Source organism: Sitophilus oryzae, unplaced genomic scaffold, assembly GCF_002938485.1.
Source record: "Sitophilus oryzae breed Bouriz unplaced genomic scaffold, Soryzae_2.0 scaffold_1440_pilon_pilon, whole genome shotgun sequence".
Taxonomy (NCBI): domain Eukaryota; kingdom Metazoa; phylum Arthropoda; class Insecta; order Coleoptera; family Curculionidae; genus Sitophilus; species Sitophilus oryzae.
Window position 1 is genome coordinate 3,328,366 of NW_022146105.1, and position 125,420 is coordinate 3,453,785.

The window sequence follows — 125,420 nt, forward strand, 5'->3', positions numbered from 1 at the left end:
AAATATCGATTCGAGCCTTTAGAAGATCTTCTCTGGCTTTTTATAGTAATGCTGTTTATTGTGGTGCGGCATTATAGAAAAGAGACATCAAAAGATCAATTTGCTTTATTCAGAACGTTATATTAAAATGTTATATTATTATACAAAAAAAGCGCAACAAATTTAAAGTATTATATTTTTTTTATTTTTAACCTTATTTTTATGATTTTTTTATCAAACTGTATACTAGTAGGTATATCTACTTTAACTGGAAAAATCAATTTTTTTAAACTTTAGTATTGGACTTATCTTATTATACAGGGTGGTCCGAACTGTAATCCGGAAACTTCGGCAACATATTCTGCAGATAATAAGTAAAAAAGTTATTTTAAATGTATGTTCTAAAATGCTTAGTTTCGGAGATACAGGGTGTAGAAGTTTCATTTTTATTTCGATTTTTTCCAAATAATTTCTGAAGTAACGTCAATATTTGGATGAAAATTGGTGTCTGGGAGTTTTTTGACATAAGACATTTGATTTCGATGTCAATATGGCCCTTACTTCTAGAGGGAGCCACCTACGTATTTTTAACTGGTTTGAAGAGTAATAACTTTTCGTCCGTACCTGTATGAAACTAGCTAGTTAAAAATATACATTTACGATATTTTTTACGTAAAAAAGATCCCTTGGTAAAAATTGCTACGAGTAATGGTTCTCGAGATATTTGGAATCGAAATGAGCAATACCTGTCATCATTGGCATAAATCAAACATATTGTTGACGAAATAGTTATTAAACTAAAATCATAAATTTGAAATATTTTTGTGCCAAAAGTTCAACAGAAACTGTTTTATCATAATTTTTTCCAAGAAAAATTTATGATTGGTTTAGAAAAAAAAGTTCCCAAATTTCTCATTTCAGTATGCTGAGTGGATTTATTTTTAGTCAATAATTCAATAATGACATGTATTGTAAATATCTTGAGAACGGTTGCTCATAGCGATTTTTACCAAGAGACATTTTTTACATAGAAAATCACGTATATGTATATTTTTTCACTCAGTAGTTTTATACAGGTACGAACAAAAAGTTATTACTCGTCAAAACAGTTAAAACACATGTAGGTGGCGCCCCCTACAAATTGGAGTCATATTGACATCAAAATTAAATTTCTCATGTCAAAACACTCCCAGACACTAATTTTCTTCCAAATATTGACGTTACTTCAGAAATTATTTGGAAAAAATCGAAATAAAAATGAAATTTCTACACCCTGTATCTCCGAAACTAAGCATTTTTGGACATACATTTATATGAACTTTTTTAATTATTTTTATCAGTAAAATTTGCTGCCGAAGTTTCCAGAATACAGTTCGGACCACCCTGTATACAGGCTTAATCGAAGAGTTCTTTTTTACCTTAAATTTAAAACACGCTGTGCAATAATTTAGTGAGCAAATTTTCCTAAAGCATTTTTTTTTCGGCCAGAGCTATGTTTCCTGACCATTCTATTTTTTGGCATACCTTGGTTCATTTTTAAGAGCGAAATGAATTTCTCACCAACAGTTTGTAATTTTTTTAATTATCATTACTTTTTGATGTTATTTTTTAATATGACGAGATGGATATGTTAACTATTGTCGTAATGTCATATTGACAGTTACATTTTGTATACCTACAAAATAGGACTAAAAATTAAAAAAAAATAACATTTTAAATTTGACGAAAATTTTTTCCGGTGCGTTTTTTTTGAGAGTGTATTTTACTATACTAGTATTTTTCTGGGATCTGTGAAAATATTTTTCTATAGATATAGATAGTAAAAAATTAATTTTTGGGATAAAAATAGAGGTTACTTTTTTATTAGAAAAAAATATATTTATTTATTAATTTTTTACACCAATGTATTAATAATTAATATTTATTGTAAAATATATGGGGAGATTGAAACTGAAAACGAATCGATAGCGATTTTCCGCCATTGGTTGCAAATAAACGCTTTGCCAAATAAAAACAATGCCGGTCCGAAAACAAAACAGTTAGAACAAAAAGAGGCCAACTGACTGCATAATGGCAAATAATGCAAATTTAAAAGCAGAAAATAGGCGTCCGCTTGTGCGGTTTTTCAGTTGATTCGACGTACCATCGATCTGTGGACCGCTCGGGCAGAAACCACGATTCAAAATGCCCTAATTCGACCAAATTATCTGGAGTGCTCGGCGCTTTTTCGCTAAAAACCTGGCTAATTCCTTTTTTACTACCCCGGTCTGTTTCTACACGGTGCTATTAGCTTTTTTTCCTACCCTTTTATTCTTTTTACCACCCATTTCGATTCCAATCTTTTTTTTTTTTTAGTTTACACATAGAAAAATACGAAAGCGTATAGCTGCCATCGCAATATTGAAAACTATTTTTAGCAAAATTTACACTTTTTCTGTAAATTTACAGATTTTCTGTAAATCTACACTTTTTAGAGCTGCCTTCGCAATATTGAACACTATTTTTAGCATAATTTACACTTTTTCTGTAAATTTACACTTTTTCTGTAAATTTACAGGTTTTCTGTAAATTTACACTTCTGCAAATTTACACTTTTTCTGTAAATTTACAGATTTTCTGTAAATTTACAGATTAAATTTTCTGTAAATTTACAGTTAATCTACAGTTTTTCTGTCAATTTCTTTGAATGCACTTAAGGTGCATTCAGCTGCAGCCGTGTAGCTAACAGTATGTTGAAATTGCTTCCAAAAATCGTACCAGAATATCGATCATGTCCATGTAAATTTTTCTTTGAAATAAAATAAGTCATCCTAAATATCTTCGCAAATGACGTAAACTTAGGACATAACCGTCTTCGACCTGTCAAAATTTCTTTGTAACTTAATCCAATTTAAAAGTAGGTTTTAATGTATTCGTGTATAATATCTGATGAATATCTGTACCTACTTCGATGGCACAATGTAACTACTGAGTAACAAACAGTTTGATGCCGAGACGTCGTCTTGCTGGGTAATATATTTCACGTGCAATTTAAAGAAAAATTGTAAATTTACAGAAAAATGTAAACTTACAGAAAAAGTGTAAATTTACAGAAAAACTGCAAATTTTCAGCCTCTACGCTTTCGGCGACAACCATAATGACAATAAAAAGCCAGTATCTACCTATAAGTGGATAAGACAAGTTTTGCTGCAGTAACGTAATTAAAAAAAAACGTAAAATATATGATTCTGCTTAATTTTCTTACTCTAGAGCCCACTGTTATTAAAATACATGAAATGAAATACTAACATATTTTTTATAAGACTTTTCGTTTTTTTTTGCTTGTCTGCGCATTCACATCCCTAAAGAACGATGAATCACATACTGTGATATTATGAGAAAAAAAATGTTGACTTTATTAAATATTCTTTTTTAGCTCTGGGTGGTAAAATAAAAATGAATCCATTTCTATAACAACAAATAAAGCGTTCTAGATAGGCGTTGGGTTGCTTTGTAAATCTACCCCCTTTCCGTGTTGCACGTCATTATTATAAATATTATAGGGTTAGGCAGTTGGAGAAAAACTTTCTGTCGACCATTAAAGTGTATATAGGCGTGGACAAAAGAACAAATAAAGCTTTTTAACCCCCTCCCCATCTATCTGCATTTATTTGTGTACCGTTTTTATACAGTATATATTTAGAAGCGTCCGGATTGGTATGTTGCGTGCTTTTGTTACCATTATACCACTTACGGAATAAAGAAATAATATTTTATGAAGTTTAGCACCCCTTAGGGTCATATGAGTGCATAAATTCTTTTTTAATGGAGCTGAAACATAAGAAATACAAATATTTTTTTTTAATTTTTTTTAGTTTTTATCACGATAAAATCTTATTTTTTTAAATTACAATGGTCTTAAATGGCCTTATTTTTACTTACATTACTGTCTACTAAGCTCTTACTGTCTTACTTCAGATCTAACTAACAGATCTATATATTATAGTGTATGTACATATACTACCTACTAACAGATCTTATATTATAGTGTATGTACATATATACAGGGTGAATCTTAAATAAGTTCAAATATTGTCAGGGCTGATAGATCTCGACAAAAGAAACATATTTGAAATTATGTTTTTTAACTAAAAAAAATCCATATCTTCATTTTTTTTCGGGAAAAAACGTCATGATCTTCTTGTTTCTAAGGTCGAAATATACTACCACCAAAAATAAGTGCAAATATTTTCAGTGTTGGTAGATCTCAATAAAAGAAACATATTTTCTCTTTACCGTTTCTCAAATAAAGCCTAAATAACCAAGTTATTTTACTTAAGAAAATTAAAAGAAAATGATTTTTTGCTAACATTTTGAGAACCACTGGATCTTTTCTGAATTTTGTTTCTTGAAAATTTAATCTACTACCCATGTTGCCATATTGTCAAGAAATGATGTTTTTTGACTAAAAACTAAAAAAAAAATCAAATTTTTTATAAAAAAAGTCTTTGCCCGAAAAAAAACTTATAATCGTGTTTCTGGGGTAATATACTACCCTTAAAAATATTTGCACTTGTTTAAGACTCACCCTGTATATATATAATGTCACCATATTATATATAGGTACCATGTGAGTCCATAAATGAAACCAAACCACTCTATTTGGCTTTAAGTATCATAAGTATATACAGTTTAGCAAATTATTTTGTAGTTTTAGCGTTAAACAAATAACAAATAAATGTAAAATTTCCGAAGAATATGTCAAAAATAGTACAGAAAGAAATTTGATTTAGAATAATATTTGAATATATTTTTATATTCTCCTGGAGCGAATGGAAGTAAAATAAGTTATTTTATGTATTCTTTACGCCTTTCACACATTGATTCTGCAAAGTAATGCAAAAAGTCAAGAGAGAAAGAGACAGTGTATGTATTATTTCCTAAATATATGTATAAACGAAATGTAAAATGTAAATTCCGAGGATTTAGGGAATCGCACACACAAATAGTAAAGATTTTACGGGAGCAGTTATCCTTCCTTTTTTAAGGACTAAAGCCAGGCAGTCGGAAGGTCGACATGATGGCTGGGAGGAGCCAAGCCCTAAGAGAAGGGGACCAGGAAACCCGATTGGCGCGCAGCTTTCCCGCCCATCAACTGTTGTCAAATATTGGTGGACAAATAGTTAGTGTTTGTTATATGTTTAGATACCCAGATGGGTCCTTAGTAGAGCAGTAACAGTATAGTTTACCTTCTCAGAGAGACGCTTTTAATAATGTTGCACAAACAAACTGATATTTGAATAGATTTGCCAGTTTGTACGCGACAAGTTTTTGATTCGATCGTTCGAAGTGTTGAGTGAATTTTTTTGTGATTTTAAATTTTCGGAAAAATGTGCAGTAACGAGAGCCCAGCAAACGCGTCCCCAAGATTACCGATGCCTTTTCCGTTAGAACCCAACGGACCCAGAGCTCTCCTTCCCATAGATCAGTACAGATTGCAGCTGTATCAATATGCCGTCGCTGAGCGTCTCAGGTACCCGTTACTAAATCCATTCCCGTCGCCTTTGACTTGCTACCCATTATTTCCGCGAGCTCTACAACCTGAAGAACCCAAACCGTCGCACAGCTACATCGGGCTCATTGCTATGGCCATTCTAAGCTCTCCAGAAGGAAAACTGGTGCTCTCCGACATCTATCAGCATATTCTGGACAACTATCCTTATTTCCGAACACGGGGACCTGGCTGGAGAAACTCTATACGCCATAATTTATCTCTGAACGATTGTTTTATCAAAGCTGGAAGGAGCGCGAATGGTAAAGGACATTACTGGGCCATACATCCAGCGAACGTGGAAGATTTTCGCAAAGGGGACTTCAGGCGTCGCAAAGCTCAAAGAAAAGTCCGCAAACACATGGGTTTGGCTGTGGATGAAGACGGAGCGGACTCACCGAGTCCTCCACCGCTCTCAGTGAGTCCGCCAGCACTTCCTGGGCCTTCAACGTCCGTTTATCCCACTTCTACCAGTACAAGAAGCACCAGGAAGCGGCAGTTTGACGTGGCTTCGCTCCTGGCTCCTGATTCAGGCGATGATACGGCCGAAGAAGACATAGATGTAGTGTCCAGTGATCAACAAGAGGCTGGTGAAACGAAATCGTGGCAAATGTTTCCAATAGTAAATTATTACCAGGCCTTACTCCAGGCGAGGCCCCCAACACCTACACATCCAGTGAGTCCAGACTCTTAAGGACATTTTTAATTAATTTAAAGTAATTTAACAGCATTTTTATGTACATTCTCCAAGTCGTAGTGAAATACCAACTGTTTTCCATTCAGCTACTTATAGTTTTGTTCCAGAACAACAGGCAATAACTTTTTTTTATTTAGAATGGTTTATACAAGAAAATTTAGTTCAACATCAATATTTCTTGCATTAAAATAAAAGTACTAAGTTGAGTAAAAAGGATTTTTGAGGGATCAAACAAATCATACAAAGATTTATATAGTCTGAATGGAAAACTGATATGAAATTTTTATCTGTCTTATTAAACACACTTACCTACATTATTTAAGAGAAATATATAAAAACATTACAAGCAACTATTTATTTATAATGGCAGTTGCTTAAATTGAATGTATAATGTATCTATATTTTTTCGTTTGATTTTTCTGTGGCTGTATATATATTAAAATATATAAATCCGCTGTAATTTGTTTTGAAGTTATATTCTTGAAGGCACACACAACACAACTTTATGAAAAGTCGAGATCTAGAGACTTTTATAAATATTTATAATAATCTTAAATGTGTATAATATAAAATCCGTATATACCTGTAAATATATTGTAAAGAAATAAATGAAATAAATTATTTCAAGTATCGATATTCAGATTTTTTTTGATTCTCCAAATCTCAAAGAGATCTAGATTTTTCTTACAACCTATCATCAGTAATTTTCGATGGATCATAGGTTTCTGTAAATACTTTTATGGTGAAAATAAGTTAGTTAAGTTAACTTATTTTCTATTTTTACTGTTTTCAGTAATATTTCCTTATTTACATATAATTTGAGTACTGAATTATGATTATTTAATTATATTTGGAAATATAGGTAATGAAATTTCCTCCTTTTGTTGTCAATGAATCACAAACTTAAAAAAAAATATATGTTTTATTTTTCTAAAGAATATATTAAAAGTTGTTATGTGAATGTACTCGTATAACATGCATCTTGAATACCAAAAGGCAACGGGCTGAAAAAAACCTCTTCAATGGATGGTTTTTATTTTGTTTGGCACTATTGTTGGCCAGACACGAGCTGTCAATGAGGCTGTTATTCTTAATTAAACCATGTTTATTTTTCTTCAATGCATCTTACATTTATCGGCTTTCAAAACATAACAGATTTTTATACGAACGGTTTTATATAAAGATGGCTTGTGTAATCAATGAAGAAATACCTACAAGATCGAATCTGATTAACGGAATTAGACTTGAAAGTGGCTCCTTTGTTATATGCTAGTTATACCGTATCTAACTATTATATTTTTTGATCTTTTTTAATGAGTAACAATAAAAAAATACATTATATTTGGCGCATAAAACTATCAATAAACCACTGTTTTTTCCAATCAACTTTTTTGTTTTGCCTCAAAATCAATCCCATGATGCGCCATGCACGGCCAAAATTGCTCGTATCTCTATCAAAAAACCAAACACGAACTTGATACGATGGAACGAAATCAAATATTATTGAATAATGCCTGTCAATTAACCTGTCATATTGCATTATGCCATTTAAATGGACCACGTGCGTGAGGCGCATCACAAAATGCAATTGCAATTCCTGAATATCGAGAAAATATAACTGCATTAACAATGGCCAATTAAAGGATTGAAAGCTTTTCAAAAAGCTTTACATAATTATAATTAGTATGCACCAAAAATATTTTTTTTTGGCAAATAATTTATGAGGAACAAAAATATTTTTTGTATTATACATTCATATTTTTCTAATGTGTTAAAACCGGAGAATGTTAAACAAACAGAGAAAAAATAACAAAAATTTAAACTTTAAAGTGTGTAGAGGTGCAAGATAAACAAAATAAAGAAATGATCAGGCGTGTGTAGTATTAAGAAAGAAAGAAAAAAAAAAGTTGCAAGTCACCTTTAGTCTCACTCTTAGTATTTCTGACATGAGTAGGTCCTTGTGATGAAGAGCGTTTGCCGACAAAAGGATTTTTGGGAAAAAATAAAAGCCAGTTAAGTTTTTCAAAATGAAACACTCAATACCAGGCGATTTTGACGTAGATGTGTTGTTTTTTCGACAGCCAATTGAAATCGCAAAAGTGGTAAAGTTTTGAAAGACATCATACGGCATCAAAGAAAAGAAATAGTTGTAATATTTTCAGGACTAAATACCACCTTAGTTATGTTGATCTAAACCTTTTAATTAGTTAGGAACCAAATGATCAAATGGCCAAAATCGGTGACCAAAATGCATGAGAAGGTCGAAAAATTGCTCAAGACTCTTAGAAAAATAGTACCAAGGTAAATCTGGACTCAAAATTTTAGAAATTTCTGTATTTATAAGGAGTTTTATGTAGTGGCTTACAACGGCCGTATTTTTGGATTCTAAGCTTTTTAATTAGTAAATAACCGTAGTTTTACTGTAACCGGTAAATAATTGCCAATTTTTGACTGAAGAAAGTCGATAATTTCGTCTTTTTTTTGGGGGGCATTTTTTACACTATTTTAAGGCTCATAAAAAACAATAAACCTGATCATAAAATTTTGAAATTTTTACTATTTATAGGAAATATTATGTAGATTTAAATATGTAAATATTAATATCTTGGTTGTCTGAGAAAATTCATTTTTGTTCACTTGTTATTCACATATTTTTGATTAAGGTTACAACGTCCCTTATATCTATTTCCGTTCTCGTAGAACTAGAGTGGCCTATATTTTCTTATTAGATTTATATACCTTGGTATTGTGAGAAAATTAATTTTTTCGACCCTTGTTTTTGAGCTATTTTTGATGATGGTTAAAACTTCACTTATGTACAACAACTAATATCTATTGTATTCATATGACCACAATGGACCTCTATTTTCTTATTGTACATCTTTTAATTATTAAACAATAGAAGTTTTAACAAAATCGGTATGTAAGAATATCGAAAAAATTGTAATTTTTATCTATTTTTTAGAGATAAAAAATAACATAAACATAATCATAAAACTATGAAACTGTCAGAATTTGTAGGAAACTTTATGTAGACTCAGAACATATGCATCTTTAAAGGTTTCCGTATTTTGGTATTGTGGAAAAATAGTTTTTTTGAAGCTTTGTTTTCTACCTATTTCCGCTTATGGTTAATATTTATCGTACATCCAGTATAATATTTGTCAGGCCAACAAAGTTTATATTTTCATGATCTACATCTTTAGTTAGTTAATAAGCATAAAATCATCAAATTATGTGATTTGAAGGTTTTATGACTATATATTATTAGAATGTAGTAGATACAAATAAAAATATTTTAGTTACCGTGAAAATATCTTTCACGATGATGAAAAAAAAATTCTGGTAAAGTTTGAGCTCTTAATATTAATATTAAGAGGTTTCTCATCATGATTTTCTATTTTCTATTTAAATAAGACGGGAAAAATGTGTCTTTGAATTTAATTGCTGTCTAACAAAATTGACGAAAGCTATGAGAGGTGTAACAGTCCAAAAAAAAATTTCCCAGTGTTATTTAAATGAAAAATAGAAAAAAAATCACCTCATAATTAAGATCTCAAACTTTACCAGAATTTTGGTATCACCAATTTTGGTTTACCATTTTTTGTTGCACCCTACTGTATAAGTTTACTAATTATTATACCTATTTCAAGACAAGTTTAAATTAATCTTGAGTCTTAATAGCTATAGAATCTGTGAGGTATAAACGTGTTTATTATATTTCATGGTAGATATTAACGAGTTAAAAATCTAAAAGGTATCAGCTACAATAGCAAATAACCCTTTAAAAAATGGGGTCCGAAGTGGAAGGTAAGTGAAGAACTCTCTGCGGAATGTTTATAGAAACATCTTGTGCGTTCACATTAGTCGTGAAGTAGTTTCTTGTGAAGAAAGGCGACCGCTGAGTGAAAGGGCGATCATTAAAACAAGGCCCGAAGATATAAAATAAAATCTTGGCCCGGCTGAATAATCCATTGTGATCGTAACGTGATGTTTTCCAGTTGGCCGGCCGGCAATGGCGTTTGTAATTGTATTTAGTGAACTGTACGGAAATTGTAAATAATTGTAGTCCTAAATACAGGCTTCGGCAACGCCACAATGCCAAGTCGGATGATCTGGAGTGGTCCCGCTGCGACTTACTCACACTTTGGTGGCCGATTTCGAATTTATTCACTATATTTGGCCCCCCGGTTACGAGATTCGTTCAAATCAACACCTATGGCCCTTTGTTACAGTCTCTATATCGCGTTTTTTTTCAGTCTATTTTGAATAATTGTGCGGCGCGTACAATGCCGTCGATTATTCAATGAAATCACGAAGCTAGAATAATTACTAGACATTTTTATTCTCTTTTATTTATGTTTTTTACTTTGTATAAATCTAACTCAGGTGTGATAAACGTGGAAAAATAATTAATTTTTACTATCACAAATTTAACTGAATTATTTGCTATTACTAATACTGTTTTCCCAAGACTACAAGAGCCTATAAAAATTTGAGCGTTCGTAGGAAATTTTATGTAGATTTAGAAAATATACACCTTTGAAAGCTTAGTTATCTCGGTTTGGTGAAAAAAATAAATTAATTGAACCCATGTTTTCAGCCATATTTGATGAACGTTCCCCACATCTATTACTTTTCTCGTAAGAATACAATGGCCTATTTTTTATTCTACGCCTTTTAATTAGTAAATAATAGTTTTTTAGCAAAATCGGTGGCATGACAAAAGTCGTTAATTGTCAAAAAATGTCCAAGCATTTTTTGGCTCTTTTACTCATATTCAAAAGTCTTAGAAAGATAGAAAACATAGTCCTAAAATTATGAAAATTTCAGTATTTGTAGGAATTTTTATGTAGATTTAGAAAATATATAACTTTAATAGCTTGGGTTCCTTGATTTGGTGAGAAAATAGATTATTTGGACCCATGTTATAAGCTATATTTGATGATGGTTAAAACGTCCGCTACATCTATTACTGTTCTTATAAGACTAAAATGGCCTATATTTTTTTATTCATAACAGCATTTTTAGCAAAATCGGTGGCATGGCGAAAATCGCCTATTTTCATGGCTATAACATAGAAAAATAGGCAAAAACAATTTTTTCGAAAAAAATATTTTCTCACAAAGCTAAGATACCTAAACCTTCAAAAGTGTATGTATTATGGATCTACATAAAATTTCCTACAAATGCTGACATTTTCATTATTTTATGACTATGATTACTATTTTTCTAAGGCCTCTAAAAATGTGTAAAAAATAGCCAAAACTTGGTTGAAGTAATGAAAATTGGCGATTTTCGTCATGTCACCGATTTTGTTAAAACTGCTGTTATTTACTAATTAAGAGGTGTAGAATAAGAAAATATAGGCTATTGTACGATAATTAGATATATTATGTGATGTTTTAACCTTCATCAGAAATAGGTGAAAAACAAGGGTCGAAAAAATTGATTTTCTCAAAAAGGCAAGATACCTCTTCATATATTATGAATCTACATAAAATTTCATACAAATGTGAAATTTTCATAATTTTATGGATATGATTACTATTTTTCTAAGGCCTCTGAAAACGATAACTTTTTACGATATACAATAATTGAATTTTCCAACCCTTGACTAAACTTTTACCTACGACAACTCATAAATCTTATAATGTACTAGCACAGATTAGGTATCCTATAAGTATACAGATAAAAATCTTGTCCCTAATTCGTGGTACGAAAATTGTTTTTTATGACGATGTGCAAACGAGTCAAATTTTCTGTGCGCAAAAATAAACTCGCGTAAAATAACAATAAACAGCCTAATAGAGAGATATCGCTAAACCGAATAGCGTGCATGGACGTTAATAAGGCCAGGTGTTATTTCCTTTACGTGAGGTGGTATTAACTCTCTTCATTTAAGCTACACGCACACTGGTGCGATCACGGCCGCGATCACGATCACGATCAGGGCAGCAATAAAGTGTTTGTACACTTAAATACCTGATGGTGATCGTGACCGCAGCGGTGATCGCGCCAGTGTGCGTACAGCTTTATAGTTATCGGATCGGAAAGAATTATGATCGCGTCGCGTCCGCTATTTAAACTTAACCTAACTTTGAATTTAAAACTTTGAAATTGTTTTGTTTACTAGGTATTTTAAAACTAAAGGGCTAAAGTGCTTATTTCCAGTGCTTTATTGTTCAATGTCTGCCAGTGGGTTTAGGGCAACAAGCAACAAATTCTCTTAAAAGGGCTCAGTCGTCATCTGCTGTAAACCTAAGACTCTTTATAGGTTCTTCAGTATTGGAAGAGGTGGAATCCATATTTTGGGCCATATTTATTTAATTAAAACTAATCCCAGCTACTTAAATATCAAATTACCTAATAAAACTAAAGCAATAATTCAAAACAATTCAAACATAACCTAAAATAAAAGATCTCGCCGGCCGGCTCCGGTTGTCAAATACCCGCACATGCCCATTTAAGCAATTTTTAAACGTTATCAGAGGTTATTTAGAAAGAGCGCTTGGTGTAATTGATCCGCAAATTACGTCAGGCGGTAACGTTATTAGCGGGTGTTGCGTTAAAAATTGACTCGCGCATATCGTAACCATGATAAGGTACGCGTAAATACTGGATGACGCTATTCGGTTTTCCGATATCTCTCTAATAACTGTGCCGGTCAGGCGCTGTACACAATTTTAGAGGCCATAAGTGGGCGTGCTATGTGCGCAAACTAGTAACCTAACTAACTAGTGCGCGACTCCGAAAATTGGAACCACGAAAAACAATAAAGAAAAAACAAAGATTATAATCTGTATAATCTGTGGTACTAGTAAGGCCACAATAACTTATATTTTTTGTGTAACATCATTTTGTCACAATAATTGAATAAAACACAAAATTAGTTGAAAAATAGTTTATTTTATAAAAGAGCAAATGTAGCAAAAATTTTTTTTATCAGTATATAAGAAACCAAGAAAGAGAGTAGTTGTGTGTGTTGGGCATCCTCTACATTAAAATAAACTATTATTCCTTGAAATTGTGTTTTCCACTATATTTTTCTATTCTTTGCTAAAACGTAAATAATATTTTTGTTTGGCTTAATTCGAAGAAGACAGGAACAAGCTGCAGACTCGTACTTTCCAGGGGGTTTGCAATAAAACAAAATCAAAAGAAAAATTGTTTCAGGCAGTCAGCAACCGTGCGAATTGTCTTTTCTTTGTCATGGCGACGAAATGCGACAAGGAAAAGGGAAATAAAATAACCATTTACTTGGTATTCGCCTCTGGGACAGGCCAAACAGCATGAGTATTCTTTTTAATAAAAAAAAAACATTTTTTTTGAAAATCGTTTTGATTATTAAGCATTTAAGAGTCTATTACGCTGTACTGTCCGGGTCGCTCTCAGGGGTCGGGTAAAGCGGGTGTGTGGCCGAAGGAAATATATATATATATATATATATATATATATATATATATATATATATATATATATATATATATATATATATATATATATATATATATATATCATATTTCAGAAATCTGCCTAAAGCTTAGCCCGACCCTGTCGTGTAAAGCCACAGCCAAAATTCTAAACACACGTGCTTTGATTAAGGTTTGCAGAGCTTCAGCCTTTGCCATAAAATAGCCAGCAATTTGTTACAAAACCATATAAATTATATATCATTGTAATCACAAAACTTCAATCTATTTCCGTATTGTAACGGAATTTTAAATTATGTCTTTCTTTTCGAGAAAATTTAGTCCAAACATAAGGAATATTTTGTTGATGTTTGACCATCAAAATCTTAAAAATAAAGAAGTTGTCTAAAAATGTGAGACAATACATATATAGTATAATCCTTTATCTTTAATTTCCTTCTTCATTTGTGTAAAAATACCTAGCCAGTTTTACATAAAACGTTAAACGCCAAACGCTTATTTTGCTACTTTTTCTGACTAGTGAAATGAACTCAGACATTTTTACATAATAAATATGTATGTTACACCTTCTTATTAATTAATAAGATTATACAGGGTGTTTCAAAAAACATGTGTTATCTCTCGTGGGGAGGCTCCTCACGTAAATATAAGATTTATTTTTTATATCAACATAGGCCCGATTCTGCTTTATTTCGTAACTACAGGGAGTTAATTTTTTTTTTTTTTCGATTTATTATAATTTTCTTCCAAGTTCCTTTAGAAATAATGAAATTTTGAAGGTAAAAGTTACTATAGTGCGACATATTTTAATGCTAAAAAAATGTCGACAGATTCACCAGAGACGTGCGTATCGGTTATCACTGGAATATTTAAAAAAAAAATGTGCGCCACTGACTTTTTCTCTTATTAGAAAAATTATGTAGGCAGTTTAATGCCGACCCATATAACACAACACAATCCTATAGATATCTTGAGGATATCCACCAAGGATATAGTAAATATCTTAGGGATATCTAAAAACTAGAGGAGGATTTTTATGGGATATCCAGATGGGACAAAAAAAGTAATCTTCAAGACATCCCAAGGCAAGCCTTTTACGATTATTTGGGATATTTATAGGATAATACAAGGATGATGTTGGGAGCATTATAGAATATTTTTAGGACATTATATGAGGACTCTAATTTGACAATGCTTTCTTCATCTTTAGTTTATAGTAAAAACGTTCCCGATTTAGTTTTATTTAGCCACATTTTGACGTTATTCATTGGATATTTTTATTAACAGCTCTAAAATATACCTACATGTTATGTCAGTGAATTTTGCGTCAAAATTTAGAAGTTTATTTGTATGAGTTAAGACATGGTTAAGACCTATGAGTTAAGACCTTTCAATTTATACTGTAACATCGAAAAAAAAACGGCGTTTAATTGGCTTGAAAATTACGATCGATGACATTCCCCATATAATTTTACATACAAAATAACAGCAATCTTCATTTCCAAGCCACCTCTGACGCCGTTTTTTTCGATCGTTTGGTATTATACCAGATTATACTACCCTTTATGGAGTCTAGCAGTTTATGTCTAGCAGCAACAGTTTACATCAAAGCTAGCACACAGTGGCACACAGGATACAGGTATAATTTCTAACAACACACATTCCAGAAACTCACAATTTAAACACAAAAATAAGATTTCTGTTCGAATAGATCAAACACGAAAATGGGTTTAGGGATAAAGAACAAGGGCTTTTCATTATTTTATGAAGCGCAGTACATTTATTTTATTTCGTATATTTTTCATTTCATTGATTTTATGGAAAGCACTGTTCATTAAAATGTTGTATCCTATGTTACAGGGCTTGTTTCTCTCTACAATTTCCTGTCTCACAATGTACCGTTTGTGACCAGGAAGGGTTCATAGTTTCATAGATGTCGATTTTCGAAAGAAATCAGAACATGTATATTATTTCGTATATTCTTCATTTTATTGATTTTATTGATTTTATTGAAAGCACTGTTCATTAAAATGTTGTATCCTATGTTATAGGGCTTGTTTCCCTCTACAATTTCCTGCGTCACAATGTACCGTTTGTGTCCGGGAAGAGTTCATAGCTTCATAGTTGTCGATTTTCGAAAGAAATCAGTACATTTATTTTATTTCGTATATTTTTCATTTTATTGATTTTGTGGAAAGCACTGTTCATTAAAACGTTGTATCCTATGTTATAGGGCTTGTTTCTCTCTACAATTTCCTGCGTCACATTGTACCGTTTGTGTCCGGGAAGAGTTCATAGCTTCATAGTTGTCGATTTTCGAAAGAAATCAGTACATTGATATGTATGATTGAAAAACGTATTGTAACAAGGAAATATTTTCAAATTTTCATATAATGGCCGTTTTTCTATAGAATTTTATGTAAAATTTATGTTAAAGATACGGTAACGATTTGGTTTTGTTCGTGCAGTTTGTCTCTTCCCTTCCGAGTTTCAGGGGTGAGGTTTAAATTATTAAACGTTTATTCGCTGTTTCACACCACCGTACAGATCTGAATAATTCAATAACATCCTAAATAGGCAGCACTAACATCAAAAAGACGCGTTTCGCTGAATTTAAATTTTTTGATATACAGACTTTTTAAAAAGTCTTTCCCAGTGCAGCATACATTTATTTTATACCATTGGATCAATAAAGAAAAAGAAACATCATTTAAACATGCTATTTTTCTTCTTCATCATCATTTTCATACTCTCTTTGTAGTTGGGCCCATTGTTGACTACTATTGTTGACTATGCAGGCGTAAGTTATCTCTGCTAATTTCTTAATATCATGGTCTCGTCTCAGGTTTGGTCTTCTTCTAGGTCTCTTAATTTCTCCTGGGTACCATGCTGAGGGATTCGATTCTGTGGATGACATCTATTGATCTATTATCTAGATCTCTTGTCGGATCCACTCTATTCTTTTACGGTCTTTTTTGGTTATTCCCAGTATATTTCGTTCCATTGAGCGTTGTGCGACCTGCAGTTTCCTTATAATGTCCGTTTTAAGTGTCCAGGTTTCGCAATGCATAAGTCATGACTGGTAGTACAGATTGGTCGAATGTTTTCTTCTTTATACAGGGTGCTACAAATTCGAGGTACGAGCGTTGGTATCTCGGAAACCATAATAGATAGGAAGATGGTTAAATTGGGGCTTGTGCTGTTCAAAAAAGTATTAAAATTTCAAGGATTGCTGAGTTTTTTAGAAAAAACGGATTTTTTTGAAAACTAATTTTATTTTTTCCTGTCGTTACTTTTTAGAAAATCAAAAAACTAATTGCACATTCTCATAGCCACTTGATTAGGGCTATCTGAGAGTATTTTTAGATTTTGAAATTAGCTGATAATTTGTGAGATACAGAGACCAAGTTAATTTTTTTAAATACGGACCTGCATTTTTCATTTCAGATTTTGAAGAACTCAGTCTCCTGAGTACAATGATGTGCCACACTTGATACTTTTTTTTTGTTTTGGGTACCTTAACAGCAACAAAACTATTTAATTATAATTAAAAAAAAAATCAAGTCCGGCTCTGCTTTTTAAATTATTTAATCTGATTATATTCATCGCAACAATATTGATCAGTGCTAATTAACATTGAATAAGGAAAATTGAGCCAATTGAAAGATTCAAATAAATAATATCCAGATCAGCAATTTAAAGATATTATTTTTAACTTTTCTTATTGTGAATTTGAAATTCTCAGTGTACGATCTAATAATTTGCATAATATTAATTGTAGTTATTATGAATAAATTAACTTCTACAAACTAGTTTCTAATGCTTTACATAGTCTACATGTTCGAAAGGGTTACCAGCCTCCCTATTGCACAAATTTATTTTTCGTTCAATTTTATTTATAGCTTTTGAATAGATCTTCTTATACTTTCGAATGCATTTTGTACCCTTTTACTGCCGAGATGTGTTGATTTTACTTTTTTGTTAAAATTTGGACCTGTCGAATTACTTGACGTCATCAGACGGTCCAGGTACCTTGCTGACCATTATAACTGCTCTACCATTTCAAATCCATCTTCCGGGGAAATGAGTTGATTGTTTATATTACATTTTATTTATATTATGTTTATATTACATTTTATTTATATTATGTTTATATTACATTTTATTTATTATTTTGTTGCATTTGATTTTCCGTATCCAACCTACGTCACTGTTAAGTTTGAAAGCTTATCAATATTGTAACGATGAATATATTAAATATTAAAAAAAATCCGAGCCGGACTTGAAATTAGTTTAAATAAATTGTGTCCTAACTTCCAAAATAAAAAAATAAAAGTGTGGCATATCATTGTACTCGGGAGAGCGAGTTCTTTGAAAATCTGAAATAAAAAATGCAGGCCCGCATTTAAAAAAATTAAGTTGGCCTCTGTATCTCACAAATTATCAGCTGATTTGAAAATCTAAAAACACTATCAGATAGCCCTAATAAAGTGGCTATGAGAATGTGCAATTAGTTTTTTGATTTTCTAAAAAGTATCGACAGGAAAAAATAAAATTGATTTCAAAAATATCCGTTTTTTCCAAAAAACTTAGCAATCCTTGAAATTTTTAAAACTTTTTTAATGGCATCTTGGTGAACATCCCAAAGCGCAACTTTGCTCCAATTTAACCATGTTCGTATCTATTACGGTTACCGAGTTATCAATGCTCGTACCTCGAATTTGTAGCACCCTGTATAGAGTACCATTCTATATTTCAAATTTGAATATGGTTCATTCATTCTAAACATTCTATTTTTATATGCTCATATTTATTTGATAACAATTTTGCAAAACATTAAGCAAAAATAAATCAAAAAAATAAAATAAAATGTTTGTTAAAGCCGTTAACTCCGTAATTTTTATATTTTACTATATTTTTTTAATGTGAAACAGAATTGGAACTGTAAATTTGCGTCAAAAAGTCGAAATAATATTTTTGTAAATTATTATTCATGCAATTCTTGTTTCGCGAATAATTTCGTTTGTTCAGTTGTTTTACTTTCATGAAACATTTTGTTCGGGCATAATGAAAATGGAAATCTAATTAACAATCAACTTTTTATACTTTCTAATTAATTTAGGTCGCTTCAAATTGGCAAATTGTCGTAAATAATCAGCAGCAATGTGTAAATCATATTTATTAGAGACAATTACTGGGACTATTTTCATTAAAATCTAGTCTAGTAACGAGATTTTCCAAAACATCGTTTATGTATTTTATAGTAAATAACACAAGAGTATGACTGGTATTCGATTTTTTAACAAATGATATTTTTTATTCATGACAAAGAAATTAAAAATGCTACGAAATAAAAATCACCTAGATATAAATCTTACTGGGTGATTTTTATTTCGAAAAATGTTCAACTTTTAGTAAAGCATCCCTTACACGTACTAAATAAATTCAACTAGATTGTGAAGAATTAATACATACTTGTATATAGTATAATAACTATCAAACAATAAGTCTTCGATCTCGTATGATATTTTTCTGAGCGTCACCGCAAGAATATTGAAGTTTCCCAGAATTGCGGTGAGTTTGAATAAATTTTGCACAGGCTCTGTATATAAGTATAGTTCGAAGTATATTTTGAAGACGTGTTATGTAATCAGCTAGCATCTAAGAGACAAAAATTGTTTTTGATCTTATTTTCCTATACGGGCGAAAATTCCGAACACATGTTACATACGCATTTCGTGATATGAATGGCAAATAACCACATCAGCTCCCGTCAGGAAGCAGTTCTGAAAGAAAATCGTTTTTTTCTATTTTCTTTTGTATAAATAGAGAGTCAAAATACCACAATATTTCTTTTAATATAACTATTCAAAATTCACTATTTTTAGACAGATTTTGGCAAATTTATTCAAGGCAAATTATTTCTTGAGCCCCCTCACCCTTATTTTTTAGTCACCCTTAAAATTTATAAAACAGCATTTTTTCAAACAACGATTAGATTCTCGAGAAAGATGATATATAAGAAGAACCTAGTTCTGCACTAGAGTTTGGGAATGAAATGTATTCGAACAGCGGATTTTTGTCACTTGTAAGTACAGGGTGAGTCAACAATAGAGTTATCCATTCCATTATCCATTATCTCATTGTCCCATTTGTTTCGAGGTTTACAAAAAAATGTTAAATATAAAAGTTATAGGGAAGGTTAGGATACACATTTTAAAATTATTATAGAGTATACAGAGTACTTCAAAAAAGTGTGGCGGATATAACATGTTTTTTTTAAATGCAACACCCTATTTTTTATTTATATATAATGTTATATACCTAAAATTAATAGTTTTTGTAATATTTAAATTTGTTTAAACAAATGTCAAATTGCAGTGTGATAAAAAATTGTCAGTGGTACCATTGTTTCTGAAGTTGGTATACCAAAATTTGGTATGAGAGTTTTATAAAATGAAAAAAAAAAAAAGTTATATGTAAAGATATATTAGTTAAATGCTACAGGGTGTTCAAAATATACTTATGAATTCCAACTACTTAAAATAAAAAAAATCTCAGATTTTTTAAATGGTACACCCTATATATTTTAATTTTTTCTGATAGATTTTGCAAAGCTCTTCAACTTTTATTAAATATGGCATATACCTATTTTAAATAGTTTGCGATTTATTCCAATTTTTTCTATTTTTACCATATCTTTAATGCAATTAGGTACGCTATAACATCATCGTTGCCATGACAAAAAAAATAATGATCAAAATTTCATATGTCTGTTAAGCAAGTTAAGGACAAAACGTAAATTTTAGTTTGATTTGTTGTAATAAGTATAAATGTTAGAGGTAGAGATAATAGATTTCGAGATTTTCCTGAAAATGAATTAGTCAATGTGACTGATATACACGAACCAGCCAAGATACACATATTTTTTGGGCTCAGTACTATATATATTATATAGTACTTTGCTAAGTACTATAAGAATCTACTTTGCTAAGTACTATAAGTAGATTATCTAGAAAACATTTTCATATTATATTATATTGTTTTCAGTGTGTTATGGGACGGTTTCGGGGCTGTAGTAATATTGGCTTTATGAAATGAATTATAAACCAGAATTACTACGAGAAAAATACTTTACTGTGTGTCGAAAAAAAATCCTATATCGGTAGGCGTCAACAATTAGATAATCTAGTTAGTATTACCCTAATCTGTGGCTATTAGCCCCGACGGAAAATCCAAGTGTTATCTTTAATAATACCAAGAAATTCACGACTACGATTTTAATTGATTTGAGTAAATTTAATTAATTTTAACTAATAATAACAATTATTGCAATTAATTATTAAACTACTTGTTAAAGATAAGTAATAAATACTTTCGTTTTGTCACGGTAACTATGATGTTATAGCGTAATTGTATTAAAAATTAGTGTAAAAATAGAAAAAATTGGAATAAATCGCAAACTATTAAAAATAGGTATATGACATACTTAATAAAAATTGAAGAGCTTTGCAAAATCTATCAGAAAAAATGAAAATATATAGGGTGTACCATTTAAAAAATCTGAGATTTTTTAATTTTAAATAGTTGAAATTCATAAGTATATTTTTAACACCCTGTAGCATTTAACTAAAATATCTTTACATATATCTTTTTTTTTCATCTTTATAAAACTCTCATACCAAATTTTGGTATTGCAACTTCAGAAACAATGGTACCACTGACGATTTTTTATCACACTGCAATTTATCATTTGTTTAAACAAATTTAAATATTACAAAAACTATTAATTTTAGGTATATAACATTATATATAAAAAAGTTATGGAATTTTACGCAGAATTTAAAAATAAAATAAAAAATAGGGTGTTGCATTTAAAAAAACATGTTATGTCCGCCACACTTTTTTGAAGCACCCTGTATACTCTACAATAATTTTAAAATGTGTATCTTAACCTTCTCTATAACTCTTATATTTAACATTTTTTTTGTAAACCTCGAAACAAATGAGATAATGGACTTTACTCTATCGTTGACTCACCCTGTACATAAATTTGAAAATAAATCCCTGCCGTTTAGAGGCCTAATGGATTCACACGAAATTACTTAAAAAATTGGTCCAACATTTTAATTGATGAATAGATATGAAGTAGGTATATTGTGTTATACAAATCATTTTTTATGTAGTTTTATAACATTTACAATTATTTTTCGATTTATTAAAAGTGTTTAAACGTTACAACAGCAAGTGTAGCATTTTATTTGATGAATTAATATTTTTTATAGTTTGCTAGGACACATCTTTATAACTTTTACTGTTATTTTTCGATATATTATAAAGTTTTAAAAAGTTGATTTTTTTTATTTAAATCAAATGATTAAAATAAAAAATCACTTGATTTAAATCATGATTTGAATAATTTTATTTAAATTATGCCAACCCTGGTTACAAGTATTGTAAGTGAATGACTTGAAATACACAGTCTATATTTTATATATAAAATAAAATATATTTACGTGTGAAAAATATTCTAGTATAAAATTAAAAAGAGACTGAGGCACAATAGAAAAATTCGATCCTTTTTCGTTCCGTATATGATACAAAACAAACAAGATGGCCGAGTAGGTATCGTTTTGTTAGGCAATAGCTAGTAGCATTGCTTTTTGAGTGTTTGCCGTAAGTGACCTCCCAGCTAGGAACCTCTTTAGGCGATATGAATTGACACTCCCTGAGCTGAGATGTTTCGGCCAATATTGACTTTGGATCGGTTGATGTTGTTTTTGAACACCTCAGGTGTTGTGTCCGTGTATATGCAAATAACTATCCTCCTTTTGTTAACAGAAGTCCGTTTCTTACGTGACAAATATATTTATTTTTCAAACGGTCCACAGATCTTTTGTGTTTGTCTTCGCCACATTGTCTTGCCCATGCAGCTTGTCTTTTCTTCTAAGTATGTTCATTCGAATAATCATTTCCGTCTCAGCACATTCTACACTGAAATAAATAAGTATGTATATAAACCATGCAATTAAAAAGAATTAGGGATCACCTATATGTGCATATCTGTATTTACTATATGTTTATAAACCGATCTCCGTATATTTATAGCAGCATATATTCAGAACAATTTTTTTTTCATGCATAAATTGATACAAAAACGAAATTGTTTCCCGTCATAGAAAAAAACAGTAAAAGCTTTGTTCGGGTTCTTGTTATTACCGATTCTGAACCGTCCTAGAACTCTGCAGCGCATGCGCAAATAAAATAATGTCTTCATATTTCCTTCTGCGCATACGCATCACAGTTCTAGGACGGTTCAGAATCGGTAAGAGAAACCCGAAGTAAGCTAAAGATGCACTCGAATACGTATAAATTCCATAAAATCAATTTGTTATTTAGTATGATTTTGCCTTCTTGATCGTCAAAATTGGTGTTAAATATGACAAATTTTGATGTTTTGGGAACACTAAACGGTGCTAGAAGGCGTTTAAATATTGAAAAAGCCATCAGAGTCACAATTTTATTGCAGGAGGGTCGGTCGCAACGATATGTGTCGCAGCTTTATCATGTTACACAATCGGTCATTTCCAGACTATGGAATCGACACAGAGAATATGGTTTTGTTGTCCGCAGACCATATCCTCAATGAGTAAGGTGAACAGCGAGGCGGGAAGATCGGTATCTTGTTAAAGCTGCTCTTCATGAAAGAACACTTACCGCAAAAACCTACAAAATCTTCCTACGATTGCCACAGGAACACAAATTTTAACTCAAACTGTAAGAAATAGGCTGCATGAAGTTAACATTCGATCAAGACGAGCAGCTGTTGTGCCGCATTTAACTGCTAATCATCGTAGGGCACGATGGATATTTGCTCAAGAACATCTTCAATGGGGCATGGATCAGTGGAGGTACGTTCTTTTTACGCACGAACAATTTTTTTTTCATGCATAAATTGATACAAAAACGAAATTGTTTCCCGTCATAGAAAAAAACAGTAAAAGCTTTGTTCGGGTTCTTGTTATTACCGATTCTGAACCGTCCTAGAACTCTGCAGCGCATGCGCAAATAAAATAATGTCTTCATATTTCCTTCTGCGCATACGCATCACAGTTCTAGGACGGTTCAGAATCGGTAAGAGAAACCCGAAGTAAGCTAAAGATGCACTCGAATACGTATAAATTCCATAAAATCAATTTGTTATTTAGTATGATTTTGCCTTCTTGATCGTCAAAATTGGTGTTAAATATGACAAATTTTGATGTTTTGGGAACACTAAACGGTGCTAGAAGGCGTTTAAATATTGAAAAAGCCATCAGAGTCACAATTTTATTGCAGGAGGGTCGGTCGCAACGATATGTGTCGCAGCTTTATCATGTTACACAATCGGTCATTTCCAGACTATGGAATCGACACAGAGAATATGGTTTTGTTGTCCGCAGACCATATCCTCAATGAGTAAGGTGAACAGCGAGGCGGGAAGATCGGTATCTTGTTAAAGCTGCTCTTCATGAAAGAACACTTACCGCAAAAAACCTACAAAATCTTCCTACGATTGCCACAGGAACACAAATTTTAACTCAAACTGTAAGAAATAGGCTGCATGAAGTTAACATTCGATCAAGACGAGCAGCTGTTGTGCCGCATTTAACTGCTAATCATCGTAGGGCACGATGGATATTTGCTCAAGAACATCTTCAATGGGGCATGGATCAGTGGAGGTACGTCCTTTTTACGCACGAGTTCCGTTTTCGACTAAGTCATAATGATTCTGGGCGGAGAGTATACAGAAGACCGAATCAACGGTATCTGGACACAGCAGTCAGAGAAGTGATTCATTTTGGAAACGATTCATGAGCACAATTAATGCTGAACAGAGATGAAATTCTTAAACCATATGTTATTCCATTTGCTGCTCAGCGTGGTCTAGAATTCATCTAACAACAGGATAATGGCAGGCCTCATACTGCAAGAGTAGTTACTCAATACCTTGAAGAGTCCAATATCACAATTATGAATTGGCCTGCTAATAGCCCTGATCTTAATTCTATTGAGCACCTTTGGGACCTACTAAAGAGAAGACTACAAAGTTGTCCACAAGCACTAGATCTCCAAACTTTGGGAGAAAATCTTCGGGAGGAGTGGAACGCCTTTCCTCAAGAGATTATTTGGAGCCTCATTCAGTCTATTGCAAATCCTAGTGCAGAAGTGCGTAGAAGCCGCAGAGGACACACACATTATTAGGAAAAAAATATTTCTGTTGACAATTAAGATAAAAATTGTTTAGCAAGGTTTTTCATACATATTGTAGTCATTCATAACGTAATAAAAATACATTTTCAGCATTTTGACAACTTTTTTCGTCATGAACACCAAGATGCATACACTACACTAAAACTTAATTCCTAAGAAACATATTGCTACGTTTATATGTTCAAATAAATATATTTTCTTTGTTTAAACGAAATTTATCAAAGTGATCCCTGATTCAAGTCAAGTAGAAATAAAAAGAAAAAACAAAAATAACAATAAAAGGAACACTCGGTGGGCTTTTAACAGCTTTCTTTTCGGAATAAGTGGTAGCTATCTTCGATCAAAGCATCTGTGGCGGTACGAATTGATCTGAGTACCGCCATAAAAAGTAGCGGCAGTTCAAATTACAACCTACGCGGCAAAACCACTCAGCGGGATGATCTGTTAGTTTAAAATAAAAGCACAGGTTCCATAAAAACAACGTGAGACAATCAATTAAGATGGCCCACAAATTATACAGGGACCGCCAAAATGGATGGACGACTTCTTACACCCCGGCACAACGGGGCGTGTAGCATCCCTGCTAAGTGCTAAATATACCTGGAAGTTTTTTGTCTTTTTTACTCCGATACCTTACTTTGTTTTCCTCCATTTAAAAAAAAATATCTTTCTCAGTGCTTAGAATAAGGCTTAGGAGATTATTACTTATTTTTATATTTTTATTTTGAAAAGGCTGGATATATTACAGATGAATTTGAATGGTATTTAAGTCAAACAAAATTACCGTTAAGGTGAATTAATCAGTTGTCTCACAGTGTAAATTTACACATATAATAAAAGATCCTCTATATAGTTAAATCAAAATGACCCAATTATATCAATTTGTCTAAAGGTCGTATTCATTTATTTGGCTATATGGCGTTGTGTGAATACGCTCGATATGGAGCCAAAAACCAGAAAAAAATTCGTTTCTTGTAGATTAACCCCTTCACAAGACAGTGGCAGGATTCGGTATGTACGAAATTCTTAATAATTTTTTTTTCGTTTGCCAATCTTGCTTGGATAGAACACTCTGTATATTATGCAGTTGCAAAAGCACTGATAAGAGGGGATAACCAACATTTACAGCCCTGAACTTGTAAAATTATATAATAATATGCAGTGCAATTGTTACATTAATGTCTTGTCTATAAACAACGTTGTAATTTTGTTCTTTTTAGGTGGTGTGTTGGACATGAAAAAAAATGGCAAACTTGTTTGAAAAAATTGGCGTTTCTTCCTATCATACTATTACCTATTGTAATGATAATTATTTTTGTAACTAGATACAACATAATGTACAATGAAGGTAAGTAAATTAAGAACATAAAAACACTTTTGTTGTAGATATTAAAATTTCATAAGTATTTTTGTTGTAGATTCTGCTGTAAAGTTTGAAAAACAACTGCCTGAAAATAATACTTCCCTTTCGTTTGACTCAAGAGCGAGACAAAAACGAGGGATATCAGAGAATGAAAGATTTCCCTACCTTTTTAAACGTTGTTACAAACTTTACTTAAAACTTCATTTCGAAAAGGAATCCTTTTTCGATACTGCGAACAACAGAGAAACAAAAAGTGATTACATTGACGAGTATCCAGGATACTTTGCCCGAAACTGGCAAACTTTTCCCTTGAAATATCGAGGAAAACATCGGCTGCTGAGAAAATGCTCGGCAAAGTTTCGGTCAAGAGGGAAAAACGTTGATATTTTCCGAGAAAAAAATTACAGGAAAAGATATAAAAGGAACAGCGCTAAGAACGCCAAAACAATTCAGAGTAATCATCGATTTACCGAACTGGATAAAGATGTACGGAATTTCTGGATTACGAAAAACTCTCCAGACGATATCAAATTGGAACAAAGCAAGTAGAGAACCAGCAGTAACTATTTAAATGAAACTGAAACATTAAAAAGACTCACCACTATTTTATAGGCAGGATTATGAGGAAATACATGAACACAGACGTGAATCCTTGCGAGAATTTCTACGAGTATGCTTGTGGAAACTGGAAAAATTATTACGACGTTCCCCCAGACAAAGCAGTATATGACACCTTTGAAATGGTGAGGGAAAACCTTTATATAGTGTTAAAAGAACTCCTTGAAAGTGATTACAGTGAAAAGGTAACTTTAAACTAAATTTTACAACACAAAATAATCCTTCTTGCTTCATGCAGCCCCAGGACGATGATATTTCTGATTACCATGACTTGAAAGACTTTTTGAATGAAAACTATGAGGTGTATGATCCCAGCGATGCCACTGACAAAGCCAAAAAGTTCTACAGATCGTGTATGAAAGAAGGTATTTCGTTCTTTCAGCTCAGGGGGGTGACCAGATAAAATTGTATTTCTTTAGGAACAATTAACAAACGAGGAGAGAAACCTTTAGGAAAGCTACTAGAAGATTTAGGAGGCTGGCCATTGATCACATCAAGCTGGAAAAAGTCGGATTTTGATTTCATGTGGCTGTTATCCAGGTTAAGGCTGCTAAACAACGACATTTTGATATCCCAGTGGATAGGGCCAGATATAAAGAATTCAAACAAATACATCATTCACGTAAGACATCTTGACATAGTTTATTTTATCGTAATAAAAAACCTAATGTTTTCAGATCGATCAAACTACGTTGGGATTGCCAAACAGGGACTATTTTTTAGATTCACGCAATGTGAAGTTTATTAAAGCTTACAAATCTTTTATTTTATCGATTGCAAATTTGTTGGGCTCTCAAACCAGCACAACTCTGGAGGACATTGAGGATTTGGTTCAATTTGAGACAAGATTAGCTTCTGTAAGGATTTGTTTGCCTAATTTGCATTTTTTCATGAATTATATATTTCTTAGATTACATATTCGGCTGAAGAAAGAGGAAATATAACGGAGGTTTATTTAAGAACTACAGTAGAGACTCTAGCAAATCATTTTCCGAATTTTGCTTGGGAAAGCTATTTTACCGCTGTATTAGGTAAAGAAATCGATTTGACTTATCCAGTTGCATGTTATTGTGCGCGATATTTACACCAACTTCTAAATCTTTTAAATAAAACCAATCCCAGGTAAGTTAAAAACAGTATCACACGTTTTATTAATAAATTGGCACTATTAATTAATATATAAACTTATAAACTGATCCATTAATGTTTTTAACTTCCAACTTGGCCATCAAATTTTCAAAAATAAAATGTTATAAACTTATCATAGGCAACTCAACATACACGAGATATCCTTGAGCGCGCCACGCAACTTAACTACGAATTTTTGCCCTTGTTTTATATATTTTTTTTAAATAAAACACTCTGTTTAGTAAAAATTAATTTATGAAAACAATTATAACTCAAATCTTTCTTAAAGTATGTCTAAAAAATAACACTTTTAGGGTAATACAAAATTATTTATTATGGCGCTTTGTGAGACATAGAACGCAGAATTTGGATTACCGATTTATGGAAAGCGTACAGAAGTATTATTTTATTATTTCACATTACATATATTCATAAAAATTAAACTGAAAGTTTGTAGATTTTACCATGCATTATTTGGAAGAGAAAAACAACCTCCAAGATGGCAATTTTGCGTATTGCAAACTAACACAAACATGGGAATGGCACTGGGATCATTATTTATCAGACATTACTTCGATAAAAACAGTAAATCTGATGTAGATATAATTTTTTTAATAAGTAGTAAGAGAATGTATTAAATTTCCTACACTTTCAGACCACAAAGATCACTGAAAACCTTATTCAGGCGTTCCTGGATATGTTACAGGAGAAAGAATGGTTGGATCGCCAGACAAAAGATTTTGCACAAATAAAAATAAATAACATGGACTTAAAGATTGGCTTTCCCAATTTTTTGTTGAATGCAACAGAACTTAATTTAAAATATAGGGATGTGAAGATAGAGGAGAATTTCTTTTTTGAAAATGTTCTTAGCATATTGCGACATTCCAGTCTGGATGAACAGAAGAAAATTGGTCTGTATGTTAATAAATCAATGTGGAACACACCACCAGCAGTAGTAAACGCATATTATAGCAGAAACAAAAATCAAATATGTAAGTTTGATATTGATTTAAATTTATTTTCAAGTATTAAATATCTTTTCTAGTGTTTCCTGCTGGAATTCTTCAGCCACCATTTTATCACAAGCACTTTCCTAAAGCCCTCAATTATGGTGGCATTGGGGTGGTTATAGGTCACGAAATTACCCATGGATTTGATGATAAAGGGCGACTATTTGACCATAAAGGAAACTTGCAGTTATGGTGGAAAAATTCTGCCATAGAAAAATTTTATGAAAAATCAAAATGCATGATAGGTACTCCTAAAATAATGTTACAATTAGTATTAACAGTGGTTCTCCTAGATCAGTATGGAAAATATGTACTACCTGGATTAAAAATACCCGTGGATGGATTCATAACCCAAGGAGAAAATATTGCTGATAATGGAGGTTTGAAACAAGCTTATAAAGTAATTATTATAGAATCCTAATAAGCGTAATTAATAATTAAGAATGTTCTTTAGGCTTATGAAAAATGGTTGGGCGATAATCCTAACGCTGACGAGTCTTTGCCAGGTTTAAATATGACAGGACCACAGTTATTCTTTTTAAATTTTGCCCAGGTATTCACAGATTAGCGCCAAAAATACAGAATTATTATTATTTTAAAAAATTTCAGGTATGGTGTGGTAAACAGAGGACTGAAATTACACAAAGTCGTTTAAAAACATCTGTTCACTCACCAGGCATGTTCAGGTATTCTACATCACTATAAAATTAAAATATCTGCGTTAAAAATTATTCTTTTTAGAGTGATTGGAGCCCTGAGTAACTCAGAAGATTTTTCTAGTATTTTTAGCTGTCCTCTTAACAGTCCAATGAACCCTCAACACAAATGTGTCTTATGGTGAAGTAAATATCCTTTTTTTAATAAAAGAAACATTTATTTGTAAAATATATTTTATTTTCCTATACAAAAATCTCTGAATATAACATTGAGTATATCTTCTGACGTTACAGTTCCAATGAGCTGTCCCAGGTGTCTTAGTGATCTTCTCAAGTATTCAGCTAATATAACTAAATCAGAAGATTCACCTTTCAGTGCTTCCTTTAAAAACAGATCTAAGTGAAATTGGCAACTGCTTAACTGTTCTTTGTGTCTCATTTGGTTCATGCTAGGGTGTTCTTCACAAGGGTTTCCACATCTGAAATGGATTGAAAAATTAATAAAAAAATTATTGTTTAAAATAAAAATAGCTTACAATATCTCCATTTGTTTAGATAAGACATCAACTAAGTCAGAGATCCCATTCTCATTTTTACATGACAACTTAACAATGTCAGCCTGTATACTTTTGCATAGATTTTCATTATCTAAGTCAGTTTTATTCAAAACGACAATACAATTTTTATTAAACGTTGATCTAACTGATTGATTATTACATTTCTCTTGCATTAAATCAGTTATGCCCAATGAATTCACATAATGGCTTATATATTCTGCAAAATTACTACTCCTAGTTTTATTTATGTATGATAAATACTTCTCTAAATCAGTGACTAAAATAATCAGATCTGCATTCTTATACATTTCAAGAGCTCTGGCCATTCCTTCAATTTCTATGATGTCTTGAGAATTATTTCTTAGTCCAGCTGTGTCTAACAGTACCAAAGGATATCCATTAATATTTAAAGTTACTTCTATAACATCCCTGGTTGTTCCTGAGACAGGTGTTACTATTGAGACAGGTCTCTGACAAAGTAAATTTAATAAACTGCTTTTGCCAACATTTGGCTGGCCCAAAATAACAGTTTTTACTCCTCTTCTCAACAATTCTCCTTTACAACCATTCTCCAAGTGTGATTTTAGCTCCTTAGTAATATGTTTAACATCTTCAACGACACTCTCAATCAGCCCATGATCAAGAGTCTCTGTTTCGTCAAAGTCTATATAAGCTTCAACATGAGCTACCGAGTGAAGTAACACTTTCTTCCATTTTAGGTAAAGCTTACTCAGGGATCCATTTGATTGTAAGAATGCCTTTAAATGGACCAATAAAATAAATTACTTAAAATAATGTCTTGCAAATCTATAAATTAAAATCACTGTACTAAGTGAAACACATAAACATCTAGTTTGACTTGCCTGTTTTCTTTGTTGTTCAGTTTCAGCTTGTAATAAGTCTGCCAATCCCTCAACTTCAGTTAAATCAAGTTTTCCATTCATAAAAGCTCGTTTTGTGAATTCCCCTGGCTGAGCTAATTTAAAATTAGCTAAGCTTCCCAAGGCATCTAAAACTCCAGTAACTACTGCTATACCTCCATGAACATGAAATTCGCAACTATCCTCACCAGTAAAACTATTTGGTCCTAGAAATTGTACGAATATTGGCATTCAAAAGTTAAAATCAACAAAAGTCCTTACCTGGAAACCATAATATAAGACCTCTATCTAGTACTTCTTTTGAAATTGGATGCCGGATACTACGCAGAAGTGCATTGCGAGGTATAGGAGGATTGTTTAAATTGGTCATTTTCTTTAACGCATCTCCGGCATTTGATCCCGATATTCTTATTACAGCAACACCACATTTTCCTTGTCCTGCAAGTATCTATCTAACTATTTAATTCGCTATTGATTTTTGTTATTAAATACAAGATTACCTGAAGACAGAGCGTATATAGTAGATGACGAAGCTTTCTGTATATTTATTAAGGGATTAATTTTGCATATGGATTTAGAGAAAAACAGCCAAAACATTTTATTATAATTTAAATAAATAAAAACTTATAAACATAAATACACAAAATTAGGTTAGATTCTGAATAGAAAAATCAAAATAAAGTATATACAGTTGCCTAATGTTTTTTGTTGAAATGGAACTTATTTAAAAGTTACATTTTTAATTATTAATATAAAGAACTTTAAATTTGAGTAAATTACGTGATGATTTTAAATAACGTATATAATTCACTAACAAAAAATTACTTGAATTTTAATCAATTATATTAATTTATCCCTGATTTATCCTAATTAGTAATTAAAAAAAAATCTAAGACAAAAAGAGTTTTCCTCACAATGACGTTAGTGGGCGCACTTTTCGCCTAGTTTTTTGAAAACGGCCGTTTTAAATTTTGTTCTGTTTTTTAATCCTTGAAATAGTGTTTTTACTGAGTTTTATTATTGCAATTGTCGATTTTCCTTAAATTTATAAGTTTTACTTATAAGTTTTCTAGTTAGAAATCGGTTCATATAAACAAATCGCGCTCATTGCAGATTTGCAAGTTTTTTCATGTGAATTGAATAAGGGTGCCATTTTGAAAACAATTTCTGCACATTTCTGGGTGATAAAAATAAGTTGTCCAGGTGAGTTTATACTAAATTCTTTTTTGTTTAAAAAGTTTTAACATGTACTAAGTTGATTGAGTGAGTATATATATTTTTTTATCAAATCTTCTCATTAAGCTGGTTGATAACATAACGAGTTTCTTTAGTAATTTTATTAACTGAAATAGGTGATTGAATTTAGGATCCAGAGTTTATATTCTTGATTTTTTAATAATAGACAAAGTTTATACTTTACCATATACCTACCTATCTCCGTTAGTATGTTTATTGTCATTAAGTAATTTAATAGTTTAGCATTGGATTATTTTGAAATATCACATCAAGGGCAAGGTTTTTGATTAACTTGTGGTACGAACAGTGAAACTCATTGTCGATTTGCAACCATATATTTTAACACGCAGGACCTTCAAACACAATTATGAAGCTTCTACTATACAACAAATAGAACAAATAAAATGCTTTTTTTTGCTTTTGTGTAATATTCTAGAGATATTTTGATTCTTAACACTCATGTGGTTAAGTATAACATTTTATTTGTTTTACTGATTTAAAAACTAAGTAACAGTTATTATCTAAATATAATAAAATACTAAACTTAATATTATAATATGGCATTTTCAATGAATACTTTCATTTATATATAAAAAGAAGTCATATACGTTACGTATATGCATAATAAATCATCAGTTTAACTACCTTTATCTGAGAATTAAAATTAAATATATACTGTCATGATAACTAGCAATATGTAATTATTTCTTAAGAAGCATATCTTGATGGTAACTAAAGATACTTAATAGTTGAATGGAATGAGAGAGATATGATATTTGGATAAAAATGTTTATGTTGATGTCACACCTTTTCGTGCCACTAATAAACTTAGTGTTGGACTTTTCTTGATATAGCTAACAGCTTTTTTATGTGTTACCATTGTAAAATCAATACCGTTGCACTGTAGTATTTTATCGTGGACCCTTAAACCAGCCCTTGATGCTGGACTTGATTCATGAACTTCGGTGACATAAATACCCTATAAATTTTTGATTCAGTTTGTATGTTTGTGAGGTAAAAAATCTTTGTAATGTTAACTTACATTGTCAGTGTATCCCTGCGGACTTTTATGATAATCTTGATCGATCCCTCCACCAATTTTGAAGCCACAACGCATTTGGTCCCCACATACTTCTTTATGCAATGTAATTGGTATCTAAAAGCAGTAATTATCACATAAATATAAAAATGACTCACTTGTTACACCCAAAACAGGGAGAACTTACACTCAAACACTCCATAGCTGTGCCAGCTTGGTGCTGAAATGCCATTTTTGCACACATTTTGGTAGTTTATTTAATTAATTTTACTTAGCGACACAAGAAAATTATCAAATAAACCTTTTTGGTTTGGATGTTTTGTTTAAATATATCGAACACCTTGAAGGCCTTGAATCACTGTAAAACAGCTGGTTGTCAAATAATTACAGGGTGTTCAGAATTTCAGAAAAAGTTTTCTCGAGAATTTTAGTTAAATTCTCATAGATGTCACTGTAATATATTAGTCCAGGAGGCAGTGAAGATTTTCGGTGCTTATTTTCCTAGTCAGATAGAATTATTCGATGTTATTCTAAACAAATTTCATGGGGGTTTACCGATGGGTTGAGACGAAAAATGCGTTAGAAAGTACAAATATACTGCACTTTTTATTCCAGCGATTAAAATATGTAGTTCTATTGGTGAGAGATGGTGTAAGAAAAAAAAAAGGGTAATACGTCTGGCAGGTGGAAAATTGGATAAGAATTATCGAAACCATTGCACTTATTTTTGCAGTTCTCAAATGTGTTGGGTTCCGGCAAAATAAGAGCAAAAATTTTGTAATTTTTGCAATTTTCAAGACTCATTTGCCAATCTCGTAAATCATCCAGACTTGCTTTTGATTATAGTTTATGATAGTATCAAATGATACGTTAAATTTCAAGCGTGGGAAAATAAGGGTTACGGATTTCAAAAATCTGTCAAATTTTTGATTCATAAATGTTCAGCCACACTGACTTTCCTCCCACTTGGGATGTGCCAGCCGGTTATTCCCATTAATAAAATGATTCATTTTAATAAATGTTAATTATGTCTGGGAAAATAAATGGACTTGTCTTTTTTTTATGGAGTGAATCCATCCGAAAATTTTAGCCAGACTCACAAATTGTGTACTCCTATATACGACTATATTAGATGACCTAAAATGAAAATGACATTATGCAAATGGTTGTCTTGGAAATTACAGTTTTCTGTTTCTTTTTTCAAAATAGAAACCTATAGAAATAATGCTTTTAAATTTGTTTAAGAAAGTTTATGTATGATCATAAAGGAATATATTATTTTTAAATAGTTTATAAGTTTTAAATTTGTTTCTTTATATATTTTTAGTGACATTGGGGAAAGTAAGAAATTAAAACATTGTTAATTTACTATTATAAGTTTTATTTCTTTAGTTTTTATCCAATGAACACATTGTTAATAATAATAATAGTAATAATAATGTATATAGGTAATAGGAATAAAGAACAAATTTGCCATTTTAAACTAAAAAATGGACGTCAATTAAAACTCTATAAATGTATCTACTTTAAAAATTAACAAAACTAATGTATTAGGACCAAGGACAGTTGTATATAACTATAAATATTATGTATATAACTAGAGTATGGCACCACAACCAAGTATTTGTTTAATTCTCTAACACATCATCTAATCATAGAATCGTTACGATCCCGAGGACATGTCATTTGACATGACTTGTCCAAGGTCCTATTTTTGAGAGCAATAATTCGTAAACATCGCTTTTTTTCGCTACCACAACGCCACCATTTAAAGTTAGAGGCACCAACAGTCATAATTGGTTGATGTAACAATGGTGTAATCCCAAACTATCTAGCAACTTTATATTTGTTTCACCAAAACCGATTTCAAAATATTTTACTCGTCAATTTTGAGAAAATGTCGCGACCGAACCACGTATATCTCGATTTTGGTGGCGAATATAAAGTCGGTACATCAATTTTATTACAAATTAATCAAATTTACCACTAATTTTAGATCACTATGACAGTGCACTAGTTTACATGCTATGTAAGATAGTTTACATCGGTTTGCCTTCAAGTCACTTTGCAATATTCTCGTCCAAATCTTTTTGTATATCTTACATATATAGTTCAGTTTTACTTAAGAATATTAGGACATTTAAAATAAAATTTTATATAAACAGGATAGTTTCTAAATACTCTGATAAACTTTTTTAATTCACAACGTAACAGTACTTAAGCTCTTTTATTTTAATTAAATAAAACTAGTCTTTTTTCGATAATAAAATACAAAAAAATATAGTGATTGTCCAAAATGTTTTATTAACAACAGGTGTTTAAGAGGACTATATACATTTTGAATGTTGGGGATTTTTTTTGATGTTTTTTTAACGTTTGTTTTCGTTCCACAGCCAATAATTATATTTGGCGAAAATTTATTGGAAACGGACTTGAAGCAGGGATGCAAACCCCTATTATACTCTCTTATCTTTATAGGGGCGTGTCCTCAGGTTCATATTTGGCGAATACAGGGTGTTCCAAGATAAAATCAATTTAAATACATATATCATAACACTAATATATCTATGTTAAAATGTTTAACAGGAATAAAAACATTTTGTCGGAATAGCTCTTAATTTAGAGTTTATACTCCTCCGAAGGAGTGAAGTATATTTTAAATAACATATAATAAATATATTTCTTTAATATGAAAATTATTTAATTTTAAATAAGTATATTCTTATAATAAACTATTAAAAATTTACATAACAACTATAAGTTTAAGTAACTTTGCTATAAAAATATAGAGGGAACCAGCTTTTCTTTGATTTATTAAATACAAAAAAAAACGCCGTCATTGTGGCCACTGAAACGACGATCGATGATAACTTCAAAGGTCACCGTGACGCCGTTTTTTTTTTCGATTATACGGTATTTTAAACCTTCAATAAAGTTTTTAAAAAATTCTGGTTCTTTAAATAGTGGTGGAATGACAAGTGGTTTTTGAAACACCCTGCGTAATAATTTGTTTCATTCATTATTTAGCCCAAGTAAATATATAAGTTAGGTTTCCTAATTAAATATATTACGGAAGAAAATGTAGTCGCACTATAAGATTGTACGTTTTTCAGTATGTTTTTTTAAGATAACTATCACTCTTAATTTGACAAGTAGATATACAACAGTTTTAATATTATAAAGTTAATATTGCTCAAATTTTCTTACTTATGTTTGGTTTATATTTATATTTAAGTACGCGAAAAATACGTGTGTTTTATACCTTATCTTACACAATTACTTTAATGTTTCTACACTTTTAAGCATGCATTTACTTTAAAAATTATTATTTAATGAAAATCAAGCCTTCGAAAAGTTATTTTACAAGTGAATTATAAAGGACAAATTGTGAGTTCTTGCTTTTAAAAGTCAAGTAAGTATATACAGGGTGAGTCTTAAATAAATGCAAATATTTTTAGGGGTAGTATATTTCGACACCAGAAACACCATTATGAGTTTTTTTTCATGAAAAAAAAATTGAAAATTCGGATTTTTTTTGGAAATTTTTTTAGTTAAAAAACATAATTTCTTGATAATATGGCAACATAGGTAATAGATTAAATTTACAAGAAAGAAAGTCCAGAAAAGATCCAGTGGTTCTCAAAATTTAAGCAACAAATCATTTTTTTTTGGAAATTTTCAAAGTAAAATAACTCGGTTATATTGGGTTTATTTGTACAGAGAAAATATGTTTCTTTTATCCAGATCTGCCAGCCCTGAAAATATTTGCAGTTACTGAAGACTGTATACCCTGTATAGATGAATATTATTAAGAAATGAAATAAGGAATGTTCAAGTACATTTAATTTCATAATTTTAGGTCAACTAACTAAATTGTGGTTTAGGAAATTGATTTTTAATACTCAACAAACAATTTTCTCTATTATGTAGTTCAATTCAGATAACAGTGATACATATTAACTAACATAAACTAAGAAATAAGGAGGTTTATTCTAATTCAAACAGATTTTTATCAAATGTAAATGCACCTTGACTTAGATGGATTGAGAAATGCACTTTTTTTCGACTAGATTCTAACAGTCTAAGATAGTATATATAACCTGTAAAATGAGTCCCATTATTATTTATTAAAATAAATCAATCAAAATATTCTCAACTAACTCCCGACACTTTACTATTCTGAAAACGACTGCAATATTAATTTAAAACTGACTGTAAAAGGCGTTACAATTGTCGGTCATGTATCATATTAGGTAAATAGAGATAGCTTGAGAAAGTTTATATAAACATTCGTATTTACCTAGTTCTTTCCTAGCGTGTAAACAAAAAATTGCAAAAGTTGGGATAAAATAAGGCCAACAATATCTTTTTAAATATTCCCACAAAAGCAACGATCCTTTGGAATGAAAAGGGAAATCTTTTTAAGTTGATGGTAAAGTGTCAGTTTTAGTTTTAGTTATCGTGATAACTCGTAATAAAACTCTTTGCAAATCACGCCGTATTGATTACATCGCTATTATTCTCCTTGCGCCTCGCTATTAGTTAATATTATTATTTTCTTTTATTTATTTTTATTAAAAAAGACGCCAATCACATTAAATTACTTTGAAGCATCGATTTTTTCAGTTTATTCAGGGAAAATTCGTTCGAATCACTAAAATCGGCCGGTATAGTTTTTTTTTGTAGAAAAATGAGCACTTCATGGAACAATCATTTTGATTTAAAACAGCTATGAGGATAAAGAATCACGATGAAGACGATGAAGTTCCTTATTTAAACGGAAACTCTATTAGTCTTCGGAATAATACATTTTCTAACATTAGAAAGAATAAATAATTTTTTTCTTTGGTTATAATCACTATTCCTTTTTATTTTAACTTCCTAGTATATGTATATATATTTATTTATTTATTTATTTTTTGAAATACTGTAAACATCTTATCTAAAACTTTGTTTTACTTTTTATAGATACTCTCCCCGTTGTCGCTTTTGGTTTTTCTTTTGTATTTTAGCCCGCTAGGCTAATGGTTAATCCCACATTTTCACAGTATTACATGCAGGATTATGAGTATATTGTGATTACTTCTTGACCACCACCTCTCACCATAAGGACTTTTTCCATACCTTCCGATAATACTTCCAGGAAATCCAAATCTATTAAATGAACACAAAATAGCTATTTATGTAACTAGTACCTAAAATGATGTTTTTTAGGACGAATCATTACTGTTTGCGGACGAGGCGTTAGCCGAGTCCGAAATAGTAGATGAGTCCTAAAAAACATAATTTAGGTACGTGTTACATACACTATTTTTTGTCATACGCTTTTTACAGTTTTTTAGAACGCATATTTGCAAATTTTCCATATTTGAAATTATAATGTTTGAAAAAGTTGGCTTATAAATTCATATCTTAGTAACGAGTTTGTTTATTTCATCGCATTTTGACATGTCATTCGAAATTTGTCACAAAATCACACAAATTCATCAACAATTTTAAAATGTTCCAAAATCCCGAACATATTGCTAATAAGGCCAAAGAAATCGTGTTGGATTTACTTCCTGTGAAGTCTCGTGCCATTTACCAGAAAGAATATGATGTTTTTAATGAATGGAAAGACAAAAAATGGCGTATTCGTTGTAAATGAAGATGTATTGCTAAATTATTTCCACGAAAAAGTAAGTACCTAGGTACCTATTTAAAAAGAGGCTTTTAAATTAAAATATTCTTAAATTACAGTCACAAACATTCAAACCATCGTCAATTTGGTCGAAATATTCCATGCTGAGAGCAGTGTTAAGTGTTAAAGAAGATATTTATATTGACAAATTTCCAAAACTTATTGCTTTTTTTGAAGAGGAATTCGGTTGGTTACGAGCCTAAAAAGTCTAAGGTTTTGTCCATAAAAGAGATCGGTGATTTTTTGGCCACGGCTAGTGATGAAACTTATTTACTTACTAAGGTAAGTTTGCGATAATGATTTTTAAAATATATAGATGGTTTCTTATTCCATTGTATTTGATTTTAGGTAGCTCTTGTCATTGGCCTTTGTGGAGCATGTAGAAGAGAAGAATTGTACTCTCACGAGTGCAAGACATCATAGAAAAAGACAACAGCTGCCTTTTAGTTACCCTTGCGGATACAAAAACTAATATCAAAAGAGTGTTTCCGGTGGTGAACGAAGGGAACGTTGTCAATCCAGTTGAGTTGTATAGAAAATATGCTTGTCTTAGGCCAAAAAATGTACCACATGATTATGTCTTCATCTCTTATCGTAAAGGAAAATGCACCGTGCAACGAGTCGGCATTCATTCATTTGGGAAGATGCCATCGATTGTAGCAGCATTTTTAAAGTTGTCGAACCCAAACGAATATACAGGTCATTGTTTCCGACGTAGTTCTGCTACTCTTGCTGCAGATGCAGATGTGGATTTTACATCGCTGAAACGCCTAGGAGGTTGGAGGTAAAAATTTTAATATTTTCCGATCTTGTTCTAAACAACAATAATTATTTAGGTCGTCCACAGTGGCCGAAGGTTACATAGAAGAATCTATTGAGAAAAAGAAGAAAGTTTGCAAACTGCTAATGGGGGAAAAGAAAATCGCGACCACTTCCACGGATGTATTACCAAGTACATCATCGTTCGCATTTACTCCACCTCATCAGAAAGTAAATTTACCTGCCAATGGAGGAGTCGTTTCGATTGCAGATGCAAGTTTTCAAAATGCACAAAATTGTTCATTTCATTTTTATTTTTCCAAATAACTTAGCTTTTGATATTGTTAGTATTTAATAATTTAAAAATCAAATACAATGGAATAAGAAACCATCTATATATTTTAAAAATCATTATCGCAAACTTACCTTAGTAAGTAAATAAGTTTCATCACTAGCCGTGGCCAAAAATCACCGATCTCTTTTATGGACAAAACTTAGACTTTTTTAGGCTCGTAACCAACCGAATTCCTCTTCAAAAAGCAATAAGTTTTGGAAATTTGTCAATATAAATATCTTCTTTAACACTTAACACTGCTCTCAGCATGGAATATTTCGACCAAATTGACGATGGTTTGAATGTTTGTGACTGTAATTTAAGAATATTTTAATTTAAAAGCCTCTTTTAAATAGGTACCTAGGTACTTACTTTAAACAAATAACTTAGCTTTTGATATTGTTAGTATTTAATAATTTAATTATAAATATATGTATAATTTTATGTGATTTTGTGACAAATTTCGAATGACAAAATAAAACAACCAAATAACGAATTTAGACATTTTAGTCCATAAAGGTTGCCATGACGACCTTTACGGCCTAGGCCGAAAAAGAAACATTTTACGGACTGAAATGAGTCCGTAAAATAGCTGTTTTTGGGAGCGTATGACAAAAACACTTTTAAAACAAACCCTATATATATTGTTCCATATAATAAGTTCCACTATAGAGATCTCTTAAATCAGAAGATATACAAAGATTTAAATCAGATTGTAAATCAAATAAAAATGTTAGAAATAAGACGTTTATGAGACCTTTGTAGTGTGCATTCATATGGAACACCCTGTATACCGTTATGTAAACAAAAATATTTTTGTTGTTTTTAGAAGATGATGATACTTACAATAAGTTTGTTTTCCTGGCTTAGGACTCTTTGGTGGACTTGGCAAATTCAAAATCACAAGTTGTGAGTCTTTTGACATAGATCTAATGGTTTCATTGAGCCTCATTGCAGTGTGGACCCTTCTCAAAGTGTCCGCTTCCCTGTAATTTCCGAAAAAATACAGAAAAATTCAGTTTAATACTGAAAAAACAACCCTCATGTAACGTTTACTTACAGTGACACGCTCTCGTCTTCTTTAGAATTGATACTGTCACTGTTATTATGGGCTTTCAGGCTTTCTTTTTCCGATGCACCGTCTTCTTTTTCCGTTGTGTTATTTTCGCAATCTTCCTTAGGCTACGAAAAAAATTGTACTTGCATAATTTACTATCTCAATTTTATGTCGCTTCTTTTATTTACCTCGTTTGTAGGTTCAACGCTGGGTTCGGTAGAATTTTCGTTTTTGTTATTCGGGTTCGGTTCTTCGAATCGTACCTTCGATGGAGTTTTTTCAATCGTGTGATGTTGATCTACTACCGACTGCACCTATAAGAATATTTATCATGGCATTATTAAGATTCAACCGATCTCAAATTAACATCACAGTTATATCACAGTGTGTAGACATCTAGACGATACAAGATGAATTGATGAGGCAACAGAAAGTGTGATAGAACAAAAATAAATTATATACAAAAAAATACAACGAGATGCGTGATGGTGCGTAAATTTACCAGTAGAGTTTCTTCTAGTCCGTTAGTAAGCGTCTTACAAAAATCTCCAATTAAAAAACTAAACTTTTTCAATTTATGTTAAAGCAAAAATAATTTTCACACGAAAAATTGGAAAAGTTCAAACAACATAGAAAAATAAGTATCTTGAATAAATAGAAATATCTTAATAATATTTCCATTTATTGAAGAAATATCCTTTACTTTACAGTATATGATATTCCATAGAAGAAGACCTTTCTAATGTTTTCGCGTGTTTAGTACAAATATTCATTGCTAAAAAAATATAACTTACCACTCCTAAACTTTCCTTCTTGTTCAACTGCAGTTCCCTGAGCATCTGAGTACGTTGCTCCATGACTAATGTTCTTTCGTAAGCATACGCTGATATGTCTTTGTCCGACTATATTCAAAAGAAGAATTATATAATTTGAAACAAAACAGATATGATAACGAACCATTTCAACAACTTCGACGTCTGCTTCAATCCTGAGATGATACAAGAACTGCTTCAAATCCTTTTTCATTTGTATAGAGTTGTCGTTGAATTGAGCCACGGTGAATATACGTAATTTGCAGTTTTTCCATGTGCGATGCTGCTTCAATAAGAACGGAATCAGCATCAGCAAGCCTCCGTCATGTACTATCCACCAAATATCGATATTGCCATTGATTTTCTGCGTATTGTCTGGATAAAAGTCAATTCCTCTGGGGATGAGGAGTGCCATTTTGGCGGCCGTTAATGTTCTTACTGTTTGTTCGAAGCATTGCTCTTCGTCTGCGTCTTCCCTCCAACCATATGGCCAGCTCAGGATGACCGTGTTAGGTTTTAGACCGCCCAATCCAACCGTTTGTATCCTAAAATCGTTTCAAGATGAGATTTGAGCTAATTTTTCCGCAAAATAATGCCTACAAGTTACACAATCCTTCGGAAACCTGTTTAGCCATCAGAATTTCCGCAAAACCTTTCACTCGTTCTTCCTGCATCACAGTTTGAAGGGTTTGTTTGGCTTCGGCAGCTTCAGCAGCCGATTCTGTATAATCCCCTCCAACGACAGATGCGCAAATCGTCAAGCCCTTGCCCGCTTTCAGTTGGGAAACGAAGGAAACGTATTTTCGATGCTCGATTTGCAGTTCCGGAGTCATTTTGATGAGCAGAAGGATTTGAGGACGCCAATTCTTCGTGTGAGGAGGTCCTTCTTCCAATCGAAGCAAAGAAAATCTCGCTGCAGACAGGGCCAGTCCTCGTATACCATCGCCCCATTCCTTCTCTGCTCTACAAGTATATTCAACATTAATAATGCTTCGTATTAAGATACGAAACACATATTCCTTACCCTCTGTACTCGATGTATTTGTATATGACTCCAGCCATTCCTAAGGCCAGCAGAGCCAAGTACCAAGACGACATGAACATGACTGCGATGCAGAGAGACAATCCAAGAAACGAAAGGAACCAATGGTAATACTTAAATCGCGGTCTCCAGTTTGGAGTCTTAAGTAACGTTTGCAAGGCACAAGCTAGGTTGACGAACCCATAACACATCAAAAAGAACATGGACAGTAGCGGAGCAAGGACGTCCACGTTGCCCAGAAGAATTCCGCACTCGCAGATTATCAAAGTGATAATTAGGGCTCTGGTAGGTTCGCCTCGTGAAGATGATACGGAGAAGGGTGCCAGGAACGGTATGATCTCGTCTTTGGCGATGGCCTGGAGCAAGCGAGGAGCCCCGGTCAAAGACTGAAGACCAGCACCCAAGGTCGAGAGAAACGAACCAATCAGAATGACCCATTGGTTGGGCCACGCGATGTTAGCTACCACCAGTCGTCCTCCTATAGAGCTACCAAACCTACAAAGACATTTAAATTAAATCTCATAAGGATATAAACTAAAAAAACTCTTACTTGTCTCTTAAAAGTAAATTGTCTACGGTACCGGCGAATAATACCACCGACGATAGATAAACGGTAGAAGTAGTCAATATGGCACATATAGTACCGATAGGTATTGATTTTTGTGCGTCTTTTAGATCACCAGAACGGTTTGACCCTGCCATAATGCCCGTCACAGAAGGGAAGAATATTCCTATAAGGATAGTGAAGCTAGTAGTGATGTCGACCATCACCTGCGAATAGTTATTATCTTCTAAGTTATCTACGTCTTGAGGCTGGTTTCCTTTGGCGATGAACTGCCCTTGCTCGAGGAAACTGTGGAAAATGTTTTCTAAAAAAATGAGGTCATAGGTTAAACACAGGCAGGGAAGTCTCTTATGGTGGTTTTTTACCGAAAAATACTCCAGAAGCTAATCCTTTTATGCCCTTTTCCACGGTGAGATTGTGCGTTAGCCAGTATGAATCGCATACGTTATTAGGACAAAAGGTTTTGTATAAAGGCCCAGTCGTATTTCTGTGACATTCGCTTAGATCGTCTAGTTTGAGTAAACGGTTTCCTAATACACACATGCTAAAAAAATATTTTTTATAACTTATGTTTTTTATTTGGTAAATAATACTAACTAAAGTTTATCGCTGCCGTTGAAATTGTAGAAAACTCCGACATAGACAGCAATAATAGAGAATATTACGCAGGCCAAGGCAACAGTGGCAAATTTGTTGACAAACTTAACGCCAACAAAAACTATCAAACCCATAACAACCAATAAAGCGCTACCATAAACACGAAAATTGTTAAATTTCACTGTATCGTCTGATATTTCACCAAAAAGCGTTAGACTTGGTGCCATATACACCTAAAATCAGTTAATGTCAACATTGAATCCTAACATCATAATATGAATAAGTTGACCTTGTCCAGGTGGCAAACTTTATTTGCTATTGAAATTAAGATGTTTTTAATTAAAATACTTACCAAGACAATTTCGACTGCTCCAACAATGTACATGGCACCAGCCAGGGTAGTGCCTGTATAGAACAACATACCTACGGCTCCACCAAACTCGGGCCCTATGGATCTGGATATCATGAAGTAACTTCCTCCGCCCGGCACCACGCCGTTGGTAGCTATCGCTGACATGGATATAGCAGTTAACATAGTAACACAACAACAAGTAAAAACAATCATCCAGCCACAGATAACACCTGCTGTACCAACAACCTGCAATATAGTCATAAATGGTGACATGGTATGATTGCAAACTAAATTTTGTGGTACTAACCCAAGTCAAACGAATAAACAATATAACACCGAAAATGTTTTGGATGCAGGGTAGGTAGACACCGACTAGGGTGCCCATCTGAGCACCCTTTTTTGGTTGAGCTGGTGCGTCCGGATCGTTGGATGGAGGAGGAATGGTATTTGAGTAGTTGGCCAAAGATTGAACAAAAGTGCTAATTCTAGGACGTTCTTGTTCATCTTCGGTGTCATAGTAAAGATCGTACGGCTCGTCATGACCTGAAATACGATAAAAGCTTTGATAAGATTCGATATTTGTTATTTTTGGGGACCGGGAACGTTTAGGATCGAATGTCAATTAAAAGGTGGAAGTATTTTATCGAATTTGCTACAGGAAAGGGAGGAGAAACTTGAAGGGCTTTAATTAAAAGAATTGGACGTCGCGCTGGTATTATTTCCAATTTTCTGCCAAATTGTTTCCCTTCGATCTTGCTATTGACAATAAAGTTCCATTAGAGTTACTAAGGATACTTTCTAACAATCTTCGTTAAAGGGCATATTTTTTCTCGGCTTGTAACAGTCCAAGAATCTCTTCTTGTTGCCGATAAAATTTTATCAAAAATGTCATAACTTTTAACAGAATTTTCAGCAGAAAATCAATCCTTTGTCTGGATTTTTGGTTTATTTATAATGTTGGTCTTGTGAAGTGCTTCTTTTAAACTGTATCCGAAATAACTTTTTAAGAATATTTTATAAATTATTAGTCACTTAAAACCAAAAAATTATTGTAATTTTTTAGTGTTCTTTTACTTTATTTTCCATATATATGAAAATTGTCGTCGTTTGATCATGTCATGGATTGTGATAAAACTATACTTAATAACTAATTAATTGGTGGCATAGAAGAACAAAATATACTTCATTTACTATTCTTCTGAGAGCAATGAAAAAGTATAAAGAATTTTCGATTTTTTGAAGCATATACTCATGATTTTTCATTTTATAGAATTTTAAAAAGCTTAATTGATAGAAGCCCATATTGACTTTACGAAACTGAAGTTACTGCATAATTGAATCATACTAAAGTTATTCGAAGTTAAAAACAAACGGTTTTGTTTACTTTTCAAAATTAAACATTCCAAACTAGCTGCTTGCAAAGGGCATGTAATGTAAAATCCTGAATTTTAATTATCAGTATTAAATTAGTGTAAGTGAGGATCGGAAAATTCGATTCAGTTTTAATTAGTTCATTCTGTCGGAGTTTTTTTGTTTCACAAAAACAAAACGAAAAAATAGAGATGTTTTCAGGTCATGCAACTGTTAAGTATCCGAGTGCATTGACATTTGAAGTACAGTCAAGTATTTTTCTCTCATTGCAGGTTTTATTATTTGCTCACGTTATTTTGCTCTTCCCTGCTATATTCCATCGAAATAAAAATGTAACTTTTAAGGGTTGTATACAAAGAACTGAGCTTTAATAAAATAAATGTGTGCTCTAAAGAGCTACAATTTTTATGATTTTATGTTTTGAAAAGCGGAGGAATTAGTTTGTTCTGTTGAATCGATAAAAAATCTATTGGTACAATAGCACATGGTTTTTAAATGCAACTATTCAGATGGTCAATCGTGTGTCGTATACGAACATTTTTTGGGATACAATCATAAAAAAAATCTTTTATTTCGAAAAAAATTGGGTTTGGTGATAAAATGCACCAAACCAAAGTGTCTTTGAATGTTTATACAGGATGTCCCAGAAATAAGTGCAAGTATTTTAACTGGTAGTAATAGTACGACCCCAAAAACACTTATATTACTCAAATAGAAATATCAGTTATTTTGGTGTTTATTCACAAAGACAGGAGTGTGAGATTGAAAAACAGAGGAGTTTAAATTCTCAAAAAATAATCCTAAATAATTCAGATGGCATATGAATGTTTTTTGTGCCAAATACACGTGTAAGTATAGTGCTGTCAAAAATCGCATTGAAATGAAGTGTTTTTAAGTGTAGGTAAAGTGATAAAACGATGCTCTAACCTAATTACATCGATCTGCTATCTATCGGAGTCCCGTTTTCTAATGTTAGGTAAGTTTTTACTTTTAATTTGAAATTTCCAAGTCGTTTTTAAATCTTAATAGTCGTTGTGTCAACACTGGGCGTCGAACAAGCTGAGATTCTGGTAATTGCTTGGTATTTGCGGCTGAATATCGATTGCTACCGGCGGCTCTGAAAATCTTGCCATTATTTTTTTTAGTTTTCAAAATTAAATAACTCGGTAAATATTAATTTATTTTAAATATGGTAAAGAGAGAATATGCTTCTTTTGGCCAGATCTACCACCCTTTAAAATACTTGCACTTATTTCTGGGACACTCGGTATATTCTGGGATAGAGTTTGTTCTTAAAAAACTAATTTTAAGAAGACGAACACTGTAATCTATTAATTATTCATGACAGTAAATTTGAATTTTCTTTGGAAGTTCTAAACTTCAATACATAAAGACGTACAATAAAAAAAGCTCTGTCGCATTTTCTTTATAAAACTTAACCGATTGAGGGAAAGAAAATCTTCTCGGAATTAAGCTGCTTGCTTGGAAAAGCGAATACAACGGCTGCGGCTTGACATTAGATAGAAAATTTCTCTTTTCCTTTTTATGTTTCTCCTGGATTACTCCAGATTCGGCCGATTCGACACTGCCAGGCTGAGATCATCCGACTTACCCGAGCTAATATGGTAATGTGTCAGTGACGGAGGTACCCACACCATCTTGGAGGGGGTTAAAATAAAATTATCAAAACGCTTTCTAAAAGTTACCATGAAACGTAGAGAGGGTTCAGTAATTTTCATACCTTAATTAGAGAGTTTGTTAATTAAAAGTTGTGTGGAAGGGGTTTTAACCGGATGTAGCCAAACATCCAGATGCAAATTAAGAACCGGTGTCGTAACCGTGGGCCGGACTGACAATTCCGAGCCCTAATTTGCAAAATAAATCGAGTGTACCTTGTCAAGTTAGATAGAAGCACTTGGGGGAAGTTTCCAACAATATTCTCCAGCGGTTTGACATTTAAACGATACATTTGCGAACTTTTTAATTATATCTCTGCCCTGTTTGATAAATTCAAACTCTGAACATTTTCTCCGGAATATTACAAATATCTTTAACAAGTAATTTGGTTTTAAAATACGTATATCTATTATTCTGTTATCGTTTTTGTGAAATAGGCGATTGATAAAACCCTTCCTAAAAGCATTAGAATTCTTTTTAAAGCCGGAAGCATTGAGTATGCTTCGTGCTTGCAGACCGTCCGTTGTTAAACAGAAACACATTATACTAAAACGTTTTCAATATAATCTCGGAGTTTTTATAGACATACTCAATTTGATTGGATACCTTCGATTAATATACAGGGTGTTTCAAAAAACACGTGCCATCTCTCGTGGGGAGATTCCTCACGTAAAAATAAGATTTATTTTTCGTATCAACATAGGTCCGATTCTGCTTTGTTTTGTAGTTACGGGGTGTTAATGTCTTAATATTTTTTTCGATTTATTATAATTTTCTTCTACTTTTAGCGTTTCGAATGAAATTTTGAGGGTAAAAATAACTGTAAATACGACATATTTTAAAGCTAAAAATGTGTCGACATATTCACCAGTGACGTGCATATGGGATATCACTGGAATATTTTTCTAAAAAAAGCATGTACGCCACTGACGTTTTTACTCTTGTTAGCGTAATAGTGTAAGCGGTTTAATTCCGATTAAAAGTTGTCTCTTGATATTTAGTTGATTTCGGCCTCCTTGATGAGATAAACGCAATTTTATTCATTTGCCTTGATCCAAGTCTAATAGCAACCTTTAAAAAAATGTAATATCATTCTTGATTATGGATATTATATAAACAAGGATATTATATAGTATAGACATAGATATCATTAACTTGCGAAAGTTTTAAATAAGTACTCATTGATTCCTCATCAAAAAATATGAAAAAAAGTTCCTATAAACTTAGGTATGGAAATGCATAGTTTTACAGGATGTTAAACCTTTTTAAAATTAGTTTTTTTGTAATTATATTAAATACTGAATAATATATATTATTCATGCTTTACATCACATAAGTCTATTTCTTAAAACTAAATTTTAAGTTCAAGAAAATAACTTAAACTAACTATGTATTGTAATGTTGTGTTCTTAGTGCCTAATCGGTATTCGTATAATAACAAAGGAAAATTTAATACAGAAACCGATGGGAAAGCCCTTAATCCCGGTTAAAATGAACGCGTTATTGTCCTGAATTATAATAGGGCCAAAATGGTTCGTGCTGACAACTAGTGTACAGCGTTATTATTTTGATATCAATTTAAGCTAGACGGTTTTAGGAGCGATTTTGGCCCAATCACCGATTCTGATAGAACTACCGTTATTAACTAAACACAAAATCTATAACAATAGAATATGATAAAGATTTTTTAGAAAAAAGGGTTCGAAAAATTGATTTCGAGAAATTTCAAAATTTTCGGACTCTGTTTACTATTTTTCTAATTTTTCTGAGAGCGTTGAAAATTTATACACCCTTCACACTATACGGACAATAGTTCGAAGCAGGTCAATGTCATGTTTCCTCGCCTAACTTTGTCTCGTCTCGGCTTATCTCCGGTTGCCTCGGCTTATCTCCGTTTGTCTTGATCTACCCTTATTTCTTAAAAACACCTCGAAACTACTCGTGAAATTGCGGAAAAGGGCATGGGGGATTTTATTGTGACTTTCGGTTGTTGTCTCGTTCAATTTCTTTTTGTCTCGAGCTATTTCCACGACGTGTCTATAAGGATAAGGATAAGGACTCGTTTCACGAAATATTTCGAGCAGAGTGCGGAGGGTGTTTTACAAAAAAATTGCCAAAAATATTACGGCTCATCATATTATTTTTAGTTAAAATATCTCGGTAAGGAATTTAGGAAGGCCAAATAAGATTTTTTTTTTAAATATCTGAGAGGATTATGTAACAAAAAGTGCTTGGTCTTTTATACAGGGTGTTTAAAAACAAATGCGAAAAACTTCAGGGGGTGATTCCTTGTTCAAAATAAAGGGTAGTTTGCTTCATATACGTTGGGTCAAAAGTCAACCATTAGGGAGATATCGCGGTACCAAGATGGCGGAAAAATAATGTTTTAATTTTTTATCTTGAAAACGAAAAGAGATAGACCAATGAAATTTTATGGAAGCATTACTGTTATGAAAACACACTTTCTGGTAATTTTCTCTCTTTTTTAAAATGAGTGGAAGGGGTTGAAATAAACTACCCCTATTATACTTGTTAACGAAATTTAAAGAAAAATCTTATCAAACACATGCAAAAAAATTAATTTGGATAGCTTAGTTTGTTTAGAAACTTTTTTATCTCTTGTGTTTTTTTGATAAAACTCACCGATTTGAAATTAAAAAATAAAATGTAAAGCATTACCCCATGTCAGGACAAAAAACATTTTTATTTTTTAATATGTACTTTTTTTATTATTTTGTACTTTCATGAATTAAAAAACAGAATTAAAAATTGTTTGGTAAATAATTTTTAAGATGTTATCGTTTAGAAGAAAATGTAACGATATTATTACGAAATAAAACTGTTTGACAGCAGCCTACTAGATTCTTTATCCAAAAATGTTTTTTGTCATGACATGATTGTAATGCTTTATATTTTATTTTTTAATTTCAAATCGGTGAGTTTTACCAAAAAACACAAGAGATAAAAAAGTGTCTAAACAAACTAAACTATCCAATTTTTTTTTTGCATGTATTTGATGAGATTTTTCCACTTATTTTAAAAAAGTGAAAAAATTACCAGAAAGTGTGTTTTCATAACAGTAATGCTTCCAAAAAATTTCATTAGTCTATCTCTTTTCGTTTTCAAGAAAAAAAATAAAAACATTATTTTTCCGCCATCTTTGTACCGGGATATCTCCCTAATGGTTGACTTTTGACCCAACGTTTATGAAGCAAACTACCCTTTATTTTGAACAAGGAATCAGTCCCTGAAGTTTTTCGCATTTGTTTTGAAACACCCTGTATATCAAGAGATATTGTCTGACATTTCACTAACGATGCGGATAAATATGTATGAACGTTTAAAAACTTTAACTGATTTCGAAAAACAAAAATAAACCAAATATATACAAGGGCGAAAAGGTCAAAGCAATAGACACGGGTACACTCAACGGAAGAAGTAGTTCATTAGCAAAAATATTCATAAGCTGCAAAAGCACACTAGCCCCCGGGCTGCGAATTTTTGCCCTTTTTTCCTAACTGTAAATACGCCGTACAGAGTTAGCAATTAAATAAAAATGGCCAATTGCTTTAAAACTATTCAGTTCCTGTACGCAGCACAAACAAATTGGGTTTTGCGAAAAATATTTGCAAATAGTTAATTGACCATTAAGAGAAATCGATACACTTTGTACATTGCCGCCCCAAAAAATCGATCTTTTTTATTTTTGTCTGCACAATCTGAATTATTTACGTAATTGTATTATTGAGATAATGAAGATATCAGAGAATTAGCTAAAAATAAACTGAAATGTATAATAAACCCCGACCTTTTCCACATTAAATCGTCTATCATTTGCTCACCAGGGAGGATGAGACTGAAATAATATTTCTCAGATTCATTTTGTGTGGGTAGTATCCATTATAAACCTTGTTATTCGATGACTTGTTCTGATTATGGTCATCGCCTCAAGATTACTATCTGGATTATTAATTATTATTATAAAATATATTTAAAACAATTTACATAAAGCTTAAGACTATTGCCTGCAAGATAAATTCGAACACAGAAAATTGTATATTCGTTTTTGTTTTAATTACTTAATTAGTAAAAATTATTGCAAGGATGTAAAAAAATAGTTTTTAGAGACATTGTTATGTAGCTGTTACAAATCCACGGGTTTAAATAGCGAGTATACGAAAAATTTATTATATTAAGTGCTAGGAAGTATAATTTGTGAAAATTCTAAAAATAAACATAAGAAAGTAAATATTTTGATATCTTCAGAAGGTCTAACTTGTATTAAAACCTATTAGTCCAGCTAAAAAACTTTTTAGATGAGTTCAACTATACGGTAGCGAGCATAGTTTTAATCACCGGTTTTGCTAGGGGTATCATAATTGAGGCTATTTCGGCTGCAACGAAATTTTTACAAGGTACATAATTATAATTTTTGAAGATCCTCATAAAACATTTAAGCACTAGATGATTAAAAAAAGTATATCATTAATATTGCAAATTATATTTTACCTCCTCATAGATGCCTATTTAATGTTTTGATTATGTAATGAGCACTTTGTTTACTCACTTGTTCGTCGAACTGCTTGAATACATTTTTGCTTTTGATCAAATCGGTTTAAGAAACTGTAAGCTATAAAATGTTGTTTCGGGAGAGTTGAATATCCGAGAAAGTTGTGTTATTGAATGTTATTGCACCCAACAACGCCCTAATTACGTCCTCGTTTACGCGGTAACATTTTTTCGGTAATTTTATTAAGATTTGAAATTGTCACAACACTTATTTCACTTATTTTTTACTACTCGAAACAGCGTTACATCACACAAACCTCGCACCTGAGTGTTTTATAGTTTCAATAACAGCACTAGTTAAAAATTAAATACTTAAATATTGTGACAAAGAAATGCACCAAGCCTATAGCGTTCAGTCTAAGCAATTTTTTTCTTTTCCTTTTCAGAATAAGATTTTGATGATATATTATTATCATCGATCTCTGATATGATGAAAAACTTGCCGTTTTAATAGTACTGAATGTATTTTTCTTGACGATTGACGAGAAGAATTTTTTTCTCTAATAGGGAATGCCGTAAGACCCTACTGGCATCAAAAAAGAAGATGATGGATATCGATACAGTCTATCTATGATGTAATTGTTTTATTAGAAGAAAATGGAATTAACGAAACGATAGGGGTACCTAGAAAAGGACAGAAGAACAGAGACTACTGCAGAAACTTTATGTAAATATAAACAAGAGGTAAACAAGTGTACTTCTTTTTTTTATTTAACGATTTTTAATATTCTTTTTTATTTTTTTTAGTGTAAACCCACCATTCTCTGTATCGAGTCGCGAGTGATGGTAAATTCGTTAAACTCATGGACAGAAACATATGGATGAGAAGTAATTTCAATCCATCAAGATTGAGGCCTAGAACGAGATTGAACCAGGTGTGGTGTACGATTATATCATTTTTTATTTAAAATTAACCGTTTTTCTCTATTTTTTTTATTAAATCAGGATTGTTCAGAAGAGAAGAAAAAAATGTGAACTTAGTTTATGGAAGAACTGCTAGCAGTTGCCATTCATTGTTATCCTAAGTGTATTTATTTATTGTAAGGTGAGTTTTGACTCTTTCTTATTATATATAATATTACTTTAGTAGATATGGATATAAATTTGTCATTAATTAGTCAAAGTAATTTGAAATTTTCTTTCTTAACAGTTGTTCTTACACAAGGCCCTGAAAATGAGAGAGGTGAATATGAAACATCACAAATACAAAAAGAAGTAAGTTTTTTATGAATACTAGATAACTAAAATTTGATAATAACATTTTATTATTATAATTAATTAATACATTATTTTTGACATACAAAATATATATAGACCGCTGTTGAAATGTGCAACAAAGTCAAAAGATTGAATCTATCCACAAATAATTTAAGTTTATTGGATAAATATTAAAAAAGCGATGCCTGTGTGTTTTATATTTAGAATTCCTAAAATCATCAAAGCTTTCGAAAAGTTATTAATGCTTTCATACATTTCACGTTTGGGAAATTTATCATTTAATGTTCAAGTGTTCGGTTATATCCTCACTTTCTATATATATTTGTGCAAGTGTAAAAATAAAATAAATCTTATATACCAAAATAGAATGAATATCCGATACGTATTGCCACGCAAGTAGCAATCCAATTTTCCATGATATAAAATCAGATTTTCCTTTACGCCATTCATAGCGTTATAAAACCTTTCGTAACCCTAAAGTAATCTCGTAATTTCTTAATTTCCTGCTTTTTGATAGCTGAAATCTCCATTTTCAGGAATTTAGTAAGATTATTATTGACGTTCTATTTATATCCCCGCAAAAATAAATTTCTAATTAATTCGTTTTAATAAGTCTATTTTAGTAAAGAAGCAATGAGTAAAACTCCGAAATTTTGGAATATAAAATAATTTTCATTTACTTTTTATCGCTTTGTCTTTTGCATAAATTCTAACTCGTTTAAGGAACAGCCAAGCCTAATTTAATATTCAGTCCACGCGAACTTTTAAATTTTTATGTAATGTTAGTTTAAGAAAAATGAATTTACACCAATTTATTTTTTCTAGTCCTGAAAAAGGGCTTTTTTATTTGGATCATGTTTTTTAATTCGTTCGTGTCTAGTAATTCTAATGGTTTGGGAGAATTTTCTTTAATTTTTATTTTTGGATGATTTTTAATGAAATTATAGCTCTCTCCCTCTTAATTTTTTTTGTGTTAATATTATTTTATTTTGTTTTATATTTTTTTCTCTTGTTTTTTGAGTAAATAAATTCGACAATTTTCATGAGCATATGGAAGGGAAAAAAGCGAAGAATTGCAATTTTTTGCACATTTTTTTTGCTCATTTTCAAGGCGCTCAGAAAAATAGTAATCATAGAGATAAAATTATGAAAATTTCAGGATTTGTAGGAAATTTTATGCACTTTTAGGAAATATAGGCCTTCAATGGCTTAAATTCTTTAGATATATTAGGAAGTCAATTTTCTGAAGCCTTGTTTTTAAGCCATTTTTTATGATGGTTAAAAATTCCCCTACATCTAATACTGTGCTCCCAGCCCACAATGGTCTATGTTTTTTTATTCTATGCCTTTTAATTAGTAAATAACAGCAATTTTACCAAAACGGCGACATAACGAAAATCGCCAATTTTAATGACTCTGTGTATGCAAAAACTTCAAAAAATGAAAGCATCCTTTTAAATGTGTATATGCTAAAAGTACATAAAAATTCTACGCGTTAAAAATTTCACAATCCTCTGTTTACTATTTTTCTGAGAGCCTTGAGAACGTGCATTTTTTATTATTTTTAATTTTAATGGTTTTAGGAATTATAATTATAAAACGCACTCTTCTCGGATGAATTTTTTATAGAAAATGTAGCTTTTTAAATTATATTTTGTCCTTTTTTTCTTTCATTTCGTTTTTATATTTTTGAATCTTCTTTGTTTTATATACGAAGATGATCCTTTTGTTTTTCGTTTCTAATATTTAACGATTCGGGTTGCTTTTGTACGAAAACAACATGGAAGTAGGATGTGTAATACGAAAAAAGACATAAATTTCTAAAAGTCCTGGCGTGGGCTTTGCCGGAATAAAAGTATCAGTTGCACACTTAAAATTTATGAAAACCTACTACAAAAGGTTTCAAACAAACATGTTCCACCAAAAAAGACGTTTTAATCAGTCTCAAGTTAATATATAGCCTTATTTATTCACTCAAAGAGATTTTATTTTCATTATTAAGTATAACAGAGTTGTATGTCGTTAACAAGAGATTTTCAAATTTCAAAGGCACAATAGGTATGTTTATGTGGTTCAGGTAAATCAAAACCTTTGAAACCCTCAAGCAAAAAACATATTCTCTGTTATTTGTCTTTTGTTTGTCTTCTCCTGAATTCGTTTAATTAAAACACTATATCCTCTTTACACAAAAACATGTTTTTCTGTCGTTTGAACAAGATATTTAGCTTCAAAAATATAGTATTACATTTCTGTATAGATTTATATGTATTCCCACTTGTATTACTTTATAAAAATCAAACAATATCATCTTCTAATTCTAATAATAAAGTTTTAATAATTAATGCTTCAAAATATGAAAAGATTTATTCAGTAAAGGTAATTAACTCTAATGTTATTGGAATAATGGAGCAGATAGGAGAACTTAGATTAAGTTATATTTAAATGAGTTACAGATTTAATTTCAAAAATACGAACAGGCCTTTTAAAACTTGATTCATTTAAATTTTATATAATATAAAATTAATTTCTATTCAATTTTTGTACCAATATACGAGTTGTTATTTTTGAAAGTCAAATTTTTAAAAAAATGAGTTAATGGTAATTTCAGTAAGATATAGACAAATTCTTTCCATATTTTTAAAAGGAATGAACTTCAATTTTTTTTATAAAATTAGTATCGTATAAAATGCCCTATTTAAAACTTTTTTTTTGTTTCGAAAAAAAGGAAGACCAAAAAACCTCAGCAAAATTAATATGTTACCACTTTATAAAACTTCAGGGAGCATAACAAGAGAGAAATATAACGATATGATAAGTTTATTACCTTATATACCACCTATTCATCCGAAATTCCGAAATACAATATGATCAACAAAAAAAAAGTGTCAAAATGGCTATGAAATGAAGATCACTGTCATTTTGCCGACTATGAAATGAAGATCACTGTCAAGCCAACTGGACGCCGTTTTTTTTTCTATCATACGGTAACTCAATATGCTAACTGTGAAAGAAAAATTAATTAAAAAAATATATTTTTTTATTTAAAGATGTTAACGAAGTAATTTTCATTTTTATACTTTTTTTAATATAACTGAAATTAATTTTAATAAAACTTGGGTATTCGTACTACGTATTCGTATTTAATTGTCTTCATTTTAATTTTTAATTATTACTTTTTACATAAAAAATCCATTTCAGTAAAGCTAATGTCTATAAAAATATGGACTTAAATTTACTCTTGCTTTTATTTCTTGTAATATGTTATTTTTGAAAGTGGTATAAGTCCATTTGGAGTAAAAAAAGTCGTTCATTTTTTGTAAGAAGTTATTCATAATAAAATGTAAAGGTGCGTATTCATTATCCGCACGAACGAACGAACGAACGAACGAATGTTCGCTAGTGGTATGGACGGGGACCGCACGAGAAGACCGGAGGCATTTGTTGGCGAACGCCTTTGATGTACCGACTCGAAACGGATGGTCGAGCGAACGAACGCACGAACGGCCGCATGCGTTCGGTCCCCGTCTAAATATACCGCACTTTCATTCGTTCGTTCGTTCGGATAATGAATACGCACCTTAAAAGGTGTGTAGTGTTAATAACATCACTCGAATAAGATTATGAACATTTTTAAATTATTTCAAATGCAACATTTTTAAATTATTTCAATGAACATTTTTAAATTATTTCAAATGCAAAACCTTAAATATCTCGATAGGTACATGAAAAAATGGATTTATACAACAGCTCATATATTAATATTTACGTAAAAAGGCATCAAATATTTTTCCTACATTTAATAACGAAAAGAAAATCCATCGATCTATTTTTTTATTATATTCCACTTGAAGAAAACAAACAAAATGTCAGTTTTTCAAGACGTACAAAATTTTTCGGAGAACTAGAGACACATGTTTGTCGACATCGATCTAATTCAAACAGAGAAATATTGAACCTTTCAGTATATCAGGCTCTTTTTTCTCGAATAACAACAGGTAAAAAAATTCTGGAAACTTCTTTTTTTACCCAACATACACCACATCATGTTTTTTTCTAATGACATACATCAGAAATCCACTCGCAAATATTAAACGGAGAGAAAATTTCTGAAATTGAGATATCACATTTAATGGAAACTCAAGTGAAATGAAGTGTGTTGTTGTCAGTTATGTTTTTACAGTTTATTTCTTCCGATATAGTCGTTATTCCTGCTTTTTTTGTATTATTCCTTCCTACATATTTCTGCTCTGTCCAATCAATTAAATTCTGGACGGAACAAGATGTTTATTTCTCCTTTTTTTTATTTTCTAGCTCGGCGAAGAATTACTGATAAATCTGTATTTATTTCCAAATAAAATTTTTTTTTTTTCCCGACAAAAGCTTTTTTGGACATTTAATGTTCCAAACGTTTTGCTTTTTGACATTTTCATTTTAACTCAGAATTGGTAGTAATATATATTTTTCTAATTATTCAACCGAAAATAATATATTTCTTTAAAAATTAATGACTGGGGATAAGATTCTAACACTAAATTGCATTTTTCTTGGCTCCAATTAAAATGGACAAAGCTGGTTTTTCCCGAGTAGTCTTCATATGTATTTGGAATAACTCTTGTACAAGATGTATGGGGACATTATATACTTAAGTACATGTAACATGTATAAAAATATGTATGTATGAACATAGATGTATGATGCCAGTGCCACAAAGACCTCTTATTTAGTTCTGAAACTTCTTTATCCAATTTTCAATGATCTTCTGAAGAATTTTTATTGTTAACTCATGTGATGCCACTAAATCTTCATTTCTTGAGTTCAACACTATGTAATTCAAGCAGGTCATTTATATCTTCCTAATGCAACAATCAATCTCCAAGCAATGATGAAAGCAAAATGACTTTCCTAAATCAGCAACTTCTTTAATTTGATCTCTCATACCAACACCTGTACTTGAGACATTTTCTGGCCATATGTGGCCACAATCTATATTGCCGGTTCCTATCTAATATGGAGTTAATAAAACCGGGTATATAAGAACAAGTCTACTGGTGTTAAAATATCAAACCCGCGTAAAAGAGTCACTCCTGTATTTGTTATTTTGATTATTAATAATAATTCCAAATATAGATTTGAATATATTTGCAAAAAATATTCTAACGCGATAAGATTTCTTGATGGAAAATTATTTGAAATCGATGATGTATGAATTTCCTTGTAACGACAGACAAAATTGACGTGGCTGGTTTTCAGTGGCTGTAACTTTGATTTATACGTTTTTAAAGGTTCACCACGAGAAAAATATTAAGGAAAATCTATATCTCGCTCCTCTGGCGTTGGCATTCGAATAATCGTTTATACTTAAGTTGGATACAATTTTCAGAAATGTTTCTTCCAATTTTTTAATATTTTCTCGCAAGCTTTCATAAATATATCAAAATGCAGACCCGTTACATACTAAACTTCTAAAATATATCCTAATACGTTCTAGAGCCTTCAAAACTTCGAAAAACTTTGTACTTATCTATATTTTAGAAGGATTTAAAATAAACTTTCCGCGATATATTATAGGATTTAGTAATCAATCTTTTTCCGTACTCTTATCACATTAAGAACTTTCTATAAAATACTAAAAAGAGTTTTTTTCAGGGAGATTTATACATTTACTCTATTAATTTTTCGTCGAAACCAAGATAAATCTTGGGTTATTTATAAGTTCGAAACGGATCTAAATCATGGTTTAACTTCTATTGTCTTAAGTGCTGGGGGCTTCATAGGTAGCAAAAAGTGATGACTAAATTTAGTTCTGAACGTAGAACGTGTCTCTGTCTAATCGATATGGCTGAGAAAATAAATTAATATTTGAAATTAACCCTAAACCGCAAATAGCTGCTATACTGGGGTTCGGTTTATGGACTTTAATTATTATTTTATTAGCTTAAACACAGATAATTTTCTAATTATCTTGCTTTTAACGAAAATTAATATTTTGGCTGTTACGACTTGCCCTAAGAGAGTTTACATTACATTAGAACTTTGTGGATCCGTTTTGTTTGCTGTAATATTTGGATATTAAATAATAATATAATTAATTTTCTATAATTAAGCAGTTTTCTTTTTTTCGTCAAAATAATTTTCTTTAAAAACTACGAACTGCGAATTTCTAACAAAGGGTATTTTAACGTTGCTTTAAATGTGGAGACAATATTGAATCTAAAAAAATTTCGGACTTCCATCGGACGTCATTATTTATTTTACTTATACAGTTACGGTCAGAAATGTTGTTCTTTTGTTCTTTTAATCATGAAAAAATATGAAACAACTTTAGGAGAATTCAGAATTATCATGAAAAATGAAGATTTTTTTGTGGCCTCTTTCAAACCTTACTACTAGTTATAAACTTTCTAATTCTCACTAATAGTATATAATATTCATAGTAGTAGTTGGCTCTTTTCTGTTAATGATGAAAAAAAACGAAATTTTTTAGGAAAATTCAGAATTATCATGGACAATTAAGATTTTTTATGGTCACTTTGAAATATTATATGTATAATATATTTTGCTGTATAATGTATTTTGCTGTGTAACACCAAAGGTTCCAACCCCCAACTGTAATAAGTCACTTTGAAACTTTATTAGTAGTTATTAAAGAAATTTTAGAATGAGCAGTAGCAGTTGGTTCTAAAAGTTAATCTCTAGACTCTTTTGTGTTAATGATAAAAATATAATTTTTTAGGAGAATTCAGAATTATCATGGACAATTAAAAATTTTTACTGTCACTTCGAAACTTAATTAGTAGTTAAAAGTAGTAGTTGGATCTTTTGTGTTAATGATGAAAAATATGAAATTTTTTACGAAAATTCAGAATTATCATGGACAATTAAGATTTATTTATGGTCACTTTGAAACTTTATTACTAGTTATAAAAGAACTTTTAGAATGAGTAGTAGTAGTTGGTTTTTTTGTGTTAATGATAAAAAATATGATTTTTTTAGGAGAATTCAAAATTATCATGGACAATTAAGATTTGTTTACGGTCACTTTGAAACTTTATTATTAGTTATAAAAGAACTTTTAGAATGAGTAGTAGTAGTTGGTTTTTTTGTGTTAATGATAAAAAATATGATTTTTTTAGGAGAATTCAGAATTATGGACAATTAAAAAATTTTACTGTCACTTCGAAACTTAATAAGTAGTTAAAAGTAGTAGTTGGCTCTTTTGTGTTAATGATGAAAAATATGAAATTTTTTACGAAAATTCAGAATTATCATGGACAATTAAGATTTGTTTATGGTCATTTTGAAACTTTATTACTAGTTATAAAAGAACTTTTAGAATGAGTAGTAGTAGTTGGTTTTTTGTGTTAATGATAAAAAAATATGATTTTTTAGGAGAATTCAGAATTATCATGGACAATTAAAAATTTTTACTGTCACTTCGAAACTTAATTAGTAGTTAAAAGTAGTAGTTGGCTCTTTTGTGTTAATGATGAAAAATATGAAATTTTTTACGAAAATTCAGAATTACCATGGACAATTAAGATTTGTTTATGGTCACTTTGAAACTTTATTACTACTTATAAAAGAACTTTTAGAATGAGTAGTAGTAGTTGTTTTTTTTTTTGTTAATGATAAAAAATAAGATTTTTTTAGGAGAATTCAGAATTGTCAAGGACAATTAAAAAATTTTACTGTCACTTCGAAACTTAATTAGTAGTTAAAAGTAGTAGTTGGCTCTTTTGTGTTAATGATGAAAAATATGAAATTTTTTACGAAAATTCAGAATTATCATGGACAATTAAGATTTGTTTACGGTCACTTTGAAACTTTATTACTAGTTATAAAAGAACTTTTAGAATGAGTAGTAGTAGTTGGTTTTTTGTGTTAATGATAAAAAAATATGATTTTTTAGGAGATTTCAGAATTATCATGGACAATTAAAAATTTTTACTGTCACTTCGAAACTTAATTAGTAGTTAAAAGTAGTAGTTGGCTCTTTTGTGTTAATGATGAAAAATATGAAATTTTTTACGAAAATTCAGAATTATCATGGACAATTAAGATTTGTTTACGGTCACTTTGAAACCTTATTACTAGTTATAAAATAACTTTTAGAATGAGTAGTAGTAGTTGGTTTTTTTGTGTTAATGATAAAAAATATGATTTTTTTAGGAGAATTCAGAATTATCATGGACAATTAAAAAATTTTACTGTCACTTCGAAACTTAATTAGTAGTTAAAAGTAGTAGTTGGCTCTTTTGTGTTAATGATGAAAAATATGAAATTTTTTACGAAAATTCAGAATTATCATGGACAATTAAGATTTGTTTATGGTCACTTTGAAACTTTATTAGTAGTTAGAAAAGAAATTTTAGAATGAGTAGTAGTAAAAGTTGGTTCTTTTGTGTTAATGATAAAAAAATATGATTTTTTTAAAAGAATTCAGAATTATCATGGACAATTAAAAAAAACTACGGTCACTTCGAAATTTTATTAGTAGTTAAAAAGAAATTTTAGAATGAGTAGTAGTTGGTTCTTATTAAAAAAAAACGGTTTAAAAAGCCACTTTTTTCACTGTCCCAGCTTCAAGGAAATTAAAAACATTTTTTTTCGGTTGGCAATTAATTACAAACGAAACCGTTGTTTTGCCAAAGGCTGCGTTAAATAACTTGTACGAATTTTCGAGCAACCTTTAACCGGCAGTAGCGGTATTGATCTGTGTTTAACGCTTCAGTTGTAGGGACTATTGGAAGCTATTTCAGTATTGAACAAAGGGAAAATTAAATCAAACACGCAGAATAAAAAATGCCAACGGAAAGTCATCAATTAGGGCGCTTTTTTTCGGCGGTATAGGCATTTTTAATAATAGCCACGAAAATTATATTTGCACAGTTAAAACGAAACAATTTTCATTCAATTAGAATTTGTTTGTGCACATCAATATGATTCTAATTAAATTGTAATGGTATTTCCGCTGGAAATTTATTTTTGAAAAAGTTCGAATTTTTTATCGTATCAATAAAAAATGCTTGATTGAAGCAAATATTCGAAATCATCGAATATGCAGGTGAAAATATGGTATTTTCTTTGAGACTGAACGGTCTAAGAAGGGAAGAAAAAGGAATAGGAAATAGTGGCCTAAATAATTCTGTAGTTTCAGCATCGTGGATGGTTTCTGGCTCTTCGTATTTTATCTGGAACGGCGAGTAACACTTCTATCCACTTAACCGACGGAGGGAATGCCGATGCGGGAGACAAAAACATTTTTTACCGTTTTTAAGCCTCGAGAGTCGCATTGATCTGGTTTTTGAGGTAAGGATTTTCACAATAGTCCTTAGTCCCTAATTCATAAACGAATTTTTAATATATCTCGATAATCTCCTCGATTACTGATTACTGATAAAAAATATTCGGTTTTTATCGTGAACAAAACTCGGATGCAAAAAAACGCAACGGAAAAATTTTTCGTCAAGTTTAAAGTGTAATATTTTTTTTATTTTTAGCCCTATTTTCATGAATTTTTTAGCAAACTGTGTTTAAATCTATCAACTTTAATTCATTAACTCAGTTTTTTATAAACTTTTATAGTATTTGACTTATTATACAGGGCTAATTGGAGGGTTGTTTTTTACCTTAACTTTAAAGCACCTGGTGCAGTAATTTCGTGAGAAACTTTTCCTAAAACATTATTTTTCGATCAGAACCATGTCTCCTGAGCATTTTATTTTTTGACTCATGTCAGCACATGCCTTGGTTAATTTTTAAGAGTGAAATGAACTTGCCACCAACAATTTACAATGTTTTCAACTATCATTAGCTTTATATGGCTTTAGCGACTATTGTCGTAGTGCCATATCCGATATCGATACTGCATTAAGGTTGATTCTCACTATACCTTCCGTTTCCCTTCCATTTACATAAAATATTATATCATGTAAATGAATAGGACAGTGCACACTATCCGTGCCGTTTCCCTTCCGTTCCTTCCATACATTTTTTTGGCGAACGGATTGAAGCGTATCGGAAATAGCGTTGTCAAATACCAGCTCTGTTAACATTTTGCTGATATTTATTTATTCTTTCACCTCTTAATTAAATCTATTACCTTTTTCAAAAGATACTAATTTTTTCAATAAAACTTTCGTAATGGTATAAATTGTACAATAAAAAGTACGGAACTGATACGGAATGGAAGCTTACGTATAGCATCAATACAATATAAAATACGGAACGGATATGGAATGGATATGGCATGGAAACGGAAGGTATAGTGAGAATCAACCTTTATAGAACTCTATATTAAAATTTAAAAAAATGTTAAAAAGTAACAATACAGGTTTGGTTTTAATAAATATTAGTAACACAACAGAACTAAGGATATTAAAAAACAATAACTGTAATAACCTAGCATACAAAAAAACAAAAATCTTTTAAAAAATACTCTAATACTTTATATTGCCTCCCCTGACTGTATAACTCTCTGTACAGGGTGAGTCAACGATAGAGTAAAGTCCATTATCTCATTTGTTTCAAGGTTTACAAAAAAATGTTTAATATAAAAGTTATAGGGATGGTTAAGATACACATTTTAAAATTATTATAGAGTATACAAGGTGCTTCAAAAAAGTGTGGCGGCTATAACATATGTTTTTTTAAATGCAACACCCCATTTTTTATTTTATTTTTAGATTCGGCGTAAAATTCCCTAACTTTTTTGTATATAATGTTATATACCTAAAATTAATAGTTTTTGTAATATTTCAATTTATTTAAACAAATGTTAAATTGCAGTGTGGTAAAAGATTGTCGGTGGTGCCATTGTGTCTGAAGTTGGAGTACCAAAAATTGGTAGCAGAGTTTTATAGAGATGAAAAAAAAGATATACATAAAGATATTTTAGTTAAATGATACAGGGTGTTCAAAATATATTTCTGAATTTCAACTACTTAAAATTAAAAAATCTCAAATTTTTTAAATGGGACACCCTATATATTATCATTTTTTCTGATAGATTTGACAAAACTCTTCAACTTTTATTAAGTATGTCATATCCCTATTTTTAATAGTTTGCGATTTATTCCCATTTTTTCTATTTTTACCCATATTTTTAATACAGTTACCCTATCAAATCATAGTTGCCATGACAAAACAAAACTATTTACTACTTACCTTTAACAAGTAGCTTCATAATCAGTAAATAACGTTACAATTGCTGGTATTAGTTAAAATTAATTAACTTTACTCAAATAAACTAAATCGCAGTAGTGAATTTCTTGGTGTATTTCTATATTATGAAACATGACACTTGGGATTTTTCGTCGGGGCGAATAGCCACAGATTAGGGTAATACTAGATTACCTAATTGCTGAAGACTATACTGATATATAAATTTTCTTCGACATACAGTTTCTTTTTCTCGTAGTAATTCTGGTTTATTACCTGGTTATACCGTCCCATTACACATTGAAGATGTTTTCTAGATAATATTCATCTATCCTTATAGTAGTTAGCAAAGTAGGTACTATATAATATATAGTACTGATCCAAAAAATGTGGTTTTCTAAGCTTGTCCGTGTATATCAATCACATTGACTAATTCATTTCAAGAAAATCTGTAACTATTATCTCTACTATTTATACTTATTACAAGTTAAACTAAAATTCAAATTTTGTTCTTAACTTGCTTAATAGACATGAAATTGTGATAATTATTACTTTTTGTCATGGCAACTATGATGTTATAGCGCAATTGTATTAAAAATATGGGTAAAAATAGAAAAAATTGGAATAAATCGCAAACTAATAAAAATAGGTATATGACATTCTTAATAAAAGTTGAAGAGTTTGGTAAAATCTATCAGAAAAAATGATAATATATAGGGTGTACCATTTAAAAAAATTGAAATTCCTTAATTTTAAGTAGTTGAAATTCTTAAATATATTTTGAACACCCTGTAACATCTAACTAAAATATCTTTACACAGGTCTTTTTCTATATCTCTATAAAATTCTCCTACCAAATTTTAGTTGTCCAACTTTAGAATCAATTGTTTCAACAAATTTAAATATAACAAAAACCATTAATTTTAGGTATATAACATTATATATAAAAAAGTTATGGAATTTTACGCAGAATCTAAAAATAAAATAAAAAATAGGGTGTTGCATTTAAAAAAAACATATGTTATATTCGTCACACTTTTTTGAAGCACCCTGTATACTGTATAATCATTTTAAAATGTGTATCTTAACCATCTCTATAACTTTTATATTTAATATTTTTTTGTAAACCTCGAAACAAATGAAATAATGGACTTTACTCTATCGTTGACTCACCCTGTACATATCGGTTCATACTGCCAATGAGGCTGCAAATATATTGTGTTATGTTTTCCCATTCTAGAATAAGAATTCATAATAAAATATTCATTCCCAAGAATAACATCAAAAAGTAACGTTAATTGAAAAAATTGCAAAATGTTTGTGGCAAGTTGATTTTATTATTAAAATTTATAATAAACTGAGTTTACGAATTAAAGTTGACATATTTATATACAGTTTCCTAAAAAAATAAGAAAATAAGGCTAAAATATAACACTTTGTCATTTTTAAATCAAACTCCATTTTTTTATCAAATATCTGCAATGCGAATATTTCGTTATTATTTACTGTCACCTAGGGATATATAAAATCTGCATAAAAATGGCAACAAAGTGACTAATATTTTAATTGGTCCATATACCGACCATATCTGACTTGATACGAGATATTTGATCATTTAGTGTCGAAAAAGCTTTATTTGTGATTCTTTCCTTTATGTTGGATATTAATATTTCTAACAGAATTCTCACATTTCTGGATAAACGCCAGCACATCCTTCAAAGCCCTCTTTAGAATTTCTTATTGCTTGCTGAGACTAATGAAGTTGTAATGCCAGACTCTTAATAATGAAAATTTCGTATTTAAGAAAATCAGATTTATCTTTTATACTAATTAATCTTGACTAAATTAACATTCCCCAAATTAATATACCTTTACTTTTGTGAAGAATTTATTAAGAATTTAAGGAATCGCTATGTAAGGGGTAATCCTTTGATGTAACGACTTTTGAAGTCGCTTTAACATAAAAAATTGTAAAGGTAGTAAGGAGTAAAAGTTTACTTTGACAAGAATTTGCCTCACTATCAAAATCTACTTAGACATACCTTTGAAGGGATAAATGGTCTTTAAAAAGTCTTAGGAAGCTGAGAAACTTGCAAGAGAGCCTAACACAAACTTAGGACTACCCTTAAGTATGCCACAGAGTATTAATTTAGTATAATACGCAGATATTACTGGAATAGAACAATTTTATAAAACCGACATTTTACATGAACTTAGCTCTTTCAAAAACAATAATAACATAAATAAGTCCTTTTATGAAGATTCTCTTCAATTTTCTTTGAATTTAATTGCTCCATTGATACTGAGTGCTTAAGAGCTCATTTATCTCAGAATTCTCTCGGGCTCAAATGCTTAAAACCTGTCCTGGAAAGAGCCCTCGACATAATTCACTATTAAACATTTCGTATAGTGCTCTTCAGCGGTTACAATAAAACAATTATATATTCGTAGGGGTAAGATACGTATTGTACACATTGTTTGCGCATTTACTATTGCGAAAGCGTATCCAGGATCTAAAGTTTCAACGTAAAATGTTTATAATTCGCGTGTCTCAGCAGATATCCCATCTATTTTCCTGTTTTTCCATTCTGGGTGGTTTTCGTTTATGAATATTCCGATGAAATTGATTTTCACTTAAACAGACGAGGCCATATTAATTTCCGATTAAAATCGCCATTTTCGTAATTTTTAATTTTCTTCGCGAACTTTTTCCGAAATTCAAATACTACCAAAGCCATCCTGAAACTGAGCTATGAGGCAAATAAGCCTACAAAAAATGTTTTTCACGAAAAATTATTTCACGTTGAAACAAGTGACTTTCGTTTAATTTAAAAAAAACTGTTTAAAAAACCACTTTTATATACTAGTTATAAAAAAGTTTAAGCGAGTAGTTAGTTTTTTATGTGGTAATAATATGACAAAATCACTAGAAAACGTAGAATTATCATGGGAAATTAAGAAAATTTTTGTGACCACTTTCCAACTTTTTTACCTAGTTATAGTTGGACAAAATCGCCTGAAAACGTAGAATTATCATGGGAAATTAAGAAAATTTTTGTGACCACTTTCCAACTTTTTTACCTAGTTATAGTTGGACAAAATCGCCTGAAAATGTAGAATTATCATGGTAAATTAAGAAAATTTTTGTGGCCACTTTCAAATTTTTCCCCTAGTTATAGTTGGACAAAATCGCCATAAAACGTAGAATTATCATGGGAAATTAAGAAAATTTTTGTGACCACTTTCAAACTTTTTTACCTAGTTATAGTTGGACAAAATCGCCTGAAAATGTACAATTATCATGGGAAATTAAGAAAATTTTTGTGACCACTTTTAAACATTTTTACTAGTTATAAAAGAAATTATAGAATGAGTAGTTTCTTGTTCTTTTGTGTTAATCATGAAAGAATATGACATTATTCCAGGAGAATTTAGAATTATCATGGAAAATTAAGATTTTTTTGTGACCACTTTCAAACTTTATTACTAGTTATAGATGGACAAAATCACTAGAAAACGTAGAATTATCATGGGCAATTAAGAAAATTTTTGTGACCACTTTCAAACTTTTTTACCTAGTTATAGTTGGACAAAATCGCCTGAAAATGTAGAATTATCATGGTAAATTAAGAACATTTTTGTGGCCACTTTCAAATTTTTTCCCTAGTTAGGACAAAATCAATTTTTTCCCTAGTTGGACAAAATCGCCATAAAACTACTTTTACTTTACTAATTAAATTCCTTCCAAAAAACGATACGCCCCACTGGCCATTAGAACAATCCAAATGCGCCTTGCCGGGGTCGGAAATTTTAGACTTCTCTGTCTCTTCCGTCCTTGTTTGACACATTGGAATGTTTGAAACGTAGAATTATTTATTGTCATGGGAAATTAAGAAAAATTTTGTGACCACTTTTAAACATTTTTACTAGTTATAAAAGAAACTATAGAATGAGTAGTTTTTTGTTCTTTTGTGTTAATCATGAAAAAATATGACAATATTCCGGGAGAATTTAGAATTATCGTGGAAAATTAAGATTTTTTTGTGACCACTTTCAAACTTTATTACTAGTTATAGATGGACAAAATCATTAGAAAACGTAGAATTATCATGGGAAATTAAGAAAAATTTTGTGACCACTTTCAAACTTTTTTACTAGTTATAAAAGAAATTATAGAATGAGTAGTTTCTTGTTCTTTTATGTTAATCATGAAAAAATATGACAGTATTCCAGGAGAATTTAGAATTATCATGGAAAATTAAGATTTTTTTGTGACCACTTTCAAACTTTATTACTAGTTATAATTTTTTTAAACCCTTTTGTGCTAATGAAAAATCTTATTTTTTTTAGGAGAATTGAGAATTACCATCGACAATTAAAATTTTTTTATGGTCACTTTGAAAATTTATTAGTAGTTATAAAAGAAATTTTAGAATGAATAGTAGTTCTTTTGTGTTTATTATGAAAAAATATATAAAAATTCTAGAATTCACAATTAAGTTGGAAAATTAGAATAATTAGGATTTTTTTGTGGTCTCTCTGAGTATTTATTACTAGTTATAAAAGGAAGTTTACAATCTCAAAAAAAAATTTCGTGGAAAACCTAGAATTATCATGGAAAATCAAGATTATTTTTTGTGCCCGCCCTGAAACTTTATTAGTAGTTATAAAACAAAGTTATGAGTGAGTAGTTCCCTTTTTTATAAGTTTGTGTATGTGACAGGATTAGTCCTTTTTGCTTTGGGCCATCAAAAACCTTTCGGGTCATTAATTTAATACATAATTTCTGGAAAAAAGCTCGATCCCCACGAGAGCTTTTCATTTTATTTCTCTTTTAGCAACCGCTCTATACTAAAACGCTTCCGTGAATTATTTAGCGAGCTTTAAGAGAGAAAATTTTGTTGCACATGCAGATTCGAAACGATATACGTTGAAATCGGTGAGATACGTACTATTTTTCCTTTTTCCCCGTTTTTTTTTCATTCGCAAAGTTAAATTTGTTTGTGACCTTTAAAACTAACGCGACAGCAACTTCCCAGCTTCATCAATTAGTTTATTGTTTTGACGGCGTGTAGAAAAAGTTTGCTCTAGTCCTGCATGTCCGTGAATAAATAAAATTAAGCCAACCTTGAATTCCCATTTCGATTTTGACTTTGCTCCACTTTTGTTGCCGATCGATTGTTGTCGTTGAAATTTTCAGTTGCAAAAGGCATAGAGGGCTTTGAAGAAAAATATGTAACATGTTTTATACAAAGCCTTTGAAAATACAGTCTTTATATTTTGTGGCAACTTCATTTCATCTTTTCAACAGAAAACTAAAAATAAGAATAAGAATTTATTTTTATAGAATGTCATTATTTTTAAGGGCACGAAAAAAATTCAAGCACGGTATTTTTCAACAAATTATCTATTCAAAGCCTGTTAAAGTAAACATAGCATGATTATATGGCTTCAGTAAGAACAGAGGAAAAAAGAAAATGAATTTTAATGGTATGGATTTTGGGTTGGAACATTTGTAAAATTTACCTTGCTATTTAACATAATGAATAAGAAAATATTTTTTCTACAAACAACTTTTGTTCCCTCTGACATTTTAATTCGTTAAAACCGAGTTGGTGGAAGTTCTAGAGTCACGCAAATTTACATTCACATCTCGGTTTGACTCGAAAAATTACTCTTTTTATTTTTCCAGATCTGTATGTTATCCTTCCAGACCGTCGGTTCTCGTAACATTTCTTTTTTTATTTATAACAAACATCCGCTTTCTATCATACATCCGCTTTTCTAGGTTCTATTTTTCTTTCTTTCTTCATTAAAGGAGATCTGCGCTAACACTTTTTCTCATGCGCAGAAGGTTCAGTATATATGATTTATTAAAGAAAATGAAGGCAATATAGAATATGTATAGGTGACTATAATAATTTCTGCAAAGAAGTATATTTCACTCCAAACCTATCACTATCAATAAAGCTTTAAAGATATGCGCCAGCACGCTTCCTCGATGCGCAGAAGTTTAAAATATAAATTAACTAAAAAAAATAACTTTAGGAAATCATTTAAATAAATTTAAGTATTACAAAACTTTGACATCAAGAAAAAATATAATAAATTTTGCAAATAAATATATTGTTGCGATAGTCTACTACCACCTTAAAGGATTTAGAGATCACGCAAATTTACATTCACGTCTCGGTTTGAATCGAAAAATTCCTCCTTTTTATTTTTCCAGATCTGTATGTTATTCTTCCACACCGTCGAATCGCCTAACATTTCTTTTTTTATAACAAACTCTTTAACGAAACTCGCAGATTTATTTTTTTCGAAAAAAAAAGACCTTATGTTTAAATTTTCGCCCAGGTGAATCAAATATGCGGCTGAATATTTTTCGTAATAAAACAGTACAAAGGGCTGGAAAAAAAACGTTACCTGCGGGCTTATGAAATAACAATTTCTGCGAAAAATATACGCCTCCGAAAGCCAGCAGCCTAACTGTTCATTTTCCGTCCTAATAAATCCTTTCACAGAGGATTTTCCAAATCTAAAAGCATAATTACATAATACCTTTCTAATGTATTTTGACGTTTTTGGTTTTGATTCGGCCAGCCTGTCCGTTTCCTTTTGTTAATTAATTTCAGAAAATCATTTTTGATTTATCAAAATAAATGTAGCGTATTTTTCGTTTCATAAAAGGTAGGCTTTAACGTTTATAAACGGGCCGTCCCAAATTTAATGTTATAACTTGATGATCCAACCAAAATAAGCATATATTTTCATATAAATGATTACTTTAATATTTCTGCTTTTATAATTACTGTTTCTCTTTCTTCATTTAAGCTTTGGAGATCTGCGCTGACACTTTTTGCTAATGCACAGAAGGTTCAGTATATGAACACTTTTGGAAGAATTACTTTGTTAAAGATTATGAATATAGAACATGAAGATTACCAATAATTTCTGTACAGAACTATATTACACCCAAAGCCTACAACTATCCATGAAGCTTTAAAGATATGCGCCAACACTCTTTCTTGATGCGCAGACGTTTAAAATATATGAACACCTCGAGAAAACTCTTAAAAAATCTAACTTTGGTAAATCATTTGAATAAAATGAAGCTTTTTTATAAAGAAATATATGTATAATAAATTTTGCAAAGAAATAACATTGTTGCGATAGTCTACTACTAACACTACCATAAGTTTTAGAGATCTGCGCTAACGTTTTTTTATGATGCGCAGAAGATTGAGGTTTATACATGTTTAGATAAAGCTTTTTCTTTAGATGAAATTGATACTTTCGACGAAAACAATTAATTTTAGTAAATTTTCTTAAGTAAATGATATGAATATAACATAAAGAAAAACGAAATAACTTCTGGAAATAAATATATTGTCCCGAAACCTGATTTTCAGTAAAGTTTTAGAGATCTGCTCGAAAAATTTTACTTTATAAGGATTCATGTTTTTTGAGTTAAAATAATTTCAGTAGGATTCTTAAAGAATACGAAGCAATATAAAATGTAAAGAAAATTGTAATATGTAAATAATTTCCGCAAATATATTTTTTTTAAAACTGAATAATTTAAGACTACTTAATGATAATAATAATTGTTGTAACAAGGTTGAGGTAGCCTTGAAGTGGAGGTTGGACGATCACTTTTTATTTTCTCCACCTCTTAAATGAAGTTTTGATGAGCATTTAAATGAACAAAATATAACGAAAAATATAACAAATTTTGCAAAGAAATAACGTTGTTGCGTTAGTCTAGTACTACTACCTAAGTTTTAGAGATCTGCGCTAACACTTTTTTATGATGCGCAGAAGATTGATATTTAGATAAAACTTTTTCTTTGGATGAAATTGATATTTTCGACGAAAACAATTAAAAAAATTAAATTTTCTTAAGTAAATGAAAGAATATAAGATATGAAAAAAACATAATAACTTCTGCAAAGAAATATATAGTTCCGAAACCTCACGGATTGATGTTTTTGATTTTTTTGCGATATAAAATGTAAAGAAAATTGTAATATGTAAGACTACTTAATGACAATATTAACTAAATATGAATTGTACGATATTTCAATTTTTTTATCCAAAAAAAAATCAAAACCTATTTTTAACAAAAAAAGAAGCGAAAGGCCGACCGAAAAAAACAAAACCCTTGAGAAGGATTCGTCAAATCTCGTTCTACTCTCGTTAAGAGTCCCAGTACACCGAATCGATATGTGAAAACGATTTTAAGACTGAACAATTCAGAAAGCCGTGCGACATCGCTGCCAGACGTCAGAAAAAATCCCCCCGCTTGACGAAAGGGCTGATTTATTTATAGCGCCGTCAATCTCGCACGTAATTATACGAGTGGTTAAAATACGTCGTCGTCAATTAGAGAGTCTCCATATTAAATTAAATATTAATGAATGCGGCAACGTCGTAAGGCCACAGACAAGAATCTGGGTTAGCTGATACAAACCCTAAAATGCCTACTAAAGGGTGGGGTGTACGACAGAGCGTAAGGCTAGACTGAATCGATAGCCCAAATGTGAAGTCTGCATTTTGTTCCAGATAAGTCGCCCTGAAATGATAACAGAGGGCGGAAGGAGCAAAAACTTTACCACCAAATTCGTATTTTAAAAGAAAATTCACCAAACATCCCCGAACGCGCTATTTTCCCCTTGTTGTTTGTTTATTGTTTCCAGGCGCGTGGTTATTTTGTTTATGTATTTCCTGTCTATGTTTTTGAGTTTCAGGAAAATTTACGAGTTTGTTTTGAAGTTGTTTAGAAAGTTTTGACGAAGAAATGCGTATCGGACAATCGTAAATTATGAACATAAAAAAACTACGAGCGGAATGAAAGAGGGATTTTGGTAAACGAGAGGAAACAGAGACTGGGATGCGAGATTGTTTCTGAAAAGTGAGAGTGGGGTCCTACTGTTAAAACATGCTCTAGAAGGGTACCTTTTGGAACTGTGGGGCATGGAGTGAGGTCCTTGGCCGGGGAGCAATGTCCGTCGACCACGGGCTGCTTGTCCTCTTGTCCGTTGCAGGGACTGGGACTGGCAGCCTCCGGGCGCTGGCTCTCGTTGCCGCTGGACATCCGGCACCGGAAGAAGGAGGTTAGGGATTCCGAGCGATGTTTTTGATCGCCCTGGCTGGACCAACAATCCCGCGGCGCGCGGAATACAGACTGGCGGCTGTGGGGGATGCCGTGGAGATGAGATGCCGTGAGAGTGCGGCGCAGCCTCCGACCTAAGGCACAGTTTTCGAATCCGCTTGTCGCCAGGATCAACCCCGCACGCGGAACAACGGATCCCGGGAGCCCAAAATTCCCATTAACCCCACGCAGGGCCCAATCCACACGCCCATTTTACTAACACCGTCTCCCAATCTGATGACTTTCCAGTTTACAAGTCGGACCAGCATCCGCGATAATCCGTTTATCAATTTTTCGCCCAAACTATGAATACAAATCCCAAATTTTCATAACAAGGACCTCCAAAGGCTCCATTATCTTTAACGACATAGTTATCATCATTAACAACTTTATTGTTACAAAGATTAATATCAAAGTCTTCCGAATTCTTTTAATACATTAAGATTGCTTCAGCACTATAACTTCATCACCTCATCCAATCATCAACAAGAAGCCTTCCCAATTTTATAATAGAGAAGCTTCAATTTGATGACTTTCGGTAGGACCAGCACCACAAATTCCATAATTTTATTTATTATTTTGATAACAAACACGTTCAAAGACTCCATTATCTTTAACTTGCATTGTTTTATTTACATGGAGATAAACCGCCGTAACACTGAGAATACAGTTAACGCTTAATTATATCTCCCTAATTGCTTCATTACCATATCTTTCTCACCACATACAATCTCAAGAAATCTTCCCAAATGGATGACTGACTATTTTAGAAATTGGACCATCATCAACGAGGCAAAACCTGTGCAAAGTGCAGGGACTGGCTGCATCTGCGTCACAAGAGCAATGAAAACATGCCTAACAGCAGCAATGGAGGTCATTCTAGACCTACCACCACTGCACATTGTCATAGATATGCCAATGATGGAAGATCATTGATGGAAACAGTATTGGGAGAATTGTTCTCTGACTTTTGTTTGCTGAATTGTTCTCCCAATGCTCAGGGGCTTGGAACACCGTCAAAAGGAAAATTCTAATCCTCCAACTCCCAGTAGATGACATACCAAGAATGTACAACTTTGAGAAACACCTCACTGTAGTATTGAGCAATCTAAGCTTCCAATCCTTTTTGGAAGAGAGAAACGTTTGCTTAGCAGGAAAAGACCATAACTTGGTATACTGATACTTCCAAAACCAAAGCAGGAACAGGGATAGGATAGTATTTGAACCGAAAATTAAATACTCATTAAAAGCGATCAGCTCAGTAACCATCAGCGTTTTCAATTTTATATACTGTCATCATTAAGAACTTTATTCTTACAGTAACTAACTATGCTTTTATCTAAATGTAGATAAAACAGTTGTAACATGATAAAGTCTTCAAAATTCAGAATACATTTTAGTTTTACTACCTAATAACCATATGTTTATTGCTTCATTTTCATTATTTTTCATTTTAAGTCCTTTTACATAAACATCATCATCGAAATAAAAAAAATATTATAGTCCAATTCACATGTTCGTTTTACTAAATATCAACATCCTCATGACTCCAATCAAATTATCTTTACAATAACATGTCAAATCCTAACGGCATTCTATTTTTGGCAAAAAAATCGTTGTTTAATATTCCTATGACGAGAAAGACATTAATTTATTCTTGAGCAGCGGAGTTTCTACTTTAATATCTTCCCCAATAAAGGAATTTACCCATGGCCTTATTATTAAACATAATCAGTGAGATGATTATCAGCATCCCGGTGATAATGACGTCACAAACCTTCGTCTAGTCATATCTATAGCTATAAATTTCAAACTTATAGACGAAATAACTTTAAAATACAATAAAAAATAATTTATTGTCATAGGGATTTATCTCTGACTTTAAGGGATTATATAGGTTCAAAGGTAGTATTGGTTGTATGATTCAGAGAAGTTGATGTAATAAATAATTTTATAATTTAAAAAAAAATATAGTCATGTAAATATTTTTGCGATGCATGTAATGTTAGATAAGAGTGAGATAACATGTGTCAAGCAAGGACATTTATTTTATTATGCTTTTCTTTGAGTGAAAGGTTTCTGTGTCTTTTTTGCCACATAAAAATTAAATAAAAATAAACGTATACATTTTTCTCTTAGCTTGAATATTAATAATGGGAATACAACAGTATGAAAATAATATATGAGCTGCCTTATTTCATAAGCAATTTTCTGGAAAATAAAAGAAAACAGGGGAATTTCAGACGTCGTCCTTTTTCCTGTGCCCAAAGAATACATTTTTTTCCTTCAATTCGTTTAACGAATTTTTTCCGAAAAAACAATTCTCTTAGATAAATAATTTCAAGGGTTTTGATCAAAGAAATGGTTTACCTACACGAACGTTTCAACGTTTCCTCGACAATCTCTGGGTTTGACTCATTAATTAACTCAATTAAAATATACAAATGGAATTTTATAATGGGAAATTTCTTTTGTCTGGAACGGAGAGTGGTTTATTAATTATTGTTTTTGTTCTTAATTAAATAAAATAAAAAGTAATGAGCAATTAGCTAAATTATTTAGAATTATTGAAGAGTTCAGAAAGGCAAAATTTCGTACCAAATAGAAAATAGTCTACAAATATATGTACAATATACCATGAGCTTCAAAACTTTCTAACCCCTTAAATAAGGCAGATAACTTATGAAAAAGTAAAAAATCGCCCAATTTTTAGACGTCCTCATGCGACTTTATTGTTATTATTATTAATATTATAAACAAACTAAACATAAATATTAATTATTATTCATCGAAAATAGTGTACAGATATGTACAGAACATACCAAGAACCTCAAAACGTTCTAACCCCTTAAATAAGGCAGATATTTAGAATAATGTAAGATAATCTAATGCATCCCCATACTAAATAATTATATTAAGATAATAAGACTTAAATAATATTGATGCGTTTCCACTGGGGTGATTTTTTGAATGAAATGTGGGTTACTATAAAAGCAATGCAGAAAGTTTAACTTTACTACAACTTTACTATACCTATTCATGATTTTCTATGATGACGATTTTTCATCAATGATTGCTACATCATTGATGAAAATCATGTATGAAATTTAACTGTCACTTATGGATAATAATTAGTTTTTTAAGGATATCTCAGGAACGGATGGCGCTATCGGGCTGGTCGAGGGCGCGTTGGATATGGGGGCGCAAGAGACATCGAGTGATAGTTTTCATCCCCTTGCAGCCCTTATATTAGGGGTAGTTTTTGTTTGTTAATATTTTTTGATAATAATTCGAGAAGGGATAGTGCCATCGACTTGATTGAGGCGGCGTTAAATTTAAAGGGGCAAAAGCCATCGAACGACAGTAACTTAATCTTTATACAACCCTTATCTTAGGGGTAGTTTTTAATTTTATTAACTTTCATGAATAAATCATGAACTGATAGGGCTATCAGGTTGGTTGACGCGGAGTTAGATTCAGAGGAGCAAAAGGTATGGAATGGCAATAGCTTCATCGTCATGCAACCTTTACTTTAAGGGTAGTTTTTGTTTTTAATAGTTTGTATAGTTTTATTATGTTTTCTACTTCAATGATATGGGTATCAAATGAAAGGGTTTGCTAAGAGGAATACAAAAAATAAAATTATTACATCACTCTAAATTCCAAGATGGCGGAGAAAGTTTCCTTATCTACCCTAATGGGGTGAACCGCGTTAAACAAGTTACTGGTGTCGTATGCCGCATAAAAAGAGGAAGTCCTGTATTTCCATTTCTAATAATTAAACTAATTCCCATCTCTGTTTACAATAGAAAAATTTCAGTTAACCGTTACACCTACAAACACTAACTCAAATAACAATTTGACTTATGTCTAATTGATTAAGGGTAATGTAAAGGGTGATTTCAATTAAGTTAATCTAGAATGACGTTAAGCCCATAGATACAGCGATGCAAATCGGCGATATCTTAATTGAGAGATCGATTTTTTTTAATTGATTGCTAAAATCCTTGCTGTCTGTTCAACAAACGAGCCTGTCTCTACTAATGAATTATCAACGTTCGAATAAGCACAGCCATTACTTTTTTTTTTGTTTGTTTAATTTAGAATTAATCTATTTTAAACGAATCTTAAAATGGAATTCCGAACGATTCATGACAATTAATAATTCGTTTTTAATTTTGATTTGGATTGCTTGGAAAATATCGTTCTGTACTTTAGTTTAGACAGAAATACAGGGTGTAAATAGATGTAATTGGTGCAAAAAAAGGGAAATTTCCAAAAACTTTTTAGTACCATACTTAAAATTAATTTTAATTGTATCAGTGAAATTATTAATATTTCTAGAAATATACACTGTACTTATTTTTGAATACATACCGATATTTACACTTGTTTACAATTGCTGAAAGAATAATAAAATTATATAAATGAATTCAATAAAGTTAATTTCAGTAGAACAACTGATTGAAAGTGCAAATATTTTTAGGAGTAGTATATTTCGATCCCAGAAACACCCCAATGAGGTTCTTTTCGCGAGAATTTTTTTTTGAAAATTTCGAATTTTTCGGTGATATTTTTAATGTTTAGGTTAAAAAGATAATACCTTCATAATATGGCAACATAGGTAGTAGATTAAATTTACAAGAATGAAAACCCAGAAAAGATCCAGTGGTTCTCAAAATTTAAGCGAAAGTTTTTTTTTCCAAATTTTCGAAGTGAAATATTTCAGTGATTTTGGACTTATTTTAAAAACGGTAAAGAGAAAATATGTTTCTATTATCGAGATCTACCAGCCTTGAAAATATTTGCATTTATTTAAGGCTCACTCTGTATAAATTAAAACTAAATAAAAACATCAAAAATATTTAAATAAATTTCTGTAAAAAATCTATTGAATATGTGTTTCTCTATTATCCAAGCAATAATTATTTAAATATTTTAGTCTATATTAAATTTTTATAGTTAATAAAATTTTATTGCATTGCCCTTACAGTATATTCAATATTATTCCGCATGAAAGTTTAATAAACAATATATTAAATTTTATTCTACACCTACATTCAGAGTTCACAATTATTTCTTGATTAGTATTCTATTTACGGCTGAAAGGGCTTTATGAAATACTATCGAAAGAATTTAATATAATATTAATAATACCGACCATTATTGCATACTCTCTTGTAATTTCAATCAAGTAAAATGTGTTAGGTCAGCTTCTTGTTCATGTGGCATTATTTTTTTAAATAGTCAAATAACCTGGTTATTTTTAATTTACTTTAAAAATAGGTTTACTGTATAATTAAAATATTTTTTTGTCCAGATCTACCAAGAGGCATATAACAGTAATTAATAAAATTATTAATTAAGAAAAAAAAATAAATGTGGGATTAATTTTTTACTGGCAATAGAATTTATTTTTCCTTATGCATTTCCTCCGAAATCACGAAATGAAAAAATGCAACGACGGCTTCAGAATCAATATGTGTGTGCTATTCTCGGCAAGAATAGTATTACTTGAATTTATTGGTTTAAAAGATTTACAAAGGGTGATTTTAATCTGGATGATCTCATGACGTACCTTCCGACTTATTTTTAAAACCGTTGAAATAGTAAAAAACATCATAAACTCTAATCGATTATTACTTGCGATATTTCGAAACACATATATTTTTAAGATAAAAACTATACACTTTTTACTACATGGTATACAGGTCGTCCCAGAAATAAGTATTTTAACTGGTAGGTTAAGTTAGGTTAAATAATGAAAAAATTTTGAGTGCCGCTTGTTCAGATTCCGGAAATTTGTATATTCTAGTGCTTCGAGGGTACGCAATGTTGCCACGTAGATAAGTTTAGTAAACTGAAATAATGAAACTAAATAATGAACAATCTAGCAGCTTTTCAACAGTTCAGAATTAGCGCCCTCTATTAGATATGTAAATAGTCAACGTTTGGCATACATTTAACCAGATCAGCTGATGGAATTTTTAGGTTATCCATTTCATTTGAGATTTTACTCAAAAACAATAAACCTCTGAAAAAACTGAAAAAATAGGCAAATGTAAGGTAAGCCTGTAAAAATTATTTTATTGTTCAAATAGAAATATCAATTATTTTGGTGTTTATTCACAAATACAAGAGTGTGAGATAGAAAAACAGATGAGTTTAAATTCTCAAAAAAATCTAAATAATTCAGGTATTATGTTGTGTAAGTTTTTTACTTTTAATCTGAATTTTCCAAGTCGTTTTTAAATCTTTCTAGTCGATGTGTCAACACTGGGCGTCGAACAAGGTGAGATCCAGGTAATTGCTTGGTATTTGCGGCTGATTATCGATTTCTGCCGGCGGCTCTCAAAATGTTGGCATTATTTTTTTTAAATTTTAAAGTTAAATAACTCGGTTATTGCCAATTTATTTTAAAAATGGCAAAGAGAAATTATGCTTGGCCAGATCTACCATCCCTTAAAATACTTCTGGCTTAGTTATTTCTGGGACACCCTGTATAAAGAGTATATTTATAGTTGAGGGTTGGAACCTTTGGTGTTACACAGCAAAATAAAAACACTAAATCACCACAATACACCAAAACACTTTTACTTTTACACTGGACGCGCGTTTCGCTAACCATGTTAGCATCATCAGCAGATGATTAAAAACTGGCAGATAATTATAAACTAAACAAAATTGTTTTCAATTTAATAACAACTTTTTTGAACAGCGGGAAGGTACAGCAATGGGTAATCCATTGTCTCCATTTTTGGCTAATTTATTCATGAGCAGGTTTGAAGTGGAGGCTAAGAATCAGTTTGAGTATTTTCCAAGAGTATGGTTTAGGTATGTCGATGATATTTTTGCTGTTTTTGACACACATTCAGACACCATAGATAATTTTATTTATAAGTTAAATAATCGTTTTCATTCCATTAAATTTACGCATGAAATTGAGAACAACGACAGATTACCATTTCTAGATGTATTAGTTATTAGAAATACTAATAATTGCCTGGAATTTGATATCTATACGAAAAATACTACCACACGCAGATACATTCCTAATGAATCACATCATAGTGTTGAACATAAAATGGCTAGTTTAAATTTCTTAGTCCATAGATTACTTAGTTTCCCACTTTCCAACGAAAGATATGAAATAGAAAGAGATTACATTAGGAATGTAGCTGAGTGTAATGGATATTCTCCTTCACTAGTTGATAAATTAATTAGAAAACGTAGGTATAGGTTAATGATTTCTGAAAATTCGACTTTTCAAGTGGAGAAAGATACGTCTAAATATTTTTCGATACCGTTTGATAGAGAGTTATCCGTGGTCTAAAAGGAATTTTTAAGAATGTCAATTATAAACTTGTGTATAGTGCTAATAATAAATTACAACAATTATTAGGTAATCCAAAAGATAAAACACCTCCACTAGAAAGGTCGGGTATTTATGAAATTTCTTCTAAAGATTGTAATCAGAAATATGTTGGGCAAACTAGAAGATCAATATTAACTAGATTTAAAGAACATTTAGCTCAGATAAGATATGGTAGACCGGATAAATCTTGCGTTGCCGAACATATTGTTGATAATGAACATTGTATAGATATTAATAATTTAAAATTAATTAAACAAGTCTCAAATTACAGGCAATTAGATGTATATGAAAGCATCAGAATTAATAAATGTAAAGATAGTATGAACAGAGTCAACGGTCCAATTCCTTCAAGTTCTTTGTTCCTACTACTCTAGTGGCGGAAATCTAACTGTTCGCTCAGTTGGCTCTGACTCGGTTGGCTAGATTTTGCCACGCCCACTCGGGGCCCACTGAGCGAGTATATAAACGCTCAACTTGTAGATTGCACTTTAGTTTATAATCATCTGCTGATGATGCTAACATGGTTAGCGAAACGCGCGTCCAGTGTAAAAGTAAAAGTGTTTTGGTGTATTGTGGTGATTTAGTGTTTTTATTTTGCTATATTTATATTTTTAAATTATTTTCGTGACACAGATACATTTTACAAAGTATCACCTTCATTCGTTTAAAACAAATTATATCACATTAAATACAAAATGTGAGTGTTCTAGATCCATTTTTGGTTTATTTTTGAAATCTCTAAGACGCTTAAATTCTACTCGCTTTCATAGACTTAAAATAGCTAAAGTGCATGCCGGTTATATTTTAGCTAGCAAAGTGAATTACTGTGCTAGCAAACTGAGGATGTTGCCTCGCTTCCTGTTGTAATAGATAATATCAGAAGAGGGTAAACTTAAATGTAAATGCATAGATGCCCTTAAAAACATTTCAATTTTTCGTATATTCACTTTATTTTTATATAATCTTCATCAGAACGCTGTAGCTTTTAAAGGCAATATACACTATGTCTTCTAAATAAGTTCAAGTTATTTTAAAGGATGGTACCTAGTCCAGACAAAAACATATTCTCTATCTAAATCATTTTTAAAGTAAATTGAAAATAATCGAGTTACTTAATTAAATATTTTAGAAAATAATACCTATTTTAATCCAATTATTTTTTTAAGTATTTTGTTTTGCAAAAAAAACATGGGCTCGTTTCTGGTGTTGAACTGTACTACCAAATACTTATACGGGGCCTTAAATAAGTGCCTATATTTTTAGCGGTAGCATATTTCGACCCCAGAAACACGATTATGACTTTTTTTTGCAAAATTTTTTTTTTTTGGAAAATTATATTCCAAATTTTCCAAAAAAAAAAATTTTGAATTTTTTTTTTCGTTTTTAGTTAAAAACCATAATTTCTTGATAATATGACAACATAGGTAGTAGGTAAAATTTACAAGAAAAAAAATCCAGTGGTTCTCAAAATTCAAGCAAACATTTTTTTTGAAATTTTCTAAGTAAAATAACTGGGTTATTTTGGACTTATTTAAAAAACGGTAAAGAGAAAATATGTTTCTTTTATAGCGATCTGCCAGCCCTGAAAATATTTGCACTTATTTAAGACTCACCCTGTATATTTTTATTTATAAAGCGCTAAGAGCTACTGGGTCCAAAAAGAGAAATATCTCAGTAGCTCTTGAACACAAACCTTATAAAATCTAAGGTAAATTCAAAAAGTTATGTACGTTTTCGATTATATAGTATATTTATGGACATTTCTACGGAATTTTTTTTGATCTGGATTAATAATAATAATAATAGTCATAAACTTTATTTTTATTTACCCATTATTTACCTGGTACAGAGATAACATTTGGTTTTATCGTCTATAATAAGCATTAACTCTGCTTGCAATAAAAAAGATGATTTTCTTCTATTTTTAGATCTCTAAATGAGAAAAAAAAATCTAAGTTGTAGTATGTAACCGTTGCCATAGAGACCCTAAAACTACCCTGAACCTTTATTTTAGGACATTTAAATAAATAACTCCATATAAATCAATATTGATTCTTCTAAGGGATGTGTGTATAAATACAGTCCTATACACTTGTCTAGATAATAGTCTAGAGTGTCACAGATAAAGTTCGCATCATATGTTTTTTTTATGTTTCACTTATCATGTGATCTTATGACATAACAATTACATAAAATATCAACTTTGTTACTCATACTTTTCAAATGAAAAATCAGATAATTAGTAATATATAACGAACCCGGGTGGATTAGCTAAAAAATTGCGCAAATATTCTGAACGTCATCGAAGGTTGATTTCGCAGACGATTTATGTGGTGCTGCAAAAGCTTAACCCGCATTTTTTATCTAGTCAAAGGATAATTTTTTAGCCATTTATCAAGCAACCTCTTTCGATTTATATATGGAGGTAATATAAGTGGCAACAATTCATCATAAACTTGACATACCGTGCCAATACTACTGCTTTAAATCGATCCAAACCTGGGCCTCACTTTTGCTTTCCGTGTTTCGTATTAACATACAGTTTGTTTGACGTTTTTTTAAGTATTCGTCGGGAAATTAATTGGTATAATGAAAAACAGTTTTCCATTTGTTTAAAAATAGAATAGTTTTACATTCGACGTAAATAAAAGCTTTTTTACATGTTTTGAAACAGGGTTGGAAAAATCATGATTTAAAAAAAAATTATTCAAATCAGTTTTTTTTTTATTTTAATAGAAAACATTATTTATCTATAATTTCCAAATAATTACAATTTATTTCCAATTAAAGTCCTATCCTAAATGGCTATATCATCGTAACTCCGCCCGATTTTTTTAACATTAACAATTCTATGGCGCGTGTCATTTTTCCACATCTGTCATAAACATATTCCGCAAAAAAGTCGGGCAAACTAGGCATAAAAGTAAAGCACTTTTACGCCTAAGCACAAAAGTACAAAAATATGTTATTAAACTGATATTAAGTGTCAAATTCAACGAGTGTACAAATTGTTGCTCAATATATAATTACTTACAAGATATTATTTGAAACGTTTGAAATTGATTAAAAAATTATTTGTAACGAAAAAAAAGTATGTTCTATTCGGAGTAAAAAAGTACTTTTTGTGCCTCCCTGTAACTTCGGACTAGCTTTACGCTGGTCCGTCAAACGGACAGCCTCGTCAAAAAAACTATAATTTTTACTCCTAGTAAAACAATACACTATTGTTCGGAAATAGTCTTAAGTCGAGAATGAAATTAGTATTATCATATCAAAGTACTTACTGCAGATCGAAATGTCGGTAGAAATTTGGAAACAACTAAAAGATAAATTGGAGAAGACAGAAATTATCTTGATCAACATACAGCTATTTCAACAAAGATATAAAACAGCACATGATTATAGATTCTCGGGAATGAAGATATAGTCTAACATCAGAAGAACCTAGTTCTGTAGTAGAGTTTGCGAATGAAATGTATTCGAACAGCGGATTTTTATCACTTGTACATAAATTTCAAAGTAAATCCCCGCCGTTTAGAGGTCTAATGGATTCACACGACATTACTTCAAAAATCGGTCTAACATTTTAATTGATCAATAGATATATTATAGTTTTATAACATTTACAATTATTTTTCGATTTAAACAAAGCATCTAACCGTTACAATAGCAAATGTAACATTTTATTTGTTTTTTTTTTAATGAATAGGGTATATCTGTTAAGGTGCGTTCATACCGGCTGCGCCGCGCAAAACATTTTTTTAACATGTACATTTGAAGTGTATTTATTTTAGCGCGCACAAAAGTATATGTTAAAAAAATAACTTACGCGGCGCAAAAATGAGCGGCACAGCCGGTGTGAACGCACCTTTATAGAAATATTTTATATAGTTTTCTATGACACATTTTTATACCTTTTACAGTTATTTTTCTATTTATTATAAAGTTTTAAAAAAGTTGATTTTTTTGAAATTTTAAATCATATGATTAAAATAAAAAAATAACTTGATTTACATCATTTGATTTAGAGCATGCCAACCCTGTTCTAAAATATAGAATTAATGTTGAAACGTTATTATCATGCACGAGGGTAATATGGATATTAATATATGCTAAAAACTTAATTTAATTAAATATTAATATAGAGATATCAGGTGAGTTTCCTATCGATTAGGTAAGCTCATGAAATATTGCCTTTACAATTTGAGAACGTAATCTTACCAATTTACATAATTTAAACTAAGGCAAACCGTTTCGCGTACCTTGTAGTATTCAAGGGATTTTATTTGGTTTTGTTTGGAACATTTTCCTAGGAAGACATTTTCAGCAGGCACAAGGGGAAATCAATTCAGCTCTAGGCAGGTTGCTTTGGTGAATATTTCATTGGCTTTAAATATTCATTTACGTTATAGTTCACCCAAACAACCTTTTCAGTATATGAGGATTACCAACATAATAACACTTAAACAGGTCTTATATATCAATAATATATTAATCCTTTAGAGGGATATAAAAGTTGACCAAATCCTGTATAATTTAATAAAAAAATTCAGCAACAAGGGTTAGAAAAATCGATTTTTTTTTCACACAGCCAAAGCATTTTTTTAAGCATTTAGCCTTTAGATGATGCTGTTTTATATTTATGTTATTATATGCTGTTTTATATCTTTTTTGAAAAAGTCGTATGTTGATCAAGACTATTAAGATCTTCTAGTTCTTTCCAAATTTCTACCAACATTTCGATCTCCAGTAAGTACATTACACTTTGACATTAGATAACACTAATTTTATTCTCGACTTAAGACTATTTCCGACCAATAGTGTATGTTTTTTATTAGGAGTAAAAATTATACCTACTTTTTTGACGGGGCTGTACGTTTCACATGCTATTCGTTTTTAAACGTTGCAAATAATATTAAAAAGTAATACCTTGTAAGTAATTATTTATTGAACAACAATTTGACACTTAATATCTGTTTAGAAATATATTTTTGTACTTTTAGTCTTTTAAGCTTAATTTAATTTCTTTACGTGTGTCATTTTTTTTTTCTACATCCACTATTTCTGATTACAAGGAATTCAATAAAATTTATACTTCAAGGAATCGAACTATTTCAATTATTTAATGACCTATAATTGAGATTGATTTTTGCTTCTTGATTATTTTATATGGTCAAAAAGAAAACCTTCCCCACTGTGTATTCTTAGTTCATTTTCCGAAAATCAATGTATAATAAAAACCATTTAATTGTGTCAAGGCTAGTCCTTACTAGACTCCTTGTCGAATATTTTACTTCAGTGTACACTGATTGCCTTCAAATAAATTGTTACTGTTTAGAAATTACAATTCTTGGTTAGATAATAAAAGATTGTTTTTTTAATTTTCCTTTGAATCGTCAATATAGAAAGAAGGAAAAAAATAATACATTTAATGTTTTCTCTTACAAGAAAGTAGGAGACCTGATGAAAATAGAAAACCAGTTACTGAGAAGGAACAAAATTGGATTTCCTTTTATTTAATATATTTATTTTCCCTTATTTCATTTCCTTTTTTTTTCTAAATGTATCAAAAGGCCTAATTTATTATAGAATTAAGGCAAAAACACCAACAAAAACTTTATTTAATTAATCCATTTTATTAGAACCTTTTGAGTGATTAATTTGGTCGTTTCAAGGTTTTTGATTAAGGTTCTTTTCGTCCATAATAACGGCAATCTAATTTCCACAAGGGAGTAAATTTAATTTCTATCTTATTTGGAAAGAAAAATCATTAATTTTGTGATCTATTAACGATTATCTTCGGGATTTATTATCAAAATATGTCAAAACATGGAGCTTATTAATAAAAATTTCACAATTTGTTTGAAGGTTTTACAAGGCTATTAATTGATTGCTTTTTTACAACACCTCGTGATGCCTAAATTGAAAAAAGATAAGCGAGTAATTTCAGGAAATCGAACTATAATGTAGTAAATCATCGATCAAACTAATTATAGAGCTAATTTCACCGGTGAAAATATTTTATTTTATCGAATTTGAAATATTTCATGACCTCCTGCTAGGAAATAACTAAGATAAGTCAATATATTATGCATTCGGGAATATTATTAAATTCGTTCGATGTTTGATGGAATAATAAATCAAGTTTTCGGTTCAACATCTGAAATAGTAATCAGTCTACATTATTTATTTTTCCAATGCTTCTGGATATTTTTTAAAATATCCAAGAATGTGACCTCAAAATATCAGCCCCAAAAAAAATATTTGCTTCAAAATCTGAAATTTTCTAAATTATATGGCTTTAATTATTTTTCTGGGATCTTTGTAAATATTCCTAATTTATTACTTTTCTAGTTAGTAAGTCTTTATAAATTTATGTTTCCTAAAAGTACGTAAAATTTTCTCAAAGCACTGAAATTTTCAAATTTTTCTGATGACTTTTCGTATTTCTCTACAGCCAAAACATGGCCCATTTTTTCGACTTTTTTCTATCATGAAAATTGGCGATTTGCGTCATGTCACCGATTTTGTTAGACCTACGATTATTTACTAACTAAAAGGTGTAAAATATGAAAATATAGAACATTGGAGACTTACGAGAACAGTAATGGACATAGGGAGCGTTTTAATCTTCATAAAAAATAGCTGAAAAACAAGGGTCCAAAAAATTAAATTTGTCACAAAGCAAAAGCTGGTACCTAAGCCTTCAAAGGTGTATATTTTCTGAATCTACATAAAATATTCCACAGGTGCTGAAATTTTCATAACTTTATGATTACGTTTACCATGCTTCGAAAACCTTTGAAGATGTGCAAAAAGCCATAAAATAGCATTTTTTCGACTTTGTATGTCAAGAGATATGTAATTTTGACATGACGAGGGGGAAGTAACAATACTTGATGAGACTAAAAAAAATATCCAAAAACAATTTCAATGCATATGTAAATATAACATTTATACTAACGAATTAAACTTGGAGAAAATGCTACTTCTGTTACTTTCAAGTTCCCTAAATCTCTTTCTGAGATAATAAAGACAAATCTTATTCGGGATCCCCTTTGAATATTATTTTTATAGCCTTAAGACAAGTTTTAGACTTTAAAAGAAGTGACGGAACTTTTAATTAGTTAAGTGGAGTATCGAAATCATAAAGGAACGAGTAATTCCACCAAATCTCAGCTGGCAAGCTAGTATTCCCAAGGGAAATAAATAATTTAGGAACACGAATATCTGGGATGAGCCAGTAAAAAGAAAATATAATTGATATTGCCAGGAGATTTGAACAAAGAGTTATACAGACTTTTCTGGTATACACTCACCGGCAGTAAAAACAGGCACCTTAAAATTTTGATGTCTTTTAAAGTTTGATATTTTTTGTTTTAGCGGGCCAATTTTGATGATTTTTTTAAGCAACATGTAGATAAATTATTTGACTTTTTAGTATTTCTTTCTAAACTAAAAATAAAAATTCCCATCTGTTAATTATACGAGGGAAAATTTGTTGATATTTTGGTGAAACCCTGTGGAATATGTCAAGACAGCAAAGAATTTAAATCTAGGTACATTCTTTTTATCATCTAGGTACATTCTTTTTCGATATTTTGTTTGTTGTTTTTTTTACATTAATGTTTTTGCTTTTGGTTCTAGTTAACAGACTTCTTACAGTCCGTTCACTTACATATAAATTTCTTAGGTGCAATTCATTTGAAAAGCTGGCAAACGGCGGTTTCTTAGCGATAAACTTACAATAAATCGATCGTCTCGATTCGAAGTTTTCATACGAAAGTTCCTGGACGTAGCATATGAACTTGTCTCGAGGAAGCGAATGCACTGTACTTCGTGCACACCTAAATCTGTTAGCGACATAATGTTTATATCTTTCATCTTCAATTAAAGCAACTGTAGCGGATACAATGTTAACTGCTCAACAGCAAGCCCAAACAATAATATGATTTTTCAGTAACAGTGACATTACGTAAATCATAAACATTATTTCAACACCCTGTTGAAATAATCAATAGCGAATAACTCCATTGAAAATAAAGCCATTGAAATTAATCAAGAAGTAAACTATCGAGAAAAGATGCAACTAGATGATAAAATTATTTTCAAATTCCTTGCTTCTTTTAACATATTCCACAGGGTGTTCCAAACTTTCACCAAAATAACAACATTTTGTTTTCCCTCGTGAACAAGAGGCTTTCGTGGTTGAGAACTTGCGGCAATGGACAGGCTTGAGTGCGGATGAATTAATCCATGTAGCGCAAGATCACATAGTGATACAGAGATGTTGTTAACATGGCAGTCGCCAACGTTCACTAGGAACATGACACTTGAAGAAGAAGTTTTCCCTCGTATAATTGACAGATGGGAACTTTCATTTTTAATTTAGAAAGAGACACTAAAAAGTCAAATAATTTATCTACAAATTGCTTAAAAGATCACCAAAATCGGTCAACTAGACCACAATATAATATAAAACTTTAAAATACATCAAAATTTTAAGGTGCCCGTTTTTCGTGCCGGTGAGTGTATTTTTGCTTTTGTTAGACACAAATAGGAAGTATTCCGAGCACTGGTGCATGTTATTAAGAAAAAAATTGACTTTGAACAGATATTTAACTGTTTTTCGTTGAAAAAAATTACTAAAACGTGTATATCTCGTTGTCCAACATGAATATTATTGTGTGAAGTTAAAATGTCACTGTCTGCCTAACTTGCTTCAATAATCAATATAACAGACAAAGCAAAATGTCTACCTACCTATACAATTTTCATGTTACATCGTCAGGCGATCCTTTTTTTCATAGACTAGTTCGTGGAAAGCAAATTGAATTTTACCAAAAAAAACTTTCTAAACTTTTTTCTGGTATTAGTCTTTTTTTTACTTATGTACGTTCTATATAAAGAAAAATACACATATAAAATATTCAGTATTCATAAATTCCTAAAATATGAATAAATGTTTTAAATTATGGAAAATTAAATATAACTTATTCAAATATTCTTTTACCATGCGTGTGTAAAGTGCTTTAATAACAAAACGCATTTACAAAATAGCGTTACTTTCATATTTTAATTAACATTTTCATCATCGTCTCTAACGCTTTTAGAATATATCTTCTATAATATTAATTTCCGAGAATAAAAAACATATTACTAATGTATGTTATAATTTACTTGTAGCAGATAAATAATTAAATTAGTATGGATTAAGATATAAAAGGTGTATTACGAATGGGTGTTATAATTTATTTTTCGGACTTAAATACTTAGATAAATTAGAATCGATTATGATATTAAAATATTTTTTGGTGTAAAAAAATTGGGTTGCAAATGGTTGGTGTAGTAGTTTATATTGTTATTGTACAAATTTTTTTAAAACTGCTGTTATTTACTAATTAAAAGGCATAGAATAACAACATAATATATACTACTAAAAGTTGTTTTACGAGTATTAGTTGTCGGTGAAGTTTTAACCATCATCAAAAATAACTCAAAAACAAGGGTTCAAAAAACTCATTTTCTCACAATACCCAATGTATCGAAACCTTTAAAGCTGTATATATTCTGAATCTACGTAAAATCTCCTACATATTTTCACATTTTCGTAATTTTATGACTATGTTTTCTAAGACCTTTCAAAATGAGTAAAAAATAGTAAAAAATGGTCATTTTTTCAACTTTTTTCCACGTATATAGTCAAGAAAATTGCCGATTTTCATTATGTCACCGATTTTGTTAAAACTGCTGTTACTTACTAATTAAAAGGGGTAGAATCAGAGAATATAGGCCATTGTAGTCCTCGGGACGGGAATAGATATATAGGGAAAAAAATATATGTATATAGAGAAAGTTTTAACCTTCATCAAAAATAGGTGAAAAACAAGTCCATTCTAGGCCATTAAAGGTGTATATATTGTGAATCTCCAAAAAATTTTCTATAAATGCTGAAATTTTGATAATTTTACAACTCTGTTTACTATCTTTCTGAGAACTTTGAAATTCTCTAAAAAATCGTGAAAAATTAGCATTTTTTCGACTTTTTTTCCATAGCTTCATCATCAGTCATGAAAATTGGTTATTTTCGTTATGTCACTGATTTTGGTAAAACTGCTGTTCCTTACTAATTAAAAGATACAGAATAAGAAAATATACATAGGCCATTATGGCCTTGCGAGTACAGTATTAGTTGTAGGTAAAGTTTTAACCATCATGAAAAATAGCTCAAAAGCAAGGGTTCAAAAATTCTCGCAATAGCCATAGACCGGGTGCGTCTCAAAAGTGGCTCACCCCTATAACTTTTTTATTTTTTCAGATAAAAAAACGAGATTTGGTATGTTTACTAACATACCAAATCAACATAAATTAGGATTGATTGGTGTATTCAATTATATTTGGTCACTTCCTGTTTCACCGGAAATGACTACAACTTTTGATTTTTAAATGGCACCCTCGGTATTTTTTTACTTTATTCGATAGAAAATGTCACTCTGAATAGAATATGTCAACTTTTGATATTCTCGCTTAATAAAAAATTGTTTTTTAAAATTCAATCTAGAGTGCCATGTGTATGTTAAAAACACTAATTCTTCATCAAGGAGCCTTGGAAAAATAGATTTGATCGTCTAATGTTTTTAGTGTCTTGTCCTGGCCAGTTAGAAGTGCTCAAATCGTATTTTTAATCGTATCTCAATTTTTTCAAATGGAACGAGAGTGGCTCATTAGCATATTTGGAAAAAGCATTTTTTTACGAATAATTTGATACCACACACTTGATATTTCAAGTCAAATTTTCGTTACGAACTGCAAGTTATAATTTCAAATAAACCATATGCGAAAATGTCAAAAGTTGACATATGATATGTCATTCTATTCAGAGTGACATTTTCTATCGAATAAATTAAAAAAATACCGGGGGTGCCATTTAAAAATCAAAAGTTGTAGTTATTTCCGGTGAAACCGGAAGTGACCGAAAACAATTGAATACGTCAATCAATCCTCATTTATGTCATATAGTGACATACCAAATCTCGTTTTTTTAACTAAAAAAATAAAAAATTTAGAGGGGTGAGCCACTTTTGAGACGCACCCGGTATATATATTCTGTGAGAGAGAGAATCTATATAATTTACTATCAGATCTGACAGTTTCATAATTTTATGGCTATTTTTACTATCTTTCCCAGACCTTTGAAAATCTCTTAAAAATAGCCAGATATGAGCATTTTTTCGATACATCATGAAAATTGGTGATTATTGTCACCGGTTTTGTTAAAACTGCTGTTGTGCTCTTACGAGTACAATATTAGTTGTAGAGTCGAAAAATTAACTTTACTTTTACTTGTAACAGATAAATAATTGAATTAGTATGGATTAAGGTATAAAAATTGTATTAGGAATGCGTGTTATAATTTATATTTCGGACTTAAATAAATACTTGGATAAACTAGAATCGATATGATATTAAAATATTTTTTCCATATAAAAAATTAGGTCGCAGAGATATTATGAAACTTGGAAAAATGGCAGATTTTGGAGGCCTAATATCTTACACCCTCGTGCCAAATTTTGACGTAAAATCAATACAAAAACTCTACCTATTAGCCTAAACGACCGAATACCCAGAGGTGCAAATAAAATATTATCTTTTTCACCAATTACTCTGCTGCTAGATTTTGTTTTAGTTTATCGAATGCCATAAATTAAATAACAAAGGGAGGAATGAATGTATGAAACATTTATCATAGAGCGCTGGCTCTATGGTCCCAGAGGTGCCTTAGAATTTTATATCTCTCTAACACTCCCTCAAAAATGCTCGCCTTGTTCAATGGCCCCATCACCCCCTCTCAAGGTAAATCGTGTTTAGCTCCAATCAATATCGATATCGAAAAATATATCTCGCGTATAAATTTTCAATTTAATTTTTCGAAAAGCTCTCTGGAATGAGGAATTTTTCAGGTAGGAAAAAAAAGAAATAGAAACGGAAAACTATTTGGGAATAAAAATATTTATACGGGGTGGCTCAAGTTACTAAATTTTCTTTTTAATTAATAATTAATTTAATAATAATAAAATTTTCTCACATTTATGTCAGCATGAGAAAAAACAATATGGCGATATTATTATGTAACTTGGTAATATTTGAGGGGTAGTTTCATCTCGTTGGAATTTGACTTTCGAAAAATCCGTTTGCCAAAAATAAGCTTTTTACGTCAAGCAGTTTAAGCAGAATCATGGTTAAGAAATTACCCAACTTTTTGGAACACCCTGTATGATTTTTTAAAAAAATTTCAAAATATGTAAAAAAACCAAATAAGTTATGCTTGTCCAAGCGTTTTCCCGAAAGACTAACCGTTTTTAAATCAAACCAAACCAAATCACCCTCTTGGAATTTGAGATTTGAGAAACCCCTCCTTATCGAACCTCTACACCCCACAGTCAATCCGTTTGCCCAAAATCATCCCGAAAGACTAACCGTTTTTAAATCAAACCAAACCAAATCACCCTCTTGGAATTTGAGATTTGAGAAACCTCTCCTTATCGAACCTCTACACCCCACAGTCAATCCGTTTTTTTCGGAAACTTGACCGTTTTTTAAATAAAAAACATTGTAATATTTGAGGGGTGGTTTCACCCTCTTGGAACTGGAATTTCGAAAAATCCCTTCTTATCGAACCTCTACACCCTAGAATCAACCTGTATGCCAAAATTGAGCTTCTTACGTTGAGTGGTTTGAGCAGGATCATGATTAATCAGTATGTCAGTCACTTAAGGATTTTATATATTAGTATAGATATACAGAGGAAAAATGCTGGGAATAACCAATAAAGACCATAAAAGAGGGAATAACCAATATAGACCGATAATAGATTTCATCCACAGAATCCCCAAGTGGCAATGGGCAAGACACCTGGCAAAAAGGACGGACAACAGATGGACCATAAAAATTACAGCATGGTGAATTAAGAGACCTAGAAGAAGACCAAACCTGAGATGGGACCATGATATTAGGAACTTAGCAGGGATATATAATTGGTTCGCATAGCCAACAATAGATAACAATGGGACCAACTACAAAAAGAGTATCTCTAAGCATGTGAGGAAGGCTACATCATAATTGGAAATAGTTAGATTAAGATGGAAATGATGATGATGATGATTGACAGTGATTCTGGATTCTAAACTAGGATAGTCAGTCGCTCCTTGAAATTCAGCTAAGGCGGGACCCCGCTCGTTTTGTAAAATCTTAACTGACGTTCCATATTAGATTTTTTTTTAATAATCATAGAATTGGTTGTCTTGATTAATTAAATCAAGATTATAAAGAGGTTTGAATTGAAAATTGGACTGCCTTGTCACAAAGTATGATCGATATATTTCATTTAAAGAAAAAAAACCATTACAGTTATTTTTATTTTCACTTCTCGTGACAAAGAAGAAAGAGTCAAGTAGAGGGTATTGCCATATCTCTCGCCTATAGTTATTGCGAAAAACTTCTTGAGTGAGTTCTTTGTAAATAAAAAGGCTCCCTTTTTCTCAACCATCTTCCAGGCTTTGTAGTGGTATTTCTTTGAGAACTGAAGAGACTTATATTTATAGACTGCATTTTAAAAAGAATCCCTTTTTTATCAAAACAAAACGTGCCATTTTCCACATGACCGGGATAAATAAGTGTGCGTATACACATCTCTTTGTTTATTGACGGAGCTACGTGTGTTATATTCATTTTAGAGCGGAATACACAAATTTAAAAAAAAATATATCTGCTTATTAATCCCTATATCACATGTTCAAATAAATTTAGATAGTGGGTATCACGCAGAATTTTATGTATAATTTCATATGAAGGGTCCAGTCGAAAGACTTGATAAGCGCCAATTTCTTAATTTTAGGATTTTACTGCATACAATATTATAGTAGTTCTAACTGGTCCCTACAAAACGTATAAACTCTCAGGGCAATAAGCTGTTAAATCCTATGATATATGCGTAATAAAAATATAGCATACACGGAAAGAACCTGTAATTACTAGCCGTCTAGTGCTTTCCTGTAAAATCAGTGAAATGCCGCTGATCATGTTTTCCCCTGAACTTCGTATTATATTTTCTTTTCTCGATTTTCTTTCCATATATCGTCATGAAAATTGTTCATATTCTCCAACTAGAAATTCCAAGACGAAATGTTACCCTTCTCAAAAATAATTCAGAAACAAGGGTTTAAATAGTAGGTTTTCTCATAATACCAAGGCATTTTAGTCTTTAAACGTTTATATTTATATATATTGAAAGTACATAAAATTTCCTACATGGACTAAAATTTTCATAGTTCTATTTCATTTATAACTACTATTTTTTCAGGAGCTTAGAAGGCGTGTAAAAATAGCCAAAACTTGACATTTTTTCGACTGACTTCCATGCATATATTATTAAAGTGTGCAGAATAAGAAAATACAGACAATTCTGGCCTTACAAGTACAGTCTTAGATATAGGATACACCATCTTTCAGAAACTCAAATCGAAATTATCGATTTTCTTATAGCACATAACATTTTTCACGAAGTCTAAAATTTATAAATTTTTATGACTACATTTAATATTTTTCTATGAGCTTAAAACGTAAAAAAGGCCAAAAAATTGGCATGGATTAAAACAATATTGTAGTTCTGACAAATTTAGATAGTATGTATCACGCAAAATTCAGTTGTGAATTTATATTATGTCATTTTCATAAATTTCATATTCATACAGTTCATGCACCTTTCCCAGCTCTTGGATAATCGATATGGAGAAATATACCCCTTTGCGAGTTTTTCTTTGTCTCTATAACTTTCCTTAATAAGGTCATATACCTTAAACTTCAATTTCTCGCCTTGACATTGAGGGGAAGCTTTCGCTTGCGTGTCTAAAGGCAATTACCCCTTTTTATATCACTACAGCTAGATCGATGACATCATGTAAATAGGTCCTGCTCCCGATTTTTCATTCAAGTTCCCAACATTTCCTTGCAATTTCCTTAATGCCACCGAGTTTTTTGTTAAAATAAAAGTTCTTAATTAATAAGGAGGCTTATATAAGCACTTGTTCTCCTCATTAATATATCTAATGGAAGGTGACCATGCATTGCAGCGTTTTATTTTTAGAAAATCCGTTCTAGGCGATTTACTCTAGCAGAGTTCCACCAAAATATTTCCCGCATCGATGTTGGAAATTATTTTTTTTATGTGGAGTTCGAGAAACATTTCCTTTGTTATTTTTCGTTTCTGGAATTGTTATTGTTTACAGTCATTCGCGAGTAGGGGCTACAGGGCAGGATTTAGATGGAGAAAAAGTCAGATCCTTGTTGGGAATTGGAAAATTTATAGGGCCATTTTTTACACGAACTCAAAAAATATATGGTTCGATTTACATTTGTTTTCATTTTTATTATTATCAAAAGCGAAGAATTATTGTCAGAAGCTAAACAAAATTAGATATTATATCTAATTAAATACTTGGTGCAAAAACAGACCAATAACTTCTTATATTGCTGTATTTTTTACTTGAAAATTTTCAGACGTTCAACGTTATTAGATCCTTGAACTTGATTAAATACTTGGTTCAAAAATAAATCTACATATTCTTGTATTGCTGTATTTCGTTCTTGAAAATCAACATCAGAAGTTGAACCGTTATTAGATACTTTAAAATCAGTGGTTTTATTAAACATTTGGTACGGAAATAGAACTATCATTTTTTTATTTTATTTGTATTCTTATTTTTTTCATAACTCTTTGAAATATTTTCGTCATACCAAACGGCCAAAAATTGACTTTTTCTTACAGTTAGTGTCGATACTATGTATGTGTATAGTAAATATAATTTTGTCGTGGACTGTATTAGAGTTAAAACGTCATAAAAGTTATGGGCTCTAACAATAAAGCGTGCTTTAAATTTTACAATTTCAGTTAGAAGAATAGTGAACTAAAACTAACAACTTTTATAGAATGTAGTACTATTATACCGGGCGCGTCTCAAAAGTGGTTCTATAACTTTTTTATTTTTTTAGATAAAAAAAACGAGATTTGGTATGTTGCCTTGTCACTTCCTGTTTCACCGAAAATGACACACTGTGTATGTTTTTGCTTTATTCGATAGAACATGACGCTCTGAATAGAATGACATATTATATCTCAACTTTTGACGTTTTCGCGTGTGGTTTATTTGAAATTGTAACTTGCGGTTCATAACAACAATTTTACTCGAAATATATATACCAAGTGTTTGGTACCAAATTATTCGCAAAAAATGATTTTGCCAAATGTCATTCTATTCACAGTGTCATTTTCTATCGAATAAAGTAAAAATATACCGAGGATGCCATTTAATTCCTAATTTGTCATATACTAACATACTAAATCTCGACTTTTTATCTAATAAAATTAGAAAGTTATAGGGGTGAGCCACTTTTCAGACGCACCCGGTATATACTTCAACTATTCAAAAATAAATGACATGACAAATTATGAGTGTTGGTATAACAAATTAAAAATAACATAAATAAACAAAAAAAATCGAAATTAATAATTAAGTTATAAATGAGAATAAGAATTAACTTTTAGGAAAAAAGTATCTTTCTTTTTTTAACTTTTTAATATATCGTGCATAACCTCCTTTGATTTTTTTACTTCTAAAACTAATTTATTTCAAAATTTCGTTCAATTTTGTACGTTTCTCTCATGTCTACGTTCCTTAATATTCAATCATGAGGGCCTTAAAAAAAATCAAACGAAGCTTACAGAAAGGTAACAAAGAGGCTGATGGTATGCTTTATAAATATGTATTAAAAAGAGGCAATTTAAAAAGTTTCATTACACCGCTTGGGGTAAAAAAATATATAAATCTTCTTTTAGAGCGAAGAGAACTATCTTAAGTTGAATTGAAATAAATTAAGGTTTCGGATTTAAAGGCTTAATTTGCTCTTTTTCTTTAAATAAAATCAATATCGTAGTTAATTTTTTTAACTACTTTTAGCATGGTATTTGTTAAAGAGAAGATGTTTTTTTTTATCTTCTCTAAACTTCATTCAGCTGTGATACTAATGCTATTTTATGAATTTTAAATTTTAACTATTATTCTAACTATTTTTTATTTTTTGACTATTATATATTTAAAAGTTGACATAATTTTTTCAAACCTATGTATATGAGTTATTTCATAAATGATATACAGCAATATTATTATGTCATGTATTCTTTAGAAGTTTATAATTTTTATTTCCTTGGCAAAATATAATATTTCTGTTATTTATCAGGTATATGATAAAAATATTAGAAATTAGTGAGGATCATAGAGATCCTGGTTTACTTATTTTTGATGTGATAATTATTATACAGGGTGAGTCTTAATTCAGTCCCACATATTTTAGAGGTGGTATATTTCCCAGAAATAATTTTAATTTTTTTTCGCTCAAGAAATTGTATTGAGAAAATATAAAGCGATAACCTCTAAACGAAAAATAAAAGAGTTTTTTAATATAGTCTAATAAAAATAAATGATTAAGGTATAAACATTTTTTAAAGAGAAAAAATGGCTTTTTTATCAATAGCCCTAAAAATACGTTCACTTGTTTAAGACTCACCCTGTATATCCGAATATACTTAGTATTTTAAACAAAAATATTTGTTAATAAAAGAAAATGTATTATTAAAAATTATTTATAAAATATTATAAAGCACGCACAATATAACTTTTGTTCTATTCTCCTGCGTTGCAGATAATACTTTCCCTATCGTGATAAACCAAACATCGGAAGTTTGTTGAGGTTGGTACATACATAGAATTCAAAATATGTGAAAAATGTGATAATTTTGGGCCATTTTAAAGTTTATAATAGAAATAAAAATAAAATTTAAAAGGCCGTAAGTGTTGTGTTAATTGATCTAAACTGAAAAAAATGATTGTTCAGCTAATGTTTACCACTTAGTAGGCGGTTTATTCATGTACGTTGTTTATAATTAACCGGCATTATGTTACAGTAGCTATCACAACACCAGGAGGCAGAGTAAGGTTTCCGAATAATTGGTGAAAGTTTAAAAATAGACTTTGACACGATCGACCCTTTTTTAATCGTGCCCTTACCCTTCAGGTACTTGAAAATTAGGGGAGATATCAGCCACCCTTGGTCAGGTACCCTTCCATGGTAAACTTGCACTGTGCGTAACATCGATTTTGGTTTTGTTATTATTTATTTACCTGTGTATTGGCTCTGTTGCGGTAAGAGTTTTTCTTTAATTCTTTGGTCGTCTTTTGGATCACTGTAACTACTAAACTGGGAGTCTTCTTGTGTATCGTTAAAACTATTGTAATTATTCGCCTCTTCCGCCCGGGAAACTTTGAAACGTTCCGGCATCGTACAGTTTTTTTATTCCTTTAAAAACCTCGATGAAACACAAACTTTTTTCGACGATTTTTGCTGTACATTCGATTTAAGAAATAATGCGCTTGATACTGGACTTTTTAAATTTAAAAAATTCAAAGCGTTTCAAAGGTGCCAACTTCTACGATGTTTATAACCCGAAAACCGGCTGTAAAACAGTTTACTGTAGACAACAAGCTGTTTTAACTGATCGCGAACCGAACCGAGTATTAATAAAGATTGTATATTTATACAGTAGAGACATCTGCAACTTATATTTTCAACCCGTAGCATCGATTTAGGCTATACAGCGCCAGCTTGTACGTATTTTTAGAACTATATTTTAAAACAACTTACCGTCGAAGAAGCTTAAAATGTGCCTGTAAGTCACTACGCTATTCATCGTGTTTGACCCTATACTGGCCACTGAAAAAGGCATATTTTTGAATTTTTACGGGTTATCATTTGGCTCTAATAGTTTTATTGTTGACTATTAAGATATCTGGATAAACAGAAAGGAACCAAAGGTTACTTAGTATTCAAAACGCTGGTTTGGAAAAGATATAGTTCATTCAGGAATGGATGAAAGCGCGGAAATAAAAAAAAATATTGACAGTTTCTCTAACAATCAATTTATAAATTATATTTCCATTTTTTCATAATGTATTACTATATTTAATACTAATTCTGGAAACTCGGAGGTGTATCCAAAGTTTTAATCATTTTCCAAACGTGTATCCAAAGTTTCAATCATTGGCCAAATCAAAAGTCGCTCAGAAACAAGGGTTCTATAAATTATCTTTTTCGTAAAACCACACCATTTGAACCCTCAAAGGTTAATATGTATATCCTAAATCTACATAAACTACAAATACTGTAATTTTTAAAATTTTACGACCGAAAAACATGAAAAAATGACCAAAATGAGCGATTTTTGAACTTTTTTCCATATATATGGTCATGAAAATTAGTTTTACTTCATTTTTTTAAATTTAGATATGATTTCGGCTTTTTTCAATCATATCTGAATGGAGTATATATGCATAAACATAACTAATATTTATTATTCAGTGAATAGTAGATATATAAAAATAGTATTCCCTGGAAAAATGATATTTAAAATGAAACAAACAAAAAATAAAACGCTTGAATAGACTTTATTTTGGGAAAATTTACAGTTTAAAAAAATGGACAACAAAATATTGCTCATAAAGAAACAACCCTACTACCACAACACTTTTAAAAATTAAAAACATATTTCTACATAAAATATATAGGTAAGACTATCGCCGTGTTTACGAGAACAAAATTTCGTAAAATTGTAAACAGTATTAACAAGTTGAGCATTAACAGATCTAAAAAATATAAAATTCTCTACAAAAAAATATATACGATAAAATTTCAAATTTGATGAGATTGCACGATGCCTTCTATTACTTTCGACACAGTTTTTTTAAGGAAAAGATCTATTTTTTTCTTAAAAATCCTAACTAATCTATAACTCTTCCGCTGGATAAACTTCGCGGTGGGAACAACAAACTAAAAGAAGTATAATAAGATTCAGTAATGAGATTTCTGAAACTATCCTGATTCTAATCAATCTACATTAAGAGAAATTGTTTGTCTGCAAGTAAGCCGAGGCCGAATTTAAGAGCCCCAAACGGTGTTTCTGCTTCCTCTGCTCGGCCATTTGCTCTTTCAACTCCATCAGCTGATGGGACAGGTTTTTAACAAGAGATTGAGTGCTTTCCAAAACATTCTGCAGGCTTCGGAGCTCGATTTGTTCCCCGTCACCCTCCACCGCAGCCAGAGACATAGCACGAAGTCTAGGAAACCAATCCAGATTTAAGGACTTCACCAAAGTGTACACGTAGCTCTCTGGACCGGTAAACTCAGTCGGGTCCTTAACTCTTATCAGAACGATGAAGTACAGATAGTGCCACATGTTGTGCTCGCTCTTTATATGCTCCTCGAAACTCACAGTCTTGTTATCAAACGCCGACCTGTTTAATCCTAAAAACGACAAATATATTTAAAAAAATAAATCTACAAGGTGGTCCAAAACGTATTCGGGAAACTTCGCCAGCATATTCTGCAGAGAAGAATAAGTAAAAAAGTTCGTATAAATTTATGTCCTAAAAGGCTTCGTTTCGGAGATACAAGCTGTAAAAGTTTCATTTTTATTTCAGTTTTTTACAAATAATTTCGGAACTAACATCGATATTTTAATGAAAATTGGTGACTAGGTGTTTTTTGATATGAAAAATTTGATTTAGATATCAATATGCCTCCTACTTGTAGAGGGCGCCACCTACATATTTGCGACTGCTTTGAAGAAAATAACTTTTCGTCCGTACCTGTATAAAACTACTGAGTAAAAAAATATAGATTAACGATGTCTCTTGGTAAAAATCGCTACGCGTAATGGTTCTCGAGATATTTGGAATCGAAATTATCAATACCTGGACTGAAATAATAAATATGAAATGTTTTTGTGCCAAAAGCTGAACAGAAACTGTTTTATCATATTTTTTTCGAAGAAAAATTTATGATTAATTTAAAAATTTAAAAAGTTACCGAATTTATCATTTCAGTCAAATAACTAATGTACTCAACATGTTTATTTTTTGTCAATAATGACATGTATTCACTATTTATGCCATTCTAAATATCTTGAGAACCGTTGCTCGTAGCGATTTTTACCAAGAGACATTTTTTGCGTAAAAAATGACGGAAATGTATACTTTTTTACTCGTAGATTTTATACATGTACGGACGAAAGGTTATTACTCTTCAAAACAGTTAAAGCCTATGTAGATGGCGCCCACTACAAATAGGAGTCATATTGACATCGAAATCAAATTTCTCATGTTAAAAAACATCCAGACACCAATTTTCATCAAAATATAGACTATAGTTCCGAAATTATTTTAACAACCGAAATAAAATGAATCTTCTACACCCTGTATCTCCAAAACGAAGCATTTTAGGACATAAATTTATAGAAACTTTTTTACTTATATTTATCTGCTGAATATACTGCCGAAGTTTCCCAAAAACAATTCGGACCACCCTGTATAAGTCTCTTTATTTGGTTGTTTACCACAAATAAAACAGGTATTTTTGAGTATAAGCTCTTTTTGTTGTTTCTCAGATCTCAGATCAGCAAAGGTGTCAATGATGACACCGAAAATAAGATTAAGTACTATAATTATCACAACGAAGAAGAACAAAAGATCGTAGACAACCCTTGGGACAAATAATGATTCCTAAAAAAAATATACATCTACATATTAGTTTATTTTTTTAATAAAGGCAGCTTTTTGACATACCTCGCTGCTTGGTTCTCTCAATATATCTCCAATTCCACCTCCATTCCGCAAACCTTGATTTAAAGTGGTGACAATGCACATTCTCAAAGAATCGCAAGCTCTCTCTTTCTTTTCCTCACCGGGATCGACGAGTTCGCAGTACTCGTGAGTTGAATCTTCCTTGTAGTTATGACCAGTGAGGTCGGATAATTTTTCGCATGTTTCGTCTACAGATAATAATAATATTTGTGTAACGCGGGGTATTTGATACGACTGTAATCTTTACCATCTTTCTTTTTAACGCTGACAATAAAATCATCTCTGAAGAACATAAAGCCAATTATGGAGAACATGTAGACCAAGATCAGTGCCAAGACCGCCGTTAGAATGATAGACCTTCCATTCCTTGTAACTGACCTGATCACGTTCAACAAAGTCTCTTCTCTGTATACTACATCAAACAGCTAAAACACTGACAAATATAAGTTTCTATTATATTTTTTATAATCTTGAACCTACCAGGACTGAGTAGAAGAAAGGATGCATTACAAGACCTAGCATACAAAAAACCAGATATGTGAGGTGGTATACTAACTCTGCATCAGTTAATATTTGCTGATATGTTTTTATTAGGGTCCCATGGTTACCCATAATGCTGACTAGATGTATACCTTTTAAGATTATAGTTACAGAGCCCAGCAACCACAGCGTTGGTTCAGGTCCCAAAGAATATATGAGTCTTAAAATGGTAGATGCTACTAATGTCCTGATACCCGTTTCTCTTGGTAGAGTTATAACTATTGCTGATGACACTAACATTGCGAACCAAATCAGTATGGAAATCGTAGAACTTATTTCTAAAAATAAATTTGGAACCTTCATTGTGTTTGTATAATATATGATTTAATTGTCGTACTTGGCAAGATGTCTTCAAAAGGATAGAAACATGCTACTATAAGATTGATCAGTACAGCGCAGTTAAATAGAATATTGCTCCATAAAGACATGTAGCTGCTTACCCAAAATAACACAGGCTGAGCTAAAATAACATAAAAGTGTATTCATATATTTGTTTATCACTCGACAGGAAATAAGTTTAAGTACTTCACGAAGAGTATGAATTGCAAACTTATTTCCTAGGGATTTGTCATTGTCAGAATATACCAACATATAACTTTGATTTCATATTAATTACTTTTAAAAAATTAGAAAAACAAGACATGCCTGTCATTATCATTAACGAAAATTAGAACTCAAAGTTATATGCCGACTGAAAACTATAATTATTATTAAAGGTTTCATTACTTCTTAGTTTTTTCTGCCAATTCATTTCATTGAACATGTCATCGGTCCTTTCGAAAAAGTCGGCCACTTTGGATCCCTGGTCGTCTCTTTCAGCAGTGTTGAGGACTTTGATTTTGGTGTCTTTGGTAATATATTCACATATTTCTGGTATAGGAAAGACGATTTGTTCCAAGGTACGATCGTGCCGAACTATCTCGATTTGTGCCGTGTGAGTATTGTAATATTCCAAAGCTTTTTGAACTTTGGGATCCAGAGAGTCAGATGGTATTAAAAGCGTCGCTAGCTCCTTGTGGTGCTGGGCGAGCTGATGACAAAGGATATAGATATTGTGCCCTACGTCCTTGGGAGAAACCACGTCTTCGACGCTGGTGTCATCCAGATCGTCGTCATCTTCAGCCATTTCCTGATGAAATGCTTTGCAAGCGACCTCGACTAGCTGTTTAGGGTTCATGTTTGATAAAATCCTCTCAGCGTTCTCACTGTCCCCGCGACTTTCCATGATGGCGAGCAGTAATTTAGAAGCATTGTTTTTTAGTTCCAAGACCAAGTCCATCCTGCACTTTCCCAGAGGATTTATATCGTTCAGAATTAACGCTGTAATTATATCCAATCCGCTGGACTCGTGAGTGGCGATACAGTTCTGGTTCTCGTGGCAAGGTCCTTGGCAATATTCGGTTAAGGTTTCTAGAGTTTGGTTTATTAAAGCTACGTTATTTTCGTTTATGTACAGGCCTAACAGGCCAAGACCTCCCGTGGTGGATCCGCAGATACAGTCTAGAAACATCAAAGTTTCCGAGACTAGGTTGTAATTAGTCTTGTTGTTTTGATTACGCAACAAGTTCTGTAATTTCGGGTTGTGGTTTTCGCACAACAACTGCAAGAATCTTAAAATAGGTTGCATTATTAACACTTTGTTTGGGAGACCGTTCTGTTCTTCTCTATCGCGATGTTTCTCCAACTTTTCCGCTAACAGGTCTTCAAAAGCGCTAGCAGCGCTTGTAGAAATAACAGAGTCGTCGCCGGAAGCCATATTTCTTATTTGAGCGTAAGCCTGAGATGTGCTTTCGGCGGCCCTACTTAATTCCTCTCTTAGTTCTTCACTGATAAGAATCCCGTTAGTCTTTCCTTGCTTTTTTGACAGTTTATCGGTTTCCTTGCCATCTTGTTTATCTTCGTGAGCTTTCGCAGCCATATCCGAAGTGTTCACGCTCACAGTTGATTTAATTTCTGACTCGGAGTCTCTCATTTTATCATGAAACACCTAGCAAACAGCAATAAAAAAGGGAAATAAGTAACATAATTAAAATATTGCAGAAATGCTATTAAGATAAATTTTTAGTCACCACGTATATACTTTAGAGGTCGCTTAGCTCAATAATGCAATAAAAGAATTTCACATTAACTGATAAATTTGTTATTACTTAGAAGTTCAGGCTGGCTATTGTTTATTTATCAAATTAAAATAGTTTAATTATTCGTTTTACACATCGCTTGAAGTGAGTTGATATTTTTCGGTCCCAAAAAATGTAAGTAACACTTTGAATTATTTTATAGATTTAAAAATCTACCTTAAAAAAAGATTGACTGAGGTCACCTCCCAAAAGTTTATTGAACACGCTCTTTTGTATCGTGGAATTGCCGCCTTCCAAGAGGGCTATACCTAGCTCTACCGCTTCCTCAAAAATTGACGGTGAATTTACGGATTTGATGACCAATTCCACCACCAAGTCTGAAGCACCTTCTTTATCCAAATGCGATTGAACATCGTGTAGAGTTTGACCAGCTCTGCTGATAATTTTCGCTCCAGGTCCATGTGTAACTGTAGCCGAATAACTTGGAAGAGTAATAGTTTCATGATTTTGAACAAAATGTTTTCCAAAATATCTTGTTAGTAAACTAGTTCTGAGATCATCACCCTAAAATGTTTTATTTAATTTTATTTTTTTTATATTCACATCATTTTAAACAAGCCAAAAATACTAAATGTCCATTAAAGCTAAATACACAAATAATAAAAAATACCACACATGGATGAAGGGGTGCACACTGAAAAAAAAACAAAGAATACTATACCATGTCGCTTTTTGAGTGATTTTCGTTCTATAAGCAGCATTTGAAAAAGATAAAAGTGAGATGTAATTAAAAATTATCAAATACGGCTTAAAAATAAGTTTATATTTAACCTTGTCTCCGTAATCCGGATCGACGGTCATCATTTTCCTTAATGTTCTCAGAACTTTTACACATAACTTTTCTTCCTTCTCCTCTAGCAACTTTTCGGTATGCTTAATCAACCTAGAAAGTATTTTAATGCCTGTATTTCTTTTTTTAAATGAAACCCTCGAGTACCTTCGAATAAAACCTCCACTCTCGCATCTTTTTCGAGATTCTGTCCCTTCAGGAAAGAGTAACTCTGGCCTGTATAACACATCCACCAAAAGAGAAAGTTCAGACTGAACCAAGGGCTTCAGTTGGTCTTCTAAAAGTGACACTATATCCTGTAACCCTTCTATGATACTCCTATCTAACCTCATTAGCTAAAGCAAAGAAATATATACTTTATTAATCAATATTAAATTATGGCATGTAATTGGGTATGTACCGTTGATTGTGATCTCTCAATTTTTGGTATTTTCGATGCGCTGAGCCATTTGCTAGTCTGCCTTGTTAAAATGCTGGCTTTATTGAACATAGGCGCTACTTGGCTTTCTAAATCTAAAGGAATGGCGATACCTCGGTTCTTAGCTGAAAATCAAGAGGGAAATTGAGATTCGCCCGATTGTATTGCGATATATCGACTTTATAAAGTACACTAACCAACTTCAGATAGCGTACGAATGCAGTTTTCAACATTAAAGCGTTGAGATGCCGATAACCAAAGACACTGCGACACTCTGAATGCCAGTTGCAATAGCTGTACAAAAATCGGTTGCCTGGTCTGTAAAATAATGGTTCGATAAACAAAACTATATGAAAAATAAAAAAAAAGCTGATACCTCCACCGTAAGATGAGTAACATATCCCTAAAAATTAAGTATATAAGCACATGCTCAGTAAAAGTCGGTTTCCCAAAGCACCTCTATCATTTTCTAATTATTTTATCATTTTTTATTTATTATATTTTATAAGGCACAATATTTTTTTAATAGGGCATCGCAAATTGACATTCGTGTTATTCAAAGTACATATATTAATATATTTGGATTTACTAAATTTAATATTGGTCACAAACCTAAGATAGCTTGTATATCACCTGAGATCAGAGGGAATAAATTGTTAAGAACTAAATAGGCATTAGTGGTATTATAGCAGAGCAAAACAGGAAGAGTAACAGAAGCGTATTATAGTTGAAGCAAATATTTTGAGATCATTTTCAGGTCTTAAAAACTTATTCTTTGTAACCACAGGTGTAATATACCTGGCGCTAGATTAAGTATCACAAAAGCTACAATAGAAGAGAAACAAACTGCTACTTACATTAACAGGAAATGGCGACTGTTTGAGCGGAGTGTTATTCGAAAACGGATCATAATCATCCATTGAAGAATCGCTCCAATATACCCTTGCCTCATGCAGATGTTTCTAACAAGATACCCAAAAAAAGAAACCAAAACGCTTTATTCAATATTGATAGTCTTTCTTGTTCGTTCTCTTAATTCGCTACTAGGATTTTTACTTGATTGAAAAAAAAACTATCAATACATAAGAACCTCTACCATGAAAGCTTTAAATTGAAAAAGCTATCCCAAAACCCCAGCATGCAGAAAACAGGAAATTCGTGAGGGAACTGACAGAATTAAACACTTACTTGAACGGTAGTGCTTTGGTCAGAAAATGGGCTTTTAAAGAATGTGGTGATTAAATTCATGACACAATTCGTCACGTAATTTTCTAAAGCCTTGTCGGGATGTTTCCTGTCATTAGGAGCTGTTGCAATGTCAGCCATATCAACTAAAAAGGATTTTTCAAAAAGGGTCCACATGTGATTGCTTGTATAAATTTCTTTCATTTCAACTTCCGTATCGATGTAACAGTGATGCAAAAATCCCACATACGCTTCTTTAACTTCGGGAATACAGTCCGGATGTGTTACCATGGCTACTATGTCATCCAGAGGCAACAGACTGTGGCATTTAATTTCGGTATAGACATTTTTTCCCATGGTGCAACAAGCCAAGAGCTTGACCAACTCAACGTGGTATTTCAAAGGGCTCCCTTCGTCCATGCAGTGCCTTTCGGAACGCATCATTTCGATAAAATGATTAAATGACGCTTTGTCGTTATAGAATACCAAAACATCTTCGCCGGCATTTATAAGCTAGAAAGAATACGATTCATGCTAGAAATGCTTGAATAAAACGAATATAAAAGTTACTATGTACCTCTTGCATAACCATGTCTTGACATTTACGTATAAACTGATTGTCTGCTTTCACAATGGTTTGTAAGAATTTGAGATACTGAACGTGACGGCCGTGTGTTTCGATACAATGCACAAAATGCTGAATGACTTTTTCATTTTCTTCGTTGCACAACGTAGGATTGTCTTGAAATATTGCACAAACCGTCTGCGCCTCCCGTATCTAAAATATTTCATTAATAGCATACTTAAAAATTGTTTTGAATCGTTCACTATACCCCAGGGTTCAAAAACAAATCTAAATGCTTGTAGAGAAGAATTTGGTTCTGCTGATTTCCTAGGCAGAAGTTCTGTAGAAACTCATGAGCTAGTCTCATCAGTTCGTTCATTCTGATATCTTCCTTTTCGTCATAAGGAACCTGAAGTAAGTCAAGAACAACAGTATGAACTCCGACATTTCTTAACAGTCGTTGCTCGTGTTTTCTGGGTTTAACCAGCGGGCCGTCCAGGGTGCATAACTTATTCATCCTGATCAATATTTGTTGAATCTTTTTATATTCATCTGCTTGTTCTGGATGCAATGGTGGCCCAACGTCCAGGTTAATGGCGGATCCTTTTTTCTCTAAAACGCTAAGCATCGGAGGTTTGCTTGGAGGCGCCTCATCTTCTTCTTCTTTATTTTTCTTCCCTGCCGCGCCGTGTTCTTCGCTACATTTTGACTTATACACCCATAATTCCGATCTTTCTACACTTTGTCTCAAAACATCAAGATCTGCCTTGATTTGTTTGTAAGATTCTACGTCGCTGTCTGATACCAACAACTGGACTTGCCTAAAGGCTTGCAAGACTTCTTGCCTTTGGCTGAAATGTCTGAACAGTAGATGCAAGGCTCCAGAAACTAAAGGAGGATAATCGTGCATGGTAAGGTGGAGTAGAACTCTAAGAAATGTTCTTCCACCATGTCCGTCCAAGTCCAGTACGACCGATTCTTCACTGCTGCCGAAAATACCTTCTGCCTGACTTCCTATAAGCTCTAGATCTATGTTCTTTTGACCCAAACTAATGTTTCCTCCGCTTTGTTTTTCAGACTCGTCGAACTCTTGCTTGAAAATGCTTAAAAGGCAGCTTATGCGGTAGTCCAGGCGAACATCTAATATAAACTATTTTTTTATTTAGTATAATGTCATTTTTGCTAGTATGATAATGTACCTCTAATATTTCAATTATTTTAAGTTTCGTGTCCATTACCAACGGATATTCTTTATGATAAATAGAGGCCTTTGAGTGATTCCCGGATGATGCTGTCGCTAAAGTTCTGCCATTGGGGCCTAAAGTTAGAGATGTCATAACGGCACCCATATCACCTATTGTTCTCAGCACACCACCTTCAGCTAATAATATTAAAAAAATACAATTATATCGTGTGTACAGGGTGCGTCGGGCATCTGTAGCTCCTATAATAAAAAAACTTTTTGGATTTTTTAAGTGCAGACCTAAAGTATGTATTAGGATGTTTCAGGAAAATACTTTCACTTCTATAGGGTGGTTCAAAAAAGTGAGTGGATCGCGATAATTTTTTTTAAATGGGACACCCAGGATACCCAGACACCCAGGTTTCCAAAGATATTAATAAATAAATAAATTAAATATTTTTTTCAGCCTTTAAAAAAAATGTCCTGAAATCAAAACAATACCAGGTATTTATTATAGTTGGTCTGTATTTAACTTTCCTATAAATATCGTAATAATTAACCATACAGGGTGTTTAAAATTCTGTGTTAAACTTTTTAAAATATAAAATAATTTTTCTTCGGTTTTTTAAATAGAAGATCCTGTATATTAGTCCTTTGTTCAATGGAGAATTAAAAAATAAACATTTTTTGTATTTACAGTATTTCAAAATTTTTAACAGATTTTTTGTTTTGCAGATTTTAACAGATTTTTTGTTTTGCGTATATATTACATATTTTAGTAATTTTTGCCTATATCTAATAATTTTTGTATGGTATTTTACCGTTAAAAGAGCCATTTGTAATAAAAACGCGAATATTTGCGAAACCGCTAAAAATTTTAAAATACTTAATACAAAAAATGTTATTTTTTTAATTCTCCCTCTAACAAAAATATAATATACAGGGTGTTCCATTTAAAAAAAAGAAGAAAAATGATTTTATATTTTAGAGTTTGGCATAGAATTTTGAACACCCTGTATGGTTTTTTATAGGAAAGTAAGTACAGACCAACTATAGTTACGCTTGTATTTTTAATATTTTTTTTAAATAAGGCTGAAAAAATATTTTTTTTATTTATTTTTTTTGAAACTATCCCAAGATATTTAATGTTTTAGAATTATGTAAAGGGGGTGATCAGAAAGAAAGCCAAACATGGAAACATATACTAGGTGTTCGTATACAAATGAATCATTGCGATCCACTCACACTTTTTTGAGCCACCCTGTAGAAGTTAAAATACTTTCCTAAAATACATCCTAATCCATACATTAGGTCTGCACCCTAAACAAAATTCCTAAGTTTTTTTATAGGAGCTACAGATGCCTGACGCACTACTGCCGGACCCTGTATAAGGCTTAACTTGCCTTATACAACAAAAACACGAAATAAAGAATTATAGAAAATTCAATGACAAAAAAGTACCTTTTTTCTCCGCAGATTTTTCCTCAACGTCAGCTGTTATGTTAATATCGTAACGATCACAAGTAATGAAAAGAATCAGTACTACATTTTTTTACTAACTTACTAATTACTTACAATCAATATCGCCAACAGGAATTCTTCCATCAACCAAATCAGATTCAGCTACACAATCCAAAATGCTTAAAAGTGTTTTTGTTAATTTAAGTAAGTCAGAAAAACTATAAAAACCAAAATAGATTAGTTCTCTGGCCAATTTAACAACCTAAAATGGCAAGTATTAATTATAAGTGAGCCAAGAAAAAATGATGAAAGTAACCTCAAACGTTAGTTTGTTTTGTTCTTGGTCTGCAAAAGACCACATTTTCGCGACTACGTTACAAAGGTAACCACCCACAAATGAGATGGTTGACGAAAATTTCGCACGCACCGCCTCTTTATTCGGATCAGGCATTTTATTACAATCATAACTAAAAAAGTCCAAACATTTAAACCAACGCATGCAATTATTTACAAGCTAACTTACTCGTTTATGGACATCTCAGATGGAATCTCCGACCATAACCTGGCATACTTGACCGGCGTTACCGGCTCCTGCGGGTCCCTGTCCACGTGTAGATGCAGCATTAGCCTGCAAAACGAGGCTCTTAGATCGAAGCTCACGTTTTCATCCGCCATACATTTCAGGATCAGCTCTATATCTAAATGCGGCGATAAATTATTCAAGGCCAAATACTGCCTGTTTAAACACATATTGGAGAAGAGATCCAGCTGGTGTCTGTAGTAGTCCAAAATCGCTTGGTCATCTTTACCTACAACTTTCGCGTTTCTGCATAGGTCGGTTAAAGCCATCTGCTTCTGACGGTTGTTCCAGAGAAGCATCACTTGGCACTCCTCCACCACGGTTATCAGTTGTTCCAAGTGATCGTCGAGAAGTAAGTCTGTCTCGTCTTCTTCCGTTACTTCGTAGTGTTCCACTTGCGTTTTCATGAGCCTGGTTTCGATTAAAATATCGGAATTCTTCTGGCTCAATACGCTCTTGCAGATCAGTTCTTGTGTCACTGGAATGGCCTTTTTGTTTGAAATGCAGAGATCAGAGAGGTAGTCTAGGAAACGTGACTGCCAGTTGTGCATGTTCTTCCGGACTAAGCCTACGAAGGTTTCGATTTCGGCTGGCGTTATGTGCTTTTCCAGCAATTTTCGATTGTTGTGTAGCAAAGCTGTTATGGTATCTTCGGCCAGAATATCGTACCCTATTTGTTTTTGCATGAAGCCGAAGTGCTTGGCAATGTATTCTTGATTTTTTCGGTAATCTTGCTGACTCAGACGTAAAATTCGGTAACACAGTCTGAAAATGTATTTGTAGGGCGCATGGCGAGGGTCATTTAACTCGTCGATTTTCAAAAAAGACGGTTCGCCATTCTCCTCGATAAAAGGTCCCTAACAGAAAAAAAAACTTTTCTTAATTTATCAAGACAAAATTTGACATGATTTACTTGTAATATTCGAAACAGTTGTTTTAAAATCGCCTGCTCTCGTAAAAGTTTCTGCCTATCTCTATTAGGATTGGTAACTATAAGATCCAAAGCCTCAGATTTGTTTTGATCGTTTTCTAGTTCTGCTACAAAGTAAACTATATCTTGCAGCAATGTTGATAGAGATCTAAAATTGCGCAAAGTTCAGAATAACATTTTTCAGCATAAAGAGCTCCTAGAATTTAGAGTTCTTTATCCTGTAATAGGGGATTTGGTTGTTACCTTCTTTCACTATGCGATATAGTGCCTTTTGATAACTTTACAGACAATGCAGATAAGAGTTTACATGCGTCATTAGCGAAGTCCAAATCGCGGACTTCGACAGGCGACACGGAAATCAGGGCGAAAGCTTCCTTGTCCTCTTTCATTAGGGCGCAGCCCACTTTCGACATAACCGGCTTTTCCTCGTCTTTATCTATGGGTATAGAAGTGGAATGAACCCAGGTGTTAGTGAAAATATGGTGCAGGCGCACGTAACTAGACTGGGGTACTAATGAGTCTGCTGGAGGTAAATTAGTTGGTCCCAATTCGAATAGAGAGGCTATTTCATTGCGCTCGTTCGGGTGTGCTACAGGTACCAAATGGTAGGTGGCGATGTCGCTGGGTTCAGTTTCGTCGGGATCCGGCACCGCCGCCAGATATTGCCCCGTTGCCAAATGTTTGAACCGAAAAAGAGAGTCCCAGTGACCCGCACCACCCCTACAGGGGTCGTTTTGAACCACGTCCACCTCCCATAGAGCTAAAATTTAATTCATTCAAATCAGAATGGCTTATAAATACATTCGCGGCAAAAAGTTGTCTAATAAAAAATGCAAATTCAAATTTATTTGATGGTGATTTATGTAACTATTAACATCAATTTATATACAAGGTTATTTTTAAAAATGCTATAAACTGTATATTTTTTTCCTTCATTCAAATTAACTTGCCTTTACTACTTGTAGCAGCTGCTGCACTTGTTCTGCCTGTGGTTCTTAAAAATACGTGGTACTGTTTTTTATATTCATCCATAGTTAAGAATTTTTCTTGTTCAGTATGAAAAAGCCTCAATACATCCCCACCCTTTAAAATGTCATCCAAATTTTCTTTATATTCTAGAAAAAGTGTTACTTTCCAAGATGTACTCCCACTCACGACATTTACCTAAGGTAAATTCATACTTTTATTTTAAAAAATATATTTTTATATTGTATTTACTTCTTTACAACCAGGGTTGTCTGCCAGTTCATGGTTTGAAGCAACATGCAAAACTTGTTGTCCAGGCCCTACAGGGTTCAATATTACTTTGTCACCTAGAACTATATTGTCCCCTGTAGCTCTTAATTTATAAAAAGGCATAATATAAAACCATGAGCCTTCATTCCCGCTCCCATCTAAATAAACGCGCATAGCGTTCTTCTCTAACAGTGCTGGTAGTCTCTTATTGACAGTTAAGTATTTATTTGATTTTAAGTGAAGTAACTAAAATTTATTTTTTTTAAATTTGATAATTTTAATTCCTAATAAAATGCAAGACCTACTTGAACCACATTTCCATATAACACATTTGAGCCTAACATTTTTTTGTTTTCTGTTTCATTTTGTTTTTTCTCTATTTCTGCAGCATGCTGCAAATTACAGAGTTGGTTTTATTTTTGATTTAATTCTATTTTAAAAACTTACATGAAGTCTTTTAAGCAAATTGGTATCAGTGTTGGACCCCATAGATTGCTTTGCCGCCTTCCAAAATTGTTTTTGAGCAGAATACCTGTTCATGGGGCATATTTTGAACAGGCAGTCTCTAAATTTTTTGGGGGGATTAAGTAAATCCCCTGCATCCGGACATACTACACACCTATCATCTACCAGACTGAAATATTTTTTTGTTAAATGGGTATTAATTTACAAATGTTTTTTACATTACCCTAATGTGCTTAAAAATCCACTAATTGTTCCTTCAGCATATAGGGAGACTATGTCCCCTATATGCAAGACATTACCCCCTGTGTCCACCATATTTCAGTAATTATTGGAGTATTCTTTGATTAAAAATTTAAAATTTCTACAAATACAAATACAAACAAAACTATTATATTGTAAATAAAGATATTAACATGTTTATTTGAAACCTCTATCTGAATAAAGTAAATTTGTCATAATAATGTCAATAATATTAGTAATTAATTTAGAATAATGCATCTGCTAGGATTCCCGAATGTATTTATTGTTCCCTAGCTAAAATGGACCCAGAAGATAAAACTTACTGTGTAAAACATAAAAAATTCGGAAGCTATAACAAATAAAGGTTAGAATTCCGAGGTTAACTTACATGTAACATTTTTAAAAGACATTTTTTGTAATATTAAGTACTGGTGTTGCATTTCCAATCATCTTCTTTCTTATGTAGAGGATCCTAACGTTTGGCACTGAACTATTTATTTTTTTAAACGATAAATATTGTGAAAAAAAACGAGAATAAAACTGATAACTTGTTTGAATTGTCAGAAAATCGTACATCCCAAATCTAGAACCGGTGTCATGTAACAAAATCAGAGCGGTATCGATTATGTAGTGAAGATTAAAAGGAAAGTAAGATTGGGTCAAAGGAAAAACCCAACGCCGGCACTGTATTCAAAAGGTATCGTACACAAGGCGAACTGAACGTCAACTGTGTAACGAACTATATATGCCACTTTTTCAATTGAATGGGAAGTTAGCGCGTTTGAAAAAATACATATGTTTAAATATCATGATGTAAACAAGCTCGGCACGATGTAGAAAATTATCTTAAAGTTATACATAATCGAGAAGTTCAATTTTCTTCATTAGTTCCCAATTTAAATTTGGAACAAAAATAGACAAATGCAGCGAATTTAAATAGCTACAAAGAATTTAATTTTAACATTATCGATTCTCATAAACCACTTAAAATTAATAAGGAATAAATAGTTTACGTTGTCCCTATCAATTAAAATGAACAAACAAGTATAAATTAATTTTTTGCAGTACTTTTACATTTTCGATTTTTATGCAGTTAAAATTGAAATATAGCATTCAAAATTTTTTTTTTCTCACCGTTTGTATAAAGCTGGATGAAGAATTAGAAAGGGACACAAAAACATTTTTTAATAAACGACTTTTTTATTAGGTAATAGTTACACTACCTATATGACCTACTTTTTAAGTTTTATTATTCGTAATTAAAAATAGTACCGTGGTGCACTTTTTATTTTTTTATTTTCCATTGATATATAAATAATGTTATTTTTTCTCACAACAGCTACTAATAAAATTTTAAATAATTGTTATTGTGCATTGAAGTCTATCAGCAAACATAATATGCCACCTTCTATCATTTTAATAAAACTGTTTGAAACTACTTTTTATAAAACGTAAAACTACTTTTTATTTTACGCAATTTTTGCACCTCTTTAAGAACTTTGTTTTATTATTCTCAATAATGTTTGCTAATAAACTCGTTATTGTAAAATAAATATGCTAAGATAGGCTACAACAAACTGTCCATAAAAAGATCCATTTTTACATAAAACGTTGAAGATGATCCTTATATCTAAACGTTACGTTTAAAAATATGAAAAACACGAAAAGTTCTCTATATAAAAATACGTCCTATCGAATCAGGGAAAGGTCCTTTTTAATAACATAATTACTCAATTATTTAGATATTATTACTTAAATATATAATGTATATACACAGTTACTTAATGAGACCACAAAATGTTAAACCTGAATACTTATATTATTAATATTCACCAATCTGCAAAAAGTGTAAAGTTAAAAAAAACTGAATTTTTAAGTAGCTTTTTTACCAAAAAGTGAATATATCAAATATAATAAAAGCAAATATTACTACAATTGCACTCTTTAATGCTAACCTAAGGACTAAAAATATTAAACTCGTCCTTTAAGGCAACACTAATATCAAAATCAGCCAGTGTAAAATATCAATCTGCCCTCAAAAAATCTATTACCACTTTTAAGTACAAAGCTCTTAAATCTGATCCAATCTTTTTTTTATCAATAATCAAACACCTGAGGAAATGCTCTTACAAAATTATTAGGTAGATGTATTAAAAAATATTGTGGAGCTAAATTATCACAAATTTGTTCAAAAGAAAGCTAGACTCAGAGGCGTAGCCAGAAAAAGTTTTTTGGGGAGGAAAGCAAACAGGATTTAAAAAATTAATTTTCTAGTATTTTTTTAACTAATGGTAAAAAATGAACAAATTCAAAGCTGCAATTAAATAATTATAGTAATATACTAAATATATATGTAGGAACTACATTTTTTTATGACTTGGGTAGGGGAAAATGCCCTCTTGTCTCCCCTGGCTACGCCGCTGGCTAAACGAATCTGATATGTTTATAAATAAAATTTTGATATATAACATAAAGTTATCTACTCAGTACTCCTACAAATTGGTGCAATTTCCTTAATTTTTATGACATATAAAGTTAAAAATTTATACCAGATTTAAATAAAACACAGTATATTTCGAACAGTATATATCTAGATTTTTTAATCATTTGGAATTGAAGTTTTGTATTATATGATATCACCAAAAGTTTAGATTAAAAACAAAAAAATGTGCTGCCATTACCAAGATCAAGTAAATATTTGTTATATTTAAAATAATATCAAACTCTTCAATGAACAGAAGATAAAAAAATCTAAATATTACTGAATTTATAAGTTATAAATTATAAAAAAGAAGCCCCATAAATTAAGGTAACAAATATAATATATTTAACAAATGAAGGGCTTATTGTAATAACATGTAACGCCACTTAACCAGAAATCAGTTTTATTAACTAGTAACTAGTGTTTTTCTTGCCTTTTATCCAACAAATTTGTTAGATAAATACTTAGCCAGTTAAAAAGAATAGTTAAATGTACACATTTTTTTCAAAGACTGCAAAGTCTAATAATTCAGAATTATGGATTTGTGGCATATCATGTTATTGCAATAAGCCCTTCAAATATAATATATTTAACAAAAAAGAAAATAGTACATCCCAATATAAATCAAGCCAAAAATGATTTAACAAGACATTAATATTATATTCTAAAATAAGATATTTTCAAACATGCGGATAAATTAAAATAACACTCTCTCATTACGATACCCATATATACATAGGTTCTGCCATATTTGACAGTTTTGGTTACTGAACTTATGTAATATGACTAATACACTCTATGGGTTATAATGGTCATATTTAATTAAATGTAGGTTTATTACTTAGGGGATTTTTGGTTGTTAACCATATACTTCTATTAAATACTAATCTGTCAATTGTGAAATCTGGCCTGAGACAGATTGGGTAAATAATAAACTATGAAAATGCAAAACAACCAAAATAATATAAATAACTATTTAAGCACGACGTATTAAAATCTAGATCGGGATTTATTAATTTTAGAGGAAGTCTCATTGAGCGAGCATAATAAATAAAAGGTATTTTTGACAGCCGGCGTTATAACTCCATATCTTCGGCTTCATTTTCTGAAAAATCTGACATACTCGACTCACTGTCAGAACTTACATTCTCCCCACCCCTTAATGCTTCTTCTGTCGCGTATTTCCTCACATATTCTGTAATAAGCACACAAATACAGTTACTATCCTTACTTAAATTATAGAAAATAATATATGTCAAAATTGCCCTCACTGAAATACTTTAAAAAACTTAAAAAAATGTTTTACCCCTTTAATTTAAACCATGCATTCCAAATGTACTGATTTCTGTTTTTCTTTTCAGAAAAGAACCAATTCTTTACCTGACACTTTTTTCTTGTATTCTTCTGGCTTATGGAGGTACATTGCAGCTGCGTCACCATTCAAAGGGTCAATTGGATTTGGATAAGTCAACAGTTGAGGTAAGAATGACTCAAATATATTAGATAGGTCTACAAAATATATTTATTTTTAACAATATATTTATTATACATGTTTGTTTTTTAAATACCATATAATGCAGTCCATGCCTGATTGATGACATCTAAGCACACTGTGCCTGAGACTTCATCAATATTTGGATGATAGACTCTATTCATAAACCCTATACTAGGTGATTTGAAGGGATAATGTTCTGGTAAATGCACTCTTACCTTCCAAACACCACCTTCATATGGAGCTTTAAAGCAAAGAAAAATGAATCATATTAGCTATGTTTTTCAGCTAAAAATTATTACCCACAAAATAAGTGACACTTATTTGTTGGAGATTTTTTTTATTAGATACTTACTACCTCTAGGTCCATAGAATTTAACACAAAATTCATTTAATCCCCCTAAGATTGTTACTTCATGTTTACTCTCAATACTGAAAAAATGTTAAGGAAATCAAAATTAAAAACAAACATATTGTTGACAATCAGCTGTAACTCGGTTGAGAAGTTAAAAATAGAACATAGGTTTATTTTAAATAGAAGCATTGTTTTTCTCTAAATAAATTTTCATATAATTAAAATTGGACCAATACATTTGAAATTTCAGAATGACAATCAGCTGACATAAAGCCAAAGTGTTTACATTTTGAGAAATACACAAAGAAAAGGATACAGCTTAATAACATCAGTGTCCATACGTCTTTTGCCAGCACTTGGAGACGACATTTTAAATTGTCACAAGAATTTCACCATGAAATTTGAATGTCTTATAAATTGGGAATTTTTATAAGACGCAATTAGCACAGGACAACAATGGCCAACAAATTTTATTAAGCCTACTCTTCTTTCCACACACAACACAACACTTTCAAGTTTAGCTACCACACACGCAAGTCCATGCCGTGCTAATCAACTGATTCTGTCTTCCTTGTTGCTGTTGTCAGACTTTTGCGCACATATTCCCTTAAACATCAGATCTCCCCATGGCACATTATCTCCCTAACCTGATAAAACTCTTATTTACTATTTTAAAAGCAGTGTGGCAACGTCGCGAAGAATATCATCCATTCGTTTATAAATACAGGGACGTATTTAATTAAGGTTGGATATCTATATATATATTTTTTTCAGATTATTAGAAGTTAAAATCGCAAGCTGTTCTTGCTAAAATACAAATTTAGAATATACCTATATTTCCTCAAATAACTCAAATTTTCATATTAGACTTGAAATGATGGTATTGCTAAATATAAACTTTCTATTTTTAAGATAAAGACAGTCATACACGGTCATACACATATTTATATATAGAAAATTTTAATCTTTATTAAGTAAAGATGGGTTCTTTTATAATGTCAATAACGTATTTGGTTCAAAAGACTTCCTTTTGCTCCAGATTTATTTTAAAATGTAGAAAGTAGGTCATAGTATGTATGTTTCCTATTTTTAAATAATACTTAATCATTTTGTGTAGTTTTCTTCTATTTCTGGATATAATAATTTATAAGTGATTAATAATTATTTTTCAAACCTTTTCTAGCGTTATTTAATGACGTGTTTATTATCATTATCAATTTTTATTAACATTTATTATTTACGATCGAGGCAACTAGCAATACACTGTTTCGTGTTAATGGAGTAAATCTCCAGTAGATGGCAGTTTTCTTACAGTTTTCAATTTAAATTGCACGCAGGGACTACCGCCACCTACAGAAAAATAGATGGAGTGAGTACCTTAATGAAAAAAAAATCCTACAATTTCAATAAGAAGTTCAATACATATTCACTAGATGGCGCTACATGCGATTTAAAAAATCAATGACTAAAGAATACAAGGACATGTAACGGCCATATACGGGCTGCAGCAAAATTTGTGACCTTTAGACGCCATTTTTTTGGACATAACGAATGAATCATCAGCTGTTCATCAGCGACAATTTTAGCGATTTTTAATAGTTGGTTGTGTGTAGTGAATTTTGTATAAACTTTATTACAATGGTAATTTGTTCAGCTTTCAAGTGTAAAAGGCGCAATGATAAGAAAGATCCAGGAGTTACGTTTTATAGGGAAATAAACAGTCCAATACACCTTTTTAGCGTTTTTTTTATTGAATTCGATAATTATTCCTCAACTTCAATTAACATCTATATGTACTTGATATGTGCTATACGTCGCTACTAGTTTTGTACCTTTTGTTAAAATTTTAATACGTTTTTTTCGTAATTAATTAGTATGATACCACCTATTGTTAATCTAAGGATACCACCCACAGGACACACCAGAGGCGTAGTGAAAATATTTACCAAAAATATAAATATCGCTTCAAGCGGCTATGTTAAGAAAAATATATGCCACGGCACTGTTTGGAAGAATGGTCACAGTTTGGTCTCCTTTGGTCTCCAAAAACCTTCTTTTATAGAGATTTTTTGGATTTATTAATCATAAAATATATCCCGGGAAACATTTTTATTCTATAAATAATTAATTTAATACTATTTATTAAGGCATTAAGTGTTTGGCCCATTTTTTAATAATTTAACCCACTATTTAAAGTTAAAATTAAATTATTGTTAACAAAGACGGCTATGAGTTCCTTTTTGTCAACTCAGATCTCAGATGTCATGACGTCTTCCGGAAATTGGCGTGGCGCATGTGCATTTTGAATGCCACGAGATCCGCATCTTTCGGAGCCGGCATTTAAAATTTTGTGAATTTTTTTAATAAAAAGTGAGTTGTATACGCTATATTTGTTCGTAAACTCTTGTTTTTGTCATCGCTCAGCTCTCCAAAAAGTGAGTACTCCATATTTTCTTTCTATTTCATTGTATCTCGATTATTTTTTTGCAATCTTGTAACCGTCATGGCGTCTTCGCTTTTCTTGTCTTAATATTTTTAATTCCTGGTTTTCGATTTGTTTTAAGGGCATAATAGATAGTATTTATTACAGAGAATTAAATATCACACATTTGGCGAAAATTTTATTGCTGTTTAAAATTTAATAATAATATTAAAGTTTTTTTTTATTTTTAGTTCTTGAACTTTTATGGAGTAAAAATTAAATTAGGCATATATATGTTACGGTTAAAGCCCGATGTCCGGTTAATGTCGACATTAACAGGTTAATGTTTGGGTTTGGTTATGTTTTTGGTTGTTTTGTTGTGTGTTATTCTCGAGATTAACCGGGTAATGTCAACATTAACCGGACATCGGACCTTAACCGTAACATAATATCAAGGATAATATATACTATATGGGATGAATTAGGGTGATATTTTGCTTTTTATTTTTAATTTTTTATTTTTCTATATGAAATATGTTACTTAGTTATTTTTGTTAATAACTTTTATTGAATATTTTTACCTATATGCTTACATAACAGCGATTTCGTGTTTTTCTTGTATAATTGTTGAATTTGTGACTGTGATACCTATATTTTGTGCATTTTGATTATATCACATGTCCGATGATTATCTTATTTTACGGGGTGTTCCTTAATGACATGCTAATATTTAAAGGGGTTACTCTTGAACATATGCTAAGAAAAAATATTGTCTTAAACATCTTAACTTTTGAGATACAGGGTGGTAATATTTTCTAAAATAACAATTTTTTCATAACGGCTAATGATAATCATTAGGAAACTTGATACACGTCTTCTATCTAGTGTGAGTCTTATCAGTCTAGTGTGAGCAATCGGAGCCAACACACCTCTGAAGATGCTAGCCACTCGTGCTAGCGAAACGTTAGGAAGCATCAGTCTAGTGTGAGCAATCGGAGCCAACACACCTCTGAAGATGCTAGCCACTCGTGCTAGCGAAACGTTAGGAAACATCAGTCTAGTGTGAGCAATCGGAGCCAACACACCTCTGAAGATGCTAGCCACTCGTGCTAGCGAAACGTTAGGAAGCAATTCTAACCGACGACGGCCTAATAACCCGAAAAACCAAATTTCTTCATACATCAAAGTTATTAGAAAAAAGTTTTTTAGAGAATTTTACCACCCTATATCTCAAAAATTAAGATGGCATACATTCATATGAACCTTTTTTAGAATAGGTTTAAGAATCACCCTTTAAATATTAGCATGTCATTAAGAATACCCTGTATATACCCTCACAGCTTGTGAGTACGGGCGTGGCAAGCTCGAGGTGCCCTAGCTGGAAACACACTTTGCTTCAATTTGTCTTGGATGAGATCCATTCTTTTATTGTTTCTTCTCATTGATTTCCGGTGATCTCTCATTTTTTTCGACCATTTTTTCTTCTTAGTGTCAAAGGCCTTACAGTATTTATTCTTTTTTTCAGACCGCACACTGCCGCTCAACGGCCGAAATCGATAGCAGTTAATGAAATCTTCGTAAGTAAATTTTGCCGATTGTGTTCGGATGGATTGAATCAAAGGGTGACGCTGCGGAGCGCGACGCTGCCTTTAGAGGAGACCTGGATCATCTCCGAACTTGATGTTCTGCCTTACAATGAACTATGTAGCATGCATAGGTACCCAAAGGGATTCACCACTCTCTGGGTTACGAGCTAGGTGTTCTAATGCTAGATCTTACGGCCAGATACGACCTGGCGTCCAAGCTACTAGACTTCTTCCTGCACGTATTGCATGGTACCTCGAGGGCGTAGGGGATGGGATACGGACACATTTGAAGATGATGAAGCCTGGTACGGCGTCTTAGATGAGGCTCTTTAATTGCGATCGAGATTGTCTGGATAGGCATAATCATAGAAAAGAGCCAAAACTGCATCTCCTTGCCGCATTATATGCCTTGACGTCGATTTATGGGTAGAGATTCGGGATAGATGCTAGCATACCCCAGCTCAACCTAAAACCAACTAAAAGTAAGTTTATTTTATTTTCTCTGTTAAGATTTCCAAAAGTGATTATTTTTTTCTATTTTTCTAGGATGATTTGAGTGCGTGGCGCATTTAAATCTAAGAAGATTCCAGATGAAATAGTGCAAGATGCGTGTGATTGGTATTAAAGCTTCTTCGGTTTCCCTCAGGCACCGTCGAATACTTGCATGGTGACGTATTAATGGAAAATGCTAGAATTTTTAAGAAATACTGCAATATGGTCTAATATACTTTATTACTACAAAACACTACTTTTATTCTTGTATTATTGCAACTTTAATTTTCAATTTTCATGTGTCTGTATTAGTTTATGTTTTAGCTCGTACAGTTATACAGTTTACAGCTGATAATTAATAATAATGTAATTAAATGCAGTAATACATAAATAGAATTAGTTTTTCACATACGTTACATGAATGTTACACTTATTTTATATTATTGCCGACTATATTTTATATCTGTAAAACGGTATTATGAGCAATATGAATACATTTAATCTTGTCTCAATACACATTTTTAAAGAGTTTTCAGCGTTTTCAGATGGAGCTGTTCGTCCGCGCGTTTTTTTGAAGATAGCTGTCGGACGGAATCATCCGGACGGAGCAACGCGACCCATATGAAATTGTTCATTTAAACCCATGGTACTTGCTCGAACTCGCGGACGCTCTGCTCCATCTGAAAGACCTGTTACACTTCTTTAGATGGCCACACTGGTGCAAAACCTTCTGGCTCTAGCAACCCAGAGAATAGGGCTGCATCTGAGTATTCCATAGAGTTTTTCGCAGTTGGCCTTGTCCGCTACAATTGTAGCGGACAAGGAAACCTTCTTTTGGCTGCACCGAGCCAGGGACCAAGGCGGCGTTGGAAGAACTTCCATATGTCGTTATTCTTTTTCTCGGTACAGCCCTGGAAGTTTTGTGTTGGAGTGTGGCACACCCACGCTTCTTTATGTGTGCGTTTAGTACACGTGTCTCTACGTATACTAAACGTACATACTTACATACAGTAGTATGGATGTGTATACTGCATATCCACACAATAGTGTGTGTGTTATATCTCCACACACACACACACTACTGTATGTATATGTGGTCCCACATCAACACAAGACTTCGGTGTCCCCAGTGTGTAAAATACATACTTACGGACACAAAAACCCTTTTATATAATGTAAGTTTTGAACTGTACGCTCTTTTTGTTAACTTGAGATAGATAAATAAATAATTTTTTGCAAATAATTGGCGTTTTATTTTCTTTCTAAATTATTTTTATGCGGTTGTGGCGCACTCTGGTGTCAAAAAGCTAAAACTAAATTTCTAGTTCAGAGTTTTGTCGTCAGAGGGCGCCACATATGTTTAAAATTTTATGCGATGTTGGCGCCCTCTAGCGACATAAGGTTGAAACTAAATTTTTAGTTCAGTGTTTTGCCGCCAGAGGGTCAACTCGACGACAGAGAGAGCCCTCTGACGACAAAACTGTGAACTAAAAATTTAGTTTCAGGCTTTTACCGCCAGAGGGCGCTAACGTCGCATACAATTTTCAGCGCCTGTGGCGCCCTCTGACGACAAAACTATGAACTAAAAATTTAGTTTCAGCCTTTTGTCGCCAGAGGGCGCAAAGGGTTCAGCGACTGTGGCGCTCTCTGACGACAAAACTATGAACTAAAAATTTAGTTTCAGGCTTTTACCACCAGAGGGCGACAATTTTCAGCGCCTGTGGCGCCCTCTGGCGACAAAACTATGAACTAAAAATTTAGTTTCAGCCGTTTGTCGCCAGAGGGCGCTAAGGGTTCAGCGACTGTGACGCTCTCTGACGACAAAACTATGAACTAAAAATTTAGTTTCAGGCTTTTACCACCAGAGGGCGCTAACGTCGCATACAATTTTCAGCGCCTGTGGCGCCCTCTGACGACAAAACTATGAACTAAAAATTTAGTTTTAGCCTTTTGTCGCCAGAGGGCGCTTAAGGTTCAGCGACTGTGGCGCCCTCTGACGACAAAACT

General features: G+C 31.6%; 7 protein-coding genes across 17 annotated transcripts; 2 read left to right on the forward strand and 5 right to left on the reverse strand.

Moving 5' to 3' along the window:
• Nucleotides 1-5,197: 5,197 nt before the first annotated feature.
• LOC115876939 (hepatocyte nuclear factor 3-alpha) lies at nt 5,198-6,722 on the forward strand. The gene has a single exon (XM_030892987.1). The coding sequence runs from the start codon at nt 5,350-5,352 to the stop codon at nt 6,202-6,204; it is 855 nt and encodes a 284-aa protein (XP_030748847.1). The 5' UTR covers nt 5,198-5,349; the 3' UTR covers nt 6,205-6,722.
• A 19,094-nt stretch (nt 6,723-25,816) lies between these two features.
• Nucleotides 25,817-29,882, forward strand: LOC115876812 (neprilysin-4-like). Of its 3 annotated transcripts, XM_030892771.1 has the most exons (16): nt 25,817-25,904; nt 26,114-26,241; nt 26,312-26,797; nt 26,869-27,059; nt 27,113-27,239; nt 27,294-27,496; nt 27,552-27,731; nt 27,785-27,996; nt 28,317-28,400; nt 28,460-28,598; nt 28,658-28,997; nt 29,051-29,260; nt 29,309-29,415; nt 29,470-29,568; nt 29,625-29,701; nt 29,757-29,882. In XM_030892771.1, the coding sequence occupies exons 1-16, from the start codon at nt 25,834-25,836 to the stop codon at nt 29,854-29,856; spliced, it is 2,754 nt and encodes a 917-aa protein (XP_030748631.1). In that variant the 5' UTR covers nt 25,817-25,833; the 3' UTR covers nt 29,857-29,882. The 3 variants fall into 3 exon arrangements, with proteins under 3 accessions (XP_030748631.1, XP_030748632.1, XP_030748633.1); XM_030892772.1 differs by lacking the exons at nt 25,817-25,904; nt 26,114-26,241 and having other exon boundaries at nt 26,601-26,801; XM_030892773.1 differs by lacking the exons at nt 25,817-25,904; nt 26,114-26,241 and having other exon boundaries at nt 26,732-26,815.
• Nucleotides 29,883-29,894: 12 nt separating this feature from the next.
• LOC115876813 (tRNA modification GTPase GTPBP3, mitochondrial) lies at nt 29,895-32,528 on the reverse strand. 2 transcript variants are annotated; one of them, XM_030892775.1, is made up of 5 exons: nt 31,610-32,528; nt 31,371-31,547; nt 31,092-31,315; nt 30,208-30,986; nt 29,895-30,150 (listed from the first exon to the last, which is right to left on the reverse strand). In XM_030892775.1, the coding sequence occupies exons 1-5, from the start codon at nt 31,704-31,706 to the stop codon at nt 29,907-29,909; spliced, it is 1,521 nt and encodes a 506-aa protein (XP_030748635.1). In that variant the 5' UTR covers nt 31,707-32,528; the 3' UTR covers nt 29,895-29,906. The 2 variants fall into 2 exon arrangements, with proteins under 2 accessions (XP_030748635.1, XP_030748636.1); XM_030892776.1 differs by having other exon boundaries at nt 31,371-31,557.
• A 136-nt stretch (nt 32,529-32,664) lies between these two features.
• Nucleotides 32,665-33,758, reverse strand: LOC115876814 (uncharacterized protein C45G9.7). Its single transcript, XM_030892777.1, has 3 exons — nt 33,572-33,758; nt 33,388-33,501; nt 32,665-33,324 (listed from the first exon to the last, which is right to left on the reverse strand). The coding sequence occupies exons 1-3, from the start codon at nt 33,626-33,628 to the stop codon at nt 33,136-33,138; spliced, it is 360 nt and encodes a 119-aa protein (XP_030748637.1). The 5' UTR covers nt 33,629-33,758; the 3' UTR covers nt 32,665-33,135.
• A 3,324-nt stretch (nt 33,759-37,082) lies between these two features.
• On the reverse strand, nt 37,083-99,721 carry LOC115876817 (solute carrier family 12 member 6). 3 transcript variants are annotated; one of them, XM_030892784.1, is made up of 15 exons: nt 99,340-99,721; nt 44,890-45,125; nt 44,583-44,828; nt 44,231-44,463; nt 43,999-44,177; nt 43,619-43,937; nt 43,051-43,563; nt 42,627-42,989; nt 42,172-42,571; nt 42,009-42,116; nt 41,717-41,749; nt 41,403-41,528; nt 41,218-41,339; nt 41,004-41,143; nt 37,083-38,538 (listed from the first exon to the last, which is right to left on the reverse strand). In XM_030892784.1, the coding sequence occupies exons 1-15, from the start codon at nt 99,494-99,496 to the stop codon at nt 38,447-38,449; spliced, it is 3,267 nt and encodes a 1,088-aa protein (XP_030748644.1). In that variant the 5' UTR covers nt 99,497-99,721; the 3' UTR covers nt 37,083-38,446. The 3 variants fall into 3 exon arrangements, with proteins under 3 accessions (XP_030748644.1, XP_030748645.1, XP_030748646.1); XM_030892785.1 differs by lacking the exon at nt 99,340-99,721 and adding an exon at nt 73,536-73,769; XM_030892786.1 differs by lacking the exon at nt 41,717-41,749.
• Nucleotides 99,722-100,652: 931 nt separating this feature from the next.
• LOC115876815 (inositol 1,4,5-trisphosphate receptor) lies at nt 100,653-115,276 on the reverse strand. 6 transcript variants are annotated; one of them, XM_030892778.1, is made up of 30 exons: nt 114,973-115,276; nt 114,568-114,705; nt 114,327-114,513; nt 114,185-114,271; nt 113,862-114,125; nt 113,594-113,807; nt 112,887-113,403; nt 112,626-112,791; nt 111,656-112,569; nt 111,449-111,599; nt 111,247-111,394; nt 111,133-111,165; nt 109,688-109,869; nt 108,757-109,638; nt 108,501-108,701; nt 107,927-108,436; nt 107,596-107,700; nt 106,936-107,056; nt 106,721-106,863; nt 106,468-106,655; nt 106,302-106,413; nt 106,192-106,218; nt 105,687-106,034; nt 104,119-105,379; nt 103,730-103,852; nt 103,333-103,670; nt 103,100-103,277; nt 102,835-103,040; nt 102,606-102,771; nt 100,653-101,515 (listed from the first exon to the last, which is right to left on the reverse strand). In XM_030892778.1, the coding sequence occupies exons 2-30, from the start codon at nt 114,657-114,659 to the stop codon at nt 101,109-101,111; spliced, it is 8,271 nt and encodes a 2,756-aa protein (XP_030748638.1). In that variant the 5' UTR covers nt 114,660-114,705; nt 114,973-115,276; the 3' UTR covers nt 100,653-101,108. The 6 variants fall into 6 exon arrangements, with proteins under 6 accessions (XP_030748638.1, XP_030748640.1, XP_030748641.1 ...); XM_030892780.1 differs by lacking the exon at nt 111,133-111,165 and having other exon boundaries at nt 101,109-101,515; XM_030892781.1 differs by lacking the exon at nt 107,596-107,700 and having other exon boundaries at nt 101,109-101,515.
• Nucleotides 115,277-115,764: 488 nt separating this feature from the next.
• LOC115876818 (ubiquitin-conjugating enzyme E2 H) lies at nt 115,765-119,493 on the reverse strand. The gene is made up of 5 exons (XM_030892787.1): nt 119,230-119,493; nt 118,914-118,990; nt 118,635-118,802; nt 118,447-118,575; nt 115,765-118,261 (listed from the first exon to the last, which is right to left on the reverse strand). The coding sequence occupies exons 1-5, from the start codon at nt 119,280-119,282 to the stop codon at nt 118,143-118,145; spliced, it is 546 nt and encodes a 181-aa protein (XP_030748647.1). The 5' UTR covers nt 119,283-119,493; the 3' UTR covers nt 115,765-118,142.
• Nucleotides 119,494-125,420: the final 5,927 nt, after the last annotated feature.

Bases quoted from the DNA above. Each gene is read 5' to 3' on its own strand.
- LOC115876814 (XM_030892777.1), bottom strand. From the start codon at position 33,628: ATGTGTGCAAAAATGGCATTTCAGCACCAAGCTGGCACAGCTATGGAG. The intron at 33,502-33,571 runs GTAAGTTCTCCC...TACTGCTTTTAG, and splicing joins CAGCTATGGAGTGTTTGAGT to ATACCAATTACATTGCATAA. The intron at 33,325-33,387 runs GTAAGTTAACAT...AAAAATTTATAG, and splicing joins CGCAGGGATACACTGACAAT to GGTATTTATGTCACCGAAGT.
- LOC115876817 (XM_030892784.1), bottom strand. From the start codon at position 99,496: ATGCCGGAACGTTTCAAAGTTTCCCGGGCGGAAGAGGCGAATAATTAC. The intron at 43,564-43,618 runs GTAAGAGTTTTT...ATGTCTTTGTAG, and splicing joins AATTTACTTTTAAGAGACAA to GTTTGGTAGCTCTATAGGAG. The intron at 38,539-41,003 runs GTAAGTATCATC...TTCATTTAATAG, and splicing joins GCCAGGAAAACAAACTTATT to ATTTGGATTTCCTGGAAGTA.
- LOC115876939 (XM_030892987.1), top strand. From the start codon at position 5,350: ATGTGCAGTAACGAGAGCCCAGCAAACGCGTCCCCAAGATTACCGATG.
- LOC115876812 (XM_030892771.1), top strand. From the start codon at position 25,834: ATGGAGCCAAAAACCAGAAAAAAATTCGTTTCTTGTAGATTAACCCCT. The intron at 26,242-26,311 runs GTAAGTAAATTA...TTTTTGTTGTAG, and splicing joins CAACATAATGTACAATGAAG to ATTCTGCTGTAAAGTTTGAA. The intron at 29,261-29,308 runs GTACTCCTAAAA...TGGTTCTCCTAG, and splicing joins AAAATCAAAATGCATGATAG to ATCAGTATGGAAAATATGTA.
- LOC115876815 (XM_030892778.1), bottom strand. From the start codon at position 114,659: ATGGTGGACACAGGGGGTAATGTCTTGCATATAGGGGACATAGTCTCC. The intron at 108,437-108,500 runs GTACATAGTAAC...TATTCTTTCTAG, and splicing joins AAGACATGGTTATGCAAGAG to CTTATAAATGCCGGCGAAGA. The intron at 103,853-104,118 runs GTAATGAAACCT...ATGTTATTTTAG, and splicing joins TTGGCAGAAAAAACTAAGAA to CTCAGCCTGTGTTATTTTGG.
- LOC115876818 (XM_030892787.1), bottom strand. From the start codon at position 119,282: ATGTCGTCTCCAAGTGCTGGCAAAAGACGTATGGACACTGATGTTATT. The intron at 118,803-118,913 runs GTAAGTATCTAA...TTTGCTTTAAAG, and splicing joins ATTCTATGGACCTAGAGGTA to CTCCATATGAAGGTGGTGTT. The intron at 118,262-118,446 runs GTAAAGAATTGG...TGCTTATTACAG, and splicing joins ATACAAGAAAAAAGTGTCAG to AATATGTGAGGAAATACGCG.
- LOC115876813 (XM_030892775.1), bottom strand. From the start codon at position 31,706: ATGTTTTGGCTGTTTTTCTCTAAATCCATATGCAAAATTAATCCCTTA. The intron at 31,316-31,370 runs GTAAGGACTTTT...TACAATTTCTAG, and splicing joins TCTTATATTATGGTTTCCAG to GACCAAATAGTTTTACTGGT. The intron at 30,987-31,091 runs GCAAGTCAAACT...GTCCATTTAAAG, and splicing joins CTGAACAACAAAGAAAACAG to GCATTCTTACAATCAAATGG.